Below are 144,179 nucleotides of genomic sequence, written 5' to 3'. Positions count from 1 at the left end.
AGTACTTTCACATATAGAATTGGGTGCCAGTCTAATTTGATTGGGTGCAGGGAGAATCAGCCATGGTTTGATCATTCTTAAAGATGCATGATGGCTTAGAAACAAGGAAGAAGAGTACTATGAGTACCACCCTCCTGAATAAACACCTAAAATATAATGGGCAACTACGTAATTATTTTGTCGTTCCGTTCGGATTGGGTCAAAACCTGACTATGGTGGTAGAGGCACAACAAAAAATTATATTATGTTCACCAACATCCTAGAATAATGAGGAAATATAATTAAGAATGTTGTTACAATTCCTCGAAAAGGGATCGATGAACACTATAAAAGGACCATGAGTTTCTAAGTCAAGGGAAGTATTATTTTATGCAATACATACTACACTAATATTTTTTGCTCTTACTGACTTGATCGTCGAAGTATTGTCAAAGTTGGAGCTCTCCTCATCTCATTGTGATCTCTAAATATTCAAAAGCCACGGTTTACAATGGAATAATCTTGGAGACCATCTCCAAACTCCTGACCTCCAGCTTAGCAATAAAAATATATATTTATTTATATAATTTTTTTACTTCTTTATAATTTATATTCTACATGGTAATTAAATTTTTAAACAATTTTGTAGTAATGTGGTATCTCTTATTTATAAGATTTAGGGTGTTGAATCCATTAAAGATTACAAACCGATTGTTGTTGCTAATTTCAAATTTAAGATTATTTCCAAAATAATTGAGGATAGACTTGCAATTGTGGCTACTAGAATAATTTCTCCTAATCAATATGAGCTTGTGCAGGATAGACAGATTCAGGATTGTATTGGTATTGCTTTTGAAGTTATTAACATGCTTTCTAAAAAAGTTTGTGCATGATAGACATATTCATTTCTTATTATTAGTTTTGACACGCTTTGGTTTTCATCCCTTGTTTGTTGGTTGTATTAATACAGTTCTCTGTTCAACTATGCTTTCTATCAGAATAAATGGGAGTTTGGTGGGTTTTTTCCTTGTATTAGATATGTTAGACAAGGAGATTCATTGTTTCCTTTACTTTTCTATCTTGTAGAGGAAGTTCTCAGTTGAGGTATCTCTAAGTTTATGAATGATAAGAATATTCTACATATGGCTAGTCTGCAAGGTTATGTCACTCCCTCTTATATTTTATATGTTGATGACATATTTGTTCTTTTTGTAGGGCGGATAATAAGTTTCTTAGAAATTTGAGTATTTTTCTTAAAATATGGTGATTTTTTAGGTCAATATGTTAATAATTCTAAGAATAGTTTTTTCACCATGGATACTTCTGCAAAATTTGTCACCAAAATTCAACGTCTTCTTTCTTGTAGTCATGGTTGTATAAATGACCTGTATAAATGGTTTGTTTCTCTTCTTAAGCAAGTTGAGTAGTGGTGTAGAAATTTTATTTGGATTGGTGATATTCTGAAAAAAGTTATAGCTACAGTTAATTGAGCTATGATTTGCTCTCCTCTTGAGAATAGAGGTTTGAACATTATTAATCTCCGTCATGAAAATAATGCCTATCTTCTTAAGCTTGCTTGAAACTTTGCCTATTGTAACAAGCCTTGGTCTTTTCTCCTGAAAGTTAGAGTTCTTAAACCAAAATATAAGCTTCAAATGGTTTATCCATCTAGTTTTATTCTACTATACTTGACAATACTTCTTGGACTATTGGTACAAGTACTTTTATTAATTTTTGGAATGATAAATGATGTTTTACTACTTTTTTAGCTAATATTGCAGAACTATCTAATGGTGCTAGCATTCTGCAGTTTTAGACTAGTTTTGATTGGAATATTCATTGTCTTTACAATAGATGCCTCATTTTTTTAATCATATCATGGTTACGGAGGCACATGATATTCCTAATTGGATTTTAGATGAGTTTGGTAGTTTCACTCTTAAATCGGCTAGGACTTTTTTCTTCGAACCAGGAGTTTCCTGTGGTTGGGGTAAATTCATTTGGTCTTCATATTCTACCTTCCAAAACTCTGGTACTCTGGAAAGTTTTGCATGGGCAGCTTCCTTCCGATCAACATATTCAGCGTAAAGGTTTGCATATATGTTCTATGTGTATGCTTTGTGAAAAGTACGAGGAATCTATTCAACATTTATTTTTTGAATGTTCTAATGCTTTGCATATTTAGAGTTGGGTTCAACATATTTTTCTTATTCCTCAGTTCTCTAATAAGGAAGATTTTCTTTCTTTTATTAAGAGTGGTGGTAGTTCTTTGGTTAAATTACTTAAGCTTGTTGTGATAACCTTTTCTATTTGGATACTATGGCGTATGAAGAATTATGCTAGATTTTAGGATAAGATTGATGTTTCTCGGGTTATTTTGCTAATTAAAGATTTAACTTGTCTCGTGAGAAATTCGTATAAAGCTTCAATGAAGAATGATATGTTGGATTTCAGCGTCATTAAGTTTTTTGGTATTAATACTCGTACTGGTAAAGTTCTTCGTCCTCTTCCTGATAGATGGGAGCTCCCTTCGCTAGGATGGGTTAAAATTAACAGTGATGAGGCTACTAAGGGATATCTTGGTCTTGCTACTTGTGGAAGTATTTTTCGTGGGGGAGTTTATTGGTGGTTTCTCTGCATTTCTTGATGTTTAGACTGCTCTGATTACTGAATTTTATGGAGTTATATATGCTTTAGAGGAAGTTTAAAAGATGGGATTTACTAATGTATGGCTTGAATATGATTATGCCTTGATTTGTGTTGCGTTTAATGCTAGGACAACTGTTCCGATGCTTCGTAATCAATGGAATACTTATCTTAATTACTGTGGTAAAATCAAGTTTAGGGTTACTCATATTTTTCGTGAAAGAAATGTGTGTACTGATAACTGGGCTAATTTGAGATTTATTCATAGAGAGTCATTTCATTAGTATAATAAGCTTCTATCTAGTCTGTTTTTAGAATTATTTATGAATATGTATAATTTACATATGTATCGTTTTTGTTAATATATAAATTTTTGTCTAGTCTTCCAAATTTTTTTGTATTTTTTTTAATAATACTTTTCCGTGATGGTAGATGATTGTTTTTACTTGAGGTGTCAGTATAACTGTGATATCAAGTTGCATAGTATATGCCTAACATGAAAACTTTAAATAAATAAAAAAACTAGTTTAAAACAAATTCAAGTAAAAATCGTGTTATGTACCACGATTTTAGTTCTTCACACGAATTATTAATTTTATTAATTTTTTTTCTAAATTAATAATTTACTTAATGTACAAAATAAAAGCAGAGTATAAATTTTTATAGGAAGTAAAATGTAACTCAAACAAGATAGATTCCCTGATTATGAGTGAAAAGGGACTCAGCTAAAGAGATAAACACTTGACTTGATTATTTAACCACGCAACCCCTCTTCGGATTGATACCCCAACAAATGTCGTAGGAGTATATTATTGGAATAAACAAAAACTAAATATTAAGTAAACAAAACATTGCGACAATACTATGTTCATGGATTCGAAAGCTTTAACTTTTTATATGATTGTGAAATGATTTTTTTCACAACTTTATTAAATAAAAAGGTGAAAAAATATATTTCTTCAACGTATATTCATTAGTTGTTACCGTGTATATTACATAAAAGTCGAAATAAAAATAAAAACAAAAACATCATTTGATAAAATCACATTAATTGTAATATGCAATCTGTTTTATTAGCCAAGTTGGAGATATTCTTCTTATCTTAAAATAATTGCAGTCTTAGACTTTTAAAAGAAAGTTTATGATATTTTCCACATTTAATTAAATAATGATTTTTCCATTCCTAATTTATTTCTAAATAAAGTAAACCAATATTTGTATTTACAGTAGATAAAAGTACTGCATTCAAAGAAATAATTGTGCTATTAAAAATAAAATTACTATAATAATAATAATAATAAACAACTGCCAAATTTATTTAATTTATTAGAAAAGTTTAAAATTGGTGATTCTTGAAGATGGGGTAGGTAGTATGAAGAGATAGAAAAATTGTAGTTTGAGACTGAAGGTAGGTGGGTGAGTTGTTTCCACTAATAAGAATAAGAAAAAGTATGATTGTGGCTGAAAGCTACCAAGAGTTCAAAATAGATTAATGACTTTGACTATGAAAATGACCATAAGATATGAGTAGTACAAAATAGATCAGTCTTCGATGTCTGTGCACCAATGCCTGTCATCTTCTTGTACTAATATATTCTATTATACTGTAGTTTAAAAGACAAATAATTTTTTTTATTAAGATGTTAAGAAATAAAATAATTTTAAAATTATATTAACATATTTGAATTATAAACTGATTTATTATAATGTAAAGTAGTGAACTTTTTGAAACATAAATAGTATAAGTTTGCAAGCAGAGAAAGCATTGTTACTACACATCAATGGAGAAACCTCACATAGCAGTGCTTCCGAGTCCTGGCTTCACCCATCTGGTCCCAATTCTTGAGTTCTCCAAACGCCTTCTCCATCTCCTCCCACATTTTCACATCACATGCTTCATTCCCTCAGTTGGGTCACCCCCTTCTTCATCCAAAGCATACCTTCAAACTCTTCCACCAACCATAACTTCCATTTTCCTTCCCCCCATCACCCTTGAACAAAATACAGATCCCTCTATCCTTGCACTCCAAATTGAACTCTCCGTCAATCTCTCTCTACCCTACATAAGGCAAGAATTGGAGTCCCTATGCTCAAGAGCAAAGGTTGCAGCTTTGGTTGTGGATGTTTTTGCACATGGGGCTTTGGACTTTGCCAAGGAATTTAACCTCTTGTCTTACATTTACCTCCCTCAATCCGCTATGTTGCTTTCCTTGTACTTCTACTCATCAAAGCTAGATGAGATACTCTCTTCTGAGTCCAGAGACCCAAAAGAGCCTATCAAGATTCCTGGTTGTGTACCTATTCTCAGCACAGATCTCCCTCTCCCTTTTCAAAATCTCTCTAGCATAGGTTACAAGGGGTTTCTTGAACGTTCCAAAAGTTTTCATGTTCCGGATGGTGTCTTTATGAATACCTTCCTTGAATTGGAATCAGAGGCTATAAGAGCTTTGCATGAACACGTCAAAGGGAAGCCTGGGATTTACCCTGTTGGACCCATTATTCAAATGGGGTCGATTGATCACGAAAATGGGATGGAGTGTTTAAGATGGTTGGATGAGCAAGAACCCAAATCTGTTTTGTATGTATCCTTTGGAAGTGGTGGCACACTTTCTCAAGACCAACTCAATGAGTTAGCCTTTGGGTTGGAACTGAGTGGGCAAAAGTTTCTTTGGGTTGTGAGAGCCCCTAGCGGTGCGGTCAATTCTGCTTACTTTGGTGCTGAAACGAAGGACCCTCTACAGTTTCTGCCACAAGGTTTCTTGGAGAGAACCAAGCAGCAAGGGTTGGTTGTTCCTTCTTGGGCACCTCAGATTCAAGTGCTTGGTCACAGTGCAACTGGGGGGTTCCTTTCTCACTGTGGTTGGAACTCAGTGCTTGAAAGTGTTGTGCAAGGTGTGCCAGTGATAGCATGGCCCCTCTTTGCTGAGCAGAGCCTGAATGCAGCAATCCTAACTGATGATCTAAAGGTGGCACTTAGACCAAAAGTTGACCACAGTGGATTGACAGAAAGAGAAGAAATTTCTAAGACTGTGAGAGGCTTGATGGAAGAAAAAGAAGGCAAGGAAATTCGAAAAAGAATGGAACTTCTGAAGATTGCTGCTGCTAATGCGATAAAAGAAGATGGATCATCTGCAAAGACTCTGTCAGAATTGGTTGCGAGTTTCAAAGGCTTTTAGCATATCATTTTCAATTTTAGTTGTTGTGCTTTGGTTTCCTTTCCCACTCATCTAAGGTTTCAACAAGGATATTTCACTAATTTAAGAGTGCACACAATTATTTGCTCAGTGCTACGGAAAAGATATTGCGTTCTAATTTATATCTTTAAACAATTTCTTGCTTTGTATACAATCATATAATTATTACACTATGGATGGAAAACTTTGTTCACATGTAAAAAGTAAAGCATGTTCACATGTCAAAGAAAAGCGTATCCGAAAGAAAAATAAAGAAAAATATAGTTTGATAATCCTTATAATTATATACTCTACTACGGGATGGTCGGATAGCCAACTAGCCGACTAGGATTACAGACAAACACGTAATTAAACGAGAATAAACTAGATTAAACGCAAAACATGATTAAGGTGCAATTGGGCCTTCAACTGGACTCAAAAGCAGGTCCATAACAGTCAGAGCCCATCTATAATAGTATAAATAGAGGAAGAGACACAACACTCGAGGTAACTATTCACTTTCTACCCCTCTGATACTTAACTCTCGAACTGACTTGATCATCGGAGTGTCTTCGCAGGCACACCCCCCATCGTGTTCAGACCAGAGCCCAACCGAGAGACTGGGAAGACGAGAAGATTGCAACAAGAGGAAGTGTTCTGCAGGGTTCTAATCTTGTAGGAACATTTTGGCGCCCACCGTGGAGCCGAAAGGAAACCCCGCAAAATATCCACATGGTAACTACGAGGAACATGACGGGCAACGACAGGAATGTGCAAGAGAAAACCAGTCACCCAGATCCTATGGCACTAATCTTGAAGATACAGAAGGAGATGAAGCTGTTAAAAAAGAAAAGCGAAGAAGAGATTAGAGGGATAAAACAAAGAAATGAAAAGGAGATGGAAACTTTGAGGAAGGAGAATGCCCGAATGAAACAAAAACTCGCAGAGAAGTCAAACATCCCGGAAGCTGTGGGTGATATCCCCTCGGGTGATAATGCGAATACGGATGTACACGAGGTCGAAAATTCATATCAAGAAAATATCAGGCCGGCCTCAACTAACGCGTTAGGCACGACTCCCCGAATAATCCCCTTTGTCGAAACCATCCTTGAAGTTCCTTTGCCGAGGACTTGGAACAATCCCACGTTGGATAAATATGATGGAACCACAGACCCAGACGAACATGTGAATGCGTACCTAACCCAGGTTGGCTTGCACACAACAGAAGACGCGCTATGGTGCCAAATATTTCCCACCTCTCTTAAGGGGGCAGCCTTAAGCTGGTTCACCCAACTACCGTCTCAGTCCATAGATTGTTTTGACACACTTGCAACTAAGTTCGGAGCTCAGTTACCAGCCGACCACACCACCTCACTTCGATCGCCTTGGTGAATATTCGACAAGAGAAGTCAGAGTCCTTGAGAGCCTTTATGAACAGATTTGGCAAGATGGCTTTGGACATACAGAACCTAATTCCCAAAGTGGCGATGCACCACATGGTAACTACGCTAAAGCCGGGACCGTTTTCAAATAGTTTATGCATGCAGTCGGCCACAACATTGGATGAGTTGCGCCAAAGAGCCACCAAATACATGCAGATGGAGGAATTGAAAGAATTCCGAAACAAGGCTCAGGTACCTGATGAACCCGAGAGGAGGGGTGACAGGAGCAGACCAACACAATTCGGGAAGCCTACAGATTTTCCCAAAGGACCGCGTTTCACCCGTTACACCCCATGATGGCCGAAAGGTCGAGAGTCATGGAAGAAGCCCTCAATGCCGATCTCCTGAGAGCACCGAGTAGAACTCCCACCCCGCAGAGTGCGATCAGACGAAGCATTGTCGGTACCACCGCAATTTTGGGCACACAATAGAAGATTGTTGGGCCCTGAAAGATAAGATCGAAGAGCTCATACAAGCAGGCCATTTGCGACGTTTCGTCCAAACAAGCCGTGAGGATGGAAAAACTAAAGTAGACGTCGGAAAGAGGCAAGAGGTACGTAGCAACACCTCGAAGAACGAGCGGCGAGGTCGAGAAGGCTGCGAAGGCCGAGGAGGAGGAAACCACCGAGGAACCATACCCATACGAGGAGTAATAAACACAATTGTCGGAGGTTTCGCAGGAGGGGGTACGACATCATCCTCCCGAAAAAGGCACCTCTGAGCAGTCAACTTTGTGTACTCCATCAATAGAAGTAATAGGAGGGACTTGCCACCTATGCTTTTCACAAACGCAGACTTCAGAAACATAAACCCAAGACCTGACGAACCTATGGTGGTCACTATTGAAGTAGCCAACTTTGTCATCATGAAAACTCTAATAGACCAAGGGAGTTCTGAGGATATCTTGTATTGAAAAACCTTCCGGAAGATGGGCATATCGGATGATGACATCGTCCAATATGATGAGCAAATTATTGGTTTTGCGGGACAGAGAGTCAATACCAAAGGATACATTGACTTGGACACCAAGATTGGAGAGGAAAACCGAGACTGCCGGACAATCAAAATCAGATACCTGTTAGTTGATGCTGAAACGTCTTATAATATCCTGATCGGACGATCCTCCCTCAATAAATTGGGAGCCATAGTTTCGACCCCTCATCTGGCCATGAAGTTCCCAGCCGACAATCCAAGCCGGGGCCGAGAGGTGGTCACCCTTCACGCCGACCAAAAAATTGCGAGAGAATGTTATGCTGCAAGTTTGAAGATTCTTCCACTGCCGACACCTACTCGGAGGGCCGAGGTTCATCATATATTCCTAGGTGATGACTTGGATCCAAGACTGAACGACGAACCTCAAGTGGAGCTAAAGGAAGAGGTAGTGCTATGTCAGGTAGGGCGGGAAGGACAAAATACACGACTGGGATCGACCTTGGGAGAGGAGGAAAAGAACATTATCACGATTGTTCTATTTAAAAACACAGATTTGTTCGCATGGTCAGCAACCGACATGCCAGGTATAGACCCCCGAATAATCTCGCACAAGTTATCGATCTATAAGGAGGCCAGACCAATAGCCCAGAAGAAGAGAAAGTTGGTTGGAGAGAAAGGACGGATAGTCGAGGAGGAAACCAGAAAACTTCTGGATGCTGGTTTTATTTGAGAGGTACATTACACTACGTGGCTGGCAAACATAGTCCTGGTGCAAAAGAATAATGGAAAATGGCGGATGTGCACCGACTATACTCATCTTAATAGGGCCTGCCCCAAAGATGCATACCCACTACCAAGCATTGACCGATTGGTAGACGGGGCAGCCGGCTAAAAAGTGTTAAGTTTACTCGATGCATACTCCGGATACAACCAAATACGCATGAATCCAGCAGACCGGGAGAAGACAACTTTCATTACCGACAGAGCCAACTTTGTTGATCCAAGTGGTGTTCAAGCTTTGAAGAATCCAAAACCCTTTGAAGGATGTTGAAGGCTAGGCTGTGCTTGCTGTTGCTGAGCTGTCTTAGATAGGATCTGGGGTAGATTGTGTTTGTAATCCACTCTTGATTGAATCCAAAGCATAGGCATTCTCAATCTTTTTAAAAGAAAAGTGTTTTTCAAACTAAGTGAAAAACAACCTGTTGTTTTGTCGAAACAACCGATTGTTTTATACTTAGATGTTTTTTGAAAAGGTTGAAAAATGTTTTTATGGTTGACTTGCTGTCAAAACCAAAACAACCGATTGATTCGTGGAAACAACCGATTGTTTGTTTTGGTACCATAACAGAAAACTGTTTTGTGCTTTGACTGAGCATTAAATGATTTTCTAACTGTTTACGCTCCAGTTTTTAATGCTTTGACCAATCTTTAAATGCAATGAAAAGTTTGTTAAGATTTGATAACAAACATCTTTGAATATAAAACAGTAAAACAAATTTGGTTTTTACAAGAACACAAGTTTTGAGATTTTGAAAGAGTTGAGATTGCTTAGAGATTGAGTTTGATCAAAGAGTGTGAGATAGGATTTTCTCTTGTATTGATTTCAGATTTCATTTTGTAACAAGTGTAATCCTTGTATCTGTTAAAAGAACTTTGTGTGTTTGCTGAGAAGTGTTGTGTGTTCTTGAGGGGATCAAGATCAGCATTCTTAGTATGGGTGTGTTGACCAAGAGAAGTGTGTGTCTTGAGGGGATCAAGGTCACTTTCTTGGTTGTGTTGTAAGTGATCTAGGTTTGATTGCTTAGTGGAATTCCTCAGTGGTTTCTGAGAAGACTGGATGTAGCTCTGGGTTTAGAGTGAACCAGTATAAACTTCTGTGTGCATTCTCTCTATCCTTAATCTCTTTAAATTCAGTTTTGATATTTGCAAACTGGTATAAACAACCGATTGTTTTTCTAGTGCTGTTGTTTTTGCTTTGTGTTTTGGCAAACTGAATTTCTTATCATTTGTTTCTCGAAGTAATTTCATTCTTGACTTAAAAATTCTGAGAAAACCCTCTTTAAACAATTCACCCCCCTCTAGTTTAAAGCCATCCATTCTTACAATTGGCATCAAGAGCTTGGTTCTTGAAATTTATTCAAGTGTGATCCTAAAACTGTTTTTTGATGGCTGATAGACTACCTTTTGGGGAAGGTGCTTCAATCAACAGACCACCTCTGTTTTGTGGTTTGAACTACCAATTTTGGAAAGTGAGAATGAAAATCTTTATGGAATCACTTAACAAAGGAATTTGGGATGCAATTGAAAATGGTCCTTTTGTCCCAAAGCTTGAAAAAGATGGATCTTTCATTGAAAAGCCTTGGTATCAATGGACTGATTCAGAAAGCAAGAAGGCCAAATTCGATTGCATTGCTAAAAACATTATAACCTCTGATTTAAATACAGATGAGTTTTTCAGGGTCTCGCAATGCAAATCAGCAAAAGAAATGTGGGACACCTTAGAGGTAACTTGATGGCAAATTTCATGAAGTTCTTCTTGAATCATGTAAGAGATGGTGCGAAAGCCATGGATGTGTGTGTGCAAGATCCTCCTAAGAGTGATGTTGATCTTGAAGGTGCATGGTGTGTATGAACATTGGGAGGTTCGGCCAGCCCAAGGAAAGGTGAAGGATGTGAAGTTTAGAGCCTAGAATTCTAGGGAGAAGCAAAGCTTGGCACAAAATGGCAGCATAACTTTACTCACAATAAACTTGGAAAATACAAGAGATAGCCTTCCTATTTATAGGCTATAGAACCGTAAAAGCTAAGCTAATTCCTAATGAAATGGGAGCCAAATGAAATGCAATTCACAATACACATGGCACATGACCGGCCAAACAACTAGGTTCTAGAATGTTCACTCATTTATGCTTTCTACACTACTCTAATTACTTAGCCACCCTTAATGGGCTTCCATGTGACAATTACAAGGTCTTCTCAAAACCGTAGCTTGACCCATATGTATGTGAAGCTAGACGGTCTAGGATTCCTCCTAGATACTCCTTATGTAGCCACTCCTCATCATGGCCTAGACGCTCCTCATCATAGGCTAGACGCTCCTCATCATGGGCTAGACGGTCTAGTCTTGGAAGCTTTGGCTTTTCATAGTGTGGTGAGCTTGGGCCCTCCTCCATCATCCCCTCCCTCTTGAAAAGGATTTGTCCTCAAATCCAAGGCTTTTGCTAAGGGGATGGTTGTGGCTGGATGGTGTCCATCATCTCCTCCTTCTTGAGAAGATCTATCCTCAGATTTGCATTCTTGATCTCGGATAGCAGCCTCTTGCTTCGTCAAGATGTGTCCTCCCGAATCAAATATCAATCTATGTGAATCTTGAAACAAAGCAAAGGAGTTAGGGTGAGCCTTTGGAGAACAAATAAATGTGTGAAGTTGCCATCTTTGTTTTTCTCTTGTTTTGGCCAACTTCTCACAATACCTCCCTTTTGAGGGTTGTAGGTTCCCTCTAATCCTCTTATGTTTTCTAAAATTTTCAAAAGTAGTTACTTTTCCCTTAGGCATAATCCCTTTAAGAAATGGTAACAACTTAAAAAAGGCAAGAGGACATTGGGCACATACAACTTTAAATGGAGAAATATGAGTAATCTTGTGGACTACTCCATTGTATGCATGCTTATAAGGAAAAGGATTCTTATCCCAAGATTTGTGAGTGTCCTTCATGATTTCGTGAAGCATAGAAGGAAGAGCTATGTTTTCAAATTTTGAAGCTCTATCATTTGAAAATAAATCATGGAGGCTTGTCACGTTTCTTAGGACGAGTTTATCCATATCCATGAAGAATGAATCAAGACCTTTTGTCGTCCTAGGAAGCTCTAATTTGAAATGTGTGTCTTCCCAAGGATTTTTTACAAAAGGTGAAGAAGTATAGAGTTCTTGAGACTTTGCTTTAGGTGTATTTTGAAAACAAGAGTTGTACCTAAAGTAATGTCTTTGAACCTCTTTTCTCATGGGTGACAAAAGTTTTCCTCTTAAAAGCTCTAGAGTTTCATCAACTCTCATTTGCCCCATGAGTTCTCCTTCTTGTAGACTTTTTCTCTTATGTGCAAAGAGAGTCTCGTTGGTACAACCATTGTTTATGAAAATTTGTACATTTTGCAATGGTTGTCTCAATAAGACATGGCAAGTTGTTCTAGGCACTACTTCATACAAAAATTGGTAGGTGCTTATAGATAACTTGTCATTCTTTTGGGGATATCTTAACACATTTGAGAAATAGTCTTGATCTACGCAAGCTTCTTTTAAAGACTCTTCTTTTGTGCTCATGCTTGCAAGTGTTCCTTTACAATAGGAAAGGCTAGGTTGTTCAACAAGAAGCATGTTTGTAAAGGTATTTTCAATGTGCTTGACTTGTTGAATGACCTTGTGGGAAGGAACACTATTCTCCCACGCCTTTTGTTTCCCAAAATTTTTCTCTTTTTCTATTTTTTCTTCATCCCTTTTGTGTTTCATTTGTATTTGGTCTTTTACCACTTGGGAATGTGGTAATTGGCTAAGTACAAACTTTTTGTGCTTGTGGATGAAAGAAATCTCGTTAGTTAGACCATTATGCGAGGATTTCTTATCAAATTGCCATGGTCTACCTAATAAGATGTGGCAAGCTTCCATAGGTACTACATCACATAAAACATTGTCTTTGTAGTTACCTATAGAAAACTCGATCTCCACTTGTTTGTCTACACGTAGTTCTCCATCCTCATTGATCCATTGTAAATTGTACGGTTTTGGATGAGGAACTACTTGTAGTTTTAGTTTTTCAATCAATCTAGTGCTACAGCAATTGCAGCATGATCCACCATCCACAATAAGAGAGCATATATTTTCTAAAACATTGCATCTAGTATGAAAAATGTTCTCTCGTTGTGTCTCCATGGATGCACTAGGTTGATTGTGGAGGATTCTTTGAATCATCAATAAGTCCCCCTCCAAAGGATTTATCCTGTCTCCTTCCCCCTTTTCTTGTGTACTAGGTTCATCCTCACCACTTGTGTACTCATCTTTTCCTTTTAAGAACAAAATCCTTTGGTTTGGACATTGTGCTTGCACATGTCCTCTTCCAAAACATTTAAAACACTTGGTGTCCCTAGCACGGATGTATGGGGTGGAGGCATCTTTCACTAAGGGTTTGGTAGTTTCTTTGGGTTCGTCTCTAGGTGTACTACCCTCCCTTTTAAAGTCTTTTTTTGGATAAGAGGTGGAGTAAGAACCCACCCTTTGACTTGAAGTTTTGCGCAAATTTTGTTGTTCAACTTTAATGCAAAGTTGAACCAAATCATTCAAGTCTTGGTAGGGTAATAGTTCTACTCTATCCCTTATCTCAAGGTTGAGCCCACTTAGAAACCTAGATATGGTGGTGGTTTCTTCCTCTCTAATGGATGCTCTCATCATGTAGAGCTCCATTTTCTGCCTATACTCTTCCACACTCAAGTTCTTTTGTTGGAGTCTTTTGAGCTTGTCCATCAACTCCCTATGGTAGTAGGAAGGTATGTGGCGACGTCTTAGGGCTCCCCTAAGGTCATTCCAATATTCTATGGGAGGCTCCCTATGAAGACGTCGGTCTCTCTCTAGAGAGGTCCACCAATACATGGCATTGCTTTGGAAACTAAGGGTTGCTAAGGGTACCTTCCTCTCTTCACTCACCCCATGGCAAGCAAAGAGTTGCTCGACTTTCATCTCCCAATCTAGGTAGGTCTCTACATCTTCCTTGCCATAGAAATGGGGTAGGTCTACCCTTACTTCCCTTGGGCTCTCTTGCTCCCTTTGTCTAGTTCTTCTAGGGGGTGGTTGGTAATAGTCATTGATTCTAAGGCTTCCCTCCCCTAGAAACTGATTACTTTTAGAATGGGATGCATGAGTATGAGTTTTTTTTTATTTTTGGGATTTCTCTTCTTGGGGTTTAGCCAATTCATTAATTTTATTCTCATTCTCCAATTGTCTACAAGAAATCATTTGTACAGCTTGTGAAACTTCTTTTAAAAGAGATTTTATAGATTTGACTTCACTTTCAATAGACTTTGGAGAGTGAGGAGGAGAAGACATGGCTAAAGTTTTTGTGTATATAAGTGTTTTACCTTGAGGAAATTTAGGAAAGTCAAAGAAGGTAGTTTTCCAGGTAAGGGAGGTGAGTCACAAAGGACTACTTAAGTACCAAGCCTTTGCCTTAGCCAAAAACTATCCCTCAATGTCTTCACACCAAAACTTCCTCTTAGTAAACTACTTAGAACACAATTAAGTTGAGAAATCAAAACTTTTTTTTTTCAATGAAAGAAAACAATGTATGCTAACTAATTAACAAAGCTAGACAGTTTTAACAAAGCTTAAAACAACCACACATACAAAACGTTACTAGTTAAGCAATATAGAAACAACTAAAAACAATTAACAATTGCTAATTAAAGAGTTCTATACTAGTCGGCCCTAGGTGAGGCTTCTTGGACACTTGGAGCCCTTGAAGACACACTCACCGTCTAATAACGTAATTAAGAAGTAATTAACACAAATTAAGTTGCAAGGAAATTAAGAAAACTCCCTTTGTTGATCCTCTTTTTGCTAAATGCACTTCCTTGTTGTCTTTGCTTGTTGGTCCTCTAAGTGTTTGTAGTGTTTTTCAAGAAAGCTTGATTTGGCCTTGGCTTTGTTTCCCCTTAGAATGAAGGTCTTAATTCTCCAATTCCAGCACCTATCAAAAGACTAGACCTTACCCAAGTCAAGTTTCCATTCAATTAAGCACCAAAGGAGAATAAATTCCAGCACCAAATTAGAGGTCAAAGAACAAAAGCAAGAAACAATTTAACTGAATAAAACCGTACCACCAAAAGGAGTTAGATTATGACAACTAGAAAGAGGTCCAATAAATATTAAGCAAGCAAATAAAAGGTACTCAAATAAAGGTAGGCACACAAAAGAATTCCTAAGAATGGCACTAGAATTAGATTACAAAATAAAAAACAGCACCACTGGAAAATTTGTTGTGGGCCAGAAACGTGTTTTTTCCCCAATTTATGCTAAGCTTTGTTTTTAAGATATGATTCTGAAATTTGATATGCAAGATATTAAAGATCTTAGCTAAAATCTGGCTTTGGAATCACTCAAAACGCATGCACCATTTTTTTTAATAAATTTTGCAATTTTGGTGTTCAGTTACGCCAGCTGTAGCGCCTCAGATTTGCACACTGATTTTAAAAGATTTATCATTTTTTTTCTGTTGATTCTTTCGTGCTAATTATTTTTTTGTCCTTTCTATAACACTTCAAACTTGCATATTCCAGAGAATCAAAATTTTCCTATGAGTGAAAATATTTTTCTGGAACAAAACAGCCAGCACAGAAAATGTGAAACAAGGGATTCTGGAAACTGGAAACAAAAAACAACAAGATACCAAAATTTAAACACAATGGAATTTGTAAAATAGAATTTGTGTAGGATCTAAACACAAATAGGAACTCAAACTAAAATTAAAAAGGCACCAAAAGATCAAAGAACAGCAGATTCAAAGCAAATGTAAATACCCAAAATCAAGAAACAATCAAGCCAAATAAAGGACTACTATGAATTGATGACATTGTGGATGAACATGACTTGACAAAACATATATGGATTCAGAAATTAAAGACTCAAAGAGTATAATATGAACCAAATTAAAAGTGCAATAAAGACTCAAAAACCTAAAAGAAAACAGCAACTCAAAGGTGTATGGAATCCTATCACAATTTGCACAAGAATTGTTCAAGATCAATTGAACAAAGTGCACCGGTTGGATCTTCCAAATAGCACACCAAAACAATTTAAAATGTAAAAAACAGCAAGAAAATTATGGAAATAAGATGAACAACATGAAATAAAGAAGAACTAAAAATGAAAAGACCAAAAGCAACTCATCTTGAAGAACCTAAGCTCTGATACCAAATGATGGCAAATTTCATGAAGTTCTTCTTGAATCATGTAAGAGATGGTGCGAAAGCCATGGATGTGTGTGTGCAAGATCCTCCTAAGAGTGATGTTGATCTTGAAGGTGTATGGTGTGTATGAACATTGGGAGGTTCGGCCAGCCCAAAGAAAGGTGAAGGATGTGAAGTTTAGAGCCTAGAATTCTAGGGAGAAGCAAAGCTTGGCACAAAATGACAGCATAACTTTACTCACAATAAATTTGGAAAATACAAGAGATAGCCTTCCTATTTATAGGCTATAGAACCGTAAAAGCTAAGCTAATTCCTAATGAAATGGGAGCCAAATGAAATGCAATTCACAATACACATGGCACATGACCGGCCAAGCAACTAGGTTCTAGAATATTCACTCATTTATGCTTTCTACACTACTCTAATTACTTAGCCACCCTTAATGGGCTTCCATGTGACAATTACAAGGTCTTCTCAAAACCGTAGCTTGACCCATATGTATGAGAAGCTAGACGGTCTAGGATTCCTCCTAGATGCTCCTTATGTAGCCGCTCCTCATCATGGCCTAGACGCTCCTCATCATAGGCTAGACGCTCCGTTTGAGACTAGACGCTCCTCATCTTGGGCTAGACGGTCTAGTCTTGGACGCTTTGGCTTTTCATAGTGTGGTGAGCTTGGGCCCTCCTCCATCATAACTCATGAAGGTACAAATGAGGTAAAGAGAGCTTGGAAGCATACTCTAATCCAAGAGTATGAGATGTTCAGAATGCTCAAAGGTGAAACAATTGCTGAAGTGCAGAAAAGATTCACGCACATCATCAATCATCTCATGAGCCTTGACAAGACCTTTGAAAAGGAAGAGCTAAACATCAAGATCCTGAAATGTCTTGATAGAGCCTGGCAACCTAAGGTAACTGCTATATCCGAATCTAAAGATCTAACATCCTTGAGTATGGCTTCTTTGTTTGCCAAGCTTAGGGAACATGAGTTAGAGATGAATCGACTCAATGTTCAAGAAAGCGAAGACAAGCACGTAAGGAGCATAGCCTTAAAAGCTTCCAAGCACAAAGGCAAACAAGAATCCAACGATGGTAGTGATGAGGAAAACCTTAGCTTGCTGTCAAGAAAGTTTAGCAAATTCTTGAAGAGGAACCGCAACAAGGACAACAACAAAGATAGGTATGGAAACAAGAATTCCAATTATTTTATTTCCAATAACTATACTTGTTTTTGTTGTTGTGAGCAAGGTCACATAAAGGCAGATTGTCCAAACAAAAGCAAGGAGAAAAATCCTAGCTACAAGGAAAAGAAGGGCAAGACAAAGAGAGCCTACATAGCTTGGGATGAGAATGAGGTATCATTATCAAGCTCTTCATCAAGTGAAGATGAGAAGGCAAACATCTGTTTGATTGCTGAAGATGATAATGAATCTTGCAGCTCAAGTGAAGTAAGTTCTTGTGCTTCTTTAAATGAACAAAATTATAGTGAATTGCTTGAAGCTTTTCAAGAAACTCACGATGAAGTTAATCGATTGGTGCTTTCAAACAACCGATTGAAAGAACTTAACAGCTGGCTGGAAAAGAGAGTGAAAGCACTTGAAGATGAGGTTGAAAATTCTAAAAAGGATTTCAAAAATCTGGAAAATCATTTAAAAAATTCTTCTTGCAAGTGTGACACTCTCATTTGCGAAAATTGTGAAAATCTTGAGATAAAGGTTTATTATCTTGTTGACACTGTGGACAAGCTTTCAAAAGGGAAATCTTACTTTGAGAATATCTTGGCATCTCAAAGTTATGTTTTTGGAAAGGCTGGTTTAGGCTTTAATCCCCAAAACAAACAAGATAAGTTTTCAATTTTTTTTTCAAGAAAGCTAGTAAAACAACCGATTGTTAAGTCGAAACAACCGGTTGTTACATGCTTTTACTGCATGAAAAAGGGTCATTCAGTTAGATTCTGCAAAATAAGGAAGTTTTCTGTTCCCAGGGGCTACATGAAATGGATTCCTAAAGGATGTGAGGTTCCAAATGAGAAAAAGAAATCAATTGGACCCACATTTGTGAAGGGGACAAATCTTGTTGCTTGAACTCATGTTTGTGTAGGAAATCTAAAGAAGTGTGAAGGACTAAGTCATCTGATCAAGTTCTTAGAAGAAAAAGACCAACATTGAAGCTGAATCAATGTTCTATATCTGTCCAAAAGCCCTCAACAGTTAAAATAAGGCTTCTTGATCACAAAGCACATGGCTCATTGAAAGAACAACATAAAGGATAAGACCTTCCTTATCTCTGTTCTTAATTCCTGTTTTTAAGTTCATTTTCATGTTTGTATAACCTCTTTAAAATGTTCAATTTCATATGCTTTGAATTCTTTCTGCTCATAGTTAAAATTCAAAATCAGTTTTAACTACTGCAGAAAAACAACCGATTGTTTCCTCGAAACAACCGATTGTTTTGAGTCTGACAGCACTGTGAAGAAATCAATTTAATTTATTTTTTTGAATTTCTATCCGTTGCAAAACAAATTAAAGAAAGAATCCTTGGTCAATGAACCTGTGTTGAAAGCTGATAACTCTCAAAAGGAAGTTACAACAGTCATAATGATGGCATTTCATGTGTTCTTCTTGAATCAAAGTAGTAAAAAGTGATGCAGAAGCAATGGGTGAGTGAAACAAAGCCCTCCTAGGAGTTGTGTTGGCTTTGAAGGTGCATGATGAGTGTGGTGTTTGAGTGGTTCGGCCAGCTCAAGGGAGAAAGGTGAAAGGATTGAAGTTTATAGCCTAGATTTCTAGGAGAAGTAAAGCTAGTGCACAAAAATGGCAGCATAACATTACTCAATTAAACTTGAAAATACAAGGTGTAGGCTCCTCCTTTTATAGGCTAAGGAGGACCATAATGCAACCCTAATGCTAGCCAAATGAAATGTAAATGTGAAGCACATGGGTGCACATGGCACATGGGTGCACAAATGAGCACATGGGGAGGGGTGTGTCTAGTTTTTATGCTCACCCCCTCCATGGTCTTTCTAGAATGTTCACACAAAAAAAATGCTTTCTACACTACTCTAATTACTAAGCACCCCTAATGGGCCTTTATGTAACAATTACAAAAAGGTCTTCTCTTCCCAAAACCGTAGCTTTGACCCATGTGTATGTGAAGCTAGACGGTCTAGAAGGAATCCTCATCATGGCCTAGACGCTCCTTATGTAGCCGCTCCTCATAATGGCCTAGACGCTCCTCTTCATGGGCTAGACGCTCCTTTTTTAGTCTAGACGCTCCTCATCATAGGCTAGACCGTCTAGTCTTGGAGGCTTGGCTTTCATCGTGTGGTGAGCTTGGGCCCTCCTCCATCATCCCCTCCCTCTTGAAAAGGATTTGTCCTCAAATCCAAAGCTTTTGCTTTTGAGGGGGCTTGTTGTGGCTGGATGGTGTCCATCATCTCCTCCTTCGGGAAAAGATCTATCCTCAGATTTGCTAACTTGATCTCGGATAGCAGCCTCTTGCTTCGTCAAGGTGTGTCCTCCCGGATCAAATATCAACCTATGAGAATCTTGAAACAAAGCAAAGGAGTTAGAGTGAGTATTTGGAGAACAATTAATTGTGTGAAGTTGCCATCTTTGTTTTTCTCTTGTTTTGGTCAACTTCTCACAATGCTTCCCTTTTGATGGTTGTAGGTGCCTTCTAATCCTCTTATGTTTTCTAAAATTTCCAATAGTAGTTACTTTTGCTTTAGGCATAATCCCTTTAGGAAATGGTGACAACTTTAAAAAGGCAAGAGGACTATGTTCACATACAACTTCAAATGGAGAGATATGAGTAATCTTGTGGACTACTCCATTGTATGCATGCATAAAAGGAAAAGGATTCTTATCCCAAGAATTGTGGGTGTCCCTCATGATTTCGTGAAGCATAGAAGGGAGAGCTATGCTTTCAAATTTTGGAGCTCTATCCCTTATTTTTGAAAATAAATCATGGAGGCTTGTCACTTTTCTTAAGAAGAGTTTATCCACTTCCATGAAGAAAGAATCAAGACCTTTTGTCGTCCTAGGAAGCTCTAATTTGAAATGTGTGTCTTCCCATGGATCTTTTACAAAAGGTGAAGGAGTATAGAGTTCTTGGGACGTTGCCTTAGGTGTAGTTTGAAAACAAAAGTTATACCTAAAGTAATGTCTTTGAACTTCTTTTCTCATGGGTGACAAAAGTTTTCCTTTTAAAAGCTCTAGAGTTTTATCAACTCTAATTTGTCCCATGAGTTCTCCTTCATGAAGACTTTTTCTCTTATGTGTAAGGATAGTCTCGTTGTGACAACCATTGTTTATAAGGATTTGTACACTTTGCAATGATTGTCTCAATAAGACATGACAAGTTTCTTTAGGCACTACTTCACATAAAAAATTGTTTTTGTAGATGCTTATAAAAACTTGACATTCACTTGGTGATATCCTAGCACATATGAGAAATAATCTATTTCATTTTTATCTATGCAAGCTTCTTTTAAGGATTCTTCTTTTTTTCTAGGCTTGCAAGTGTTCCTTTACAAAAGGTAAGGCTAGGTTGTTCAACAAGAGGTATATTTTCAAAGGTATTTTTAAATCTTTGGTCTTGTTGAATGACCTTGTGGGAAGGAACACTCTTCTCCCACGCCTTTTGTTCTTCAAGGGTCTTCTCATGCTTTTCTTTTTCTTCTTTTTCTTTAGCTTCCCTTTCGACTTCCCCTCTCTTCTTTTGTGTTTTTCTTTCCTTTCTTTCTTTATGGGAAGCAAACAATTTTTCTACCCTCATTTCCCAATCTACGCATGCTTCTATATTTTCTTTTCCATGGAAATGGGGTTGGTCTACCCTAACCCCTCTTGGGTTTTCTTGTTCTTTTCTATCTCTTCTATGTCTTCTAGGGGGTGCTTGATAATAATCATTTACTCTAATGCTTCCCTCCCCAAAAGAATCATGATCTTTAGAGATATATGCATGAGAAGGTAATTTTTTTAGAATGTGAGACTTCTCATCCTTTGCTTTAGTCAAAACATTAAGTTTAGTCTCACTCTCCAATTGTCTATAAGCAATTGATTGCACAGTTTGTGAAACTTCTTTCAAAAGAGTTTTTAAAGATTTTAATTCACTTCCAATAGACTTTGTAGAATGAGAAGAAGAAGACATGGCTAAAGCTTTGTGTATACAAGTATTTTACCTTGAGAAAACTTAGGAAAGTCAAAGAAGGTAGTTTTCCAGGTAAGGGAGGTGAGTCACAAAGGACTACTTAAATACCAAGCCTTTGCCTTAGCCAAAAACTATCCCTCAATGTCTTCACACAAAACTTTCTCTTAGTAAACCACTTAGAACACAATTAAGTTGAGAAATCAAATTTTCAATGAAAGAAAACAATGCAAGCTACTAATCAACAAAGCTAGTCGGTTTAACACAAACTTAACAAAATAACCATGCAAAGCGTCACTAACTAAGCAAAAGAAAAGGCAATTACAAACAAGTAACAATTACTAATCAAGAATGCTATACTATTCGGCCCTAGGTGAGGCTTCTTGGACACTTTGAGCCCTTGAAGACACACTCACCGTCTAAACGTAATTAACAAGGTAATTAACAATAAACCAAGTTGCAAAGGAAATAAGAGAACTCCCTTTGTTGATCCTCTTTTGGTTAGTGCATTTCCTTGTTGTCTTTGCTTGTTGATCTTCCAAGTGTTTGTAGTGTTTTCTCAAGAATGCTTGTTTCGGCTTTGGCCTTGTCTTCTCCTTAGAATGATGGCCTTTAATCCTCCAATTTCCAGCACCTAGCAAAGGGCTAAACCTTAACCAAATCAAGTTCCATGCACATAAGCACCAAGGGAGAAATTAAATTCCAGCACCCAAAAAGAGAGGTCAAGGAACAAAAGCAAGAAACAAATTTAATTGAAAGAAAACAGTACCACCAAAAGGATTTAGATTGTGAAAACTAGAAAGAGAGTCAAGTAATTAAAGCAAACAAATAAAGGTACTCAATTAAAGGTTGGCACACAAAAGAATTCCTAAAGAAAAGCACTAGATTAGATGACCAAATAAAAAAAACAGCACCACTGGAAAATGTTGTGGGCCAGAAAATGTGTTTGTTCCCCGATTTATGCTGATCTGTATTTTTGGAATTTGGCTCTGAAATTTGTTATGCAAGATATTCAGGATCTTATCTAAAATCTGGCTTTGGAATCACTCAAAACGGATGCACCATTTTTTTTTAATAAATTTTGCAAAATTGGTGTTCGGTTAGGCCAGCTGGAGCGCTCAAGATTTGCACTCTGATTTTGTAAGATTTATCATTTTTTTTCTGTTGCTTCTTTTGACCTCATTCTTTTTTTGTCTTTTCTATAACACTTTAAACTTGCATTTTCCAGAAAATCAGAATTTTCCTATGGGTGGAAATATTTTTCTGGGTTAAAACAGCCAAAACAGAGAAGGTGTAAACAGGGGAATCCTGGAAAACTGGAAAAAAACAGCAAGATAACCAAACTTTAACACAATGGAATTGTAAGAACGGAAATTGTGTAAGAACTAAGACACAATTATGAACTCAAACTAAAAATAAGAAGGCACCAAAGGATCAAAGAACAGCAGATTCAAACAATTTAAAGAGACCCAAAAGCAAGAAACAATCAAGCCAATAATAGGACTACTAAGAATTGTTGACAAATATGGATTCACATGACTTGACACAACATTTATAGATTCAGAAAATAAAGACTCAAAGCATAAAATGAAGCAAAATTAAGAAAGCAATAAGGACTCAAATTCCTAAAAGAAAACAGCCACACAATGGTGTAAGGAATCCTATCACAAGCTGCACAGAATTTGTTCAAGATCAATTGAACAATTGTGCTTTGGTTGGATCTTCCATAAGCACACCAAGAACAACTTAAAATATAAAAACAGCAAGACAAGTAAGGAATTGAAATGACAAAGATGAAATAAAGAAGAACTGAAATTAAAAGACCAAGCTACTCATCTTGAAGAACCAAAAGCTCATGATACCAAATGATGGCATTTCATGTGTTCTTCTTGAATCAAAGTAGTAAAAAGTGATGCGGAAGCAATGGGTGAGTGAAACAAAGCCCTCCTAGGAGTTTTGTTGGCTTTGAAGGTGCATGATGAGTGTGGTGTTTGAGTGGTTCGGCCAGCTCAAGGGAGAAAGGTGAAAGGATTGAAGTTTATAGCCTAGATTTCTAGGAGAAGTAAAGCTAGTGCACAAAAATGGCAGCATAACATTACTCAATTAAACTTGAAAATACAAGGTGTAGGCTCCTCCTTTTATAGGCTAAGGAGGACCATAATGCAACCCTAATGCTAGCCAAATGAAATGTAAATGTGAAGCACATGGGTGCACATGGCACATGGGTGCACAAATGAGCACATGGGGAGGGGTGTGTCTAGTTTTTATGCTCACCCCCTCCATGGTCTTTCTAGAATGTTCACACAAAAAAAATGCTTTCTACACTACTCTAATTACTAAGCACCCCTAATGGGCCTTTATGTAACAATTACAAAAAGGTCTTCTCTTCCCAAAACCGTAGCTTTGACCCATGTGTATGTGAAGCTAGACGGTCTAGAAGGAATCCTCATCATGGCCTAGACGCTCCTTATGTAGCCGCTCCTCATAATGGCCTAGACGCTCCTCTTCATGGGCTAGACGCTCCTTTTTTAGTCTAGACGCTCCTCATCATAGGCTAGACCGTCTAGTCTTGGAGGCTTGGCTTTCATCGTGTGGTGAGCTTGGGCCCTCCTCCATCACATAAAGGAATATATTCCAAAATCTTGGAAATTCAAGAGCTTTTATGACTAGTCAAAAATCACATGTGAAGACCATGTGATTTTCTGCTTTTTCTGACGTTTTCAGTGCAGGGCATGGTCAAGTCTTCTCTCTCTGGAAAATCTGGTACCCACTCATGTCATTGAATGCTTTATGATTCTGTTTTTGCTATAAAATTTGTTGCAGCTGATCTCTTCCACAAGAACAACCAATTGCTACATCTCTTGCAACATCTCTTGCAAATCTTGAGTGAGCATCTCTGTTTTCTTCTCTGCCATCATGGACTCAACTCCTCCCACCTCAAGAAGAGTCAAATCCAGAGCAGTAAGGTCTAGAGGAAGGCTTGAAGGATGGTTTTCTGGTGATAATGATCTTATTGAGAGATATAGATTTGAGACTAGCACCAAAGTGATAAACAACCCTAAAGTTGTTTGCTTTGATTGGCTGAAAATCCAAAAGCTGGACAATGTCAGAAAGCTCCTCAAAGATCAGTTCCTCAGAAAGTTCTTGGAGATGAAAGGCAATATCTATCCAGATTTGATAAGTGTTTTCTACACAAATCTCAAGTTTGAAGGAAACAACCTTGTTTCTCATGTAAAAGGTGTAGATATAGAGATCACACATGATGTGTGTTATGCAGTAGTTGGTCTTAAGTACTCAGGCCTCAAAATCAACAAGGGGAACCTCGGAGTAGTGGAGGATTTCAACAAAGTCCAATACTACAAAAGCTGCTTGAAGAACCAAAATGCACAAGTTAGGACTTGTTCGGTTGGTGGCTTAAGGCTTGATGAAAGGTTGCTAGCCCTCATTGTGACTTGGATTCTAACTCCAAGGGGGAGCAATCATTCAGTTCTTACAGAGGAGGATCTGGTGTACATCTTCTGCATTATGAAGAAGATAAGAATAAATTGGATACACATAATCAAAGAGCACATGCAAAAGGCAATGAGGTTAAGTGACTATCACTATCCATATGTTGTTTTGGTTTCTAAATTTCTACTCTATTTTGAAGTGAACCTAGAAGATGAAACATCTGAGTTGGTCAAGTCAACTTAAGAGTTGAACAATGGATCTCTTAGTAAAATGGGATTCACCAAAGTAGGTGGCAAATGGATTAGCAAAGATGGTGACCTTGGAGCCTCATTGATGGAAGAGGCCCAAGCCCATGATAGAAAAAGCCCAAGCCCAAGCCCAAATACAAGTTCAAGCTTCAGCTCAAGCCCAACAAATAGAAGATATGGGCCAACTAAGCATCATTGGATGTCTTTCTTTTGTAATTACTTTTGAGTATTTTAGTAGAACATAAAGGGAGGTGTAGGTATAAATATAAGAGGTGCAAATGTATAAAGCTAAGCCACACCTTCCATGTGACATAAAAAGAAGGTGTAGGTGTAGATGTAGGAGGTGCCAAAAAAAGATACCAAGTCACACTTTCCTTGTGACTAGGAATTGGCTCCAAATTCAAATGCTTCTCATTTGAATTTCCCTCCACTTTCTTTTGAACTTCCAGCCCTCTAAACACTATAAATAAGAGGGTTTGGCTCATGTATTTGCAAGATTATTTTGAGTAATGAAGTGCTGTCAAAATGTGCCATTCTTACTCTTTGCCTAAAATCTCTTAGGATTTAGGTCTTTAATCTTCCCAAAACTGCACCTCAAAGAGAGTTGGCTGAACCTCTCTCACTCTCACACTCTTCCTGCACCTCTAAGGCTTACACAACTCTTAGGAGAGCCTTATTCCACCACAATCCATGGATGCTTCCGCCAATTTCACCACAAAAACCGCAAGTTGAAGAACTCAAGCTATCACTTATCTAGTGCTGCTGCTGATCATGAAGAAGTTGAACATGCTGACGATATGGATTTTCAACATGAAGATCAACCTGAAGCAAATCAAGATGCTGGACCAAGTGCTGGTGCTGGAAATCAAGAAGAAAGAATGCCAACCATGTCTTCTTTTGATACATGGTCAATAGGCTTGATGGCTTTGCGAAGAATCAAAGGAATCTCCATGATCTATGTGTCAGCAATTTCCAGAGCATTGATAACAGGTTTAACAACATGGATGCACGCTTCATGACCTTAGATGAACAGATTGAGGCAGTTCAGAACCAGATCTTTGATCTTCAATACGCTGATGATGAGTGAAGAGGAAAAACAACTGGTTGATGTATCGAAACAACCGATTTTTTTTTATGTTTGTATCAGTTTCTCTTGTTTTCTGCTTCTGCTTTTTAAATCTGATGTATTAAGAACATTTATCTTTTTCATCTCTTCTTTTTGTCTATTTGTGAAGACAAATAGGGGGAGATTTATGCATTTATGCTGTATTTTTTTTTTTTTTTTTTTTTTTTTTTTTTTTTTTCTGCAAAACAGTTTGTATGAGTGAAACCTTAGAGGTTTTTGCTCCTATATTTGTTTGTTGTTTTGATATGATTCCAATTGCAAGATATAGATGATTCTTTGACATTTTATGGAATCAACTTGAGTTGGAATATGAATAGGCACTTTTCTAGAATTGGATCAATGTTCTTTGATTCAAGAACTCACCAAAACTTGAGCCACCAAGCCAAAACTCATATGGAAGTCCATTTCTTGTCAATTGAACCGATTAAAAGGCATAAGAACTCAAATGAACCGTTTAAAATGCCTAACAAATGAATTGCACCGAACAAAAGCAAGAATAAAGAAGATGAACCGATTATATTCAGCAAAGAAGAAGATGAACCGAACAAAACAAGAAATAAAGCTAAAACACCGAATAGAAATGCAAGAAAGGACCTAAGACATGTTTTAAGAGTTCATATAGACATGGAGATGGAAGAATTAGATGGAAAAGAAAGAAGACTTATGTGGTTGAAGCTCTTGGTTGATGAACATGCCACTTGAAGTGTGATTGCTCCAAGATAAGTGTGAATTGCCGCCACTTGAGGAACCAAGGCACTCAAGATGAGACTAGGAAGAGGAGAAGACAATTCTCACTCACTCAATCACCAATTTGGGAGAGTTTCATTACTTCAAAAATCAATTTTGTATTTAGAAGGACCTAAGCCCTCCATATATAGGAGAATGACCGGTCATGAAGTTTACAAAGCTTACACAACAAGCTAACCAAAAGTCCCTTGCATGCTACCCATTTCTAGCGCTATAGTGAGACATGAAGGGTCAACTTCTAGAAAGTTCTAAACTAATGTCTAAAGATGCTTTACAAAAAGAGGTATCTTTAGGTTTCCCTCTTAGCACCTACCTAAACACTATTCTATATTATTTACAAATTTATACAAAAGAAACCATAAGGAGAGACATTAATTGAAGCCTATTCTTGAAAGCTTGTAGACTTCCTTGGCTTTAGGCTTGGTCCTCTCTTTATTTTATGTCTTCTTTAAATTTTGAGAAGACTAGAAGGAAGAACTTCAAATGTGTGGGTGAATGACCTCTTCCTTCATTAATAAAAGCCTCTCCTATGTGATATCTATCATACTCTTCGAGTTGGAGAGAATTCGACCACGAATTCTGAATCCCTGCATATAACAAAGTTAGTTTATTTCTACAATTAAAAGTGGAAGAAAAAGGAAAACATGACTTAGCATTAGGAAACAGTGGGAGTTCAGAAAAGGAGGTTCTATAAACAGACCAAGTTGGAAAAATTTGTTTGGGAATGATGATATGTTTTGGAAAAAGACCTCTTAAATGGTGAAACCCATTAGGAGGTATGAAATAATCATCCCTAACATTTTTTAACCAAGTTGGTGTTGAAATAGGAACCTTGGGTAATGAAAAAGATAGAGAAGAAGAAGACCTTGGAGGTTCCTTTTGAGGCATAACACGAGTCAACATGATGGATTTAGTGGATAATGTGGTGTGACTCGGTTTAGTACTTACTTCTTTTTCTTTCTCATTTTGTCTTTTAGTTTTCATTTTTATTTGGTCCTCATGAACCTCTTTGGGAGAGAGGGGTTTTAAGATAACCTCTCGCCCTTGGAAGGAAAAAGACATTGTATTGGATAGACCATCATGTAAAACATGTCTATCTTATTTCCAAGGCCTTCCTAAAAGAAGATGAGTTGCTTCCATGGGCACAACATCACATAAAACCTCATCTTTATACTTTCCTATTGCAAAGTTAATGAGGACTTGTTTGTTAACCATGATTTCACCTTCGGTACTTAACCATTGCAATTTATAAGGCTTGGTATGAGAGATAGTGGGTAAGGCTAACTTTTCCACAACTCTTGCACTAACCACATTAGTGCAACTACCCCCATCAATAATCAAGGAACATAACTTGTTGATAAGGCAGCGGGTGTGAAAAATATTTTCTCTTTGAGTATCATCCAAAGATTTTGGAATTGTTCCCAACATACGCCTTATCATCAATGATTCTGCCGGTTCACCTGAGTGCAAGAGTCTTGCCACGTCAAAGGTCTCTCCTCTTGATCAGCTTCGCACCACGTTAGCCTTTGCTCCTCACGCCCTAATTCCTCGCAAGAACCTGAAGAAAACAAAGTGGCGTCGCTGCGGCCGATCGCGCTCCGACGCTCAAGTCAGTGACGGAATCACCAAAAACTCAGAGAGAATATCTCAACTCAAGGAACCGTGCGCAGTGAATCTCAGTGTACTAGAAAGTATTCTGAAAGAGTACCTCAAAAGTCTGTTAAGAGTTCCTTATATACCTGAGCATTTTCTCTCTCCTGACGGTTACACCTCTGGACACGTGGCTCGCATCCAGCTGTACACGTGTCGCCATCTGGAGCCCCCTCCACTTGAGCGTCATTTCTACTCTTCAAGCTATTCGACTAAGTTACCCATACAAGGGGTAACTTGGTGCACAGCTTCCTTGGAGCGCGACCCTTTAAGTGGCGAGTGCGGGGTGTCACCATGCACACCTTCTCTGTGGTCTCGCCTGCCGCTATCACGATCTGCTTCTCTTGCACATCATGCATGCTCTGGGAAACTGTTCCCTTGCCTCGACCTCTGGCTAGGGAATGATCATCTGATAACCTCATCTGATGGAAGAGGGCCAAGCACAACTTCACAAGAAAGACAAAAGCCAAGACATGAGCATCCAAAGCCAAACCAAGAGCGTCTAGGGCTAAGGGAGGAGCGTCTAGGCCAAAGGGGAGGAGCGTCTAGCTCAAGGTGGAGAGCGTCTAGGCCAATGAAAGGAGCGTCTAGGACCAAATTGCTAAGCCCATGGCCAAGCGAATCCATGCAGATTTGTTTATGCTACATGAAGGCCCATTAGGGGTAGCTTAGTATTAGTTGTGGTGTAAATAGCATAAACTTGATTCCATGAGACTTGACCTAGAATTGCTAAAAGATTTGGTCACTTTCTAGAAGGATTCTCCACATGGCCATGTGCTCCATGTGATGTAAATTTGCATTTCATTTTGATTAGCATTAGGGTTGCATTATGGTCCTCTTTAGCCTATAAAAAGAGGAGCCTACACCTTGTATTTTCAAGTTTATTGTGAGTAAAGTTATGCTGCCATTTTGTGCCAAGCTTTGCTTCTCCTAGAATTCTAGGCTCTAAACTTCACTTCCTTCACATCTCCTTGGGCTGGCCGAACCTCCCTATAATCATACCTATCATGCACCTTCAAGATCAACACCACTCTTAGGAGGATCTTGCACACACACCTTCATAGCTTCCGCACCACTTTCTTACATGATTCAAGAAGACCTTCATGAAATGCCATCATTTGGTATCAGAGCTTGGGTTCTTCAAGATGAGTTGCTTTTGGTCTTTTCATTTCTAGTTCTTCTTTATTTCATGTTGTTCATCTTATTTCCATAATTGTCTTGCTGTTTTTTACATTTTAATTTGTTTTGGTGTGCTATTTGGAAGATTCAACCGAAGCACTTTTGTTCAATTGATCTTGAACAATTTCTTGTGCAATTTGTGATAGGATTCCATACACCTTTGAGTTGCTGTTTTCTTTTAGGCTTTTGAGTCTTTATTGCTTTCTTATTTGGTTCATATTATGCTTTTGAGTCTTTAATTTCTGAATCCATATATGTTTTGTCAAGTCATGTTCATCCACAATGTCAACAATTCTTAGTAGTCCTTTATTTGGCTTGATTGTTTCTTGATTTTGGGTATCTTTAATTGCTTTGAATCTGCTGTTCTTTGATCTTTTGGTGCCTTTTTAATTTTAGTTTGAGTTCATATTGTGTTTAGATCCTTCACAATTCTATTTCACAAATTCCATTGTGTTTAAATTTTGGTATCTTGCTGTTTTTTGTTTCCAGTTTTCAGAATCCCCTGTTTCAAATTTTCTGTGCTGGCTGTTTTCATCCAGAAAAATATTTTCACTCATAGGAAAATTTTGATTCTCTGGAATATGCAAGTTGGAAGTGTTATAGAAAGGAAAAAAAAAGAATTAGTCCAAAAGAGTCAACAGAAAAAAAATGATAAATCTTTTAAAATCAGTGTGCAAATCTGAGGCGCTACAGCTGGCGTAACTGAACACCAAAAGTGCAAAATTTATTAAAAAGAATTGGTGCATGCGTTTTGAGTGATTCCAAAGCCAGATTTTAGCTAAGATCTTGAATATCTTGCATATCAAATTTCAGAATCATATCTTAAAAACACAGCTCAGCATAAATTGGGGAAAAACACGTTTCTGGCCCACAACATTTTCCAGTGGTGCTGTTTTTTTTATTTGGTCATCTAATTCTAGTGCCATTCTTAGGATTCTTTTGTGTGCCTACCTTTATTTTGGTACCTTTTATTTGCTTGCTTAATATTTCTTGGACCTCTTTCTAGTTGTCATAATCTAACTCCTTTTGGTGGTACTGTTTTATTCAATTAAATTGTTTCTTGCTTTTGTTCTTTGACCTCTAATTTGGTGCTGGAATTTATTCTCTCTTGGTGCTTAATTGAATGGAAACTTGACTTGGGTAAGGTCTAGTCTTTTGATAGGTGCTGGAATTGGAGAATTAAGACCTTCATTCTAAGGGGAAACAAAGACAAGGCAGAATCAAGCTTTCTTGAAAACACCACAAACACTTGGAGGGTCAACAAGCAAAGACAACAAGGAAGTGCCTTTAGCAAAAAGAGGATCAACAAAGGGAGTTTTCTTAATTTCCTTGCAACTTAATTTGTGTTAATTACCTCTTAATTACGTTTTAGACGGTGAGTGTGTCTTCAAGGGCTCAAAGTGTCCAAGAAGCCTCACCTAGGGCCGACTAGTATAGAATTCTTAATTAGCAATTGTTAATTGTTTGTAATTTGCCTTTTCTTTTGCTTAGTTAGTGACGCTTTGCGTGTTTATTTTGTTAAGTTTTTGATAAACCGTCTAGCTTTGTTGATTAGTTAGCATGCATTGTTTTCTTGCATTAAAATCTGATTTCTCAACTTAATTGTGTTCCAAGTGGTTTACTAAGAGAAAACTTTGTGTGAAGACATTGAGGGATAGTTTTTGGCTAAGGCAAAGGCTTAGTATTTAAGTAGTCCACTGTGACTCACCTCCCTTACCTGGAAGACTACCTTCTTTGACTTCCCTAAATTTTTCTCAAGGTAAAATACTTCTACACACAAAGCTTTAGTCATGTCTTCTCACTCCTCTAAATCTCTTAAAAGTGAGGTGAAATCCTTGAAATCTCTTTTGAAACAACTTACTAAGGATATTCAATCAATTTCATCTAAACAATTGGAGAATGAGATCAAAACTAATGAATTGACTAAAGCAAAGAATGAGAAGTGTCAATTTTCAAAAAAATTACATTCTCATGCATCTGGCTCTAAACACCATGATTATCTTGGGGAAGAAAGTCTTAGGAAAAATGAATATCATCAACAATTCCCTAGGAGAGCTAGGAAAGAGAGACAAGAAAACCTAACCAAGCATATCTCTCACACTCAAGCTAGAGAAATTCCATGTTTAGAATACCTTGGCAATGATCAATTAGCATCTCAATGTTTCAATGAAAGATCTATGATCTTAAGGGACAAAGATGAGAATAGTAGCCAAGAAAAAGAAGCTAGTGAGAGTGTAGAAAATGTAAAAATAGAAAAGCAAGAGAAAACCCTTGGGAAACAAAAGGCGTGGGAGAAGAGTGTTCCTTCCCACAAGGTCATTCAACAAGAAGGAAAAGTTGAAAATACATTTGAAAATATACCTCTTGTTGAACAACCTCAAAGCCTTACCTTTTTTAAAGGAACACTTGCAAGCCTAAGTGAAAAAGAAGAGTCTTTAAAAGAAGCTTGCATAGATAAAAATGAAATAGATTATTTCTCATATGTGCTAGGATATCACCAAGTGAATGTCAAGTTTTTTATAAGCATCTACAAAAACAAATTTTTATGTGAAGTAGGGCCTAAAGAAACTTGTCATGTCTTATTGAGACAACCATTGCAAAGTGTACAAATCCTTATAAACAATGGTTGTCACAACGAGACTATCCTAACACATAAGAGAGAAAGTCTTCATGAAGGAGAACTCATGGGACAAATTAGAGTTGATAAAACTCTAGAGCTTTTAAAAGGAAAACTTTTGTCCCCCATGAGAAAAGAAGTTCAAAGACATTACCTTAGGTACAATTCTTGTTTTCAAACTACACCCAAGGCAATGTCTCATGAACTCTATACATCTTCACCTTTTGCAAATGATCCTTGGGAAGATACAAATTTCATATTAAAACTCCCTAGGACAACAAAAGGTTTTGATTCAATCTTCATGGTTATGGATAAACTCTTCTCTAGAGAAGTGATACATCTTCATGGTTTATCCTCAAGCATAGTGTTGAATAGAGCTCCAAATTTCGCAAACCATGATTTGAGGATTTCCTTTGGAAAACTTGCAACTAAGTTACACACTTTAAATTCTTATCATCCTCAAACGCATGGTCAAAATACATTTGAAAATCTAGCTCTTTCTACTATGCCTAGAATAATCATAAAGTGCACACACAACTCTAGAGATGAGCATACATACCATAAAGTAGTTCACAAAACTACTTATATTTCTACTTTTAAGGTTATATGTGGGTTAAATCATCTTTCTCCTTTTAAGTTGTTACCATCTCCTATAGGATTTATGCCTAAAGAGAAAGTAACCACAAATGAACATTTTAAAATACATAAGATGATTAGAGATCACACACAACCAATAAAAGAGAAACTTTGTCCAAGGTTGCCAAAACCAAAAGAAAAACAAAAATGGCAACCTAGTAAAATTAATTTGCAAACTAACACCTATGCCTTATTTGATTATTTCTATAGGTGGACGTTTGATACAGGATGACAAGCTTTGGCGAAGCAAGAGGCTGCTATCCGAGATCAAGTCTGTAGATCTGAGGATAGATCTTCTCAAGAAGGAGGAGATAATGGACACCATCCAGCCACACTCATCCCCCTAGTTGAAGAAAAAGCTTTGGATTTGAGGACAAATCCTTTTCAAGAGGGAGGGGATGATGGAAGAGGGCCAAGCACAACTTCACAAGAAAGACAAAAGCCAAGACATGAGCATCCAAAGCCAAACCAAGAGCGTCTAGGGCTAAGGGAGGAGCGTCTAGGCCAAAGGGGAGGAGCGTCTAGCTCAAGGTGGAGAGCGTCTAGGCCAATGAAAGGAGCGTCTAGGACCAAATTGCTAAGCCCATGGCCAATCGAATCCATGCAGATTTGTTTATGCTACATGAAGGCCCATTAGGGGTAGCTTAGTATTAGTTGTGGTGTAAATAGCATAAACTTGATTCCATGAGACTTGACCTAGATTTGCTAAAAGATTTGGTCACTTTCTAGAAGGATTCTCCACATGGCCATGTGCTCCATGTGATGTAAATTTGCATTTCATTTTGATTAGCATTAGGGTTGCATTATGGTCCTCTTTAGCCTATAAAAAGAGGAGCCTACACCTTGTATTTTCAAGTTTATTGTGAGTAAAGTTATGCTGCCATTTTGTGCCAAGCTTTGCTTCTCCTAGAATTCTAGGCTCTAAACTTCACTTCCTTCACATCTCCTTGGGTTGGCCGAACCTCCCTATAATCATACCTATCATGCACCTTCAAGATCAACACCACTCTTAGGAGGATCTTGCACACACACCTTCATAGCTTCCGCACCACTTTCTTACATGATTCAAGAAGACCTTCATGAAATGCCATCATCATCCTCCACTGCTGCGTGATAAGCATATCATTGGCGCCTTCTTCGTACTTGTACCCCTTGAAAGCCTTAGGCAAGCTTTCCTGATCTTTAGGCTATGTGCCCCTGTCGGCGGTCTCTGACCACCTGATCTCCTAGTACTCATATATGGCGACTATGGCGCAACTCTGGCAACCGCCAATTACACACACTAGAGATCGGAGAGCGCCAAATCAACGATTGGCGACTACACAGACTTCCCGATGTACTTCCCTTCTGTCAGCTAGGTGTCCCGTTCAACACGCCCATATTATCGCTTGCTGCCACGTCATCACTTCCGATTACCCGATCGGTACACAAGCCCCCCAGTCTTAAGCTGAGACTTTGACCAGCGAAAAGACTAAGAAGTCAAATCATCGTCGATGTACGTGGCGCTCGTACGGATTTCCGTACGTTCGTACTCTTTGCCTTTCTGACGCTCCACCAACCCCCTCTTTAATCAAACGACACGTGGCTTCATCAACGGTCGTTTTTAATCGTCTTTTGCGCTTCCTACAACGTTCGAAAACCCTTAAACCCTTCGCGCTATTCACTGTTTCATAATCTTTCTTCATCCTCAAGCATTCCAAACGCTTTCTCTGCGAATCACGAAATTTCTCATCCCTCTCAACCTTCAACTTTCTTCAGCGTTCATCCGATCATAAAAAGGTAACCCTTTTACCCCTTCTATTGACATTTACTGCATTTTAATCGGTTTGTATCATCCATTAACTATTTGAAGCATACGTTGTGGGCTGTTTCTCTTTTTCTCTTAACCTAAGGTTTCATCCTTGATAACGTCTATCCCAGCGAACCCTTGTTCGTTCGTTCTATCTTCTTCGTCCTCAATCGAGTCATTCTCTGCTATCCTCATTTCATCCCTTTTCTTTCCTTTGCAGTTCCTGCGATGGCTCACACAAAGTCCACCGCTAATCCTCCTTCTTCATCGCGAAACCCTCCACCCAAAACTCGTAAGGTTGTCCCTGGGACAAATCCTCCACCAACACGCAACCCCTCACGAGCCTCTGGTGCTCCTTCCACACAGGCCGAGAGGCCTACCTCTTCTCACGCCAACCCTACCCAGGCAACTCCACCACTCGCCGGGGGAGCCCCCCCTTCTTCCGCAAGACTACAAGGAACTCTATCCTTGGGCCACCCCAGCTCTGCTGAAGGAGACCTCGTCAATAAATACTGAGTTGGGCGTGCTTCGACTGAAGAAAGGAGATCAACCCAACCTTTCATTTCACAAGGAGCATGATAACAAAGTGACCGTGCTGCCTTGCCTCCCGGGAGAACCGATCTGTGCGGACGACAAGGGGAATAATGGCGAGTTGTTCTGCTTTATCTATGCCACCATGTTCAAGAAAGTGAAACTTAGGTTTCCTTTTACTCGCTTCGAGAGAGAGCTACTGACCGAGCTCAACATCGCCCCTGCCCAGCTTCATCCCAACAGCTGGGCGTTCGTAAGGGCATTCCAAATTCTCTGTGCACACTTGGGGCTGCCGGCTTCGGTCGATGTCTTCCTCTTCCTATTTGAGGCAAAGAATCCCGGCGATCGCCCCTGGGTCAGCTTGAACGGGATTGCTGGGAGGTCGATCCTCTCAATCTTCCAGCAATCTTATAAAGACTGGAAGGGGAAGTTCGTCAAGGTGTGCCAGAACGACCAAGACCCCTCACTGCTTGACGGCTTCCCCATGTATTGGGTAAACAAGGGGAACAAAGACTCTAAGGACAACTTCAGGAGACCAAGAAGTCCTGACAACATGGGGGAGCTGGACAAAGATCTTTGTCTCTTCTGGAAGAGTGTGGCTGCTGCCAACATCACCTTCCTCACTGCCTCAATAATTCCCTTCGAGTTCCTCGAGGGCCAACTCGAAGCTCAAATAGGTCAGCCCCTACCTCAACACCAAGTCTCTCACTTCGCGTTAAGACTAACTTAGAATTTTTACCACTCTATTTTTGGCATTCCATTATTCTGTATTGGCATTAACCATTCATCCATGTGCTACTTGTGTTATCTCTGTATGAACATACTCGCATGTTCTGCTTCTGCCTTGGTTGCTCATGTAGCCTTTACGTTGTGCAGATAATATGTTGGGGAAAGGAAAACTGGCAGAATTGAGGGCGATCGCCCGATCTCACAAGCTCGCGGCGGGCTCCCAAACCGTACCCAACTCGGTGGTGGAGATTGCCGCTGCCCAAGGCAAGACTCCTCCCCGAGGTCCAACTTCTTCTGGGGTACAGCCCTACCCAGAAAGGAAAAAACTAATCTTAAGGAAACCCAAAAGGAAGACTCCTCAGGTGGTGCAAGAGGAAGAACATGACGACGAAGATACTGAGGATGGCCTTATTACTAAGAGGACAAGTGTGGCCACCTCTACACCACCTACACTCCCAACACCAACACCGCCCTCACCCCCAGCTCTGCTAGGACCAGTCCAAGCAACACCCTTGGCCGCCGCGCCCCCAGTAGTTGAAAGCAGCGGCCCTAACTACGTGGAAAACCCTCCAAGCGCCTCAACACCGTTTGTATCTGTCGGAGAGGGTCCTCCTTCGACGACATCCATCGCTGGGGCCGCATTAGGAGAAGATGAGGGCGCTCAGGTTTCGCCAATTCTCATAACAGAATCTCCGACCTCACCACCGCGCCTAGAAACCCCCCTTGCTTTACAAGCTCAAGAGGGTGGTGGTGAAAGCCAACATCAAACTCCACCAGCGCCTCAAGCATTAGCCTCAAGCCTCCCAGCTTCCTTCGAAGAGACCTTGAGGCCCTTCACAGCCCAACTGAAGGCTATGGCGGAAGATCTTCCTTTGCTCGTATCAAGAGCTGTGAAGGCCTCACTCAAGAAGCTCCAAGAGGAGAACTCCGTGCTCAAGGAATCGAATCTTATGATAAGGGCTGAGGCGGAGAAGCTCACTTGCAACTTGTTGATGACTGAGATGGAACACTCAAGGTTGGAGGATGCATTGGACGCTGAGCTAAGGAACACACGCAAGGAGGCCTCCGATTTGCGCAAAAAACTGCACACCCAGCTGCAAGAGAAAATCGACCTGGAGAGCAAATTGGTTCCATACAGGGTCAAGGTTGTAGATATGTAGGCTACACGAAAAGCTGAAGCTTCCCTGGTGGAAAAACTTGAGAAAAGGTCGGCAGATAGGGAGGTCCTCCTGGGGAAGGTCGAGAATGAAAGGGACAAGGCTCTCGCCGAGCTCGCCGAAGCTCGCGAGGAGACCAAAAAGATCGCTGCAGAGCTGGCCCAAACTCGGGACGAGAGCAAAAAAGCTGCTGAAGAACTTGCTCGATCTCATGAGGAGAAAGAAGGTCTGAAGAAGCAAACTCATGAGCTCGAGCAGAACGCTGCTCAAGTCCTCTCCGCCGGGTTCGACGCCGCTCTGGAGCAAGTAGCATACCAATACCCTGAGCTCGACCTTTCCATGGTGTCGATCTGCAACGAAGTGGTGGATGGGAAGATTGTACCCTCCGAAGACTAACTGCCTCTCCCCATCACCTCTTCTTTGAAACTTGTCGTTCATCTTTTGTTTGTAATAGCTATCTGTGTATAGACTTGTTTTGACGTTGCTTTATATAATTTTCATTTCCTGAATATCGTCTTTCTTCTTACCTTGCATGCTTTTGCCTCTATTTGTTGTGGGGTTAACTAGCGTAACCAGTGAAACTCACTCAACTGCATTAACTTAGCAATACTCGGGCTCAACCCTTCATACACTGCTTTTAACATGAGTAAACTGTTAATCTTATAACAATTTATCCAACTGTTAACTCTAAGTAAACTTGAGCAACTATTAACTCTTTAAGCGATGATATTTAACACAACTTGTGAACTTTAAGGCAACAAACCTTAGCATAAATCACTTACAAGGCAGCAGGTTTTAACTCAAACTAGTATTAAAATACAGTTTACCTGATCTGCCAAGCGAGGTGACCTCTTACTCCTGTTATCGCCTGGAACTGATCGTCGTACAGCCCACTCGCTATCTCAACCTTCACGCCGTAGGGCTCTGGCGATGCAGTCTTTCTTACTTTCATAACTTGATCATTGTGCCCTCATCTGGGGGTAGAGGCGCCTTTCGGATCCTTCTCTACCTCCCTGAGTTTTAGAACAATGATCTGAACTTTTTTTAAGTCGAGAGGGATTTTATCTACCTTCGCACTGCCTGCAAGCGTGGAAGCTTTATCTGGTCTTACTGGGCCAATATTGATGTTTCACTTAAAGGGGGAAAGGCGTTGTTCCATCAACCTTCCCTTCCCGCCGTTTAAGGTCACGAACACCTCTGACTTTTCAGTTCATCTAGCCTGAACTCACTCCGAGGTGAGAAGGACTTTTTCTGGTGCCCCAGTTTGCCCAGGGTGTACATCTCCCCCCCCCCCCCCCCCCCGCCCCCCTTGGATGCATTGAGGACTTTTAATCTTGCCTCAATCTGCTTATGCAAAGAGGTCTTTCGATCTGTTCTTGCCTTCACTCGCTTAAAGGCGAGGAGGACTTTCTCGCCTGCACTCGCTCGAGGGCGAGGAGGACTTCCTTTGTTCTCGCCTGCACTCGCTTGAGGGCGAGGAGGACTTCTTCTGTTCTCGCCTGCACTCGCTCGAGGGCGAGGAGGACTTCCTCTGTTCTTGCCTGCACTCGCTCAAGGGCGAGGAGGAATTCTTCTGTTCTCGCCTGCACTCGCTCGAGGGCGAGGAGGACTTCCTCTGTTCTTGCCTGCACTCTCTCAAGGGCGAGGAGGACTTCTTCTGTTCTCACCTGCACTCACTCAAGGGCGAGGAGGACTTCTTCTGTTGCCTCAAGACGCACGAGAGCGTTGAGGTCTTTAATCATTACTGGTGCCTCCGATCGCCGAAAGACGATGAGGTCTTTTAAACTGTTTAACTATTGCCACCGATCGCCGAAAATTGATAGGGACTTCAAAACCTTTAACTGATGCCGCCAATCGCCGAAAAACGATGGGGACTTTAAAACCTTTAACTGATGCCGCCAATCGCCGAAAAACGATGGGGACTTTAAATCTTTTAACTGATGCCGCCAATCGCCGAAAAATGATGGGGACTTTAAATCTTTTAACTGATGCTGCCAATCGCCGAAAAACGATGGGGACTTTAAAACTTTTAACTGATGCCGCCAATCGCCGAAAAACGATGGGGACTTTAAAACTTTTAACTGATGCCGCCAATCGCCGAAAAACGATGGGGACTTTAAATCTTTTAACTGATGCCGCTAATCGCCGAAAAACGATGGGGACTTTAAAACTTTTAAATGAAAGCATGCAATCTTAGAAACTTTAAGCTTGAAAACTCTTCTTTATTGGGTGGCCTCATTAAAAACCCTCCTTAGGGAAAAAAGAGTGCCCCCTTGAAACTGTTTTAACAGAAAGCATGTAAATCTCTTCATGTTCGTCTTTACTTACAAGGCTTTAACTGTAATATAATTTGAGATGTGTGGCGTTCCAGGTGCGAGGAATCGCCCCTCCTTCTAACGTCTCTAAGCGGTAGGCGCCGTTCCCGAGCACCTCGGTTATTCTGAACGGTCCCGTCCACTTAGGCGATAATTTGTTCTCCATCTCGTATTGATGGACATTCCTCATCACCAGGTCGCCCTCTCTGAACCGCCTCGGCATTACCTTAGAGTTATACCTTCGCTCAATCCTTCTTTTTACTGCCTCGGCCTTTACTCTTGCCTCCTCCCTGACCTCATCCAGTAAATCCAGATTCATTCTTCTTTCTTCGTTCAAGTCTTCCGCCACAAAGTTCTGCAATCTCGGCGAGCTTTCCTGGATTTCAACTGGAATCATCGCATCACATCCATAAACCAAGCTAAACGGGGTCTCGTGGGTTCCTGACTGTTCAGTGGTATGGTACGCCCAAACTATGCGGGGTACCTCCTCAGCACACGATCCCTTAGCTTTCTCTAGTCTTCTCTTTAAACCTCTCAGCAACACTCGATTGGCAGACTCCACTTGGCCATTCGTTTGTGGGTGCTCAACGGATGCAAACACCTGTTGTATTCCCACCTCTTCGCACAGCTTCTTCAACAGGTGACTTGCAAACTGAGTCCCATTGTCCGACACCAGGCGTTTAGGCACACCAAACCGGCACACGAGGTTCTTCCACACAAAGCCTCTGATCTTATGTGCGGTGATCTGGGCTACTGGCTCCGCTTCAATCCACTTGGTGAAGTATTCAATCGCCACTACCAAGTACTTCATCTGCCTGACCGCCAATGGGAAGGGTCCCAGAATGTCAATCCCCCAAGTGTGAAACGGCCAGGGGCTATAAATTGACTTCAGCTCTTCTGGGGGTGCCTTGTGCCAATCGGCGTGCTGCTGACATTGCTTGCAACATTGAGCATACTTCTTGCAGTCCTCCCTCATCGTTGGCCAGTAATAACCTGCACGGAGAGCTCTTGCAGCCAGAGCTCGACCCCCGATGTGACTCCCACACATACCTTCATGGAGCTCGGCCATAATTCTTGTACATTTTTCTCCGTGCACACATTCTAGGAGTGGGTGCGTAAACCCAAACCTGTACAGCTCGCCGTCGATCAAGGTGAACTTGCTAGAGTTCTTCTTTATCTTCCTAGCCTCCGTCGGATCCAGCGGGAGAACGCCATCTGCTAGGCAGCGCTGGTATTGCGTTATCCATGTGTCTGGCTTATGCGTAGCGCATACCTGCGCCACGTTCACCCTCTCCCCTTGACATGCTCGTATTCTCGGCGATCTCAAGGTCTCCTGGGTTAAGGACCTGTGATTCCTCGCCGCTTTCTCCGTCGACTTACTTATCTGGAGAACCTGGTGGTCTGCCACAAATGCCCTGGGCGTCTTCAGAGGTTCTTGAATAACTGTCCTCTGCCTACCCCCCTTGCCTGAACTGGCGAGCTTGGCTAGCAAGTCAGCTCGGGCATTTTACTCTCTGGGTACATGCACCACCTCAAACGAGGCAAAGGAACCTTTCAACTCCTGCACATACTCCAAGTAAGCCGCCATTTGTGGATCCTTGGCCTGGAACTCGCCTGTTACTTGTCCCGTGACCAACAATGAGTCACTCTTGGCCATCAACACCCTAGCTCCCATCTCCTTAGCCAGCAAGATACCTGCGATCAACGCCTCATATTCTGCTTGATTGTTGCTAGCTTTAAAGGCAAACCTCAGGGACTGTTCTATCAGCACACCGTTGGGCCCTTCTAGAATGACTCCAGCACCGCTGCCCTGCTGGTTAGACGATCCGTCCACCGAAAGTACCCAACGAAAATCGTCCCCCTCAACTCGTGCTGCTTCTGACGAGAGCTCGACCACGAAATAAGCGAAAATCTGCCCCTTGATCGGTCCTCGGGGTTCGTATTTGATGTCGAACTCCGACAGCTCCACTGCCCACTTCACCATCCTCCCAGCTACATCAGGCTTTTTTAAGACTTTCTGGATAGGCAAGTCGGTCATCACCAGCACTGTAAAGCTTTGAAAATAGTGGCACAACCTCCTCGCCGAGAATACAACTGCCAGGGCAGCTTTCTCCAAGGCCTGATACCTTACTTCTGGGCCTTGTAACACCTTGCTAACGAAGTAGATAGGTTTCTGAGCCTGATCTTGATCTTGGGCGAGCACCGCACTCACTGCCCTCTCAGTTACAGCAAAATACAACCTGAGAGGGGTTCCTACCAAAGGTTTGCACAAAACCGGCGGGCTCGCCAGGTACTCTTTAAGCTTCACGAAAGCTTCTTCGCATTCCTTCGACCAGACAAACTTATTGTTTCGCCTTAAGCATTGGAAATACGGATGACCTTTCTCTCCACTAGCTGACACGAAACGAGATAGGGCGGCCATCCGACCTGTAAGCTGCTGCACTTCCTTCACGGTAGCCGGGCTTCTCATCGCTAAGATGGCAGCACACTTATCAGGATTTGCTTCAATTCCCCTTTCAGTTAAGAGAAAACCCAAGAACTTCCCTGCCTCTACGCCAAAAATGCACTTCTCGGGGTTTAACTTTAATTTGTACTTGGCGATCGTGGTAAACAGCTCCTCCAGATCTGAGATGTGCTTGCTTTTTTCTAACGAAGTCACGACCATATCATCTACGTACGCTTGCACATTCCTTCCCAGCATCGGTGCAAGTACCTTGTCCATCAACCTTTGGTACGTGGCCCTTGCATTTTTCAGCCCAAAGGGCATCACTTTGTAGCAGTAGCACGATCTCTCAGTCATGAAGGCGGTCTTCTCTTCATCCATAGGATGCATCTTAATTTGGTTGTACCCAGAGAAGGCATCGAGGAAGCTCAACAACTTGCACCCTGCTGCACTGTCGACCAGGGCGTCTATACTTGGCAAAGGGTATGAATCCTTTGGGCAAGCCTTGTTTAGATCCGTGAAGTCGACGCACATGCGCTACTTCTCGTTGCTCTTCTTTACCAGCATGACATTAGCTAACCACTCAAGGTACTGAATCTCCCTGATATGACCTGCGGCGAGGAGTTTCTGCGTTTCATCCCTAATCGCCTGTCTTCTGTCCTCATTAAACTTTCTTCTTCTCTGTCGCACTGGTCTGACCTGTGTGTCCATTGCTAGGTGGTCACACAGGAAATCGGGGTCGATTCCCGGCATGTCTGAAGTAGACCATGCAAAAGCATCCAGATGCCTTTCTATCACTTTGGCGATCTGGTCTTGCATCTCACCTTCCAAAGATCTTCCCAACTTGAAGACCTTGCCCCCGATCTCCCTCTCGAGCCACTCTTCGACGGGTTTGGGCCTTGTTTCACTGGCGATCACCGCCCTGGTGATTCCTGACTCCCTAGCCTCTTCTGGCGAGTGATCTTCGAACACATCTACTGCCATCACAGACCTTGCATATTTCTTCCTCTGTGATGCGGTACATCCACCACCTGAGAAACCTCCAGCGATGGTGTGGATCTCGCCGTGAGTGGGCATCTCATGCTGCTGGCCCTTACTGCTCGCCGGCTGAGAGCTCGACGCTTGCCCCATTCTCTTGTCCAGCAGGTAGTCATTCAAAAAGCCGCTCTTGACCAAATCGTCGAGTTGGTAACCCAGAGCCAAGCATGAATCAAGGGAGTGACCAAAACTTTGGTGGAATTCACACCATGCGTTCGGTTTTGGTCCCAACACCTTGTCCACTTTCGCAGGCGCCTTAAGCCTGGGAGTTATGTTGGGAATGGCGATCAGGTCCACCAATCCCATGACGAACTCGTACCTCGGGGGGCGATTGAACTCCCTAGGGCGCCCTGGACCCTTCCCCTTGTTTTTCTTTGGATCGTAAGGATGGCGAGTCCTTTGATCCTTTTTGGCCGCCGTCGTCTCCAGCACCCTCTGCGGCTAAATTCTAGTTTGGGCCCGTGGCCTAGCAGGAGCCACGTTCCCTCTCTTTTCTGCAACCTCGCTCTCGTCGGTGATGTGGGCCACAACAAGTTGCCGAACTTCAGCAAACGTGGCGGGGTGGCCCCTAATCAACGCCTCGCTGAAAGGTCCAGGCAGCACGCCCTTTTTGAAGGCGTATACCAACATCTCCTCGTCCTTGGCAGGCGAGCGGACCATCTGTGCTCCAAAACGATTCAGATAGTCCCTGAGGGACTCTCCCTGATATTGCCTTACGTCGAACAGGTCGTAAGACACCCTAGGTGGCGCCTTGTTCACGATGTACTGGTCGACGAAAAGCTTCGAGAACTGCTGGAAACTGGTTATGTGACCTGTAGGCAGGCTAACGAACCATTCCAGCGCTGTTCCCTGGAGTGTGCTCATAAACATCTTGCAATACACTGCGTCTGAGCCTCCTGACAGCATCATCTGCGTGTGGAACGCAGTGAGATGTGCTTCAGGATCCTCCACGCCGGTGAAAGAAGCTTTCACAGCTACCACACTCGCAGGGATTGCCGTGTCCGTGATCGCCTGAGCAAACGGCATCGGGAAGACGCGCGGCGGCGATGACGGTGTAATTTCTTCAACAGTTGCGCGTCCTCTCTGCTCGTGAAGAGCCTGACGCAGCTCCTCAGTGACCTTGCTGAGTTCCTCATTCCTGGCCTGAGAGGCGACCAGGTCTTCGTGCATCTTCGCATGCTGGACGCGCGACGCCTCCACATTCTCTTGCAACGCGTGCATGATCTCCATCATTTGCGCCATGGTCATGGCGCCTTCTTCTGCGGTTGGAACAATGGGACTTGGACGCGCACTTCTCATCTTTCTCATGAAAAATCAACAGATCAAACTCCGACAACCAGAACCTTCACCAGCGGAACGGTCGATCCAGCAACCAATCGGTCAAAACTTCTATAACTCCAAAGAACTTCCAAGAACACAACCACAACAGCACGGGATTGATTTGGATGCCAAAACCTCCACTGAAACTCGCAATCTCAACACGAACCTACCGCTTCTCCACTAAAACTCCCGATTCACCGATCAGAAACTCGAACGAACGGTAAAAACCTCGATTTACCGATTGAAACTCGCACAAACGGTGAAAAGCTTCAATTTACCGATCGAAAGCTCAATCAAATGGTGAAAAGCTTCGAAAATGGTTGCACCAGCACACAACCACACAAGAACTGTAGAAACTTCAAGAAACTCACGTTGTGGATGGGAAACACGTTTTACACGGCCCCACGGTGGGCGCCTGATGATCCAGCTGGTTGACCTGAGTGCAAGAGTCTTGCCACGTCAAAGGTCTCTCCTCTTGATCAGCTTCGCACCACGTTAGCCTTTGCTCCTCACGCCCTAATTCCTCGCAAGAACCTGAAGAAAACAAAGTGGCGCCGCTGCGGCCGATCGCGCTCCGACGCTCAAGTCAGTGACGGAATCACCAAAAACTCAGAGAGAATATCTCAACTCAAGGAACCGTGCACAGTGAATCTCAGTGTACTAGAAAGTATTCTGAAAGCGTACCTCAAAAGTCTGTTAAGAGTTCCTTATATACCTGAGCATTTTCTCTCTCCTGACGGTTACACCTCTGGACACGTGGCTCGCATCCAGCTGTACACGTGTCGCCATCTGGAGCCCCCTCCACTTGAGCGTCATTTCTACTCTTCAAGCTATTCGACTAAGTTACCCATACAAGGGGTAACTTGGTGCACAACTTCCTTGGAGCGCGACCCTTTAAGTCGCGAGTGCGGGGTGTCACCATGCACACCTTCTTGTGGTCTCGCCTGCCACTATCATGATCTGCTTCTCTTGCACATCATGCATGCTCTGGGAAACTGTTCCCTTGCCTCGACCTCTGGCTAGGGAATGATCATCTGATAACCTCATCCTCCACTGCTGCGTGATAAGCATATCATTGGCGCCTTCTTCGTACTTGTACCCCTTGAAAGCCTTAGGCAAGCTTTCCTGATCTTTCGGCGATGTGCCCCTGCTGGCGGTCTCTAACCACCTGATCTCCTAGTACTCATATATGGCGACTATGGCGCAACTCTTGCGACCGCCAATTACACACACTAGAGATCGGAGAGCGCCAAATCAACGATTGGCGACTACACAGACTTCCCGATGTACTTCCCTTCTGTCAGCCAGGTGTCCCGTTCAACACGCCTATATTATCGCTTGCTGCCATGTCATCACTTCCGATTACTCGATCGGTACAATCAATAAGTCACCTTCACAAGGACTTTCGCTCTTAATCTCACTTGATGGCTTAGAAGGTGAAGAATGCCTAGATGAATTGGAATCATGCTCACTAACTACTACCCCATTATGCACAAACATATTCCTCTTAGAAGGGCAATTAGAAGCTATGTGACCATATCCCAAACATTTAAAACATTTCTTACTAGACGATTTGATGGGTGATATATGAGTAGAAGTAGAAGGCTTAGACTTTTTAGGTGTGAAAGAAGAATCCTTAGAAGGAAGGTTTGAAAAAGATTTTTTATTTTTCCAAGAGTTGTTGTAGTAACCATCATTGGGAGAGTTTTTAAAAACATTTCTCTTAGCAATTTGGGCTTCAACCTTCATTGCAAGATGAACCAAAGATCCCAAAGATGAATACTCTTGAAGTTCAACAACATCTTGAATTTCCCTTCTTAGGCCACTTACAAACCTAGCTATCATAGCTTCCTCACTTTCTTTCAAATTAACTTTAAGTAAAAGCGTTTCTAACTCCTTAAAATAAGCATCCACACTTAGCGTGCCTTGTTAAAACCGTTGGAGCTTCAACATTAGGTCTTTCCTAAAGTGTGGTGGCACGAATCTAAAGCGCATACACTCAACCAAATCGTTTCAAGAGACCACGGGAGGTCTCTTGTTATAACAAATGTCTGTTACATAGCTATGCCACCATTTCATGGCATAATCAACAAATTCTAGGACGGCTAACGTCACCTTTTGGTCCTCCTCAACCTCATAGGTGTTAAAAATTTGTTCACATTTAGCCTCCCAATCTAGATAGACATTAGGATCACTATCCCCATTAAAACTAGGAACTTTAACAAAAGGAACTTGAGACTTTGACTCTTGGTGAGGTCTTTGGTCACGGTAATGGCTTCCCCCATTGGAATGAGGATGATGCCTCCTTCGTCTAGGCTCATCTCTATGGCCGTGAGCAGATGCAGAACCTTTTGAAGAATGCCTAGGAGAAGGTTGTTTCTCATGCAAAGAATGGACAACTCCTTCTTGTTGCAATTCAATCTTAGCCAAACGTGCTTCTAATCTTTGCAATTCTTCATCCTTTTGAGCAAGAGCCTTCCTTGCTTCTTTCAATTCATTAAGAACATAAGCCCTATGAGTAGAGCGTGGCTTTGAAGATTCAGCACTTGAATATGTATCCATTAGAAAACAAAACAACAAACACAAGAGCAAACAATGTTAAGAAAAACAATGTTAGAAAAAACAACTAGAACAAAGGGCCGAAAGATAGAAGTCACTCAAATCACTCTAAGAAAGAATACTTATCTTAACCAATCTGCTCTTGAGGCCTTAGTAACCTCAAATGAAAGATGTCAAAGCAACAACACTCAATCTCAAAGCTAAGCACCACAAAACCAAAGAACAATGAAAGACAAACAAGAAAAGGTGTAACAAGAAAAGGCTAGAACAAAAGGAATACAAGATATATGACAAACTCAAAGATTAATGAAGAAAAGACAAGAAAGAAAATAAGGTACTCAATGATAAAGAAGGCACACAAAAGAGACCTAGAGAAAAGCACTAGACTAGATGAAGAAAACAAAAAAGTAGAACTACTGGAAAAAAAAATTGTGCAAACTGTGCGTGATGTTTACCGATTTATCTGGAATGATATAAATCGAACTGGATTATGAAATTGTAACCACAGAAAGTTCAAGATCTTATCTCAATAATGGCACTGGAATTACTCAAAAACAGTAAGCCAATTAATTATGATAAATTTTGTAAAATCACTGCCAGATTACTGTATTTTTTTCGGCAGAATTACACACTGTTCGTATTTTATTTATCATATTTTTTGTACTTTGAATTTTGAAGTACTTACTTTTTTCTACTTTTTTATAACACTTTGACGAACTCAAATCCAGAATTTCAGAAATTTCCAGTAAGTAAATCAATTACAATAAGGCAAAACAGTCAGCACGTTTTAAGAAAACAGAGGAAACCTAATAGGAATGAAAAACAGAATTCAAGAACTAGCAAAGACATAATAGAAATTATGTTTAAGAACTTGTATAGATCTCAAAAAACAAGTATGAACTCAATACTAAACAGAAAATGCATCAAAGGATCAAGAAACAAACTCAGAAAACTGCACCACGTAAAATCAAGAAACAAAAATTACAACAAAAGGACCACAAAGAATTGATAACATTTTTGGAAGAAACATGACTTGACAAAACTTATAAGGATTCACAAATCAAAAAGACACAAAGACAATGTAATAACAACAAGAAAAACAACAAGAAATACCCAAAAATAAACCTAAAACAGAAAGGTAACAACAAGAATGTAAAGTTCTTAAATTAAAAATGCCAAAACAACTCAAACACAAACAAGAACAAACCTAAGACTCTTGATACCACATGATATGATTCCAATTGCAAGATATAGATGATTCTTTGACATTTTATGGAATCAACTTGAGTTGGAATATGAATAGGCACTTTTCTAGAATTGGATCAATGTTCTTTGAATCAAGAACTCACCAAAACTTGAGCCACCAAGCCAAAACTCATATGGAAGTCCATTTCTTGTCAATTGAACCGATTAAAAGGCATAAGAACTCAAATGAACCGTTTAAAATGCCTAACAAATGAATTGCACCGAACAAAAGCAAGAATAAAGAAGATGAACCGATTATATTCAGCAAAGAAGAAGATGAACCGAACAAAACAAGAAATAAAGCTAAAACACCGAATAGAAATGCAAGAAAGGACCTAAGACATGTTTTAAGAGTTCATATAGACATGGAGATGGAAGAATTAGATGGAAAAGAAAGAAGACTTATGTGGTTGAAGCTCTTGGTTGATGAACACGCCACTTGAAGTGTGATTGCTCCAAGATAAATGTGAATTGCCGCCACTTGAGGAACCAAGGCACTCAAGATGAGACTAGGAAGAGGAGAAGACAATTCTCACTCACTCAATCACCAATTTGGGAGAGTTTCATTACTTCAAAAATCAATTCTGTACTTAGAAGGACCTAAGCCCTCCTTATATAGGAGAAGAACCAGTCATGAAGTTTACAAAGCTTACACAACAAGCTAACCAAAAGTCCCTTGCATGCTACCCATTTCTAGCGCCTATAGTGAGACATGAAGGGTCAACTTCTAGAAAGTTCTAAACTAATGTCTAAAGATGCTTTACAAAAAGAGGTATCTTTAGGTTTCCCTCTTAGCACCTACCTAAACACTATTCTATATTATTTACAAATTTATACAAAAGAAACCATAAGGAGAGACATTAATTGAAGCCTATTCTTGAAAGCTTGTAGACTTCCTTGGCTTTAGGCTTGGTCCTCTCTTTATTTTATGTCTTCTTTAAATTTTGAGAAGACTAGAAGGAAGAACTTCAAATGTGTGGGTGAATGACCTCTTCCTTCATTAATAAAAGCCTCTCCTAAACCTTATAGGTTTTTGCTCTTATATTTGTTTGTTGGTTGCTTTGATATTATGCTCTGAATTTCTATATTTGTTTCTGTGCTAACCAAATATCAGAAGTTCTATGCTTTGCTTAAAACTGTGTTTTGCAGGATCTGCTTCATATTCAATCAGGTACAACACAAGCATCAGGGATTTGTCTTCATCAAATAGGGGGAGATTGTTGATCCAAGTGGTGTTCAAGCTTTGAAGAATCCAAAACCCTTTGAAGGATGTTGAAGGCTAGGCTGTGCTTGCTGTTGTTGAGCTGTCTTAGATAGGATCTAGGGTAGATTGTGTTTGTAATGCACTCTTGATTGAATCCACAACATAGGCATTCTCAATCTTTTTAAAAGAAAAGTGTTTTTCAAACTAAGTGAAAAACAACCTGTTGTTTTGTCGAAACAACCGATTGTTTTATACTTAGGTGTTTTTAGAAAAGGTTGAAAACTGTTTTTATGGTTACCTTGCTGTCAAAACCAAAACAACCGATTGATTCGTGGAAACAATCGATTGTTTTTTTTGGTACCATAACAAAAAACTGTTTTGTGCTTTGACTGAGCATTAAATGATTTTCTAACTGTTTACGCTCCAATTTTTAATGCTTTGACCAATCTTTAAATGCAATGAAAAGTTTGTTAAGATTTGATAACAAACATCTTTGAATATAAAATAGTAAAACATATTTGTTTTTTACAAGAACACAAGTTTTGAGATTTTGAAAGAGTTGAGATTGCTTAGAGATTGAGTTTGATCAAAGAGTGTGAGATAGGATTTTCTCTTGTATTGATTTCAGATTTCATTCTGTAACAAGAGTAATCCTTGTATCTGTTAAAAGAACTTTGTGTGTTTGCTGAGAAGTGTTGTGTGTTCTTGAGGGGATCAAGATCAACATTCTTAGTGTTGGTGTGTTGACCAAGAGAAGTGTGTGTCTTGAGGGGATCAAGGTCACTTTCTTGGTTGTGTTGTAAGTGATCTAGGTTTGATTGCTTAGTGGAATTCCTCAGTGGTTTCTGAGAAGACTGGATGTAGCTCTGGGTTTAGAGTGAACCAGTATAAACTTCTGTGTGCATTCTTTCTATCCTTAATCTCTTTAAATTCAATTTTGATATTTGCAAACTGGTATAAACAACCGATTGTTTCTGCGAAACAACCGATTGTTTTTCTGGTGCTGCTGTTTTTGCTTTGTGTTTTGGCAAACTGAATGCCGGAGCAACCTATCAAAGGTTGATGGACCGAATGTTCCGTGAGCAGATTGGGAAAACTATGGAAGTATATGTTGATGACATAATCGTAAAATCTGATAGTGTCGAGCAACACGCGAATGACCTAGCCGAGGTCTTCCAGCAGATAAGAAAGTATGACATGCGTCTTAATCCAAAAAAATGTGTGTTCGGAGTGGAAGGGGGCAAGTTCCTTGGCTTTATCTTGACAAACCGAGGAATCGAGGCAAATCCTGACAAATGCCGAGCTTTGGAAACTATGAGAAGTCCAGATAACCTGAAAGAGGTCCAGCGGCTAGTAGGGAGGTTGACATCATTGTCCAGGTTTATGCCTAGGCTGGTGGATAAAATCAGACCAATTTTGAAGCTCATGAAGAAAGCAGAAAAGTTCGTGTGAAATGAAAGTTGCGAAGAGGCTTTCCAAATCGTAAAATGGGCATTGGCACAGCCGCCCATTTTGAGCAAACCTGTCCATGGAATGTCTTTGCTGGTCTATTTGGCTGTATCGCCGGAAGCTGTAAGTGTCACCGTCATACAAGGCAAAACAGAACAAAAACCAATATACTTCGTAAGCCGAGTGCTACAAGACACCGAAATCAGATATCAAGTGATTGAGAAGGTAGCTCTAGCTCTCGTCCACGCTTCCAGAAGACTCCGAAAATATTTTCAAAGCCACGAGATCATAGTGCGAACTGACTTCCCAATCAATTAGATTTTGCAGAAACCCGAGTTGGCCGGAAGAATGATTGGTTGGTCAGTCGAGTTATCTGAATACAACATCAAATACGAACCACAAGGACCTATCAAGTCCCAATGCTTAGCAAACTTCACGTCGGAATTGCAACAATGTCAAGAACTCGAAACCACCTGGACGCTGCATGTCGATGGCTCCTCGAGTAAGAAAGGAGGAGGAGCCAGAATCGTTCTAGAAGGACCAGAGAACATACAAGTCGAGAAATCTTTACGTTTTGAGTTCCAGACATCCAACAATCAAGCAGAATATGAAGCCCTCATAGCTGGATTATTGTTGGCTAGGGACGTGGGAGCCCGCAAGATAGAATGCAAGACAGATTCGCAGCTCATGGTCGGACACATCAATGCGAACTACCAAATTAAAGATCCTCTGCTCCTGAAATACTATCACAGAGTTGTTAACATCATCAGCCAGTTTCAAAGCGTCAAAATAAGCCATGTGAAACGACAAAACAACCTTAGAGCCGACACCCTGTCAAAGCTGGCTACCGCTAAGATGAAAGGCCGACATGCCACCGTCATCCAGCAAACCTTATCGGCTCCATCAGTCCCCGTCGGAGAGTGCATGGTAACGGAGCAAGGAGAGGAAGATTGGGTGTCCGACATGAAAAAAGTAAACAAAGACCGGGAAGAAGGGAAAGATGGCCATGACTTGTCTCTCGCAAAGAAAGCTTCCCGATTTGTCATAATAGGGGAAGACTTATATAAAAGAGCGTTCTCGACCCCACTACTCAAATGTGTTTCGAAAGCAGAGGCAGAATACGTTTTGCAAGAATTGCATCAAGGAGCATGTGACTTACATTATGGAGCACAAACGATGGCAACCAGAGTCCTGAGGGCCGAGTACTATTGGCCGACACTGAGAACTAATTGCGCTGATTTTGTGAAGAAATGCGTATGTTTCCAAGAGCACGACCCACTAATCCATCTTCACCCCCACAATCTCCAAAGCATTAGCTCTCCCTGGCCATTTGCTTTGTGGGGAATGGACATAATAGGCCCTTTCCCGCGAGCAACTGGACAAAGGAAGTTTTTGTTAGTAGCAATTGATTATTTTACAAAATGGATAGAAGCAGAACCCCTCGCAAGCATCACGGCTAGACAAGTCCAGAGTTTCGTATGGAAGGACATCGTTTGCAGGTTTGGAATCCCGCACACCATCTTCACGGATAATGGAAGACAATTCACGGATCGGAAGTTGGCTAAATTCTATGAAAGCTTGGGTATTCAACACAAGACAAGCTCTGTGGAACACCCACAAACTAACGACCAAGCTGAATCTGCCAACAAAGTCTTCCTGAATGAATTAAATAAAAGACTCGGCAGTGCAAAAGGTAAGTGGGTAGAACAACTCGTGGAAGTTCTTTGGGCCTATCGGTGTACCCCCCATTCGGCAACTGGGGAAACCCCGTACAACCTCACCTACGGCATAGATGCCATGCTGCCAGTAGAAGTTGGAGAACCGACAATCCGAAGAGAACTCCATAACCTGAAGATAAACGAAGAATGTCTAAGAACGGAGTTGGACTTACTCTAGGAGTCGCGTGACAAGGCAAAGATAAGAGAAGAAACTTGCAAACGGATAGTCGCAAGAAGATACAATTCAAAGACTAAACCCAAAGCGTTCCAAGAGGGAGATCTGGTTTGAAGGGTGAAGGGAGAAGCTCGCAAGGTCCCGGCAGAAGGAATGTTCAATGCAAATTGGGAAAGCCCCTTCAAAGTCAGATAAAATCTTCAGAACGGCGCGTATCGCTTAGAACAGCTGAATGGCCGAGAGGTTCCTAGGACGTGGAACGCCAGCCATTTGAAAATGTACTTTAGTTGATATGTATCATAGGTGTACTCTTTCCTACCTTCAATCTTTTTTCCCAGAGGTCTTCTTTCCCGAGGTTTTTTTATTGAAGAAGGTTTTAACGAGGCACCGCATTCAATGGAATCAAACTTATCAGTTATACCTTCTAGTAAATCACTAACGCAAGTATCTAAAAATCTCTCGACCAAGGAAGAATACACCCAAGTGAATCCCTGCCAAGAGTGTTAAGAAACCTCTCGGCCAAGAAAGAATTCACCAAAGTGAATCCTTTCTGAGAGTATGTTAAAAATCCTCTCGGCCAAGGAAGAATTCACCAGTCAATCCCTGCCGAGAGCACGACAAGAAACCTCTCGGCCAAGGAAGAATTCACCAAAGTGAATCCATGCCGAGAGCACGATAAGAAACCTCTCGACCAAGGAAGAATTCACCAAAGTAAATCCCTGCCAAGAGCACGATAAAAAACCTCTCGGCCAAGGAAGAACTCACCCAAGTGAATCCCTACCGAGAGTACGATAAAAACCCTCTCGGCCAAGGAAGAATTCACCCAAGTGAATCCCTGCCGAGAGTGTTAAGAAACCTCTCGGCTAAGGAATAATTCACCAAAGAGAATCCCTGCCGAGAGTATGTTAAAAAACCTCTCGGCCAAGGAAGAATTCACCAGTGAATCCCTGCCGAGAGCATGACAAGAAACCTCTCGGCCAAGGAAGAATTCACCAAAGTGAATCCCTGCCGAGAGCACGATAAAAAGCCTCTCGGCCAAGGAAGAATTCACCCAAGTGAATCCCTGCCGAGAGCACGATAAGAAACCTCTCGGCCAATGACATTGCCGAGAGCAATCAAACATATGAACAACAATAAACGCGTGTACGAAAAGATCAAGAAAGAGTGAATGAAAGACGACATTAAAGCTTAAAATAACTTGTCATTCAAAATATATTCAAAAGAACCAGCAAATTCGTATTGTCTACACAAAAGGGGGGGGTCACGAGTTTACAAAATGCAAAAAGTCAATCACGACCCATACACAAAGAGAAAACCTAGGTATCAGACTCTAGGTGTTCGACCTCGGAAGCTGTCGGAGGAGCCATGACTTCTACTTGAGTAAAACTTGGGATTTGGTCTATCGGCATAAGCTGACCCTCATAGAAGTCCCTGTCGATATCAAATTTCCCTTCGTCCAAGGGAACATTATAGAAGAAAGCCGCATGTTGAAGAGCCTTCTTAAAACCAAGCTCAGGTTCTTCTATGACGCTATCTTTGACCACCTCTAGCTCCTTCAACAGCTTGTCTATCTTCTCTTCGAACCTATGATTGGTCAAAGCCATAGCCGAGAGACTCTCCTTCAAACCCCGAATCTCTTCATCCGCCTTCTCAGCAATCTCTCTCCCCGTCTTCTCGGCCAACTCACATCTTTCCTTTCACTTCTTCATCTGGGCCTCCAAGTCTCAGCTTCGAGCCGAGAGGGTGGTGTTCTCAGTCAAAACTGATTGCAACTTAGAAGCCGATTCATCCAATTTTACTCGGAGACCCTCCACTTCGGCAACGTTTTTATCTCTTTCCATCAAGTCTGATGCCATTCGCTTACCGAGGACGAGAGTCCGAGAGCACAACTCCATAAACGCGTCGTGCATTTGGGAAGGACGCACCGAGAGGTACGCATCTTGCTGATAAGGGTTCAGCTTGACGGTGACCTTCTCGGCCACGTTGAGTTCATGACCAAGGAAGTCGGGGTCACTTGAACTCGACCCACCGGCCAGACGACCTCTTTTGGGAGACTTCCCCGAGGAAGAACGATCCCCATGACACCGAGAGGATTTGCCACAATCTTTCCCATGATCCTCCTTCCTCTTCTTTGGGTTGGGAGGACGGGTGGTTTCAGCAGCAGGCACCGTGGTGAGGGGAATAACGGCCTCTGCAATCGGCATTGCCGATCCTCCTGGCACATCTCCTCTCTCGGCCTGTCGTGCTTGCCTTTTCAAACGAAACTCATGAAAGTAATCTTTCTTCCCACCTAGTGGAACCAAGCTTGCCATTATTCCTACACCAGATGAAAGGATTAAGTCAATCGTAGCAAGATAAGCATCAAGACGACTAAAATCACATACCGTCAATATCTACACATCTATCGGACGATAAGTAAGCACGGACGAGAGACCAGGTTGGAATCTTGCGTGGAAGTTGGTCCAATACCGACAACACTTCTAGGTCGTCATCGATCATCAAGGACCTCAGCCATACATTGAAGCGCGCTGGATCCTTCGTCCAATAGAAAGGGAACCTGGGAGTTTCGCCGTCAAAGAAAAACGGTCGGCCTTCCTCCTCAACGACAAATTTAAAGAAACCACCTTTAAAGTTCTTATAAGAAGTTGTGTAAGGAGCAAAGAAGCTATTTTTCGCTTGATCGACCAAAGAAACCCAACCTATTCGGTCACCCGGCCTCGTACCAAAGAAGTGTAAAAAAGACCCGGTGGTTGCCTTAACACTTAGCACCTCACACAACATCCGAAAAGCCTGGAGTGAAGCCCAACTATTCGGATGTAGTTGTGAAGGTACTACATTTAAGATATGCAACACTTCCATTGTAAAAGTATCGAAAGGAAAGGGGACATGGATATCCGAAATCAAACAAGAATAAAAATAAAAGAAATATTTACGCTCCCTCCCCCTACCCAGACAAACGGTCTCGAACTCTCGACACCTACGGAGTGCGAAGGCACCATTAGGCACACCTTCTAACACAACATCTACACTTTCCACAAAATCTTGGAGCATGGAAACCTTTGTGAACTCCGAAAACACCTCACGGACTTTCTCATTGACCCACAAATACTCGGCCTCTCGGGTCTCTTCACCCTCATACCCACTCGACTGAGACATCGTTGGTTCTATATGCTCTCGGCTCAGAGGACCGGCTACATGGGAAGAACCTTCCACATTCTCGGCATCACTAGAAACGACATCTGTGGCCAATGGCCCCCTATTGCTTGCACCCCCGGACACAGACGAAAATAAGCTGGTAACCGAAAGAGAAGGCATTGTTACCTCCGAAAGACTCTTCACTCGATAAGTCAAGATTGCAAGAACCAATAACTAGACTCTCGGGCTTTCAGAGCTAGCTCACGGATCACACAGAAGAAAATTCCACACTACCACCACTATTTATAGGCATCGAAAAACCAGAAGGTGAACCGTCAAAGCTATTCCCCACCGTTAGATCAACCCCTAGTTAACGGTCCAGATCATGCGAGATTCCCCAGATTCCTCCCCATTCCTCCCCTTGCACTGTTACGCTCACGCGCCTCAAGTACAACGACCATTCCTCACTCGCGCTCTCGGACATATGGCACACAACATGGGAAGTCGCTAAGCTACTCACTCACATTAGCTATCGGCTACACGACTTGTCGACCACAAAAAACTTCCGAAGGCAACACCAAGTTCATCAGACTCTACATTACGTTGACTGCATTCGAGCCTGGGGGGCATATGTACTACCGGATGGCCGGATAGCTGACTAGCCGACTAAGATTACAGATAAACACGTTATTAGACGAGAATAAACCAGATTAAACGCAAAGCATGATCAAGGTGCAATTGGGCCTTCAATTGGACTCAAAAGCAGGCCCATAACAATCAAATAGAGGAAGAGGCACAACACTCGAGGTAACTATTCACTCCCTACTCCTTTGATACTTAACTCTCGAACTGACTTGATCGTCAGAGTGTCTTCGCAGGCACCCCCCATCGTGTTCAGACCAGAGCCCAACCGAGAGACCAGGAAGACGAGAAGATTGCAACAAGAAGAAGTGTTTTGCAGGGTTCTAATCTTGTAGGAACATATACAATTTTAATTCTTGATATAAAAAATGTGGGTTGTAAATGTATAATTATTCTAATTTAAAATACTTTTGTTACGTTGATATGATATCAACTTATAACCAATACATGTAAAAAGTAATAATATTTTAAAATTTGGTAGGTTCTCATAAAATTAAAGATCATAAAGTTCTGTTGAAAATAAAAAATGTGAAGTACATTATCTCTTTCCTCCATTATTCTAAATCGTTTTCTCTTTCATTTTCCCTCTCCATTTCGTGTGTGTTAGTTTTTCTTTTTCTTTCGGAGGCTGGCAATGGCGTGGTTTGTGGTGGTGGAGAGTTGCATTTGTTCGTGTCTAAGACAGTGGTAATTGGGCTGTGGTTGTTGACGTCCTTAAATCCCTAGATTTGATAAAAAAAATAAATGTAACATTTTTATGGGAGATTCCTAAATATGTCTTCATCGTAGAAGACGAAGCAATTCAGGAATGACTATACACTTGTTATGAACTTAAGTTATGTAGTTACAAAATAGTGGTTACCTAATTAAATTATGTGGACACCTACGTTATATATGTTGTTGAACAATCCTAACTAATATGTATAATCACTAATTTAAGTGCACACACTCATTTGTTGAGTGCTACGAAAGAAATTGCTCTCTAATGTATATCTTTAAACATTTTTCTTATACTTTCTATACAATCATTTGACACTTAACTAAATTATAATTTTATTATAATATAATATTTTATTCTAATAAATAAATGTAGAGTATTTTTTTTTACTATTTGTTGTGTTAAAAAACTTTATTCTTATGAGACTACGGATTGAGGACTTGGTCACATGTAAAAAAATAAAACATGGTATCATGTTAAAGAAAAGCGTATCCCGAAAACAGTTTCGCTACGTTGACATCAAGAATTAATAATATTTTAAGATTTGGTGTGTACACATAAAATTGACAGAGAAGAAATTTCTAAGGCTGTGAGAAGCTTGATGGAAGAAAAAGAAGGCAAGGAAATTTCAAAAACAGGGGAACTTTTGAAGATTGTTGATGTTAATGTGATAAAAAAAAAGATGGATAATCTGCAAAGACTCTGCCAGAACTGGCTACGAGTTTCAAAGGCTTTTAGCATATCATTTTTAATTTTAATGGTTGTGCTTTGGTTTCCTGTTCCACTCATCTAAGATTTCAACAAGGATATTTCACTAATTTAAGTGCACAAAATTATTTGCTTAGTGCTACCAAAAAAATATTGCTTTCTAATTTATATCTTTAAATAAAATTCTTACTTTGTATACAATCATATAATTATGAGACTATGGATGGAGAACTTGATCACATGTAAAAAAATAAAGCATGGTCACATGTTAAAGAAAAGCGTACCAATATATTGACACTAGCTGATAGTGCCTTCATCCGAATTGCTTTCTTGCTTGAATTTTGTGAGGAATTGGCAGAAGCTAATGGAGGAAGTGGATCAAGGATAGTTCCAATGAAGCTATAGTTTTCTTGTAGGTGCATGAAGAGTAGGAAAAGTGATTGATTTGGTCATATTGAAGAGATGGAGAAGAAGACCAAAGGTGTCTATCCTATAGAGGTTTAAACAAGAGAGTGATTAGGCTAGCAATTATGGAGCATAATTAAAATCTATGCCAAGCACCTCTTTATATAGGGTAGAGGTCCGGCCAAGCTTACACTAATTGAGAGGGAAAATTCAAACTAATTATGTTTGAATTAAGTGCCTAAAATGAGTCACATTGCAAGCATGTTCAAGTGTGCTTCATGTGACATTTTTAGGTCTAAATGACTGGCCTAGGTTAAATGTGAGCTTGAATGAAGCCTTAATGCCCTAGGTTGGTTTTTAGATGCCTAACCTTAAACCTATTTTACTTAAGAAAAATTTCAAGTAAAATTCCTATTCTAAATTTAGCAAGAAAATAAATTCTACTCTAGAAAATTTACACTAGGTTATGACTTTTTTTGAACACATATAAAAGGGTGTCTCTATCATCAGTAGCAGAGTTCCAATCTCCTTGTATCCTCCTTGCCATAGTTGTAGTGATTGGTTTTGAGCTGGGCCTTCTGCCACCATCCCCTCCCCCTTGAAGAGGATTTGTCCTCAAATCACATGTCTTTTCCTCTTCATTTGTGTTACCTGCAAAACGTGTTAGATCCATAACATAAAAGGTAGCATGCACTCCATATTCAGGTAGGTCTAACTATTAAGCATTATTGTTGATTCTCTTGAGAACTTGGAAATGACCATCTCCTCGAGGACTAAGCTTAGACTTCCTTTGACTAAGGAATCTATATTTTCTAAGATGAAGCCAAACTCAGTCTCCCTCTTCAAAAATCATCTCTCTCTTCCCCTTATTATTATCTTTTATATATTTCTCTGTTTGTTTTTGTATTTGATTTTTAATCCTCTCATGCAATTTCTTTACAAACTCGGCTTTTGTTACCCCTTCCTTATGCACAAATTCTTGTGGATTAGGTAAAGGTAAGAAATCCAAAGGAGTGTGAGGAATAAACCCATATACAACCTCAAATAGAGAAATATTAGTAGTCTTATGGACCACTCTATTATATGAAAACTAAATATGAGGAAGGTACTCATCCCAAGATTTGTGGTCCTCTTTCTTGATTAACCTAAGCATAGTTGATAGAGATCTATTCACAAATTATGTTTGTCCATCCATTTGAGGATGACAAGATGTTGAAAAGTTCAACTTAGTTCATAGCCTTTCCCAAAGAGTTATCGAGAAATGCCCAACAAATTTAGGATCTCTATCTGAAACTATGGTTTTAGGTAAACCATGAAGTCTTACCACTTCTCTAAAGAAGAGGTTAGAGAGGTTGTTAACATCATCCACTTTATGGCAGGGTATAAAATGAGCCATCTTGCTAAAGCTATCCACTACGACAAACGACAAAAAAGGAATCAAAACCCCTTTGTGTCCTAGGAAGCCCATGGATCACAAGCAAATGGTAAATGAGTGTAAAGTTCACGAGACATTGTCTTAGATTTAGCTTTTAAACATGAAATGCATGTATGACAATGTCTTTGAACTTCTTTTCTCATGTGGGGCCAAAAGAATTATCCTTTTAAAAGCTCAAGAGTTTTATCAACTCCGAAATGGCCCATGAGTCCTCCTTCATGTGACTCTTTCACAAGGAGTTTTCTCTGTGTTCCTTGAGGTATACAAAATTTTCATTCTTTAAACAAGTACCCCTCAGAAACATAAAACCCCCTTGTGCTCTATGTTAACATTTAGCAAAAGTGGGTGCAAAATTCGGATCCTCTTTATAAAGTTCAAGTATGTTTACAAATCCAAGAATTTGGGCTCCAAGTTTAGAAAAGAGGGCATGTCTTCGAGATAGAGCATCTGCCACAATATTTGTACTGCCTTTCTTGTATTTGATAACATATGGAAATTTCTCTAGAAATTCCATCCACTTTTCATGTCTTTTGTTCAACTTATGTTGACCCTTCAAATATTTTAGAGACTCGTGATCACTATGAATGACAAATTCTTTTGAAACCAAATAGTGTTCCCAAGTCTGCAGAGCCCTCACAAGTGCATAAAGCTCTTTGTCATAGGTGGGATAATTGAGGGCTACACCATGTATTTTTTCACTTAAATATGCAATTGGGTGCCCACCTTGCAATAACACTGCACCTATGCCTACTGCTGATGCATCACACTCTAGCTCAAAAGTTTTTGAAAAGTTTTGTAAAGCCAAAATGAGTGCATTAGTTAGTTGAGCTTTCAACCTTTGAAAGGCTTTCTCATGTTTCTTTGTCCAATAGAATGAAGTGTCTTTCTTTCCTAACAAATCTTATATAAAAAATGGCTAAACCATGGAAGCTCCTAACATCTCTTACATTATGTGAGGTCCACTCTTGAATAGCTTTGATTTTCTTGGGGTCAACACGAACCCCATTTTTGTTAACTATGAAAACTAAAAACACTACACTATCTACACAAAAAGTGCATTTATTTACATTAACAAACAAATTATTATTCCTAAGAACTAATAATACTTCCTTAATATGACATCGGTGAGACTCTAGACTCTAACTATTCACTAAGATATCATCAAAATAAACTAATACATATTTACCTATACAATCCCTAAGGACATGATTCATAAGCCTCATGAAAGTTCTAGGAGAATTACTCAGTCCAAAAGGTGGAAGTCCTTTGATGTTCTATGTGTTGTACTTGTTTTGTTGGTACTAAATCAATTTGATGTTCTATGCCCCTGAAAGGTGGAAGTCCAATTGGTCCTTCCTTAGGGAATACATCATCAAATTATTTTATAATGATTTTGACCTTAGGAGGTAGAACACTAGATTTTGAAAGTGTGGCAGTGCATGTAAGTGCTCCTTGACAAAGAAGGAGGCCTGAAGGTTGTTGAGATAGAAGTATTTTTTTAACTTCATTTTCTTCACACTTTTTGTTCTAACTGAATGACCTTATGGGAATGAGCATTCTTCTCCCATGCTTTAGCAAGGCCCCTAAGGAGTATTACTTGATTTTCGATTTTTTTTTCTCACTTTCTCTTTTCATTTTCATTTGTACTTGGTCCTTTACCAGTTGTGAAGGTGTTAAAGGATAAGGTACAAAATTCTTTTCCTTGTGGGTAAAAAAGTAATCTCGTTGGTAAGACCATCATGGGTAGTTTTCTTATCAAATTGCCATGATCTTCCCAATAAGATATGGCAGGCTTGCATGGGTACTACATCACATAAAACAATATCATTATAGTTCCCCACAAAAGACTGACTTTTACCTGCTTATCTACAGTTAAATCCCCATCTTTATTTAGCCATTGCAGTTTATAAGGTTTTGGGTAGGGTATAACTTGTAGATCAAGTTTTTCAACCAACCTAGTGTTATAACTATTGCAGCAAGATCCAGTATCCACAATGAGAGAACAAGTATGTTCTAAAATTTTACATCTTGTATGAAAAATGTTCTCTCTTTGTGTTTCATGTTTCATGTTTCATGTTAGGTTGATTGTTGAGGGTTCTTCTTATCATCAATAATTCTCCCTCACAAGGATATTCCCCCTCACTCTTTTATTTTTCCTCTCCCCCATTAGACTCATCTTCTTCGCTACTATATTCATCCTTACCCCTTAGGATCATGGTTCTCCTATTTGGACATTGGGATATTATATGACCAATGAATATCTCTAGTGCGGGTGTGGGGGGTGGACACACCTTTTCCTTTTTCTAGGTTTTTGGGAGTTTCTAACTTTCATTCATCTTTTAAGAAACTATCATCCCTTTCCTTCTTATACTCCTTCCTGGTATAGGAACTAGAATAAGTACTCTCATTGCGACTTGATCATTTTCTTAAAATTTGTTGTTCAACTTTTATGCAAAGTTGGATCAAGTCATTGAAGTCCCTGTAGGGCAAGAGTTTACTACAATAAATTATTCATTTACATACCGATTATTACATACGGATTTGTATCCGTATGTAAAGTGAACGTTACGTACGGATTCTATTCATCATGTAAATTGATGGAAACCGTCCAACCTCACACAACCATATAATAAGGAGGACGACTACCTAGAGGTTGTTTATTGATTTAATTGTAAATATGGGTCTAATTGGTCTTTTGTTTATTTTTGTAGGCCCACCAATCAAGAGGACAACTATAGGTTGAAGGAATGTACAAACATATTCAAGAAGACCTCCAACTCATCAAAACATAAACAATTACTGGAAGAGGCCCAAGCATAAGCCCAAGTGCAAGCCCAACAACTAGAAGATCAGGGCCACAACTAGCTCTATGGTAAAGAAGATACAAGAGGACATGGATGATGCTACTGATGGCAGAGAAACATTTCTCTATATGTTTGAAGAAGCCTAGATCCTAGTTTAAATAGTGTAGAGAAGATTTTAATTTTGTCAAAGTAAAATAGGAAATTTTATTTGTTATTTTTCCTTAGATGAAATTTGGCACCTAAAAACCAACTTAGGTTAAATTAGGGTTCCTTAAACACCTAATTTAACCAAGGTCGATTATGACTAAGCCATGGAGAAGAGTGCACATGTTCCACATGTTTTACATGTGCTAAAAGCTTTCCATCACATGCTCCATGTGCTATGTCCAAAAATAGGTGCCAAATTCAAAGGCAAACTCCATTTGAATTTAGCTTTCATATCATTTGTATTTGGCTATTCAAATTCTGGCCCTCCATTGCTATAAAAGGAGGTGCTTGGTTCATGAATTTCGAAGATTAATATAGAGTGAATTGCTGCCAAAATTGTGTCAATTTCACTCCTTGTCTCCTACCTCTCTAGGATAGACATTTAGTCTTCAATTTTCACCTATTCCAAGTGAGATGGCCTCACCACTCACTCTCCACACCTAGCATGCACCTTCAAGGAATCCACAAGCTCTACATGAGCTCCTTATTCATCTTCCTTCATTGATGCTTCCGCCACTCCTCCAAAGAAATTGCAAATTGGATGAAGGCATACTCCATCAAGTGGTATCATGAGCCTAGGTTCTTCAAGAGCTAAGTGTGCCTTCTTATTTTTATTTTAATTTTGTGTTGTTCTTCATGATTCCGTCTTGTTCATCTTGTATCCTTGAATGTCTTGTTTTTTTGCATTTTAATTTTGATTTAGATGTTGTTTGGATAAATCCAATCGGTGCAATGTGTTCAAATTGTTCTTGAGCTTTTAATTTCAATTTTGTGTAGAATTCCTTTGAGTTTTGATGTTGTTGTTTTAATTTTGCTAGATTTGAGTCTTTCTTGCAATTTTAATCGGTTCATATTGTTGTGTTTGAGTCATTTTGATTTTTGAATCCATATATGTTTTTTCAAGTCATGTACACCCTAAATTGTCATCACTTCTATGTAGTAATTTTCTTGATAATTTTGGTTCATTGATTTTAATTTTGAGTCCAGATTTATAATTCTGTGCTTGATCCTTTGATGCATTTTAATTTTTAGATTTGAGTTCATACTTGTGTGTTAGATCCACACAAGTTCCTATACATCAATTCTATTGTGTTTTTGAAGTTTATTAAAACTGTTTTTAATTCTAGATTAGGATTCTATATTCTGTGATGGTTGTTTCTGTTTATGAAATTAAAATTCGTTGGAGAAAAATTATGAAATTCTGGATATAAATAGATTGAGGTGTTAGAAGAATAGTGCAAAAAAAAAGTGAAGCAAAATTCGAAATATAAAAAAAATGATAAATCAAATTAAAACAGTGTGCAATTCTAGCGCGAAATAAACGGTGAAGTGGCATCAGATTTGAAAAATGTATCATAAATAATTGATGCAATCTTTTAGCATGATTTCAGCGCCAAAAGTTAGTTAAGATCTTGAGGTGTCTGTATTTTAAAATTAAAATTAAAATTTAAAAGATCCAGCTCAGCATAAATTTTTTAAGTCACGCATTTGAAACCTCAAAATTCCAGTAGTATTATTTTGGTTTTATTAATCCAATTCTAGTGTCGTTCATTAGGTTCAATTTGTGTGCTATCCTTTTATTGTGTACCTTATTTTTTTTGCTTGTTAATTTTTGTTCTATTACTCTTTCAAGTTGTCATATATCAACTCCTTTTGTTGTATTCCAATTTCAAATTGATTTTTGTTGCTCTAACTTTTGTTGACCTCATTTCTTGGTGGATAAGTAATTCAAAGGTGCATTGTTAAGTTTGGAGCTAACATCTTTGGTGAGAGCTTTATCACTTAGTAGGTGCTGATTTGAATTCTTAAAGTTGAATATCCTTGAGAGGTTGAGCAAGAGGACAACAACAAGTGAGCTTAAACACTTACACAAAGAAGGAGTGCCAAAAAGAAAAGAAGGATTGCATAAAATAATAATTTCTAAATTTTTTCAATTCAATTTTCTTTGTATTTTCTTTGATTTATAATTTGCAAAACCTTGAATAATTAGTGGATTAATTGAGCATTAGACGGTGAATGTATCTTCAAAGTTCAACTTGTGAAGTTTGTGGTTGTGGAACTTGTGAAGCTTGTGATTGTGGAAGTTGTGAAGTTTGTGGTTGTGTAAGTGTGTGGTTTATTGGTGTATAAATTGAGATGCTTGTGGTAGTGGAGATCCAAATGGACTTGCAAAAGTAGTTATTGTCTGGTCCTGTGTAGTAGAAGACTTAACATTAATGTTTACATAGTTGGCCACAGATTTGTCTGAACCAGCAACTGACTTAAGAAAGTTCTTGATCCTTTTAGGTTTAGGCAAGTTCTTGATCCTTTTAGGTTTAGGCATATCTGCACATAAAAATGAAGTAACCAACAAGATAATTTAAATGTGAAGATATATTAAAATTGAAGATATATAAAAGGCTTCATACATGCACATGGTAGATGAATGAACATATTAATAGTACAGCTAAACTGAGGTTATTATTACTATGACATTGATTTATTTTCATGAAGTTCATCATCATTGTTGTCCTTATTTAGTAATTCATCATCTTCATCCTCCCTGAATAATGCAGTAGGTCAGAATTGCTGAAAAGTTCATTTAAGTCTTGTTGTGGACACGGTTCTACTTCACAAACTTCACCATCTCCTTCTCCCATATCAAGCACAACATCTTTACTAACTATCATCTACCCCCTCAAAGAATGACCATAATATGAAGTCTTTCAATCCACTCCCATATGAAAAAGGAATAAAGAAGGCATTTCTAATGCTAAAGAGCTTTATTGTACTTGTCTGGAAACACAAGAATATGATGGAATTATAGGCCTTTAAACAAGAGGGGGCGAATTGTTTATTGAATTTTTTTTGCAAATTCTAGGCAAGAATGAATATTAATGCAAAATCATAGAAGAAGCAATCAGATAAGCCAATGAACAAAACTATTTTAATTTGATTCTAGAAAATCAATCGATTGTTTTTATCAGTACTTTGAAATATCACAAATCAAACGATTTTATAAGTAGTGAGAGATAGAGAGATTGAACACACAAGGATTATACTGGTTCACTCTTAACCTGAGCTACATCCAGTCCTTAGAAACCCCTGGGTATTTCACTAAGCAATCAAATACAGATTACACAACACAAGCACCAAAGAGGTGATCTTGAACCCTTCAACAACACTCACCCTCTTTGAAAAACAACCACTACAGGTCATAACACTCTCTAACTGTAGACACCAGTTTCTCACACTTTTACAAAATGAGTTAAAGAACAACAAAGAACAGAAAGGATCACACCTGATACAAAAATGAATACAGTAGAACCTACTCCACTCTTAACCAATGCATAGCTCTTAGTAATCTTGCAATCTTTTGAAAATCTCTTTGATCTTTTGTAATCTGATCTCTCTCTCAAATTAGAGATTTAAAAACCAGTTATATAGCCTTAAAAATAGTCGTTTCAGACTATCAATCAAGGGCCAAAACATATTTGAAATAAGCAAAAATAGTTTTAACAGATTTAACCAATTCTATTATGTTTTCACAAAATCAATTGATTAAAAGTGCAAATCAATCGATTGAAATGGTTTTGACTGTGAGGTTAGCCAATTTCAGCCTTTTCAAATCCTTTCCAAAACTACCAAGTGTAAAACAACCGATTGAAACGACAAATCAACAGGTTGTTTTTCACTTACTTTGAAAAACATTTTTTCTTTAAAGAACATGATTGATTTAGTTTTGGATCAAGTTAAGAGTGGATTGAAAAATTCTAATCTACCCAGAATCCATGCCCCACAAGCAACAAGCTAGTCTTCAAGCAAACTTCATAGATTTGGAGACATTTAAGCTTCAAGTTCAACAGAATAAACATGGAGAAGAAATGTAACCTTATGCAATAAAACTAAAATGCAACAGGGAAGAAAGTCAAAAGAAAATATGATATTGTAGATATGCACGAAGGATTTGTAATATGCACTAGAATACGTACATACACTAGTACAAAATGTTAAAACAAAGACCCGTGCGACTATTACTTGATTTAAGAATGCGGCTATTACAAATAGTCGCACTCTTAAATCAAAGCGTTTGATTTATGAATGTGGCTTTTACAAATAGCCGCATTCGTAAATCCTTTTTTACCCTACCTTAGAATCGCACCACTTACGTTTTCATACTCTTCTTTCTCTTGCACTTCCTTGCTCTTCTGTGCATCCTCTGTTCTTTGCTTCCTCTCTTGTTTGCATTGTCTTCGTGCCATTGGTAAGCATTGTCTTCCACTCTTCTTCTTCACCATTGATTTTTGTATGTTTTCTGTTTCTCTTATGTTTTGTCTTATGCCACTGCTAAGGTCACTGTTTCGTTGGGAAAGTTTTTATTTGCTTTCTATTGTGCCTTCCTCGTCATTGTTCCCGCCTTGTGTCGTCGCTGCTGACTCCGTTGCCGCCGCCACTGCCTGCCCTGCGCCACTCTTCACCACCACCGTTTCCTTCACGCACAAGGTTAGTGGTGTTTTAAATTTTTTACATTTTGTTTATGTTATTAATTTTTTATTTATTATAATTTTTATTTTTTAAAATTTATATTTGTTTTTATGTTAGAATAGAATTATTAAATTATCATATGGTAGATAGATTTATATTATTTAATATTATAATTAATTTAAGGATTTTTAATTTGTGTATTTAGTATTTATTATTAATTTATATTATGTTAGTTGTTAGTTTAGAATAGAATTATCATGTTGGTATTGAGTCCGGAAGTGTTTGACCCTAGGCAAACGCGTGAGATAGAACAATCATTAGAAAACACCTGAATGATTATTCCAGAATATAATGGATCAAAATTGGATTAATTTTGTTTGCATAAGTGATGAGTACGAAAGAGTAGTAAAATAATTTATACAATTTGCACAAAGTAATAATAGTGGTCATGATAGGGCAAAGATCAGGTGTCCATGTGTTGCTGGTGAGATGTGTTGACATTGATATCAACACTGGATTGGCTTTTGGTCCAAATGCTGAGACGTTTAACAACTATCTTAGAGTTCTTTCTCGTGAGAGGCTCTCCATTTTGATTAATTCTTGGGATGATGTGTCAAAGGATGATCAGAACATGCTTTTTAATATTCATTGATTAATTTTAATTTGATGATATTATTTTGCAAGCAAATTTTAAAATCCTAATGTGGAATCGCTTCAATCAAACATTATATCCAATATCGGACTTAAATTTTGTCAGTTTAAGTCAACACTAACGATGAAATATATTTTTGGCAAGCTTAAAGGCGAAAATCCTTGTTGAAAGTACAAACATATTGATGAAGAGACATGACGTGTTTTTGTTCAAAGCCATGAATGTGAAGCTTGAAAGGTAAGTGAATGTACTTAACTATTTTTGTTTATATAACATCAATAACTTAACACTAGTTAATTCACTTTGTTTATTTCATTTATGACAGGATCGTCGGAAGAAAGCTCAAGAGATAGCTTTAAAGAATGTTACCAAGCACGTACTGTCTCGTTCGGGTATCGAAAACTTGAACAATCACAAATGGAGGAAAATGAGCAATCTAGACAGGGGACTGGATCTGAAATTGATACAGGGGTCACTTCTCTTCCATCACCACCTTTTGCTCCATGTAAAATGGAAGAGGACTCTAATTAAAAAGTCGGGTGCATTTATTTTAAAGCATTATTATATTAAAAACTAATATGATTTTGGTCTCTTGCATGATTCCTTGAGCGCCCAGGGTAATTGTTTCCCTGAAGTTCGTCGTGATATCCTGGTTGAAGCAATTGGACAACCTGAGCACTGTGGTCGTGTTCGTGCAGTTGGAAAACGGGTTGGAGTTAAACTATATTTTGGAGTTGCACCATGACACTTATCCTCCTCTCCCCAAGAGACCAAAGCAAAAATGATGAGTAAGATACATCAAGAATTAATGGAGGAGATGAGAAAGGAGGTTGATCGGATGCGGCTAGAGTTGCGACAGGAATTACTATCGCAACAACTTTGTGTTGAGCCGACGATTGAGACGCTTCTTAGTTCCGCTTCTAAGAGCATAAAGGGGAGTTGTGCGACTCCTACAACATAAGAGGAGGATTTCATTGGGCAGACGAGCCAATGTGAGCTATTGGTAGAGGGCAACATGCTTCCTCAGGTGGTGGCCATTGGAAAAGTCTATCAAGAGGCCACCACCTAATGTGGCGAAGGTAACAGTTGATAGAGTACGAGTACCTGATGCTCATGTTCCACTACCTTCAGATGAGGTAACAACTGTGGCCGATGCATTTCAGGCATTCGTAGTCTGGCCTAGAAACCTCATTCGAATTATGCTAGAACCTTTGGTAATAATTTCATTTCATTATATTAATTGATATTTATATATTACATCTAATTTGATAATGTTCTTTATTTTGTAGAAACCTTGTCGGAAACCAAGTTCCGATTGACGATCCTATAGCTTCTTAACTGTAGTTGTTAAACAGATTGGTCGAGACCCTCTGGAAATTCCATGGGATGATACGTTTTTTGAAATAAATATTGAGTTGTCACTGTACATATACATGTGAGATTTGTTAGAATTTGTAGCTGGGGATCAGAAGCTCAATATAAATATAATTCAATTTTTTTTATGTAAATATCTTTACCTATATTTCAATTTACTTTGTGTTAAATTAGCTTTTGATTATGCTTTAACTAATAACTTGTAGGTTTTTGAATGGTGTCTCTATCACTGAGGAGAAGGAAAATGTGTATGGATTCTTAGATCCCGCATATACTAATCCCATTGGAACAAAGGCAAATGAAACCCAATCATACATCACTAACACCCTGAAAAAAATAGGGAAAAGAAATTTATTTATGCCTTTATATTAATGAGTAAGTTTAATTATATGTCATCAATTATTACTATTTCATGTTTTAAATATTTACTAAATCTTTTCATGGAAGTTATAGGGGTCATTAACAGTTACTTGTCTTATCAATGGTTGATAAGACTGTTGTGTGGTTATGTTCCCTACACAAGAAGTCATCCATAAGTTTTAAGAATATTATTGATAGGTAAGTACACTATAAATTTAACTTCATATGTTACTAATTAAGCATTTACTAACATAATTTTTTGTATTAATCAGTTCTTGGCGTGGATATAACATTCTAAAAGGTCGATCCAGTTCAAATATTCAAAATCTGAACTGGATAAAACTAAAGGTTTGTAATCCTTTTCTTTCTCTTTTTATTGTTTATCAATATTAACTTTTACTTTTTATTGAATTATAGTGTAATAAACAACCAGGAAGTTATGAGTGGGGCTATTACATTTTACAATGGATGGTTACCATTGTAAGACTAGGCATTAAAAGTAATTGGCATGTGGTAACCTGTGGTAAATTATTTTTATAATTCTTTACCATATACATTAAAACTAATTTATGTCAACCATATTTTGAAATGCAGTTCTTCACGGATGAGCAACCAATCTCTTCGGAAGCCATATCATATGTGAGACATTCTTTGTCCACATATTCCCTAAATTTTTATAACTCAAGGTTAGTTAATGAATAGTGTAGGAATTAGATAGATAAAGATATATTATTAGTGTTTGTAATACATTTTTTATCAATATATAAAAATTAATTCTCTGAATTTATGTATTTGTCTTGCTGGGTTATAATTGATCAGGTCAATTTATATGGGTATAAGTATTAAACAAATTGTACTAAAAAAAAACCATATACAACGACGGCTATTTATCATAGCCGCATTCTTAAATCCAACACAAAGATTTATAAATGCGGCTATTTACCATAGCCACATTCTTAAATCCAGCAGAAATATTTATAAATGCGACTATTACCATAACTGCATTCGTAAATGTGATTTATAAATGTGGCAATGATAAATAGCCGCATTCGTAAATGCATTACTCCTCCCTTTTAAAGATCACTCATAAGCATATAAAATGCGGCTATTTACCATAGTCGCATTTATAAATCTCATTTACGAATGCGGCTAAATAGCCACTTTCTTATGTATTGGATTTAAGACTATGTGTAAATCAAATGCAGCTATATAACCGTCATTATAAATTGAAAATAACTGTCATCTTTAAACCTTTTTCACGAGTAATACATTGATCTTTATTGAAGAATTAATAACATTTTAATTTGTATTGAGATACAAAAGACGAATGGGATGTGCAACATAGTTATCATAAAATAAAATATCCAGTTTTCAAAAGAGAATTTGAAATAGATTTTTACCATAGAAGTCAAAATGAATTTTAGTGATCATTAAAAAAATTGACCCAGAAAGTAAGGTTTGTACTTTGATTGTCGGTAATACTAGCATTCACTTTGATGGTCGGTAATACTTTTACCATCCATGGAAACAATGGTCATGATACAATTGTTGGTATATATTTTAGTGACTAACATGTAGGTATTGAATACATGGGTAATAACTTTTGATTGTTCTCACTTTTTTTTCATCTAACACAAGTTCAAAACAATTCAAAAATTTGAATTCCTTGTGAATGCATAACTGATTCCTTGCATCGTAAAAACTTATTCACTGCAACAAGATAGGCCTCAACGCTTGCAACAACAACATCCATTTCTGCTCCAGTCCCACTGTTACAAATGTAAAGTATAAGTTTAAAAAAAAAAAGATAGAGTAAAGAAATAAACTTTTGCAATTACCATACCAAAATGTTGGATAAGCAACATCTCTGGCCAAAGCATAAGTAGAAGTATGATTGTTCTCCCTACAAATTACAACATGTGCAGTGGCATTTATACCAATGCCTTCTGTCACTGAACTCAATGAGTATTCCAAAACTTTTATTGGTTCCTACATAAAATAGTAAGATATGAGAAAAGGATATAAAGTAGTTTATGTGTTGGAAGACTTTAATGCTTTTGATTTCTTTATGAGTTTTGATAGTTTATTTGATTATTAAATCATTAAGTCCTATGCTTTATTTTCTTTTGCACATCGTAGCCTCTCTTTAAAAAAATTATTAGAATGAGACTGTAGGAACACTATTTGTACATTCTTGTGTCTTTTGATTTTTATTGTTTAGGGTTAGAAATAACCTAATGAATTACGAAAACTCTTTTCAATACTAAAATTAATCAGACACAATAAAATAAATAAAAATTGATTCATTTGTTAAATAATATTTTTTGTTTTTGAAAGTGGAAAAAAAGAAATAACTTGCTAAATTTGTTTTCGTAAGTTGAAAGCTAGATAGTCTACTGATCAATTCTTTTTTTTAAAAAAAAAAACTAGATGTAATAATCAATATATTAGTAATAGAACCCCAAAAATAACATAATAAGAAATATCTCATTTAAAAGTCTTCTATATCAATTCAATTATGAGACTAATTGAATGTGTGATGAGAAAAAAAAAACTTGTGTTTCTAAAACAAAGATCGTTTAAATTTTTCGCAGATTAAATTTTATTTATTGGATTTTTTCCTCTTAAATTTGAGAGAATATAAGTTTTTAATCCAACACGTCAACCGATTTCATTCTTTATATCATGGTTTGTACGTTCTTGAGAGCTTACACTCTCCAAAGGATCTTATATAAAAGTCTTACAATGTGGTCCAAGTTTTAGTTTAAAGAAAAGGCTTTACGTGGTGAAGAGTTATATTGATTCTTGATTTCTTGTAAAACAAGTTTACAAAGTGGATTTTCCAGAAGTGTAAGTTGTGACTAAATAGTATAAATCTCATGTCTTTTATTTTCTCTCACCCTTAGCTTTTTAATATTTTTCATATGCTTAATATTTATTCAACCCTATTTGATGTTATAGGAATATTAGAATTGCATGATCCTACTTTCTACATCTTAAGATTCTAAGTCAATTCATAATTTTAAAAATCTTTTAAAACTTTTTGTCAAGTTTTTAAAATTCAAAATTTAACTTTTTTTAATTTGGTGTGATTTTTCTATTGTAAATTATAACAATAGTGATTGGAAATGACAAATAAACTTTTATTTGTAAATATTATTGGAATATGTCTCAACTTTGACAGAATTTTCGCATTAATTAGACATGGATATGAGTATTGAGTAATATTAAAAAGATCTTTAACTGAAGTATGAGGACGGGGATGGATGTGCAAATATCTACCTCTTCCCCATTCTTTATCCTTAATTTTGTTTCATTTGGATAATATTTTTTCTCTACACAACTTTTCATTCTCTCCCACTCAAATTTCACTCAGATCCTCAAGGTATTTTCTATCATATCACAATATTGATTACACATTTTTTTTATTTGTGTAGTTGTGTTCAAATGGTGTATTGTATATTAGGAAACACAAACCTCAATTTAAATTAATCAAATAATATTTAGGACATACATTTGAATATTTCTCCTTCTTTTTAATATTTTTTTATTCTGTATTTTTTCAGATAAGAACATTTGACTCTCTATTTTTAGTATTCAATCATGGAACCCTTAGTTTGCTAAGTAACCTACAAAACATATGTTCTTTATTCTTTTTGTCCTTAGTTTTGTTTATTTGAAGGACTCTTCTCTTGCTACATAATTTTTATTTTTTTTTCTTTCGATGGTTTTACTCATTCTATACTCATCAAGTTTACTAGTATATTCAACGTTTTTTCTCTTTCATCATAATCTTGATTACATTTTTTTTCTTTTCTACCCTTTCATTCAATCAATGTATTGCATTTCAATGAATGAAAAACTCAATTTTATTTAATTAAAAATTCTTGTGGTACACACATTTGATATTTTTATTGTTTTTAATATTTCTAATTGATATTTTTTTATCACGTGAGAATGTATAACATTTATGCAATTATTATTTAGTATTCTATTTAGATATTTAAACAAGTATAATGTTTTCCTTCATATTTGACATTAAGGAAAAAAAGAATGCTGTGTTTTTTTTTTATATTGAATCTTTATTAATGTCATGTTTCATGTGTTGTATATTTTTTGGACCAAAATTTTTTTATGGCAATATGTAAAATTTTAACAGTTTTTCTAGAAAATTGTTTAAATTAAATGAATAATAGATTTTTATTTTAAAATATTATAAATAAAAGGTAAAATATTTTATACTTTATTTTTTATAATTAGTTATTTCTTTAAAGCTACATCCTTTGAATTTTGTTTATATTTCTCATATAGTTCATTTATTTATTTGTTCTCGTTTAGACTCTTCCATTTAATAGGTGATGGAGTTTAGGTTAAGATCACCTTATTAGAATCTTAATATGAGTGAATTTTCTTTTTTTCTGACAATTTAAACTCTTATTTTCTTTAGTTCTTCTCGTGAGTATTTACATTCAATATGTTTAACTAGTTGAGAGATACATAATTTATGTTAGTCTGAGCTAGTAATGATATTATGCCTTCCAAAATTTAGTTCTTGGAAACTATTTGAAGACTCATGTGCAAACTTTTAGAGTTTTATAGACTTTGGAATTAATATTTCCTAGAATAAAGTTTCATACAAGTAAGGAAAGTTAACTAGAAATGTTGTTGAATTAAAAAAAAACCAATGTAGAAGAATGTGCTTGAAATTGAATTGTTAAGTGAAGTAGTTGAATGAAATTTGATTTTATATCTATGATTAAGTAGTTGTGTGAGTGAGAACATAATGTTGTCATATTTAAATACCTAAATTAGAAAAGTAATTGAAATGGATATAGGGTTAATTCAATGTAATTTAGGTATTAGAAATTGTTTGAAATATGTTAGAATGAATAAGATTGAATTTGACACAATTGTTAAACTTATGATGGTTTTTTTTTGTTGTTTCTATCATTAGAGTGTTAAGTTAGTAACATGTCATAATCTAAAGCATATGGTCTACTATTTTTCATGATTATTTTAAAATTTTAGTAAGGAATACTTGTCCAAATGGGAAGCAGAGCACACACTTCTGAGAGACGCGGTGGCCATGGTTCTGTTCGTAAACCACCTGTTGTGTCTAATGATTTTACAACGTTTTTCTTCTCGAACTTTCCCAGTGGCTTTGGAGAAACGGACATGTTAAAAATCTTCCAAAGATGCGCAAGGGTGAAAGAAGTCTTTATCTCACGTAGACTAAACAAGTGGGGAAGAAGATTCAGGTTTGTCAGATTTTTTGATGTGAGAAATACGGGGAAGATGGAGAGGGAGCTTGACCAGATATACATAGGGAACAAAAAACTCTTCGTGAACATTCTGAAATACCATCGTCATCAAGTGGAGCTTCCCAGGGTGGAGAGAAAGGATTCTAGGCATCCGAATACGGTGAGGCCTAAGTACGAGAAGAGGAAGTTGGAAGATTCCATTGAAAATGTGCCCAAGAGGAAGGAGGTCTGGGTGGAAAAGAGGGGGAAAACATCCTTTGCGGATGCTATTAAAGGACATGCACGATGGGATTGGAAAGGACCAACTCTTAAAACACAAGTACATACTCTACCGTGGATGGAGAGAAATGTAGTTGGACAATACAATGCTGATCTGGACTTCAAACAGTTGGGGGAAGAATTTGTAAGAGGGGGAATGAACATGGTAATAGTGAGATCTATGGGGGACAACCTAGCTCTCCTTACACCTAGAGAAGGAGAGAACATGAAGGAGTTGATAAAGCTAAATAGAGAGTGGTTCGATAGCATCTTTGTTAGTATCGATCCATGGAAAAAGTCACGGGTAGCGAGCCACAAAGCAGTATGGGTGAGGTGTTATGGCTTACCGATTTCTCTGTGGAATGAAGATTGTTTTGCAAGAGTGGTAGGTGAAGTGACCACTTTGATTTCTATTGACAAAGCCGCGTTGCTATGGGAAAATCTAGAGTTTGCTCAATTGCAAGTCAAACTTGAGATTAATTGCTACGTTATGGTGGCAAAGAAGATGAGGATCAACGATCACACACTAAGTATCTCTGTTGAAGAGGAGCTTCCATTTTTCACAGCAGGCCAGTGCAAAGGCTACCATCACAACTATGATTCTTCTGATAACATATCCTCATCAGAAACCTTTGTAGAAGAATCTATTTTATCAATGAAAAGCGATGAGGAGGAGTGTAACCGTAGAGCAGGGGTGGAACTCCAGTCAAAAGGAAAGGAGGTCAGAGATGGGGAGCTGGAAGAAGGACAGGCACATAAGTCAAAGGTCCTATTTGAGGAATCATCTTCAAGAAGCAGAGCATGTCAGAGGAAAGGTGTAAAACCTATAACGTATGAAGAAACACATAGGTAAAAGGCATTTGTAAAACCTATTTTTGTCAACGAATTTGAACAAGCCTGCGATTTTGCTAATAATAAATCCCGTGAACACGCTGAGCTGGCAAGAATTGTGGTAGACATAGAAAGTATGAATACTCAGAGGGAAATCGAAGTGGGTTTGGGCCAACTGAGAAAGATGGAGGCCCATGTAGGTAAGGGCCAGGCGAAAGCAAGAATTGGCGGATCCGAGTCAGGGCTAGCGCAGATAGCTTTCAGGTTAGAGCGTGAGGAAGAAAATAATCCTGGTAGTTCGCAAGGAGGATTGAAGACGCATTCATCCTAGGAGGAGTGGAATACCGTGTATGAGGCAAGCATCAAAGGTAACACAGAAACGGAGTATGGGTCAGTGAAGAAGAAATTGGAGCAAGAAGGGTTGCAGTGTTCCTACCAGCAACTCAAAGCTAGGGAAGACGATATTGGCCTAGGGGCCTCGTACTGCCCAGGAGACCATGAAGCGACAACAGGTTGGTTTTCAAAAACCACTCAACACCGAGGCAAGATGAAAGGCCTGTCAGAATTGGGAGTTTCAAATACCCACCCAAGGTGTTCCGTAAGATTAAGCATAAGATCTTCTCAGGCAAGAAATACTTCTCAATTCAGACAAGGTACGACTTCAGTTTCTCTTTCTGACAAAGATATTGACAATTGTAATCTACAAATGTGCGACCCTGAATCGTCAGTGGAACCGTCTAAGCTTTGGGAGATTAGTAGACGAGTAGGGATCACATGTCGCGGGGATGAACAGAAGGTAGTCAAGGAATATTCTTGTTTAGAAGTAAGAGATTTGGAGATTATGAAGAGTGCTGAGAAGGGTAAGAAGGATGTGTTCTTATGATTATAGTTAATTTAAACATAAGAGGTCTAGCGGGAGGTACCAAAGCTAGGTATATCAGACATATTATAGGAAGGGAGTGATGGAGATCAAGATCAAGAAGAAATAGAAGCCAATATTCAAGGACAAGAAGAGGTAGAGGCTCAAGGTGTAGACGCTCAAAGAGTCATTAGCCCACATCATAGGCTTACAAGGAGCAAGTTCAAGGAATTAGAAAATAGTGGAAGGTTGTTTTCTCTTTTTATAATATCTTTTGTTTCAAAAGGTGCTTAGAGGGAAACATTAGACACCTCTTTTGTAAAAGCATCTTTAGGCTTTAGTTTAGGGAGTGAGCTTAGTAGGGGGCGTGAGGTAGGAGTCTTTTAGATAGCTTCTAGAATAAGCTTTGTAAATGACCGGCCCTTGCTCCTATAAAAGGAGGGCTTAGGTCCTTCATAATGGAGATTTGAGAAATTGATATAGCAAAACTCTCCCAAATTGGTGATAGAGTGAGAACTTGTCTTCTCCTCTTCCTTGTCTCATCTTGAGTGCCTTGGTTCTCTCAAGTGGCGGCAATTGCTCACTTATCTTGGAGCCTTCACACTTCAAGTGGCGTGACCATCAACCAAGCTCTTCATTCTCATAAGTTCTTCTCTTCTTCATCTCTTTCATTTCATCTCCATGTTCATATGAAGCTAAAACATGTCTTAGGTTCCTTTTATAGCATTTTCATTCGGTATTTCAACTTATTTCTTAATATGCTTCGGTTCATCTTCTCCTTGGCTGGTTCCATTTGATTCTTCTTCATTTCTTATTGATTTGTTTGGTTCAATTCAGTTTTGAAGCTTTCTTTTCGGTTCTTTTACTTTTGTGCACCTTTTAATCGGTTCAATTGGCAATAAATGGGTCTTCCATGTGAGTTTGGTGTTTGGTGCAAGTTTTGGTGAGTTCTTGAAACATAGAACATTGATCCATTTCTATTGAAAGTGCCTATTCATTCTCCAACTCAAGTTGATTCCATAAAATGTCAAAGAATCATCTATATCTAGCTATTGGAATCATATCATGTGGTATCATGAGTCTTAGGTTTGTTCTTGTTTGATTTTGAGTTGTTTTGCACTTTTAATTCAAGAACTCTACATTCCTGTGTTTATCTTTCTGTTTTTAGGCTTAATTTTGGGTTTTATTGCTGTTTTCTTAATTGTGCCTATCATGTGTTTGTGTCTTTTCCTTTTTGAATCCTTTTAAAGGTTTGTCATAGTCATGTTTTTCCAAGAATGTTATCAATTCTTTGTGGTCCTTTTATTGTCATTTTTGTTTCTTGCTTTTGTGTAATACAGTTTTTCTGAACTTGTTTCTTGATCCTTTGATGCATTTTATGTTTAGTTTTGAGTTCATACTTGTATTTTAGATCTATACAAGTTCTTATACATCATTTCCATTATGTCTTTGCTAGTTCTTAATTTTGTTTTTCATTCCTATTAGGATTCCTCTGTTTTCCATAAAACGTGCTAAACTGTTTTTGCCTTATTGCAATTGATTTACTTACTGGAAATTTATGAAATTATGGATTTATGTTCTTCAAAGTGTTATAAAAGAGTAGAAAAAAGAAGTACTTCAAAATTCCAAGTACAAAAAAATGATAAATCAAATACAAACAGTGTGTAATTCTGCCAAAAAAATACGGTAATCTGGCAGCGATTTTGAAAAATTTATCTCAATTAATTGGCTTACTGTTTTTGAGTAATTCCAGTGCCATTGTTGAGTTAAGATCTTGAACTTTCTGTGGTTACAATTTCATAATCCAGTTCGCTTTATATCATTCCAGTTAAATCAGTGAACATCAAGCACAGTTTGCAGAAAAATATTTTTTCAGTAGTTCTGTTTTTGTTTTCTTCATCTACTCTAGTACTTTTCTCTAGGTCTCTTTTGTGTGCCTTCTTTTTTCATTGAGTACCTTATTTTCTTGCTTGTCTTTTCTTCATTACTCTTTGAGTTTGTCATACATCTTGTATTCCTTTTGTTATAGCCTTTTATTGCTTATACCTTTTTCTTGTTTGTCTCTTATTGTTTCTTTGGTTTTGTGGTGATTTGCTTTGAGATTTTGTGCTCTTGCTTTGACATCTTTCATTTGAGGTTACTGAAGGCCTCAATATCAGCTTGGTAAAGGGGAGTATTCTTTCTTTGGAGTGATTTAAGTGACACTTCACTTCGGCATTTTGCTCCAATTTCTTTTTGCTCACCTTGTTTTCTTAACATTGTTTGCTGTTTTGTTTCTGTTTTCTTTTATAAATGGCTTCATATTCCAGTGGTGATTCTTACAAACAGTATTCTCGTAGTAAAGCTACTGTTCTTGGTGAATTAAAAGAAGCAAAACGAACCATTACTCTCCAAGATGAAGCTATTAGACGGTTGGAGGAAAAATTGCAAAGAGTTGAAATGAAGCAAGCTAGGTCCTCTCATTCTATCCATGGGGAGCGTCATTCTCATAGAACTTCATCTAGAGGCTCTTCCAATGATCATGGCTGTGAAGAGGAGCATAGAAGAAGGAGACCTCAACCCCACTTTCATGGATATAGACCTCATGCTCATGGAGATAGACAGCACCGTGAAGATGGATTTCACCAAGAAACCAAGGCTAAGCTTCCTTTGGTCAAAATGCCTAGTTTTAATGGGGATAGTGATCCTAATGTGATGGAGATCAAGATCAAGACGAAATGGAGGCCAATAATCAAGAACAAGAAGAGGTAGACGCTCAAGTGTTAGACGCTCAAGGAGTCATTAGCCCACCTCATAGGCTTACAAGGAGCAAATTTAAGGCATTAGGAAATAGTGGGAGGTTGTTTTCTCTTTTTATAGTTTCTTGTGTAATAAAAGGTGCTTAGAGGGAAACATTAGACACCTCTTTTGTAAAAGCATCTTTAGGACTTAGTTTAGGAAAATATAGAAGCTTGGGGGGTGTGAGCTTAGTAGGAGCGTGAGCTTTAGGAGTGAGCTTAGTAAGGAGGTAGCTTCTAGAATAAGCTTGTATATGACCGGCCCTTGCTCCTATAAAAGGAGGGCTTAGGTCCTTCACAATTCAGAATTGAAATTGGAATTAGAGAAACTCTACTCAAATTGAGAGAGAATTGTGTGAGAACTTGCTTTCTCCTCTACCTTGTCTTATCTTGAGTGCCTTGGCTCTCTCAAGTGGCGGCATTTGCTCACTTATCTTGGATCCGTCACACTCCAAGTGGCGTGATCACTAGTCAAGCTCTCCATCTTCATAAGTTCTTCTCTTCTTTATCTACCATTTCATTTTTCCATGCTTTACGAAATGTTAAAAATGTCTTAAGCTTCTTTCTATTCGGTGTTGTGCTTCCTTTCCACTTTATGTTCGGTTCATTTCTGTTCTAGCTTGATTTGTTCGGTTCAATTCTGTATTTGAAGCTTTCTATTCGGTTCATTTGCTTTTATACACATTTTAATCGGTTCAATTGGCAATAGATGGATCTTCCATGTGAGTTTGGTGTTTGGTGCAAGTTTTGGTGAGTTCTTGAAACATAGAACATTGATCCAATTCTATTAAAAATGCCTATTCATTCTCCAACTCAAGTTGATTCCATAAAATGTCAAAGAATCAAGTATATCTTGCTAGTGGAATCATATCAAGTGGTATCTAGAGTTTAGGTTTGTTCTTGTTTAATTTTGAGTTGTGTTGCACTTTTAATTCAAGAGCTCTTTAATTCTTGTTGTTTACATTTCTGTCTTTTCCTTTTTGAATCCATACAAGTTTTGTCATAGTCATGTTTTTCCAAGAATGTCATTACTTCTTGTAGTACTTTTATTGTATTTTTTTGTTTCTTGCTTTGGTGTAATACAGTTTCTGAGTTTAATTCTTGATCCTTTGTGCATTTTTTGTTTTAGTTTTGAGTTCATACTTGTATTTTAGACCTATACAAGTTCTTATACATCATTTCCATTATGTCTTTGCTAGTTCTTAATTCTGTTTTTCATTCCTGTTAGGATTCCTCTATTTTTCTGAAAACGTGTTTCGATTTATTGCAATTGATTTACTCACTGGAAATTTCTGAAATTCTGGATTTGTGTTCTTTAAAGTGTTATAGAAAAGTAGAAAAAAGAAGTACTTCAAAATTCCAAGTACAAAAAAAAATGATAAATCAAAAACAAAAAGTGTGCAATTCTGCCGAAAAAAATACGGTAATCTGGCAGCGATTTTAGAAAATTTATCTCAATTAATTGACTTACTATTTTTAAGTAATTCCAGTGCCATTGTTGATCTAAGATTTTGAACTTTCTGTGGTTACAATTTCATAATCCAGTTCGCTTTATATCGTTCCAGTTAAATCAGTGAACATCAAGCACAGTTTGCACAAAAATATTTTCCAGTAGTTCTGTTTTTGTTTTCTTCATCTACTCTAGTGCTTTTCTTTAGGTATCTTTTTTGTGCCTTCTTTTTCATTGAGTACCTTATTTTCTTGATTGTCTTTTATTCATTACTCTTTGAGTTTGTCATACATCTAGTATTCCTTTGGTTATAGCCTTTTATTGCTTATACCTTTTCTTGCTTGTCTTTCATTATTCATTGGTTTTGTGGTGATTGGCTTTGAAGATTGTGTGCTCTTGCTTTGACATATTTCATTTGAGGTTACTCAAGGCCTCAAGATCAGCTTGGTAAAGGGAGTATTCTTTCTTTGAGAGTGATTTAAGTGACACTTCACTTCGGCAGTTTGGTTCCAATTTAATTTTTGTTAACCTTGTTTTCTTAACTTTGTTTGCTGTTTTGTTTGCTGTTTTCTTTTATAAATGGCTTCATATTCCAGTGGTGAGTCTTACAAACAGCATTCTCCTAGCAAAGCTTCTGTTCTTGGTGAATTAAAAGAGGCCAAGCGAACCACTACACTCCAAGATGAAGTTATTAGACGGTTGGAGGAAAAATTGCAAAGCATTGAAATGAAGCAAGCTAGGTCCTCTCAATCTATCCATGGAGAGCGTCATTATCATAGACCTTCATCTAGAGGCTCTTCCAATGATCATGGCCGTGAAGAGGAACATAGAAGAAGGAGATTTCAACCCCACTTTCATGGATATAGACCTCATGCTCATGGAGAAAGGCATCACCGTGAAGATGGCTACTACCAAGACACAAAGGCTAAGCTCCCTTCGGTCAAAATTCCTAGTTTCAATGGGGATAATGATCCTAATGTGTATCTAGATTGGGAGGCTAAATGTGAACAAATTTTTGAGATCCATGAGGTCCAAGATGAACACAAGTTTAAGCTAGCCACCTTAGAGTTTAGTGATTATGCCATGAAATGGTGGCAGGGTGTTGTAAAGGACATTATCTATCACAAGGGTCCTCCCGTGGACTCTTGGAACTCTTTAAAGGATCAAATTCGCCTTAGGTTTGTGCCACCACACTTTAGGAAAGACCTCATGTTGAAACTCCAACGGTTTCAACAAGGCACGCTAAGTGTGGATGCTTATTTCAAGGAATTAGAAATGCTTATGCTTAAGGTAGATAGACGTGAGAGTGAGGAAGCTTTGATAGCTAGGTTTGTAAGTGGTCTAAGGAAGGATATTCAAGATATTGTTGAACTTCAAGAGTATTCCTCATTGGGTTCTTTAGTTCATCTTGCAATGAAGGTGGAAGCCCAACTTGCTAAGAAAAATTCTTTCAAAAATGCTCCCAATGATGGTTACTACAACAATTCTTGGAAGAACAAAAATTCTTTTTCTAAATTTCCTTCTAAAGATTCTTCTTTCAAACCAAAGGAATCTAAGCCTTCTACTTCTATGCCTAAATCACTAACTAAATCGTCTAGTAAGAAATGCTTTAAGTGTATGGGTTATGGTCACATTGCGGCTAATTGTCCTTCTAAAAGGAATATGTTTGTGCATAATGGAATTGTCATGAGTGAGCATGATTCGGATTCACCTAGGCATTCTTCACATTCTAGGGCATCTAGTGAGAATGAGAGTGAGAGTCCACTTGAAGGAGATTTGTTAGTTGTGAGAAGACTTCTTGGACAAGTTTCACAACCTTTTGATGCAAGTCAAAGGGAAAATATTTTCCATACAAGATGTCTTATTCAAAACAACATTTGTTCCTTAATAGTGGATGGAGGTAGTTGTGCTAATGTGGCTAGTACAAGAGTAGTAGATAAACTTGGATTGCCTACTATCTCTCATACAAAGCCCTACAAATTGAAATGACTTAGTGAAGTAGGAGAAATAGTTGTGAATAAACAAGTCCTCATCCATTTCTCTATTGCAAAATACAAAGATGAGGTATTATGTGATGTTGTGCCCATGGAAGCAACCCATGTTCTTTTGGGAAGGCCTTGGCAATATGATAGAAAAGTTTTTCATGATGGCTTTACCAACAAACTTTCTTTTGATTTCCATGGTCACAAGGTTATTTTAAAATCTCTCTCTCCAAGAGAAGTCCATGAGGACCAAATTCTAATGAAGAAAAAGAGGGAGAGTGAAAAAGAAAAAAGTCCTAAGCCTACACTTCTTGTGTCTAGGCATGAGGTCCAAAAGGAAATAGTGGCTCACAATCCTATTTTCTTAGCTATCCCTAGACCTCTTAAGTTAGAACCACTTGTTGATAGTCCTCATGGCTTGGATAATTTGGTAAAGGAGTTTCAAGATGTGTTTCAAGATCCTCCAAAAGGCCTTCCACCTTTGAGAGGGATTGAGCACCAAATTGATTTGATTCCGGGATCTTCCTTACCCAATCGTCCGCCCTATAGGACCAATCCAAGTGAAACCAAGGAAATTCACCAACAAATAGAGGCTTTGATCGAAAAAGGTTGGGTCCAAGATAGCATGAGCCCTTGTGCTATGCCTATTATCCTTGTCCCTAAAAAAGATGGCACATGGAGGATGTGTTCGGATTGTAGGGCTATCAATAACATTACAATTAAGTATAGGCATCCCATACCTAGGCTTGATGATTAGTTGGATGAATTGCATGGTTCTAAAATCTTTACAAAGATTGATCTTAAAAGCGGCTACAATCAAATCTGTATCAAATCGGGTGATGAATGGAAGACGGCTTTTAAGACCAACTTTGGTTTATATGAGTGGTTAGTTATGCCCTTTGGTTTAACTAATGCTCCAAGTACTTTCATGCGCCTCATGCATCATGTTTTGAGACCTTTCATTGGTAAGTTTGTTGTTGTTTATTTTGATGATATCTTCATTTATAACTTATCTTTGAATGACCATAGGTTGCATGTTAGACAAGTCTTAGAAACCCTTAGGAAGGAACATTTGTATGCTAACCTTGCTAAATGTATGTTTGCACTTCATCATATAGAATTCCTAGGGTTTGTTGTGAGTAGCAAAGGAGTCCATGTGGATCAAACTAAGGTGGTGGCCATTCAAAATTGGCCTACACCTACATGTATGAATGAAGTCCGAAGTTTTCATGGACTTGCTTCTTTTTATAGAAGATTTGTACCCAACTTTGGTACAATAGCCGCACCTCTCAATGATATAGTGAAAGAGGATGTGGTTTTTCAATGGGGAGAAGCACAACAAAAAGCTTTTGAGATTTTAAAAGAAAAATTGACTAATGCTCCCATCTTAGCCCTTCCTAATTTTGCTAAAACCTTTGAGATTGAGTGTGATGCTTCAAGTATAGGCATTGGGGTTGTTCTCCTTCAAGAGGGCCACCCCATAGCTTATTTTAGTGAGAAATTGAAGGGGAGTCATCTCAACTATTCCACTTATGATAAAGAATTATATGCACTTGTTAGAGCTTTGTTTACTTGGCAACATTATCTTTTTCCTAAAGAATTTGTGATTCATAGTGATCATGAATCTCTTAAATGTTTGAAAAGCCAAAACAAACTTAACAAGAGGCATGCTAAGTGGGTGGAATTCCTTGAGCAATTTCCTTATGTGATCAAGCATAAGCAAGGCAAAATTAATATTGTGGCCGATGCACTTTCTAGACGATATGCCTTGCTAAATCTTTTGGGTTCTCAGTATCTTGGCTTTGATCACATTAAGGATCTTTATCATGATGACTTTGATTTTTCTCTTATCTATCAAGAGTGTCTCAAAGGAGGACACAAAGATTTTTTTATACAAGATGGCTTTCTTTTTAAAGGAAAACGTCTTTGTGTTCCTCAAAGCTCAATTAGATTATCTCTTGTTAGAGAAGCACATGAGGGAGGTTTAATGGGTCACTTTGGGGTTGCCAAAACTTTGGATGTGTTGCATGAACATTTCTATTGGCCTCATATGCATAAACATGTTCATAGTTTGTGTGATAACTGCATAGCTTGCCGCAAGGCTAAATCTAGGATGCATCCCCATGGTCTATATACTCCTCTCCCTATCCCTTCAATGCCTTGGGTTGACATCTCTATGGATTTCATCTTAGGATTACCCAAGACATCAAAGGGAAAGGATTCCATTTTTGTGGTAGTGGATCGTTTTTCAAAGATGGCTCACTTTATTCCTAGGCACAAAGTGGATGATGCATGTCATATTGCAAACCTCTTCTTTCAAGAAGTGGTTCGTTTGCATGGGATTCCTAGAACTATTGTGTCCGATAGAGATTCCAAGTTCTTGAGTCACTTTTGGAAGACCTTGTGGGGTAAGCTTGGTACTAAACTTATTTTCTACCACTTGTCACCCACAAACCGATGGTCAAACCGAAGTGGTAAATAGAACTTTGGGACAAATGTTGCGATGCTTTATTTCCGGGAATCCTAGAGTGTGGGAGAATTTACTACCCCTTGTTGAATTTGCTTATAACCGTGTAGTAAATTCTACCACCTCACATTCTCCTTTTGAGGTTGTCTATGGGTTTAATCCCTTAACACCTCTTGATCTTATTCCTATTCCCATTCTTGAGGATGTCTTGTGCAAAGATGTGGATGAAAAGGCTTCTTTTGTGAAAACTTTGCATGAAGACATCAAAATGAGAATTGAGAAGAAGGTTGGCAAGTATGTTGAACTTGCCAATAAAAGGAGAAAAGCATTGTTATTTGATGAGGGTGATTGGGTTTGGCTTCACTTGAGGAAAGATCATTTTCCTACTCAAAGGAAGTCCAAACTAATGCCTCGTGGTGATGGACCTTTCCAAGTCCTAAAGAGAATTAATAACAATGCTTATGAGTTAGATATGCCTGATACATACCTTGGTAGTCATACATTTAATATCAGTGATCTAACTCCTTTTTCTGTAGGTCTCCAGAATTCGTGGTCGAATTCTCTCCAACTCGGGGAGTATGATGGAGATCAAGATCAAGAAGAAATAGAAGCCAATATTCAAGGACAAGAAGAGGTAGAGGATCAAGGCGTAGACGCTCAAAGAGTCATTAGCCCACCTCATCGGCTTACAAGGAGCAAGTTCAAGGAATTAGGAAATAGTGGAAGGTTGTTTTCTCTTTTTATAATATCTTTTGTTTCAAAAGGTGCTTAGAGGGAAACATTAGACACCTCTTTTGTAAAAGCATCTTTAGGCTTTAGTTTAGGGAGTGAGCTTAGTAGGGGGCGTGAGGTAGGAGTCTTTTAGGTAGCTTCTAGAATAAGCTTTGTAAATGACCGACCCTTGCTCCTATAAAAGGAGGGCTTAGGTCCTTCATAATGGAGATTTGAGAAATTGATATAGCAAAACTCTCCCATATTGGTGATAGAGTGTGTGAGAACTTGTCTTCTCCTCTTCCTTGTCTCATCTTGAGTGCCTTGGTTCTCTCAAGTGGCGGCAATTGCTCACTTATCTTGGAGCCTTCACACTTCAAGTGGCGTGACCATCAACCAAGCTCTTCATTCTCATAAGTTCTTCTCTTCTTCATCTCTTTCATTTCATCTCCATGTTCATATGAAGCTAAAACATGTCTTAGGTTCCTTTTATAGCCTTTTCATTCGGTATTTCAGCTTATTTCTTAATATGCTTCGGTGCATCTTCTCCTTGGCTGGTTCCATTTGATTCTTCTTCATTTCTTATTGATTTGTTCGGTTCAATTCAGTTTTGAAGCTTTCTTTTCGATTCTTTTACTTTTGTGCACCTTTTAATCGGTTCAATTACCAAGAAATGGGTCTTCCATGTGAGTTTGGTGCAAGTTTTGGTGAGTTCTTGAAACATAGAACATTGATCCATTTCTATTGAAAGTGCCTATTCATTCTCCAACTCAAGTTGATTACATAAAATGTCAAAGAATCATCTATATTTAGCTATTGGAATCATATCAGGGAGGGAGCATAATTTGTCTGTGTGCAAGAAACAAAATCTAAAGAGATCTCATATGCTAGATGTTTTTCTCTTTGGGGGGATAACAAAGTTGGTTGGATTCACAATAAAGGGGGCAATGGAAGTGGAAGCTTACTGTCTATGTGGCATAAAGAAGTTTTTAATTATGAAAATCACTTGATGGGTAAAGGTTATATTGTTATCTACGGTTAACATCTAAAATCTTCTAATAGGTGTGTTATGGTCAATGTCTACTCTCCATGCGCCTTGAGTGATAAGAAGACGCTATGGGAGGATCTCTCCAATGCTAAATCGGCATCTCAAGAACTAGCCTAGTGCTTTTGTGGTGACTTTAATGCTGTGAGAAGCATAAGCGAAAGGAAAGGTATTGGGGGTAGGGGAGAACAGACAAGTGAGTTAACTGCTTTAATCGTTTCATAGACTCTAATTTCTTGTTGGACTTATCGCTGGTAGGCAAGATTTATACGTGGTTCAAACTTGATGGAATGGCTAAGAGTAGAATTGATAGAGTGCTTGTTATGGAAGAATGATTACAGTTATGGCCCATGAGCAAACAGTATGTCTTACGAATGGAAGTGTCTGACCATTGTGCGCTGGTGGTTAAGTCTGTGGAGAAGAACTGGGGTCCCAAAAACCCTTCAGAACCATAGATGCTTGGTACTTGGAGAGGGGTTTTAGCAGGATGGTGAAGGTTAAATGGCAGTCCTACTAAGTCCAAGGGAATGGCATTACGAAACTTAAGGAAAAACTGAAACTCCTCAAGTTAGATCTGAAATCATGGAATAGGGATGTGTTCGGTAACCTTGATACTACCAAGAGGAGGATTTTACAAGAATTGGAGGATTTAAACTGCCAAGATTGCAATGGGGGCTTAGCGGAAAGTGAGAGGTTGAAAAGATTGGAGTTGGTAAGTCGTTTGAAAGAGAATTATAAGAAACTTGAATCCCTTATTTGTCAAAAGGCTAGAGCAAGCTGGTTTAAGAATGGGGAATCCTGTTCTAGGTTCTTCCACTCATCTTTGAGGTGGAGAAGGCTCAGGAACAAAGTGAAGGGTGTCCAGGTTGGGGACCACTGGTGTGAGGAACCAAGCACCGTCCGTTTAAAGGCGAAGAAACTGTTCGAAGCTAGATTCAGAGCAACGAAAGATCTAGGGGTAAGACTGGATGAAGTCGAGTTTAAGTCACTAACCCAGACTGGTAATGAGAGCCTCTTAGCTGTGTTTTTAGAGAAAGAGATAAGGGACGCAGTATGGCAGTGTGAAGGGTCAAAAAGCCCCGGACCAGATGGTTTCAACTTCAACTTTCAGGAAAAGTTGGGAGTTTATAAAAGATGAGATTATGGCAGCGTTGACTCTGTTTCAAGAGTTTGGGTGTGTCCCGAAAGGCTGTAACACTTCCTTTATAGCTTTAGTCCCTAAGGTCATGGATCCCTCTAAGCTAGAGCAGTATAGACCCTTCTCATTAGTAGGGGCCCTGTACAAAATCATATTAAAGGTGTTAGGTAGTAGAATGAAGAAGGTGTTTCCCTCAATTATAGATGAAAGACAATCAACTTTTTTGAAAGGAAGAGGGATCTAGACAGCGTGCTTATGGCTAATGAAGTGGTAGAGGAACTCAAGAGAAAGGGGAGAAAAGGGCTATGTCTAAAGGTGGACTTCGAGAAAGCTTATGACTCGGTTAGATGGGATTTCCTATATGACATGCTACTCAGGATGGGATTCCACAACTCATGGATTTCCTGGATTCGTGGATTCTTGAAATCTGGTTCAGTGTCTGTGTTAGTCAATGGGAGCCCTACAGAGGAATTCAAGCCAACAAGAGGGTTGAGACAGGGAGACCCCCTAGCACCCTTTATGTTCCTTGTGGTTGCAGAAGGCCTTGCCGGGATAGCAAGACAAGTTATGAAGACCAATTTGCTGACAGGCCTCAAGATTGGAAACAAGATGTTAGAGGTGTGCATTCTACAATTTGAGGATGATACTCTTTTTCTTTGCGAAGAATCCCTTATCAATGTGGTAACTTTGAAGGCCATCCTGAGGGGCTTTGAGCTAGCATCAGGCTTGAAGATTAACTTCCATAAGTCAAAGCTAGCCGACATCAATGTTCAAAGCATTGCGGTAGCATGTTACACTAAGAATTTGAACTGTTCTCAAATGGGGATACCGTTCAAGTACTTGGGCCAAGAAGTGGGAGGAAACCCAAGGAAGAAGCAGTTTTGGAAACCTGTCATAAATAAGATAAAAGCAAGGCTCAGTGTGTGAAAAGGGAGATTCTTAACCTTGGCAGGAAGAATTGGCCTTATTAACTCTGTCATCACTATTCATAGCACCAAACTCGCTTTGTAAAAGGATTACCAATATCCAAAAGAGATTTTTATGGGGATGGGGGGGAGAGAAGAAGCCAATCTTCTGGGTGAGTTGGAAAGACGTCTGCAGACCAAGAGAGGAGGGAAGTCTGGGTTTTAGATAAATACATAAGTTCAATCATGCTTTCTTAGCTAAATGGCGATGGCGTTGTATTTCCCAAGAGGATGGAAGGTGGAAGGAGCTTTTGGATTCAAAGTACGGTTTGGAGCCCGAAAGCGCCCAAACAGTTGTCAAATTCCAATCCTGGTGGTGGAGAGACCTTTCTAAAATATGTAAGGAGGGAGGAGGAAAAGGATGGTTTCAAGAAGAATTAGGTTAGGATATAGGATGTGGAGATAAAGAAAAATTCTGGGAGGAGGTGTGGATTGGAAGTTCCGATCTCCAATCCAAGTTTCCCCGTCTGTACTCCTTGTCCTTAAATCAAGGTCAAACAGTGGGTGAGGTTGGCGAATGGATTAATTCGGAATGGAGGTGGAGTCTGAGGTGGAGGCGTGCCAGATTTGAGTGGGAGTCTTTAATGGAAATAGATCTTCTTATGCTTTTATCCAAGGCCATTATGAAAAAGTATGTCAAGGACGTTCAGGTGTGGGGGAAGGAGGTGCCAGGGATGTTCTCCGTGAAATCAGCATATGAGTGCTTAGCTAAGCAAGCTAGTGGTCCTCAATCAGAAGTTTTTAAACTCCTGTGTAAAGTTAAGGCATTCCTAAATGTGGCAACGACAACTTGGAGGGTGATGCTGGATAGAATTCCTACAAGAGTGTGTTTGAGTAGGAGAGGGGTGATGATGAATTCTACGCTATGTGCACTGTGTCAGTTAAAGGAAGAGTCATGCCAACATATGTTCCTGGAGTGTAGATATGCTCAATGGGTTTGGTCTCTGTGCTTTAAATGGATAGGTATTTCTTTTATACAACAGAATGATTTAAAAATGCACTTTCAAAGCTTTTACTTGAGCCAAGCCAGTAACAAGCAAAATCTGGTATGGAAAGGAGTCTGGGAAACTGTAGTCAGATGCATTTGGGATCAAAGGAACTTGATTGTTTTTAAGAAAGGGGTAGTAGATGCGGAGGAGGTGTTTCAAAAGGCTCAACTCAAATCATGGCAATGGATGAAGCATAAGGTGTATTCCTTTAATTACTCCTTAGTAGACTGGGTTAGCAACCCAATGATATGCATTAAAAGCTATAAGTAGGGTTCAAAGGCGTAAAGGAAATTTATGAGGTTGGTGCAGTATGATGGAATAGGAAGAAGGTTGCACATTTCCCACCAGAGAAGGTTCTCATGTAGATGCAGGGGTTTCTGGAGTACCAGTCTTAAGTTATATGCTAGAAAAATGGGATCTGTTATGGTGTGTCTGTAGGTATAGGAACTGAATGTTGGAGCTGGTTTTTGGTGGAAGTGGAGAAGCTAGAGCCATAGGCATAGCCCCTAGATAGCTATTCATCTGTTTCATATGTGTGAAGTAGCTGTTGCAGTTGCTTTAGCTGTTGATTCTGGTTTTTATGGTTTGTTGGTTTCTAGTTTTTTCTTTGTATAGTAGCTTCAGCTTGGGTTCATTGGAAGTCACTGTCATCTATGAGTACGTAAGGACAATTCATAGAAGTTGCTACATAAGGCCAAGTCAGGGATGCTATCGCATTGGTGTCTTGCAAGCAGTGGCAGGTTTTTGTAGTTATGGAGGAATGTCAGAATCTGCAGGGAAGGGGATCTTGGGTGGTTTGATACAGGGAGCAGATTGAGTTGTTTCAAGGCTGGCTTGATAGTTCAAAGTGCACATCAATTCCCTTACCAAGATGCTGAGTTGTAGAAAAAAAATTTAGTGGCTTTTGAAGCCTGTATTACATTCTAATACACCCTCCACTGGGGTTGGAAAGAAGTTTTTTGGGCGACAAAGACTGCTCAAAGTTGATGTGGGTGCAGTGGCTAGTATTGAGTATATTAGATAAGTCATGGTTATGCTAAATACATGGTGAAATTGAGATGGTTTGTTACAAGGAGTTTGGATTGTGGGGAACGGGTGGAGATGTTGGACGTGCTTAAAGGAAATGCGGCCATGAGAACAGATAAAATCTTTTAAATATGTCCTCATTTGAGCACTGTAAGATATGAAGAGCAGTTAATATCATTGCATATGGGTGTTGGGTCTGTTGAGATGGTTATTATTTTTTAAAGCTGGAACGGTATTATGATGAGCAACTGGAGATGTCGTCTCTGTTTGTTGAATATCCTCTCTTTGCTACTGGTTTGGTGCTGCTAAGGAAAGGCATCCCCGCTAACTTCAGTAGTTGATAGTCCTGTTTTGGTGGTGTTAAGGCTTTGGCTTGGTTTTTTCTGGTTTTTCTTTGATAAGGGTTTGCTAGTATTAAAGGAAAAGAAAGAATAGGGTAAATCCCTTGTGTATATTGAACACATAGGGTTATGTTTATATAGGAAAAGAAACATATGGGCTAAGCCCATTACATAAATATGAGATATCTAACAATATCTATAATATCCCATAATATCTAATAATATCTAACACTCCCCCTTAAGCTGGTGCATATAGATCATATGTACCCAGCTTGTTACAAATGTAATCAATCCTAGGCCCTCGTAAGGATTTAGTAAAAATATATGCTAATTGATTATTTGAATTAACAAACTCAGTCTTGATATCTCCCGATATAATCTTTTCTCGAATAAAATGACAATCAATCTCAATATGTTTTATCCTTTCATGAAAAATTGGATTTGAGCTAATATGAATAGCAGCTTGATTATCACATATAATTGTCATTTGAGTAACCTCTCCAAATTTCAATTCTTTAAGTAACTATTTAAGCCAAATAAGCTCACAAGTAGCTGAGGCCATAGCTCTATATTCTGCTTCTGCACTAGATCTTGCCACAACACTTTGTTTCTTGCTCTTCCAAGAGATCAAGTTATCACCAATGGACATACAATAACCAGAAGTTGATCTTCTATCAAATGGAGATCCTTCCCAATCAGCATCAGAATAACAAACGACTTTAGTATGGTTATTATGACCATATAACAAACCTTTTCCAGGAGAGCCTTTAATGTATTTCACTATACAAATGACTGCATTCCAATGATCTTCACATGGAGAATTAAGAAATTGGCTCACCACACTGACTGCAAAGGAAATATCAGGACGAGTAACAGTGAGATAGTTCAATTTTCCAACTAATCTCCTGTACTTCTCATATCTGAAAGAGGCTCCCCCTGATTGGGTAGAAGCTTGACATTGGGATCCATGGGAGTATCAACAAATTTCGAATTCATCAACCCCATTTCCTCCAAAATATCCAATGCGTATTTTCTTTGAGAGATAACAATACCAGTATTGGATTGTGCTACCTCAATTCCCAAGAAATATCTGAGTTTGCCAAGATCTTTGGTCTGAAAGTGTTGATAAAGGTGTTGTTTTACTTGTGAGATGCCGTGGTGATCACTGCCTGTAAGAACAATGTCATCAAGATATACTACAAGATAGATACACCCAGCACTCGAGTGACGATAAAAAACTGAATGATCTGCTTCAATGCGAGTCATACCAAATTGTTGAACAACATTGCTAAATTTTCCAAACCAAGCCTTAGGAGACTGCTTGAGGTCATATAAGGATTTGCGAAGACGACAAACCAATCCAGAAGACTCCCCCTGAGCAACAAAATCGAGAGGTTGCTCCATATAAATTTCTTCCTGCAAATCCCATTAAGAAAATCATTTTTGACATCCAGTTGATAAAGAGGCCATTGTTGAAGAGCATCCATAGCTATGAATAAGCGAACAGAGACCATCTTTGCCACTGGAGAAAAAGTATCACCATAGTCTAAACCAAAAATTTGGGTATAACCCTTAGCCACAAGACGAGCTTTGAGACGATCAATAGTACCATAAGGACCAACTTTGATAGCAAAAATCCACCTGCAACCAACAACAGATTTCCTAGATGGTATAGGAACAAGTTCCCAAGTTCCATTATTCTGAAGCGCATTCATTTCATCAAACATGGCCTGACGCCAACCAGGATGAGCTAAGGCATCACCTACAGATTTTTGGAATGGATACAAAAGAAATACACGAAAGACAGGTATAAAAGTGTTGAGATAGTCTATGGTAACTCAAAGCAGTATAATGTGGAGAGGGATTACGAGTAGAACGTATACCTTTACGGATAGCAATAGGAAGATCAAGTTCAACTGTAGGAGCCAGAGGGGGATGAGGTGTTGGCACCGGAATAGAGTCTGCTGATGGACGATGAGACGTTTGACGACGACTACACACCTAAAGAGTTGGTGGCGATGGTGAATCGTTAGGTGCACTAGGCACAACAAGAGGAATATTAACTTGATTAGATGAAGAAATTGAAGGAGAAGGACAAGACTTAAAGTAAAGGGAAGATTCACTGAAGGTGACATCTGCTGAAATAAAATAACGGTTTAAAGAAGGTGAGAAACATTTATATCCTTTTTGTGATCTAGTGAACCTTAAAAAGACACATTTGTGTGACTTAGGAGATAATTTATCAAGACCAGGACTAAAATTATGAACAAAACATGTGGACCCAAAAACTTTGGGAGGTAAAGAGTGGAGAGGGTCATGTGGAAATAAAATAGAATGAGGAATTTTGTTATCTAAAACTGAAGATGGCATGCGATTAATGACATAACACGCACTAAGAACAACATCACCCCAAAAACGTTGAAGAATATCACCATGGATTAAAATAGTATGAGTTGTTTCAACAAGATGTCTATTCTTGCGCTCAGCTACCCCATTTTGTTGAGGTGTATAAGCACATGAAGTTTGATGAAGAATATCATGAGAAGCCATAAAATTTTTAAAAGAATGAGAAAGATACTCACGTCCATTATCACTGCGCAAAATTTGGATGGAAATTCTAAATTGATTTTTAACTTCATTGTAAAATATTTGAAATATAGAAAACAACTCAGAACGGTTTTTCATTAAAAATACCCAAGTACATCTTGAATAATCATCAATAAAAGTAACAAAATACTGAAATCCTAAATTAGACTTAATACGACTTGGTCCCCAAATGTCATAGTGAACTAGGGCAAAAGGAGATGAAGCACGTTGTGAGACACTACTGGGAAAAGAACTACGAATGTGCTTCCCTAACTGACATGACTCACACGATAAAGTAGACACATTAGACAAACTTGGAACAAGCTGTTGCATCTTGACAAGACTAGGATGACCCAACCGAGCATGAATGAGAGATGGAGAATCCATAATCGCACCAACATGTGCAGAGATCTACGGCAGAAGGTAATAACTCATTAAAATCATGAAGAAGAGCATGAAGGTTACCCAGATATTTTGCCATTGTACCATCAAGACATTTGGGAGCAACAATTGTGAGAAGATTTTGACACACACCATAAAGACGTTGAGTATCATTCGTGTATAATAATTTTGCTTGTTCCCAAACTTCTGAACATGTCTCGTAGGTACAAAAATTTGTTTTAAAGATGAGTCAATGGTCGATTTTATAACAATGCATAATTGAGCATCAATTTTCAACCAACGAGAAACCTCATTTTCAACAACAAGAGGATGAGTAAGATGATCAACATAACCTTGACTCTTAAGCCATAATTTAATATCTGATGCCCAAGTGTCATAATTGGTTCCATCCAATTTGTCAATGGAAAGATGAACATTGACGTAATTAGTATAAATAGATGGATCCGACATAATGACTAGGGAAGAAGCCACAGTGGCAGCGGCAGCGGAAGAAGCCATAGAAGATAAGGACAGATCTAGTTACCAGTTAATTGGCGGTAGCAACAAAGATGAAGGCTCCGACAGCGATTCCGACAGCGTCTCCAACGGAGGCTCCGACGAGATTCTGATGACAGCTCCGGCGAGGGTCTGACGGGTGCTCCGATGAGGTAGTGGCAGCTCCGGCGAGACAGTGGGGTGGTGGCTGGAAAATTCCAATGAATAGTGGGTTCACCAATAAAAATTGAACCCTAAACCCTAACCTTATGCTCTAGATACCATATTAAAGGAAAAGAAAGAATAGGATAAATCCCTTGTGTATATTGAACACATAGGGTTATGTTTATATAGGAAAAGAAACATATGGGCTAAGCCCATTAGATAAATATGAGATATCTAACAATATCTATAATATCTCATAATATCAAATAATATCTAACTATATCTAATAATATCTAACAGCTAGTTTTGGTTCTTTGCCCTTAACCACAAGTGGTTGTAGCCTTGTAGGCTTTTGTATACGGGTTGGGATACCCTTGAAGTATCCCTTATTATTTAATTTATTCATTGCTGGAAAAAAAATAGAGTGTTAAGTTAATTGATTAATGTTAGGGTTCAACTTATGTGTTCACAAGAAACATTAATTATTATTCTAAATTCAATTACATTGTAATAGAGTTAGGTTTAGGGGAAATTTAATAGTCAAATGAAGTTATATGTTGTTTTTTACTCTCGTGTTTTATTTTTTTGAGTTTGTTTACATTTGTCTGAAAGACTTTTGTCCAATTTTGACAATATTGATATGTTTTGAAAAAACAAAAAGACCTTAACTCTAGATTAAAAAAGTTAGTTGGATTCACACTCCTCTTTATCCTACCTTAACCTTCGACCAAAGATCATCCAATGGTTAAACAAAGACTCCATTTGGATATGACCAAAAATTTCAAAACTCATTTTTAAATTTTCTCAAAGACTTAAATTTTTTAATTTTTTTTATTTTGGATAATTTTTAAAAGGTTTATAAGATATGTGGAATTTAGTAATATAAACTTAATCGTAAAATCAAGTCTTAATATTTATTTCTTACTTTTATTAGTGAAGTGCAAAATAACTAATCTAATTATTTAAAAATAAGGATAAAATAGGGAAACAAAAACAAAAGTACTCAAATATTATATGTAACAATAAAAAAATTGTTTATGAAACCAACCTTTTTTTGTGCATGCTTACTCTCGATATATTTCCATATATCGTGCAAGCGATGATTAGGTTTCTCAAGCAATAATCCTTAATGCTCAAGAAACGATTGGTAGTTTGAGCAATGAAGATAAGGTTAATTTCAAGAAATAAAAAATAAAGAACTATGTTTATGAACAAGAATATGTTCTCTTATTGTGGTCCTTGTGATTCTTCTTAAAGTGATTTCTTTCTTCTTTTCATATTCTTCATTCATGTATAACGATGATTGATTGATGTTATACGAGATGAGAATTTGGATAATAGTTTTAGAAAAATGTTATTGTGTAGGTTATTTTAAATAGATGTTGCTTAAGTGTCAAATCTTGTGATAGAAACCCATCCAACTACAACATCCATAGAATAAGGAGGATAAAAACCTAGAGCTTTGTTCAGGGACTTACTAGCACATATGAGCCTAATTGGGTTTTTGTTTATCTTTTGTAGGCCTAATTGTTGAACATAGGCTTTGATGTCTCCAAACCCAAGTGAATTGCTTGAAGACTCTACTGCTGCTTTTGTGTATGTGTTTTGCGTAGTTTGAATTTGTTAATCCACTCATAGTTATGATCCAAGGTTGCTTGATTTCAAGTTCTCTTGAAAATATATGTTTTCTAAAGAAAGTGAGAAATCAACCTGTTGAATTGTTGTTTCAACTGGTTGTTTTACACTTCATGTTTTTTAAAGAATTTGAAAAAGCTTGAAATTGGTTGACCTTGTTGTCAAGCCAATTCAACCGATTGTTTGGTAAAGAGTGAACTAGTATAAAACTTTTTGTGTTGATCTTTTTATCCTTATCTCATTTAAATCTATTATGCTTTGGTTTTAAATAACTGCTGATAAAAATAACCGATTGTTTCGCAAAAACAACCGGTTGATTTTCTGGAATCATATTAAAAACATATTTGTTTTTGGCTGAACTGATTTCTCCTTCATTGATTTCTCATTGGCTTTCAATCTACCTTCAAAACTTTCGAAAATATTTCATAAACAATTCACTCCCCTTTTTTTTAAGGCCTACAAATCTAACACGAATGAAGTAGAAAACTCTTAAAAGAATGTTTGTATAGAGTATCTCAGAGAAATCTCCATAGCATAAAAGAATACTAGAGTCTTGGTCAGTGACTTCAAAGAAGACTGGAACTCAGTTAGCTTTAACAGGGACAAGTCATCATCGTTTTTGGGTTAAACTTTATTTTAAAATTAATAAATGTTTATAGTGGAATAGGAATTTTTCTTTTGGGCCATGTAGTGGGCCTTGGCTTCATCTTTCGGGCCTTGTATTTGGGCTAATATTAGAGTATGATGTAGATAGTAATAGAGAGTCTAGCTAGGGTTACAATTGGGCTCCATTGAGCCCAATGCAACCCTAGGTCGTCTGTATGTTAGAAGAGTGTGCGTCTAGCAAACATGGAGTTGCACCTTTTCACGTGGTATGTGTGAGCTTTGGCAAGGAGAGCATGAGCATCCACATGTCATCTCCTCAATGGGGAGGATTTTTCACCAATGTAGATAGGCCACTTGTCAAACTACTATTTGAGAGGATTTACTCCAAAGATAGGGAGACGTTTGTCATCATGTGAGTGGAGAGTTTTTAGGGTTAAAATTCTGAACTTGGACACCACTTAGCACTATAAACAGGAGTGTTAATCCTCTTGTAAAATTCAACTTGAATGAGAAGAGTTATGCTGCCCATTTTTTCCATAAAAACTTATTCTTAAGCTCTCTCTAAGATAGTCTCTTATGTAGCCTACCCTAGACTCATTCCTAGTGAGTTGGCCTCACCTCTCACTCTCCCAAACCCATTTTCTTCACTTCAAATCTAGAGTATCTCACATCCATTTCTAGCAGCTTCCGCAAATTCATATAAAATTACAAATCAAGACAGTGCTAGAAGAAGAGGAACCTATCAGCATGTCTCTCAAGTAATGAGTTTATAGCTTGAGCAAGGGAGAGTCAATAACTTTCCTCTTTTACTAGAGACGTGTTGCTCAATCGATTTCTCTTTATTTTAAAATTTATGTTTTGTTCTTTAAAGGATTTCTTTATATATTAAATGTATATACTATGATGGATTGTTTATTTCAATGAATCATAATAGAACATGATTGCAAATGGATAAATTAAATTAAGATATGCGATGATTGAGTTGGGTCAGGAAAGACAAATGTCTGATGGTAATCTACCTAGTTTGTGGGTTGTGGTATTGAATATCAAAATTAAATTTTGAAAACAGATATCATAATTTCATTAATAGTTTAAGAAATATAGATTAGTATATTATGTGGCAAGAAGTTTATGAAGGTTTTTACACTAGGATTTGTTGAGTATAAGTAATGAACTACCTTGATTGCAGTTACTATTGAGATTTTTGTTAGCTTATGGACTATGTATTAGTTTATGCTAGAACATATTCCATAAGTGTCGTTTAAAGTCATCATAGTTTCTTAGTCCTTTGTTGGGATAAGAAATATATGATAATAAGATTGACTTCAGTAACGGGGGGCAAAAAAATCAAATTGCCAAATCCAATTCACAATTATCCAAATTCATATTACTTTTAATTCATTTAAATGGATTTATCTCAAATTGAAATCCTTTTTTTGGATTTTAAGTCTCATCCATTTAATTGGATATGGATTAGATATAGATTGGATACATTTTTTGATTATCCAAAATAGATTTTGGGTTCGATTTTGAGTTGGCTCAGGCCCAAGTCGAGCCAAGATGACACCGTGTTCAGGTCGAGTCGGGATTGGGCCCACGTCAAATCAACTCAGACCCATATCGAGCCAAGTCAATCCGAGCCCAAGTCGAGTCGGCCCGGACCCATATCGAACCGAGTCAACCCGAGGTCATGTTGAGCTGAGTGAGCTCGGATCCATTTTGAGCCGAGTGAGCCCGGACCCATATTGAGATGAATCAGTCAAGATCTAGATCGAGATGGATTTTAATCTAAATTTAATCTATTTTAAATGATTTAAAAAAATTCAAATGAATATGATTTAGTTAAAATGGATATGAATTCGGATTGGATGTAGATTGAATTTCCATGAACACCCCTAGTTACTATATATTTAGATACATATTTTTTTAATGTTTAAATGGATGAATTGTTTAAATTAGCTTACTCATTTCCTATTTTGTGTTGGAATAAATATATCCTACATTGTATGGATGCAGATAATAGAATTTTGATATCAACCCGAAAAAATCTAGAATATCATATTTTATGTTTTTAAGAAAGTTATATATACTATTATTGTTTGTGAACCAAATGAGTATATGAGTAAAATATTATCATATTTTTTTAATTTGAAATAATATATATATATATATATATATATGAATGAGTATATATCAATATTATTTAGATAAATATGGAATTTTACATAATACTTTATATACTTAAGGTTACATTCAAAGACAAGAAAAAATAAGTGTTTCTATACAAATGATCACGGTTTGAAATAGAAAAGCATCTAGTCCTTTATATATATTTTTTTCTATAAATATCTATTTATAATCTTACATAAATAAAGAAAATACAATAAAGCCATAAACTTTCATTTTTTAAGCTTAGTTCTTTTTATATATCATTAAATTAGAGGAGGAAGTGTGCATGCATTCATGCTTAAAGAATTCTCAGTTAGCAATATGAATGTTGCAAGATGTAGTGAAACTTCTTAAAATTAAATGAACATAGTAGTGAAAAAGGTGGTAATAAAATTCAAACCTTCACAATGATGTTAATAGCCTTGTAAGTTGAATCCACTGCTCCTGTGCCAATTGAACAAGCAACATGTGTAGTACCATCAATATTAACAAGTTTTATTGTTGTTGTTGAAAGACCCAAAGTTCCACAAGTCACCTACATTGGTAAATATTATTTATTTTCAGGTCAAGCCATTACATCAAGCATATTTTTTTTCAAATTATTCAGCATATTTAAATTTAAGTATATGTACTTGTAAATCACCAAGTTTCCATATCGGTTCTGCATTGAAAACTTTGTATGACACCAATGCTTTGAGGTCAATATCAGTTACAACCTATCAACATCAAAATGGAAATCAAACAATAAGAACTTCATCAAAATATATATTTGTAGACATGTTAGCATGAAACATACCAAAAAAAAAAGACATTTATAGCTATTGTATTAAAGTAAACAAGTAGCATACCGTGCAAGAATACGAATTTTAATCACCTATATTATTAAATCCAACAAACAATACATTTTACAAGTGTCAAAGACAAAAGTTAAGTATGATTTTCTACTTCATATCAAAGAATGCAACTTAAGGGTACACTTTATTGTTCTAATGGGATATATATACAATTTACAAAGGTGAAACTTCAAGGTTTATTTTTTATTTTTTATTCTTTTGGAACTGTTAATAAAACTTCCCTTCCTTCATCTCTATCACAAATAAAAATAAAATTATACCTCCCTTCTACAAGAGATTTTGATTTTTTTTCTAATGCTAGAAGGTTTTCAAAATATGGTTTGATATTACAATTTTAGTCACAATGTTAAAAGATTTTAGAATCTTTATCGCAATTACCATGACAGCGTTAAAAAAAGAAGCGCACAAAACCTATCCCCTCCACCACGGTTTATTTTTTCTCTTTCTTTCTCTCTCCTTCTCTCCCTTCTATCTTCTTTCTTAATTTCTCACTTCATACCTCATCTATTTTAGAATCTGATTGGACCACGTTGTAGCAGAGGAGTTAAGGAACATTTCTACCCGATCAGATTTTCAACCAGAGTAAGTTCATTTTTGCTCTAAAGTTCCTTTGTTCTCTATTTTTCCTTAGGATTTAGTCATCGATCTTGGTGAGGTCAGTTGAGAAGTTTAAACCTCTCAACTAATTCTACTATATATTGAATTTTTGTTCTGGTTTGATAACTTGCATTAGACCCGTAAATCTTGAAACTTATCCAGATTGTGGGGAATAAAATTCTAAAAGTTGCTTGGAAACCAAGCAATTAAGGTAAGGGAAGCTAAATTTAATTTTTAATAACACCCTAGGATAGAAGATCTGAATGCGGAAGGGACGTGGTCCTAATATTCAATTTCTCTTGCAAAGATGTTGTGTGTTTATATATTGTGTTGTTTGTTTAAATATTATTTAAATTTGAAAAAATATTAGATTTTGTTGGCTTAATATTTAAGTGTTGTTTTTTCTATGTTAATTACGCTTTTGAATGTTGTGGATCTTGTTTGGAATGATATTGTATGATGAAATGGTGTGGAATTGAATTCATACATTTGGGATAATGTATGGACTGATGTTTGTTGTGTATTAAGTATTGATGTCAATGTGGTAACAAAGATCTCTGAGCTTCACTGATGATCTAAGTCACATAGACTAAGATATCAGGTGGTGAGAAGCCGATGGGGGAGTTCATGCACACCGTGACATATGAGATACACGGTTTGGGTTGTATTGAACTTACCCTAATCCTTTCTGTTGGATTCGCTGGTAATCTTTGGATCAGGTATTAGTCTTTGGTAGGACTTACTTAATACGGGTCTTCCGAAAGACGTTGTTTGTTGAATATCTTGGATGTGTAGATCCATGTGAGATCCATGTGATTGTTTTAATGTTGGGATTTGGAGAAGATTGAATAATTGAGAAATTGACCATGTAATTTGATTTTCTCTTTTGATTTAATTGTGTATATTATAAAATTCTATTTTCACTAGCTTACCGTTGCTTTTCTTACTGTGTTTGAACTGCGATGACTGTACTACGTATACGAGCAGATGATCTTATAGGTGTTTTAGGGTCTGAAGAGCTTTAGGCTGTTGATTTTGAAACCTGTATTGTAAATATTTGTATTTCTATATGTCCTAATCATGTATTAAGAATGTTTTGAAAAACTCTAAGCTTGTATAGAAATATGTAAAACTTGTATTGTAATAGTTAGATGTTATTTTCTGGGGTGTTACATTTAATGGTATCAGAGCAGTTCATCCTTAGGATAACCTGAGGGTAGTGGGTTTATTGTGTTTCTGCTGTGTGTAGATTTTTGTTTAAGTTTAACTTTAAGACTTAGCTAAAAGTTTCTAATTGGATGTTTAACAAAGTTGTTTTCTTGAATTTTTTTTGTGCTTGAGTCAAATTAGTTGTTATGAATAAAGATGAAAGTATTAAGAATGAAAAGAATCTTGATAGAGTGGTGAGGGTGCACACTAATGACTAGATCAAGATTATTTTCTATCTTAATTCTAAGTAGCTAGAGTACATTTTAGAGATAAGTTTTGATTGATTTTTTACCTGTTTCGTATGATTATTTCTTTGAAGTTAATTTGTCTTAAAGATGTAGTTGGAAATTTTTAGTAATTTCTAATCCAATTCTTTATGTGCTTAGAAGATAGCACGTAGACCACCTACTCCTCCTCCACCTGTAGATATGCCCAACTTAGCTCGGGCAATAGAGATGATGGCAACAGCCTTGCAACAACAGAGTGCTACTATGGCACAACAGCATCAGGCCGACCTTCATCAATTAGAAACGGCTAGATTAGCAGCAGAAGCATCTCAGCTTCATCAACAACCCCATACCTTTAGTTTGGAGGATTTTCTGAGACACAATCCACCCAAATTTAATGGCAAGGTAAATCCAGATGGAGTAGACAAGTGGGTGAGAGACATAGAAAGAATCTTTGTAGCTACTCAATGCCCTGAAGAGAGAAAGTTATCTTATGTCGTCTATATGCTTATTGAAGAAGCTGAGTTTTGGTGGATAGGCATGAAGCAAATGATGGAAGACAGAGGAGAAGATGCCACTTGGGGGAACTTCAAAGTAAGATTCCTGGAGGAGTATTTTCCTGATAGTGTCAGGTATGCAAAAGAAATTGAATTCATGCAGCTGGAACAAGGAAATCTTTCTGTCACTGAATATGCTACTAGGTTCAAACACCTAGCTAGATTCTACACCCAGACCATGACTGAGGCTTGGAGATGTAGAAAATTTGAGTTTGGATTGAAGCAAGAACTTAAAGAAGTGGTGATTCCTATGTCCATTAGAGATTTCCCTACTCTAGTGGAGAAAGCAAAAGTAGTGGAGAGTTTTTAAAATAGTAGAAGACTTGCTAAGCCTCAAGTGGGAGGACCTTCTAAAAGCATGCCTAAATTTGAAGATAGAAAGAAACCTTATTTATACCTCAATCTTATAGCAGCGGAAGACCCAGTTCTCAATCACCACCTTGTTTCAAATGTTTTAGATGTGATGGACCACATGTTAGATTTTTCCCTCATTCGCTGTCAAATGTGACATGTGATAGATGTCACAAGTATGGTCATGCAACAAAAGACTGTCGTGTCCAATTGGGAGCTCCAAATTCTGGAGGAGTGCAACAAATACAATAAAATAGTAATAAAAAACCCAAAGCTCCTGGCAAAGTTTTTGCTATTAGTGGAGCTGAAGCTTCACAGTATGATAGCCTTGTTAGAGGTATTTTTTCTATCCTTGGAACACAGTTATTTGTATTGTTTGATTCTGGGGCAACCCATTCTTTTATATCTTTTGATTGTGCTAAGAAACTTAAGTTGCCAGTCCGAGAATTAGAATTTGAGTTGGTGGTATCTACACCAACAAAAGGTATTATAGTAACTTCTTCCATGTGTGTTGAGTGCTCAGTAATTATAGATGGGCAGAGATACAATATCAACATTATTTGTATACCTCTAAAAGATTTGGAGGTTATATTTGGAATGGATTGGTTGTTTGCTAATCATATCCTTATAGATTGTGGTCGGAAGAAGTTAATTTTCACTGCATTAGAAGGAATGCAGGTCATCTCAGCTCATCAGTTTGAGAGAGAGATACAAGAAGGTGCAAAATGTTTTATGCTCTTGGCTTGTTCTATAGTTACTGATAAAGTACAAAAAGATATGTTTGTAGTTCAGGAGTTTATGGATGTATTTCCTGATGAGATTCCTGGACTTCCACCTAAAAGAGAGATAGAGTTTGCAATAGACTTGATTCCTGGAGCAGGCCCTGTGTTAATTTCTCCATACCGAATGGCACCAGCAGAGTTAGCCGAATAACTAGAAGACTTATTGGAGAAATAATTCATTCGATCTAGTGTTTCTCCATGGGGAGCTCCAGTGCTATCAGTGAAGAATAAAGATGGTTTGTCACGTCTATGCATAGATTACAGACAATTAAACAAGTTAACAATAAAGAATAAATATCCTCTTCCTAGAATTGACGATCTGATGGATCAGTTGCATGGAGCAGTTGTCTTTTCTAAAATAGATTTGCGCCTAGGTTATCACCAAATTTTAGTGAAAGCGGAAGATGTTCCAAAGACTACTTTTAGATCAAGGTATGGTCACTATGAATTTCTAGTTATGCCATTTGGTGTGACCAATGCTCTAGCTATCTTCATGGACTATATGAATTGAATATTCAGACCTTTTCTTGATAAGTTTGTGGTAATGTTCATAGATGATATCTTGATCTATTCTCGTACAAGGGAAGAACATGCAGAACATCTTAGAATTGTTCTGAACATTTTGAGAGAAAAACAGTTATATGCTAAACTTTCAAAATGTGACTTCTGGATGTCAAAAATAAAATTTTTAGGACATGTCATCTATGCACAAGGAATATCAATAGATCCTTCTAAAGTGGAGGTTGTACTTCAGTGGGAACGTCCTAAAACTGTTACAGAAATTAGAAGCTTTGTCGGGTTAGCAGGATATTACAGGAGATTTATAGAAGGCTTTTCTAAAATAGTGGCTCCTTTAACCCAATTGACTAGGAAGGATCGTCCTTTTGCATGGACTGAACAATGTGAGAGAAGCTTTAAAGAATTGAAAAGAAGGTTGACTAATGCTCCTGTATTAAAAATCCCTGATACCAATCAATCTTTTGAAGTTTTTTGTGATCCTTCCTAACAGGGATTGGGTTGTGTTCTGATGCAGAATAAGAAAGTTGTTGCCTACGCTTCTCATCAGTTAAAGGTGCATGAAAGAAACTATCCAACTCATGATCTAGAATTGGCAGCAGTTGTCTTTACTTTAAAACTATGGAGACATTTTCTTTATGGAGTTAGTTTTGATGTGTTTAATGATCATAAAAGCTTGAGGTATTTGTTTGATCAGAAGGAGCTTAATATGAGGCAAAGGAGGTGGATCGAATTTTTAAAGGACTATGATTTCCAGCTAATATACCATCATGGGAAGGCAAATGTTGTTGCAGATGCGTTCAGTCGTAAAAAGATACAAATGTCGTCGCTTATGATTAGAGAGCTAGCATTGATTGAAGATTTCAGGAGTATGAATTTGGAGGTTTCCATGTCTTCAAATTGCATTAGTTGTAATACACTTTTTATAACTAATGAATTTCTGGAGAAGGTGAAGGAGAAGCAGTTGGAAGATTCAAAATTGAAGAACTTCATGGGCTTATTAAATACTGACAAAGCTAAAGACTTCTCTTTAGGAGTGGATGGTATTTTGAGATTCAAAAATAGAATATGCATACCAGAGGATAATGAACTAAAGCAAACAGTGTTATCTGAAGGTCATAAAAGCAAGCTCAGTTTACATTCAGGAATGACCAAGATGTATCAAGATCTCAAGAAGTCTTCTTGGTGGCATGGCATGAAGAATGATGTAGCTAAGTTTGTAGTTGCTTGCTTGACTTGTCAGAAATCAAAGATTGAACATCGACGAACTAGAGGCATGTTAACTCATTTAGACATTCCAGTGTGGAAGTGGGATAGTATCTCAATGGATTTTGTTACCCACTTACCACGTACTTTGAGGAAGCATGACTCGGTTTGGGTCATAGTGGACAGGTTGACAAAGACGACACACTTCCTACCTATAGACTTGAGAATCTCTATACGGAAATTGGCCCAGATTTACATAGATGAAATAGTCAGATTGCATGGTATACCCTCCAACATAGTTTCAGATAGAGATCCCAGATTCTGGTAAGCAATTCAAGAAGCTTTGGGGACTAAACTCAAACTTAGTTCAGCATACCATCCTCAAACTGACGGATAATCAGAGAGAACTATCCAGTCCTTAGAGGATTTGCTTAGGACTTGTGTGTTAGATCATTTGGGAAGTTGGGATGAAATTCTACCGTTGGTAGAGTTCACTTACAATAACAGTTACCAAGCTAGCATAGGAATGACTCCTTTCGAGGCATTGTATGGAAGGAAGTGCAGGACACCTCTGTGCTGGTTTCAGGATGGTGAAAGTGTGTTAATTGGACCATAATTAATACAATAAACCAATGAGAAAGTCAAAATGATTCAGGAAAGATTGAAAACATCTCTCAGCAGGCAAAAATCTTATGCAGATAAAAGAAAAAGACCTTTAGAATTCTCTGCAGGTGAGCATGTCTTTTTGAGAGTTACACCGTTCACTGGTGTAGGAAGAGCACTCAAATCCAAGAAATTGACTCCTAAGTTCATAGGACCTTACCAAATACTCTGAAGAATAGGCCCTGTGGCTTATGAAATTGTTTTGCCTCCTCCTTTGGCTAACATTCACAATATTTTACATGAAAAAGACCTTTAGAATTCTCTACGGGTGAGCATGTCTTTTTGAGAGTTACACCGTTCACTGGTGTAGGAAGAGCACTCAAATCCAAGAAATTGACTCCTAAGTTCATAGGAACTTACCAAATTCTCCGAAGAATAGGCCCTGTGGCTTATGAAATTGCTTTGCCTCCTCCTTTGGCTAACATTCACAATATTTTCCATGTATCCCAGCTAAGAAAGTATGTACCTGATCCTAGCTACATTCTAGAGTCTGATTCCATCCAGGTGAAAGAAAATTTGTCATTTGAAGTGAAGCCAATCAGAATTTTAGATTCACAAGTGAAACAACTTCGTGAAAGAAGTATTCCCATGGTGAAAGTATTGTGGGATGTCATCTCTGGAGACTCCATTTGGGAAATTGAAGAGGAGATACGACCATCATACCCTAATCTCTTTCTTGGTAAGTTCATTTTCAAGGACGAAAATTTTTGTAGTTGGAGATAATGTGACAGCGTTAAAAAAAAGAAGCGCACAGAACCTACCCTCCTCCACCACGGTTTCTTTTTCTTTTTTCTCTCTTTCTTTCTCTCTCCATCTTTCCCTTCTATCTTCTCTCTTAATTTCTCAATTCATACCTCATCTATTTTAGAATCTGATCAGACCACGTTGTAGCAGAGGAGTTAAGGAACATTTCTACCCGATCAGATTTTCAAACAGAGTAAGTTCATTTTTGTTCTAAAGTTCCTTTGTTCTCTATTTTTCCTTAGGATTTAGTCATCGATCTTGGTGGGGTCAGTTGAGAAGTTTAATCCTCTCAACTTATTCTACTATATATTGAATTTTTGTTCTGTTTGGAAAACTTGCATTAGACCCGTAAATCTTGAAGCTTATCCAGATTGTGGGGAATAAAATTCTAAAAGTTGCTTGGAAAGCAAGCAATTAAGGTAAGGGAAGCTAAATTTAATTTTTAATAACACCCTAGGATAAAAGATCTGAATGCGAAAAATATTCAATTTCTCTTGTAGGATGTTGTGTGTTTATATATTGTGTTGTTTGTTTAAATATTATTTAAATTTGTAAAAATATTAGATTTTATTGGTTTAATATTTAAGTGTTGTTTTTTCTATGTTAATTACGCTTTTGAATGTTGTGGATCTTGTTTGGAATGATATTGTATGATGAAATGGTGTGGAATTGAATTCATACATTTGGGATAATGTATGGACTGATGTTTGTTGTGTATTAAGTATTGATGCCAATGTGGTAACAAAGATCTCTGAGCTTCACTGATGATCTAAGTCACATAAACTAAGATATCAGACGGTGAGAAGCTGATGGGGGAGTTCATGCACACCATGACATATGAGATACACGGTTTGGGTTGTATTGAACTTACCCTGATCCTTTTTGTTGGATTCGTTGGTAATCTTTGGATCAGGTGTTAGTCTTTGGTAAGACTTACTTAATACGGGTCTTCCGGAAGACGTTGTTTGTTGAATATCTTGGATGTGTGGACCTATGTGATATCTATGTGATTGTTTTAATGTTGGGATTTGAAGAAGATTGAATAATTGAGAAATTGAACATGTAATTTGATTTTCTCTTTTGATTTAATTGTGTATATTATAAAATTATATTTTCACTAGTTTACCCTTGCTTTTCTTGTTGTGTTTGAACTACGATGACTTATTACGTACACGAGTAGATGATCTTACAGGTGTTTGAGGGTCTGAAGAGCTTTAGGCTGTTGATTTTGAAACCTGTATTGTAAATATTTGTATTTCTATATGTCCTAATCATGTATTAGGAATGTTTTGACAAACTCTAAGCTTGTAAAAAAATTTGTAGAACTTGTACTATAATAGTTAGATGTTATTTTGTGGGTATTACAATTACAACCTAATCAAACATAAATGTTTACAAATTCACACTAAAAAGATAGAGTATATGTAACTTGTATATGTAAATTTCATGCACTTCATTCAATTAAAATTTTCATAATCTTTTAAACCTCAGTATAACATGTCCACTTTATCATACTGTCAAAAGATATTTACACATTTTTTTTCAATAGTAGAAAAAAAAATCAAAACTTATATTTTAAAATATAATAAATTAAAATTATAAAATTAAATTGTAATTCATAAAAAAATATCTTTTGAATTTTAAGCTAGGATTACCATACCTCATGCCCCGCACACAAAAGATATATATATATATATATATATATATATATAATATCAAATATCTTATTAAATAATTGTATTATATAATTTACATTAAAAAAATAATTATATTTACAATGATTGAATCAGTCAATGCTATGTTTAATTATTTTTAATATAATGTTTGGAAAAAAATTATGTTATGCATGAATAATTTTGTGTTATATATATTTAAGTAATTTATAAATGAAAATTTATTTTTTTAAAGGTAAAATGATTTTTTTATCCAGCTGATATATTATATATCAACATAATATATGAATAAATATGTATACGGACATTAATAATACATAAGTCAACATTTAAACTGATACACACCGATCAACGAAATAATAATGTGTTGAATTTTATATCAACAATACAATAAATATGTGTTACATGTAATAAAAAATATAAAGATAATTATATTAAACCATAAAATATGTTTTCACATGCATGTTTTATGGAAAATTTTAGACTAATTAATAGAGAGATGCAGAACTTAAAAAACAAACTATATCGTCACTATGTCACATTCAAGAGTGAACCTTTATGAAAATTTTAATATAATATTTGTATTAATTTAGTACTTTATGCTCGAATTACCTTATGTTTGCAAGAAATATACTTAGTTCAACTCAAATGGGTCGGTAAAGAGTAGGCTAGACATAGTGTTTGTCTCTAAAGAATGGATGCAAATATGGCCAATGTGCAAACAATATGTGCAACGTAGGGAAGTTTCTGATCACTGTGCGCTAGTTGTAAAGTCCTTGGATAAGGATTGGGGTCCTAAACCATTTAGAACCATTGACGCTTGGTTGACAGAAAAGGGTTTTATGGAGATGGTGAAGGATAGGTGGTCTTCATATTCAGTCCAGGGGAGTGTTTTCACGAAGGTCAAAGAAAAATTGAAACGTCTGAAGGGCGATCTATAAGTTTGGAATAAGGACGTCTTCGGCAACATCGAGACTACTAAGAAGAGGATCTTGTAGGAAATTGAGGACTTAGATCGCCAAGATTGCAATGGTGTCTTTTTGGAAAGCGAAAGGATGAAAAGGGTTGAACTGGTAAGTCGATTGAAGGAAATTCATAAAAAAACCTTGAATCCCTCTTCTGCCAAAAGGCCAGAGTAAGCTGGTTCAAGAATGGGGACTTCTGTACAAAATTCTTCCACTCTTCCTTGAGATGAAGAAGAATTAGAAATGAAGTAAAGGGAGTTGAGGTTGGGGGATTGTGGTGTGAGGAACCTAGCACCGTTCGTATTGAAGCGAAAAAGCTGTTTGATAATAGATTTAAAGCGACAAAAGACCTAGGTGTAAGACTTGATGCGGTTGAGTTTAAGTCTCTAACACTGAGTGATAATTTGAGTCTTCTGGATGGGTTTTCAGAGAAGCAAATAAGGGATGTAGTGTGGCAATGTGAAGGCTCAAAAAGCCCCAGACCCGACGGGTTCAATTTCAATTTCTTAAAGAAAAGTTGGGAAATTTTAAGGAAGAGTTTGTGGCAATGATGGCCCTTTTTAATGAAACAGGGTGTATATCGAAGGGGTGCAATGCGTCATTCATAGCATTAGTACCTAAAGTGAGGAATCCAATTCAACTTGATCAATACAGACCCATCTCCTTAGTAGGTGCCATATACAAAATTATTTACAAGGTGTTGGCTGGAAGGATTAAGAATGTTCTCCCCATGATTATTAATGAATGTCAAACGGTATTTTTGAAGGATAGAGGATCCTAGATAGTGTGTTTATGGCTAACGAAGTGGTAGAGGATATTAAAAGGAGCGGGAAAAGTGGGTTATGTCTTAAGGTGGACTTCAAAAAAGCTTACGACTCGGTTAGATGGGAGTTCCTCTACGATATGCTACATAAGCTGGGCTTCCACAGCAAGTGGATTAGTTGGATCCGAGGCTGTATGGAAAGTGCCATTGTCTCAGTGCTAGTTAATGGGAGCCCGACGGAAGAATTCAAACCAAAAAGAGGGTTGAGGCAGGGAGACCTGTTAGCTCAATTCCTCTTTCTAGTAGTAGCTGAAGGTTTGGTCGGGATTGTAAGGCAAGCTGTTAAGGCTAATCTCCTCTCCGGTCTTATGATTGGTAGAAAAGATTTTGAGTTATGCATTCTTCAATTCGCTAATGACACGTTGTTTTTATGTGAGGATTCCTTCAGTAATGTGACGACCCTAAAGGCTATTCTCAGGGGCTTTGAGTTAGCCTCAGGCTTGAAGATTAATTTTCATAAGTCAAAGTTAGCAGGCATCAATGTCCATAGAAATAGTCTTATTTGTTACACGAAGACCTTGAATTGTGCTCAAATGGAAGTACCGTTCAAATATTTGGGGCTTGAGGTGGGAGGCAACCCAAGGAAGAAAAAGTTCTGGGAGTCGGTCTTAAACAAGATGGAAGCTAGGCTCAGTGTGTGGAAAGAGAGGTTCTTATCCATGGCAGGGAGAATCTGTGTTATCAAATCTATTCTCACTACAGTACCTTTGTATTACCTGTCTCTGTTCAAAGCACCGGACTCGGTCTGTAAGAGCATTACTAGTATCCAAAGGAGATTTTTGTGGGGTTGGGGGAAGGAGAATAAGTCGATTTCATGGGTAAGCTGGAAAAACTTGTGAAAATCAAGAGAGGAGGGAGAGTTGGAGCACACAGACATACGGTTGTTTAATTATGCTTTATTGGCCAAATGGAGATGGCATTGTCTCTCGAACGAGAAAGGGAGATGGAAGGATCTCCTGGAGTTAAAATATGGAAGTGGAAGTGAGGTCATGCAAACACCTTTGAAATTGCAATCATGGTGGTGGAGGGACCTTGATAAAGTGTGTAGAGAGGGAGGAGAAGATGGTTGGTTCCAAGCAGAAATTGGATGGAAACTAGGTCGTGGTGACAAAGAAAAATTATGGGAGGATGTGATATGATTCCAATAGCACAATATGAATGATTCTTGACATTCTTAGGAATCATCTTGAGTTGGATATGAGATAGGCACTTTATCATAGAATTGGATCAAGGTTCTATGAACAAGAACTCACCAAGACTAGTACCAAAACCCAAACTCATGGAAGTTCCATGTATTGTCAAATTGAACCGATTAAAATGGAACAAAAGGCAAGAATACCGAATAGAATTGCTGGAAAATTAAAAGCACCAAACCAAAATCAAAAACAAAAGAAGAACAGCCAACTGAAATTCAAAATGCCGAACCAAAAAGACAAGGAACACAAACTAAGACATGAACATGAAAAGAGAAGGAAGGAAGGAGAAGAGAAAGCTCATGAAGATGGAAGAATGGTTGGATGATCACGCCACTTAGAGGATGGTGACTCCAAGATGAGTGTGCAAGCCGCCACTTGAGGTAACCATGGAACTCTCAAGATAAGACTAGTGAAGAAGGCACAAAGCTCTCCAATGCTCTCTCAAAAATTGAGTATAGTTTCTCTAATCAAAATTGAAATCTGAAAAATACAAAGGCAACACCTTAATTTATAGCCTAGAGGTGCTGAAATGCAAAGCTAAATGAATTCAAAATTCCCCCCAAATACAAATGAAAGTGGCGCCAACTATAGTCATGAGGAAGGTGTGACCTTCTCTCTCACTTTGGCGCCTCCCTATTACTCCTACACCTATCTACTAACGCACCTCCCCTAAGACTCCTAATCTAAAGACCTAAAGATGCTTTAACAAAAAAGGTTTCTAATGTTTCCCTCTAAGCACCTTCAAACAAAGAAATTACAAAAAGAGAAAATAAACGTCCATTAGCTCCTAAAGCTTTGAACATGCTTCTTGTAAGCCTTTGAGGTGGGCTTTGACCTCCATGGGCGCCCTCCACTTGAGCCTCAACCTCTTCTTGCTCTTGATGATTGGCCTCCATGTCCACTTGAGCTTGATCTCCATCAGGATGTGTGGGTTGGGAATACTAATCTTAAAACCTTATTCCCCATATTGCATTCCTTGTCGTCAAATAAGGGGCAGAAGGTGGAAGAGGCAGGTGTGTGGGAAGGGTCATTACGGAGGTGGACCTTAAGGTGGAGGCGTGACAAATTCGAGTGGGAATCGTTGATGGAAACAGATCTTGCAATACACATATCCTGGGCTACTGTCAATAGGGAGGAGCAGAACGTTCGGGTGTGGGGGAACAATGAAAAGGGGTGTTTCTCTGTGAAATCAGCCTATGAGTGCTTAGCTAAGAATGGCGGAGGCCCTCATCTTGAAGTGTTTAAGCTTCTCTAGAAGGCCAAGGCTTTCCCCAATGTTACGACCACTGCATGGAGGGCTCTGTTGGGTAGACTACCAACTAGAGAGTGCTTGAGTAGGAGAGGGGTGGCGCTGGAATCCTCCTTATGCGCTTTATGCCAAGCCAAGGTCGAATCATGTCAACACCTTTTTATGGAATGTGATGTGGCTTTGAGTGTGTGGGCTTTATGCTATAGGTGGATTGGTATTTTGTTTTTCCAACATAACGATTTAAAGAACCACTTTGAGAGTTTCCTTTTGACCCAGGCCAGCAACAAACAAAAGATGGTATGAAAAGGTATTTGGGAAGCTATTGTAAGGTGCATTTGGGAGCACAAAAACTCGGTTGTGTTCAAGCAAGGAGAAGTAGACGCATAAGAGGTCTTTCAAAAGGCCCAACTTAAATCATGGTTATGGATGAAGCATAAGGTACACATGTTTAATTACTCCTTCGTGGATTGGATCTTGAACCCAATGTCTTGTATCAAGAGCTATAAGTAAGGGGGACCAGAAGGAATCAAATCGCTACAGAGGAGGAAGGAGGGTGATGACTCTGGCTTGTTTAAGTAACCCAATCCCAGCTGGAGCTATTGTCGTTCCTATCTTTTGTGCTGATTGGCTTGCAAGTGGGCATTGTTGGGATGTCAAGTCCAGGTTACAGTACCTCTCCCTAGTAGGAGTAGTATAGTAGGCTCTAAATGGGTTGCGGGTTGCATGTGGTTTGCGGCTAATGGCAGCCCAGGAAGGGTATGCAGTGTAGGCTCTGCTTCTAACCATCTCCCAAATGGAATTAGATCTTTTATATCTATTTGTGTCCTGGTTCTGATACAGGGGAGGCTTTGCTTTGGTGGCTGCAGGGTTGTCTGGTCTGTTGTAGCACTACCTTGTTAATATGTATGCAAAGTTGTATAGAGTTAGGTGGTTTAAGAAAAGCTTTGGTTCCTAGGTAGGTCCCTTTTTCTAAGAAGGTGTTAAAACTGGAGAAGTGTTTTGGCGGGACCAAGGTCTTATTTTATAAAGCGGTGGTTTTTTGCTGCAACCAAGTCTATATAGAGGATCCAAATATGCTTTCCTTGTTGAGGTTTTTGAGGGAGGCCAGTGCTCGAAAGTGTAGTAGGGGATGGGGTTGTTTTGGGTGTACACGGTACAACTGTGTAATTTGTAGGACTTGCTCTCTCGTCAATTTCTTTTGTTGTTAGCTTGGTTTTACAGCAGCTGCCTTGCCAACAGGTTTGTGCCTTTGCTGGTTTTTGCAGGAACAATCTCTGGGCTTAGGCATCCTTAACTAGTTTAAGTTTTGTGAGTTAAGTGGTGTGTCACTTAACTTTGTTGTGCTTGTGCTTGTTGAATGCTTAAACTAAGAGTGTTTCTTATGTATAAGGGTTGGAACACCCCTAAAGTGTCTCATTTTAATTTCATTTATTCATTGCTAATAAAAAAAAGTACTTTGGGTACAATGGTATAGATTAAAAGGTTTCTACCTGTGCTTGTATTAAAATAGGTACATGTATGTTTTTAAAATGAAAGTACGATGAGAAGTACAATAATACCCTACTTAGAGGTCATAATGAAACTAATTGTATTTGAAAAATAATAATTACAAGTCAATTGTCTAATTAAACTTGACAGTGAAGTCAATTACATCATGTATCTCAAATTTAAAATTCCTTCATTAATTAGTCAAACACAAACGTGTGAGAGTCCTTGCGTTCTCTTGATGTTTTGTTTTCAATGATATTTTTTAGCCATAAAATGAAGCATCAAAGGATGTGTAACTATATTTAAATGCTATGACTCATGCAAATTGCAATTCTACACATACTCATGAAAAATAATACTGCTTGTAACAAAAGAATATCAAAATCATCAACAGTTTCGTACTTGTGTAATGAGTTGATAGTACTACTCAAACCAAAAGACATTGTTAGCATTTGATCAATCTTTTGTTTAATATGAGTCAAATATACTACTTTACTCAATTTTTCTTATTTTTGTAACCTAATAGTATATGTATATGCGTTTCTTCTTTGCCCTTGTGATTCTTAATTTTAAGAATGTAGAATTTATCTTATTTTTTCTTATTACTTTCCCATTTATAGTTGGATTGTTGTATTTTTCCAAATTTTTATAGATTTTTTTTATATATTTTTTCTCTTTAGTTGTTGGTTTTATTCTCTCTCCGGATATCCTATATTTTCTTATATTTTTTTTGTCTACTCTTATCTCTTTAGTTATTGGTTGTCTTCTTAAACTTTATATTCAAATTTGATTTCTTGTTTTCCAACTTGGAAATACATTAGACAAGTATAAATTTATTGATTGATTTGGCACTAAAAACTAAATTAGCGTAAATGTTGTAAAACATAAACCTCATTAAAAAAAACAAGTTGATTTGTGGGAGTGAGAGGTAAATGATGACTTGGAGTATACAATCAAATTAGTATATTGTTGCCTATAATCTAATCTTTGAGGAGTAGACATCAATCCCGAGAGTGAAAGTTAGTATATATACCACCTTTTGGGAGATCAGAGTGTATCACACAAATGCCCATTGGCGGGAGCCATAAAAGGCAAAGTTTCTCGGAGGGGGTGGAGGAGAGCACGAGGAAAAGATTAGGAAGATGGAAAGGCAAGTTTATCTCTATGGCGAGCCGATTATGTGTGATTAAATCAGTGTTATCTTCTTTATCCCTGTTTGATTTTTCGTTATACAAAATACTAGTTATGGTGGCGAAGGACATGGAGAGAATGCAGAGGAATTTCTTATGGGGGTGGGGCTCAGAAGGAAGGAAGGTAGCGTGGGCTTCATGGAAAAAGTTTGTGAGGCAAAGGAGATAGGAGGGCTAGGAATGTTGGAGCTAAGAAAGTTCAATGTGGCTCTTTTAGGAAAGTGGATATGGCGGTTGGACAGTGAAGAAAGAGGATTGTGGAAAGAGGTGGTGGAATCGAAGTACGGAGGATGGAGAAGCCTGAGGAACCAAAGGATTGGTAGGCCAGAACCCCTTTGTTGGAAAGATCTGGAGGAGATCTGGAGGTCGGAGGGATGGAAGGGAAGCTTCGAGGATAATTGCATTTGGGAGGTTAGGAATGGGAGAGAAATTATGTTGTGGAAGGACAAATGGTTGGGCGACGAGGCTCTAAAAGATAAGTTTCCAAGACTCTTCTCTATTTGTTCTGGCAAGGGCGATAAGTTATGGCAAGGAGGGGAGTGGAATAGTAATCTTCAGTGGGTATGGAAGATAGGATGGAGGAGAAGTTTGTTCGAATGGGAAAAACACCAAGAGTTAGAGATGGGAAGGCTGATGGGGAGCAAGTGTATAAACATGGAAAAGGATGATAGGTGGGTATGGAAGGAAAATGAAACAGCAAAATATACTGTCAAATCAGCATATAGGATCCTTAAAGATGAAGAGCAGGGGGAAGGTGGACCGATGTATGAGGAAGTTTTGGCGGATTAAGGCCCAACCATCTGCTCATCTGACTGCATGACGGGTGTTGGAGGACAAAATAGCAACTAAAGCAAATTTGGTGAAGAGAGGGATATCAGTGGAGAATAGTCTATGTAGTATGTGTGGGGAGGAAGAGGAAACAATGTCACATATGTTTTGTACGTGCATGGTAGCTTGGTTGGTGTGGACAAAATGCTTTGATTGGATGGGGGTGGCATTGATCGCACATTATGACCCCAAAAAGCACTTTGCCTAGTTCAGATTGACCAAGGAAAGTGATGTAGTCAACAACATTTGGTTTTGTGTATGGGTAGCAATAGTTGGAGAATTGTGGAAACAAAGGAACAAGAAGATTTTTAGGAACGAAACTATAGATCATAGTGAAATCTTCATGATGGTCCAGTTGAAGGTTTAGTCGTGGGTAACTGCAAATGTTAGACTAGCATGTTTTTCTTATTCTAATTGGTGTCTTGAACCACTAGTTTGCATGAGGTCCGTTTCTAAAATTTCAAGTTAGTCAAATTCATGTTCTTGAGGACTTGTGAGAGGTTTGAGTCTTTTTTATAAGGGTTGAGGTATCCCTGAAATACCTTCATTATTTATTCATTTTTTGCCGATAAAAAAACTACAACTCAACATGTGGTATGGAAAGTGATTATGGATAGAATAATTGCTAAAATTAATCTTAAGCAGTGAGAAAGTACCTACTAGGTTCAAGTATCATATTATTTTATATAACTACTAATCTAACAATAATATAACTTTAATACCATTTTTTTTTTTGTATATTTTGATTTAATACACTCTCATTGTCTCGTAATGAATTAAATTAGTTTCTGCTTATTAAGTTTATATAATTGTCATATAAAGAGTTAATGGACTCACTAAATTAAATCAATTATTTTTAACCTATCTAAATATAATGTTATATCTATTTGAATTGTCCATAATAAAAATTGGAAGTTCTAGTTTTGTATAAGGGTGGGGTTGTGCTTAAATGGGAAATTTGCAATACACATTATGTTTCCACTCCTTGAAAATCTTCTCCTAAGGTTGAAAACCTTTTAATAACATGTCTCTTCTTATAAGAAAAGATATAGTTTCAAAGAAATTGCATATATAACTTTTTAAATAGTTATTGAATCGCTTAAGTTTTAATCTTACTCCTTCATATATGATTGTATAACTTACATTTATAGTTTTCATTTCTCTCATTACTTAATATGCATGCACACGCAGACCACCCGTTTATATGGAAAAAAAGAAAATGACTATATATCTTAACCTTTTTCTTCTCCGCCATTGCTTTGAAGGGCAGAAACAAACTATCAACTTCTTTTTCTTTAAGTTCATAACCAAGCTGAAACAGTGGAGAATATAATCTATGTAAATAAGGGTAGCATTAAATATACTTTTAGCATTTATAGTGTGCTTCAATAAAATAATTGAAAAACTTCTAAAGAAATTTATATTAATTGATTTCCTTCATTCTATTATAAAACTCTCCTTTTAATATAACATGTATAACATTCACTTTATCATAAATTCTCTCTATAAAAAAATACAATAAATAGGTTGTTATATTGTCATATAATAATTATAATTGGTAAGTAAGAAAAAAAAAAAAAACAATTCCAAGTTCTTTTTATAAGCAACTATAATTTATCATTTTATTAATAACACAGTATATATTACATTTTTGGATCTCTACAATACGCACCCCCAACCTGCTCACTGAGAACATTTATCAAAGCTTGCGGCTAAATCTGCATATTTTCATTATACCTTACTAGCACCACTTGCTTATGTGTTTGTGCTCCATATATAATCATGTATAACTTTTCTGTCTTTCCCCATCTTTCCACATCCCTTTCTTCTTTGAGACCATGTACCTCTTCAATATTCATTGTCTAGTTATTTTACTTCCATGTCATTCATATATGGCCTTTACCTCTTACTATCCCATCTCTTTCTTCTATGTGTTATTGTATTATTTTATACTCTCTAAACAATACATAAGCACCAATTTGAGTGTGTAAAGTTAATATTCTTAAACTTGTTCTTTATCTACACCTACACTTTTAGTTATGCCAATGCAAACATCTCCTCAGCATCAGCCATTCCATTTGATATACGCTGCATACAATTTCTATCCACACACTTGTTCATGTTGTGTTTTCTTTTTTTCTCAAGCATACATTAAGTTTGTAGCAAATGCATCTTAATGTTATTTGGATGAACTCTATCTACCCTTATCCATATGTTACAAACATTCCCTACCACTAATAGTTTGACAATTTATATGAGAGCATGTTTCCTTTACAATCCCACACAGACATAGGGTTCCTCATACTCACTTGTCTTCTCTTGTCTTCTGCCGAGGTTATTCTTGGTTGCAATAATGTTTAAACCTAACCTCCATGCAAAAAGAAGTGTCGTTGGTATCATTGTCATCTCCCATACTTATTGAAGAATTCCTCATCATCATTCAAGTTGTCCTATATAATTTTGCATGTTGATGTCACTAAAAATGATCTTGAATCTCCTCATTTCCATACTCACTTATCCTTTGATTTACTTGATCAAGTTCTCACTCAAGATCACTTCTCCATTTAAATCTCCATTCCTATTGTTTTCCTATTCATGTTCCCATCTTCTCCATTTTTACTTGCTTTCCACATTCATCTCCCCATTCCATTTATCTTTTCATAATAGATTTTTGTTACCTCTTCCTATTTTTCCTCTATTGTTTTATCAAACTAGTTTCCATGCTCTATAGACTCACACACTTTCCTCAAATCACTCCACCATCTTGACTCATCTGCCACCTTCTTCCATAATCCTTGTTCGTCACCCATCAACCTCCGTTTCCATTTTGTTAACAATGCTTCATTAAATAGCTTTATATCATTAATTTTCAATCTCCCCCACTCTTTCAATTTGCATACTCTTTCCCAACTAACCCAAAAAATACGTTTTCTTTGAGACCCACATCCCCATAGAAACTCTTTTTGCATCCTCATAATCGTTTTTGCACTGATATAGACAATTTGAATAATGGCATATAATAGAGGTATAATTCTAATAATCAAATTGATTAAACTCACTCTCCCTGCAAATGATAAACTTTGGCCTTTCCATCATGTCGATCTCTTCCTTATCTTTTGCAACATCGGTTCCCAAAATTCTACTTTTCTAGGATTTCCTCCCAGTGGCATTCCCAAATATGCCATTAATAGTGTCATCACTTTACAGTTTAGAATGCTTGCAAATACCATCATCTTATTTTTGTCCACACCCAAGCCCTCAATCTTCTTTTAGAAAAGTTGGTTCTCAATTCAGACATAAATTCAAAACACCTCCGAACGCACTTGAAAACTTGTACATTTTCTAAGGATTCTTCACACATAAATGTAATATCATCTGCGAATTGAAGCAGATTTATCTCCACATTTTTCCCCCACTTTCACCCCTAATAATAGCTTTTTACTTGTTGCCTCTCAACAAACATTATTTGTCTTTCCTTCATCCCTTCTTCCTTCAAACTTTATTCATTGTCCAACATATGTAATTCCCTAATTCTTTCCATGATCTTCTATCTTGATTTAATCTCATCCACAAGATTTTCTCTATTCCACAACTTTATAACCATTTTATTTTTTACTTTCATAATATGCATACTATTTCCTTGTACTTGATACTTGTTCCACTTTTGCTTCATTGCTTCTTTAAAACCTTTGACAAATATCCAATTGTCAGGGAATTTAAATGGTTTGGGCCTCAATCCCTATTTGATGTCTTCAACACATGAGAATAGTTATCTGATACACTTCTTGGTTGCACATATTGTGCTGATTGTTTCCAAATCTGCAGTCACTCTCTAAATACACATATCCTATCAATTCTACTTTTAGTTGTTGCATTTGATCAATACCAATGTATTTACCTCCTACATTAGTAGATCAACCGTGCCCATATTCTCAAAAAAAAATCATTAAACACCTTAATGTCTATTGTTTTGTCCATCTTGCCATTTGCCCTTTCTTTCTTCATCTAATCTTATGGAAATAAAATATCTTTGGGATGCACCACACACTAGAGAGAAGAGAGAGAAGAGAGAGAGAGTAAGTATGGCGGACACCTCTTTCTTCTTCACCAACTTTCCCGAACATTTTATGGAGAGAGATCTTTGGAAGGTTTTTCAAAGATGGGGAAGGGTTTTGGATGTTTTTGTCTCAAGAAAACTCAACGCAAGGAACCGAAAGTTCGGCTTTGTAAGGTTTCAGGGAGTGAACGACGTTTTTTCTCTAGAAAGAGAGTTCGATGCAATCTGGATTGGCACCTGGAAGCTGCAGGTGAACCTCCCCAAATATCATAGGAAGGATGGGCCAAGGAAGCAGAGAAATGAAGAGGCTAGGCTCGAGTGGAGTCCAAAGACGAACACAACGTTTCCTAGGGAAGCTTGGAACGTGAAGGGAAAGCAGACGAAGCAGTTTTCGTTTGCTCAAGTTGTTTCAGACAGTGTAGTCAAGAACGGAGTTGGTGAGAACGTAAGCAGTTCACAGGGGGATGAGAAAGTTACGCAGATTACAGTGGAGTTAGAACAGGAGTCTTGGCTAGAAGGAAGTTACGTTGGCTGTTTTAAGGAGTTTCCATGCATGCAATTGATTAAGGAGAGCTTTGTGATGGGTGGTTTTAGTCTAGTCAATGTGAGATATCTGGGGGGAAGTTTTGCTCTGCTCTCATGCGTCGAAAGAGGGAGCCTGCAAAAGATCATAGCAGATAATAGAACATGGTTTGACGAAGTGTTCTCGTCGGTTACGCCTTGGGATGGTTCGTTTGCTTCGAAAGAACGTTTTGCTTGGATTCGTTGCAGAGGAATCCCGTTACAGCTGTGGTGCAATCAGAGTTTTCATAAAGTAGGAGCAGTGGTGGGGGAGGTGGTGGAGATTGATGAGGCAACCGAGAAGAGAGAAGTGTTGGAGTTTGCACGTTTTAGGGTTAAATTGCTGGTAAGCACCGTTGTCAATTTGGTGAAGGAGTTTAGTATTAATGACTGCGTGTGTAAGGTGACTTTTGAAGAAGAGATGAGTTTTCCAGAGTTATGTCTTGGCAGGTGGGTTGGTGGTGGTTCTGAGGTAGACACCGAAGAGAGCTCGGATGAAGGTAGCTTAGGGGCTAGTGTGTGTGATTCGGTGGATTCGGGGATTGGCGTGGCCGGAGATGGAGGAGTGGGCGACGCCGGTGAAGGAAGACCGGGGGTTGAGGTTGAGGTGACGGTCCAAGGCAAGCTGGGTTTGAGTTGCCTTGGAAAGGAGCATAAGCTGCATGAGGGGTTGGTTCAAGAGCCTTTAAGAGGGTCATTGGTGCACGACACTTTTAGTGGTTCTAAGACAAAGAAAGTGGAGCCAATATTAAATGGTGACCTGGCTTTGTCCAATAAGACCGTGGCAGTAGAAGAAGAAAAGGCAGGGAGAGCTGCAGTTGCCGAGAATGTTGATGAACGTGTGATTAAAGGCAACAAGAATGACCCAATAGGTGCATTTCCAATGTGGTTGGAGAGGCTGCAGTGCACGAGGAGAGCACTTATGGCGCGGAGCAAGTTGGATGTGGGACCTCTTCTCTTTTAAAGGAGAGCTTCCCATTTATTGGATGCTTGGAAAGAAGAGTAGTGAGTGGGAAGGACGAGGAGTGGGCAATTAATGAGCAGTTGGATTGTCCGTTAACACTGAAACAGGATTCAAGGCTCTTGGGTCTTCCAAATGGCGCTAAGGAGGATGCCGCATATGAGTTCGACTCGGTTCAGACGGGTTTTGTAAGTAGGGTTGAAGATTCATTAATGGCAAACCCATCTTTGGACGAATTGGAACAATCAGGGGCTAGGATGGAAGGGGAAGGGGATGTTGGGTGCTTGATTCTTGACATTGATAGGTTAGAAGATGAGAAGGAAGCAAGGAAGACCGGGATTCCATCTTCGAGGGAGTGTGGGAGGCTTTCACTTTCGGGAGGAACGTTAGCGGGAGTGGAAGGCTGCGCGGATGGTGGGGACAATCGGGTTTCTGTGAAGGGTAGGCGGTCGAGTTTGGTTGGAGAAGTAGAAGGGAAACAACCCTCAGTGGATCAAGTTTTTCTGGTTCATCAAACAGGCAGTTCGTCGAATTCCATCTTCACTTCTGACAGTGCAATTGAGAATTGTAATAGGATCTTCTGGGTAAAGACCGATAAGAACGTGGCTGCAGGTGTTTGGGAGGTAGGGAAAGAAGCAGGATTTTCGTTCCCCAGCCGAGATGAAGAAGTTTTAAATGGCATTTATTCACTATCTAATCAAGGTGGAGTGACTACAAGAAAGATGTGGAAAGAAAGGAGTAAGTTTGTCAATGAAGATTCTTAGTCTAAATATCAGAGGGGTAGGCGGAGCAGTAAAAAGGAATTATGTGAGGGACTTGGTCAGCAGGGAGCAGGTAGACATGGTGTGTTTACAAGAGACGAAGTGTTCGGATTTTAGCAGAGAAAAGGTGTGTCTTCTTTGGGGAACAAACGAAGTGGATTGGGTGGAAAACAAAGCAGTTAACAGCGCCGGCGGATTGATTACGATGTGGAGTAATAAGTCGTTTCAGTTGTCAAGTTTTGTAAACGGAAGGAATTTTACGGTGTTAGAAGGGATTTGGAAGACGGGCGTCAGAACCCACGTAACTATTGTGAAAATTTATTGTTCCGGTTCTTTAAAGGAAAGGAAAGAGGTGTGGAACGAGGTTAGTGGTTTCAGACAGGGTCAATTATCAAAGGCTTGGTGTATCATTGGGGATTTTAATTCTATCAGAAGGCAGGAGGAAAGGAAGAATGTGTTTTCGTCTTCTGACTATTCTAGAGAAATAAAGAGTTTCAATGATTTCATCGAAAGTTCAGAGTTGGTAGATATTCCGTTGGTAGGCAGGAAGTTTACTTGGTTCAAGCCCAACGGATTGGTAAAAAGCAGGATTGATAGGGTGTTAGTATCTAAGGAGTGGTTGGATTTTTGGCCAAACAGCCAACAATTCGTCTTAAATAGATCAGTCTCGGATCATTGTGCAGTTATCTTGAAGGAAGTTTCAGTGGATTGGGGTCCGAAGCCCTTTAGATGTTTGGATGTGTGGCTGAAAGATATCAGGTTTAAGGAGTTCGTGAGTTTGAGTTGGTCTTCTTACAAGGTGATGGGTGGGGGAATTTTTGTGTTTAAAGAAAAGTTGAAAAAGCTAAAAGCTGATTTGAAGGTGTGGAACAAGGAAGTCTTCAGAGATGTGAATCAGGCTAGTAAGGAAATCCAAAAAAGGTTAGACGAGTTAGACTCTCGTGATGATGAAGTCGGGTTAGTTGAGTCTGAAAGGGACGAAAGAAAGTCGCTCTTTGCTAAAATTACCGAGTCCAAGTCTAAATAAGAGGCGATTTTATTTCAGAAAGCAAGGCAGAGCTGGATAAAGCAGGGGGATCTCAATACGAAGTTATTTCACTCAGCGGTAAAATGGAGAAGGGCAAGGAACCAGTTGCATGGTGTTTTCGATAATAATAAATGGTGTGATAATAAGGAGGAGGTAAAGGTTAAGGTGTGTAAGTTCTTTGAAGAGAGGTTCGCCAGGAACGATGATTGCCAGGTCAGACTGGACAAGGTTAGTTTCAATACTATTTCGGAAGCTGACAATGATATGTTAGTTGGTGCTTTTACTGAAGAAGAAGTCAGAGCAGCGATTTGGGGGTGCGATAGTTCAAAAAGTCCAGGACCTGATGGGTTTAACTTTGGTTTTATAAAATCTTTTTGGGACGTTTTGAAGAAGGATGTGATGGCGGCAGTGAAAGATTTTGCTGGTTTTGGTAGTTGGCCAAGAGGATCAAACGCGTCGTTTCTCTGTTTGATTCCAAAAGTTGAAAATCCTCAACAACTGGGGGAGTTTAGACCTATTTCTCTAGTAGGTTGTCTGTACAAAATCATCTCTAAAGCGCTTTCCCTGCGTTTGAAAAAGGTGATTGGAAAAATTATTGATATTAGACAGTCGGCTTTTCTTGAAGGAAGAGGTTTATTGGATAGTGTGCTCATTGCTAATGAGGTGCTAGAGGATTACAAAAGAAAGAGAAAGCGTTGTATCTTTTTTAAAGTTGACTATGAGAAGGCTTATGACTCGGTAAATTGGGATTTTTTATATTACATGTTAAGGAGGCTGGGTTTCTGCGATCGTTGGATTCGGTGGATAAAGGGGTGTTTGGAGTCAGCGTCGGTGTCTGTCTTGGTAAATGGAAGTCCAACTAAGGAGTTCTTTCCTAGAAAGGGTCTTCGTCAGGGTGACCCGCTTGCTCCTTTTCTCTTCCTCATTGTGGCAGAAAGGTTAGCTGGGGTGACAAGGGTAGCAGAAGAAAAGAAGTTGATTGACAGTATGGAAGTCGGAAAGGATAAAGTAAAGGTAAATATGTTACAATATGCGGACGACACCCTGTTCTTCTGTGAAGCAAATGTCAAAAGTGTGTTTAGCATCAAGGCGATTTTGCAGTGTTTCGAGCTCTCTTCTGGATTGAGGGTTAATTTTGCGAAGAGTAGGATTGGAGGGACTGGGATGGATCAGGTCACGCTTCAGCGTTTTGCAGCGATTCTTAATTGTGATACGATGGCTTCTCCGTTCTTATACTTGGGAATGCCAGTTGGAGGGAGTCATAAGCGCGGTGCTTTTTGGAATGGGGTGATTGAGAAAGTTCAGGCCAGATTAAGTAGGTGGAAGGGAAGATGTTTGTCGATGGCTGGGAGGATATGCCTGATCAGGTCGGTGCTTTCGTCTATTCCGTTATTCTTTATGTCGCTTTTCAAATTGCCTTCTGGGGTGGCTGGGAAGTTGGTTAAGATACAAAGAAATTTTCTTTGGGGGTGGGGTGCAGACGGAAGGAAGATCGCTTGGGCTTCATGGCACTTGGCTTGTAAGCCTCGTGAGTTCGGGGGGTTAGGTATTATAGATCCAAAGTTGTTCAACTTGGCTTTGTTGGGAAAGTGGATTTGGAGGCTGGGCTCGGACGAGGGAGGCCTTTGGAAGGAAGTTCTCAATTCAAAATATGGTGGGTGGAGATTTCTGGGAGAGGGAGGTAAAAGCAGGAGTTGTTCTCTTTGGTGGAAGGATTTGAGAGAGGTTTGGTCTTCGGAGGGTTGGGGGAGAAGTTTCGAAGACAGCTTTGAGTGGAAAGTAGGCGACGGAAAGGATATTTATTTCTGGAAGGATAGCTGGTTGAAGGGCGAGGTGCTGAAGAATGTTTTTCCAAGACTATTTTCGATTAGCTCTAACAAAAACGCAAAATTGTTGGAGTGTGGTTTCTGGTCTAATGGAAGATGGGTTTGGCAACTAGCTTGGAGAAGATTGTTCTTCGATTGGGAGAACCCGATGGCGGATCAGATGAGCCAACTTCTGCTTGGGGCTGGGGCTACCCCAGGAGAGATTGATAGTTGGATTTGGAAGGAGGGGGGTCTCCAAACTTTTACAGTTAGTTCTGCTTACAACCTTGTCAGGAAGGACAAGGAGGTGGATGCTTCGCCGATTTTTAGCAAGTTATGGAGGTGCAAGGCAGTTCCTTCTGCTTTGCTTTTGGCTTGGAGGGTGTTGGAAAACAAGCTTGCTACTAGGATAAATCTTAGTAGAAGAGGGGTGCTGGTTGAAAGTTTGAGGTGCATTTTGTGTGGGAAGGAGGAAGAGTCCTGTAGCCATTTATTCTTCGGGTGCAGTTTCGCTTGGCGAGTTTGGAGTTTATGTTACAGGTGGATTGGGGTTTTGTTTGTGTCTCATATAGAGCCGAGGTCTAACTTCGATCAATTTAGGTTGAATATACCTTCTGAGTCGGTTCGTACTGTATGGGACACAATATGGGTTGGGGTGGTTAGTGAAATCTGGAGTCACAGGAATCGCATAATTTTCAAAGGAGGAGTGGTTGATGCGTCTGAAGTTTTTGCATTGGTTCAAGTTAAAGTTTGGTACTGGGTCACTACAAAGTCTCGGGGTGTTTCTTTCTCCTTTTCTGACTGGTGTCTAGAACCATTGGTGTGTATGAGGTTAGTTTCCTGAAGTTTGTTTGTAGGTTTAGTAAGGGCGAGGCTTTGTTTAGTTAGTTTTGGTGGTCTTTCGCGGGTTTGGTGTTGAGTTTTATGTGTATAAGGGTTGAACCACCTCTGAAGTGGTTCCATTTTATTTATTTGTTTTGCCGATCAAAAAAAAAAAAAAACATCCATCATTTCTTCTAATTTCTATTAGCTTTTCCCATAATTTTTTTCCTTAAATTTGATGGTGCATAAACATTTACTATATTACACGATATCATTTTTACATTCTCAGAAATCATTGTCCCTTCATAAAACTGTCACTCTTAAACATAACCCTCCTCCAAATAAAAAGGAGCCCCTGTTTTATTCACCCTATATTTTGTAACACATTTCCAATGAAATTGTATATGTTTTAGTTTCCTAAATACATAATATCTATATTTATTTCTTCTTATGCATTTCCTCAAGTAATTCCACTTTATCGGTCCTTCTAGCCCCCTTATATTTAACTTTAGAATCTTTCTTATTTCCATTCCAATTTGGTTCTCATCTTTTTCCTCCATCCATTTCAGTTTATTCAAAACATAGTTATTGTTCTCATTATATTTAACCCCTAGATTTTTATCCAATTTGCCACAACTTAACTATCTCCTCCCTCTCATTACATAAACAAAACAATCTATTACAATTTTTTATACCCCTAGCATAAATAATATTGCCTAGGAAATGAACTACTAACCTTTTCTGACTGTGCTTCATTGTCATGGTCTTTTCTTCATCCTAATTTTGGATGTTGTCAGTAATTTATCAACCTAAGTGTTTCTTATCGCTCATCTCTCCTTAGTTGAGATTCTTCCTTTCCTTGTTATTTTCTCCCGGTTTTGTTGTTCTACTCTCCTTTGTTAGTTATCTAGGTCTCCTTCTTCTCCTTCCCTTTTCACTTTTGTGTATTTCTACCCTTTATTTCTTATTTTGTGTTCCCTATTCCTCCTCACCTATTTCTTTTTTAATCTTAAAACTCACCATTTTGTTCACCTATCTAGGTTAACTCTTTACGCATTTTGATTTCATTACATTTATCTGCTTCTTCATAATTTACGCATTTTTTTTACCATTTTTATGATTTTGACTTCCATATGAGTTTCTTTTTATCTCTCTTATCAGATTTTGCTCAACCCCATTACGCCTTGTCATTTTTTTGCACATCTCTGATTGTATTTGTCCCTGTACACCCTTTTTTCTCTGCTATGTTTACCTCATCGCAAGTTACAATTTTCATACAAGGATCTTTACTCGTCCAATGATCTATGTTATTTGTTGTCAGCATGTGACTTTTCAGTTAAGCTCGTCCTGTTCACCCCATCTTCCTACCACACAATGGTGGCTTCTTCATCCCTCTCCCCGATTTTCTTACTTCTGAGATTCTCTTCTTCCTCTTTCTGGTCCACTTCAGACATCGTCTCTAAATATATTAAACCGCTTCCATCGTTGCTTGCCCCATATCCTTCTTCAGATGTTATTTCTTCTAGATTTTCTTGTTTCATCACCACTAGCATCTCTTCCACAATGTATATTGTAGAAATTATCCCATTAATAAGAACAATCGTAGTGGAATGATTTGTATGCATGTTTTAGTGGTTCTTTTTTCCTTCACTCTTTATGGCCCTATCTTCACCTCCTTTCGAAATCTTGTCACCACTTTCGCATATGAGACACTTTGCACCTTCTCCTTTCACGCCCAATGTTCCCTTTTTTCCATCACGCTCCAACATATTTTTTATATGTATTTCCTTTTTTTTTCATTTTGCTCCTATTTCTCGTGGAATCTTGGTGCCTTAACATGCAATTTCTTGCTTCTAATCAATATTTGGTCCAGTTGTTCCTCCAATTCTCCTAATTTACCACATCTTTTTATTTGACAAACCCATATCTTTGTCCCCTTTTTGTGAGTTTCTTTGATATGAAATTTTTGCTTACTTTTCTCCATCTTTTTAAAGAGTTCCACATTTCATATTCCTTCAGATCACTCAGAAATGAGAAAAGTAAAGGGATACTTCTCTTCCTATCTCTTAATTAACCCTCCAACCATTACGCCATTCTCCCTACCTTGCAGAATTTTTCCATCATGGTTTATGTGCTCTCTCAACATCCTAATTACAATGAGGGTTAATATTTATATTATCAAGGTTTAACAAACGATCTAAAGCCTTTTTGGTCATCTCACATACTACGGTAGTGCTGAGTTCTAATTGATATTGAATCATACAATATCCATACATAAAATATTTTTAAAAATTAATAAGGAAAAAGACCATGAATCAAGGAAAGGAAATTAGGAAAACCAAATATATATGGAATAAGAAAGAAAAGCATGCTATGAAAAACATTATACTACCACCTACTTTGTTGGGATTTTAATTTAGCTCATTAAGGAAATAAATTATGCACTAAGATTAATATAAAATTTTAAATTACCTTTAGCTAAAAAGTTAAACATGGTATTCTATATCCTCCTAAAAGTTACATTCTTTCATAAAATTCAGTATCTGAACAAGCAATGAAAAAATATATGTATACCTCTTTCAGTCGTTTTCTCAAAGCTTGACGTCCACTACACAAACAAATATAAAGAAAATAGAAATGGATAGAATACAAGTCAATACTAAATTGCATAAGATTTAAAATACAAAATTAATGAAAAAAAGTTATAGGTGAAGTAGTAATAAATTAGTATCCCACTAAACATAATGTTATTTAAAATACTTAAGTTAGGTTAGTCTCTCATCAATATCATTTGTTGATCTAGAGTGATCAAAGGCTTTGAAGAATCCAAATCCAAGTGTTTGATGCAAGGGTGGAGTTGCTGCTGTGTTTAGGATAGGATCTGGGTAGTTTAAAAGTGTAATCCACTCTTTGTTGAATATAAAGCTAATATGTTTTAAAACATTTTTGAGTTTAAAGTGTTTTTCAAACTAAGTGAAAAACAACCTATTGTTTTGTCAAAACAACCGATTGTTTTACTCTTAGTTGTTTTTGAAAAGGTTGAAAATTGTTTTGGTTGGTTGACTTGTTGTCACACCAAAACAATCGATTGTTTCGTGGTTTCAATCGATTGTTTCTTTGAAAATCCTAACAGAATTCTGTTTTGGTGGTTGAGTGTGTTTTAAATTATTTCCAATTAAATACGCTCCTCTATTAAATGCTTTGACCAATCTTTGAAAAGTATAAATGGTTTGTTTATGTTTTGAAACAAACAAGAGAAACAGATTTGAGTTTTTCAGTTGTGACAAAGATTGATTTCAAGTTTTGAACATTCACATCAAGCTTTGGGTTTTCTCAAGGAAGAGTGGAATAGGATTGCATTTGTATTGATTTCAGATTGTTCTGTAAACAAGTGTAATTCGTTTTGAATCTTCTGTATTTTCTGGTGTTGTTGCCAAGGAGTGTTGTGTGCTCTTGAGGTGGTCAAGATCATCATTCTTGGTGTGTGTTGTGCCAAAGTGAGTGTGTTTCTTGAAGGGTTCAAGGTCACACTACTTTGGTGGTTTGTGTGTAATCTGTTTTGATTGCTTAGTGGATTGTCCAGTGGCTTCTGGGGACTGGATGTAGCTCTTGGTTTAAGAGTGAACCAGTATAAATTGTTTGTGTATCTCTTTCTTCCCTTAAACTCCTTTAAATTCAGTTGTTATTGCTTTATTGGTATAAACAACTGATTGTTTCGCAGAAACAACCGATTGTTTCGCAGAAACAACCGATTGTTTCGCAGAAACAACCGATTGTTTCACAAAAACAACCGATTGATTTTCTGGTGCTTTGTTGTTTTGTGCTTAAATTCTTGGCTAACTGAAATTCTGATCTGGTTTCACACAAAGGATTTTGTTCTACTTGGAAAAGTTTTCAAAAACCCCTCTTAAACAATTCACCCCCCCCATCGTTTAAGGCCATATATTCTAACATCATTATCATTCAATATACAAGCAAACATACATTTAGAAATTAAACTAGTATTCCATTTAACATAAGATTAATTAGAAATTAATTACAATTTTAGTTTATGTAGGATGGAAAATATCATGCAAACTATATAAGACACGTACAAGTATTTGTAAATATATGGCACATGGCCTATATAGATATAATATGTGAAATTTGTGATATATTCAACCAAAGGAGTAAAGTTAACTAACTTTTGTATGAATATTCTAAGGTGTTCATGACATAAAAACAAAATTTTTTATTGGGATTCTTGGACTATATGCTTAACATGTTGTGTTTTTACATAAAATAGAGAGTGAATAGGAGAATATTTTGAGTCCTTAGTTTTTATATTTGTTAATGAAAAACCTGCAAAGGAATTTAATATGTAGATAGGGTTTCCAAAAGTAGATCCCCTTCCTATTCATAATAACTTAAAAGGGGTTTAATGGATTAATGAGACAAAAAAAAATCCGAAAAGTATGTATTCAAGTTATAAGGCTGGAAAGGATAGAGTAGAGGTAAGAATTTTATAGTTTGCAGATGATACAATGTTTTTGGGGAAACTATTACAAATGTACTTCAAGACAACTACAGGTCAAACAGAAATATGTAAGAGCTATGAAAGCTCTTGAAAAAAAGGTTGATACCTTTGAAGTTAAGTCTAACAACTCAATAGATGAGGAAATGTCACTCATGTCGTAAAAGTTTAAGTTGATGCTTAAATGAAATAACTAGAAAATAAAAGATTTACTACCAAAAAAAAATTGATATCTGAAAAAGAAAAAAGAAGAAGGTGGTTATGAAGTCATCATATAAGTGTAGAAAACCAAGGCATATGACGACAAAGTGTTTAACACTAAAGAGCAAGCTCCAGTTTGAAAAGAAGAGTTTGATGACAACCTAGGAAGATTCGAACTCAAACATGAGAATGTCAATCTATGTCTCATGGAAAACATAGACGAAGAGGTAATTTTTTTATCTCAACTCTTTTTTTGTACAATGTCAGGCTCATCTTGTTCATCATCTAAGCAAGACAATGAGAATGATCTCTCATATCTTCTCACAAGTTGCAACTCAACTATTGAACAATATTTAAAACTAAAACAAAAGTTAAAAATTTAATTACTAAAAATGGAAAACTTAAAAAGGATCAAGTGTCAACCAATGAGAAGATATCAAACTTGAAACACACTCAAAAATCAAATGTTGAGAAAATTAAAAGTTTGGAAGAAAAATTTACATGTTGCAAGCATGATTTAAAAAAAATTGTTGAGAGCTCTAAGGCTCTAAATATTTTATTTTCAAACTCCAAACATGCATTTGATAAGTGTAGTTACAAATTAAAAGGAAAGAAAGAGAAAAGGAAACCTTTTTTGAAAAATACTTAGGTGCTTACCAACATTGTGGTGAATCTAGACAAGCAAGTGTCATATGCAAGCACAAAAAGAAAACATAAAACTAATAAGAAAGCACCCAAAAAGGTTTGAGTACAAAAAGAACCCACAATTACTAGTTTAGATATGTTGTATGGGCAAAGGTTAGGGAATAAGCTTGTTCTTGGACATTGAATGTCGTCAAAAGAGTTTTAGTTAGAAGTGGTTGAGTTCCAAACAATATTCATGATTTATATTGCATGTTATGTTATTGAGTTCATGTTAACTATAAAAAAAAATTACAAAAATAATGAAAGAGATGTCATTTCTCATTATATATATATGAACAAAACATAGAAGTGTATTTTTCATTCTAATAACAATTTGAGTGCATAAAAACAAAATTGTGAAAAAAATAATTTCCAAAAAAATTCAATTCATCCATCTTTTAATTTGATAGTCAATTGAGGAAAATACGTAAATTGTATACCTCAGCTTTCCCAGCACAATACCAATTTCGGTTGTTATTTTATGCCCAATATCCTCTGGAGATAATATTTGATATGTACCTTTATGTTTTAGCATCCCATCCTACAAAGTAGAAATTAATAATGGAAAAAGCTTGAATAAAATTAAAAGTAGTTTCATCTAAGTTAAATCTAGATACAAAGGAGAAGTGGAAGAAAGAAAGAAATGTGAAACCTAACCTATAAAAGAATCAAAATAAAATTATAGTTAAATTTAATTTTGAGTTTTACAAGGGTTGTATAAATGAAATTTAAAAAGTTTTAATCATATAATTTATTGTTATTATAAATCACAAAATTCACATCATTATATATGTTTAACTAGATAACAAATCCAGCAACCTAATAATTTTTAATGCTTAAAAATTTGTATGTGACAAGCAATTCTTGACTCCAAAAAGGCCTTTTAGTAATTGGAAATTAATCAAAATATTTAATATATTCTCAAAATGGTTTTCATTGTAATAAGAATATACAATTAGGGAAAGAATGTTGTTTTATATGCTAAATGATAACCTTAATCTAAAAGTAAGAACCAAATATATACTAGGGTAATAGATTCAAAGAACATCAAGCAAGTTTTCTCATTCATGTAAAGCTATTTGTGTATATTGAATTACATTACAAAGTTTGAAATTTCACAGAAATATCAAAGGAAACACAAATATTATTCTAACATTATTTGAAATTTGACTATTGCACTAATTGAAGTGTTTGCTAATACTTGTTCCATTTTACAATTAACTTAAGTAAACAAGTTTAAAAAATGCAGATTAGCATAATCATAATTAATAACATAAATATGTATGTTTTCACTAAAAGATCATCATTAAATAAAAATCAATTTTAGAGAGAAAAAATAATTATTTAATATATTGACTAACTTAGATACTATTTTAAAGATTAACAAAAGTATTGGTATTTAAAGTAGTTTCTATTATTGATAAATCGTTTATAAATTAGTATCTAATTAGCTACCAATATTTTAACTACCAACTATAAATAATCAGTACTTAAAACCTTGATAGCTAATTAGATACTAATTTATAAATCATTTGTTAATAATAAAAATTATTTTAGATATTAATAATTTTTTTAGTCTAAAAATAATATTTAATTTAGTCAATATAGTGACTAATTATTTTAGTTTCTAAAATTAATTTTTTTAATGATTTTTTAATAATATTGGATAATGATAAGTGAAGAATATTTATAATATTATAATAGTATAAAATGTATTGTACAGAACTAACCTGATGAATGCCACTAGCATGGAGAAATGCATTAGTTCCGACAAGAGCCTTGTGGGGTTGTAAATGCATACCGGAGTATTCTTCAACCTGTTGATATTATGGAAATTTGAAAAGAGCAAAGTAAAATAAATAAATAAATAAATAGAAAAGGAGAGAGAATAAATAAGATTTAAAATATAGACGAAAGACTTTAAATATATAAATAAATAAAACCATTTTGCTTGTCTCCAATATGCGTCGTGTATTGATTCTTGTATATAGACCATTTAAAACATGATCTCCCTTGCATACCAAGGCCATCACAACCTATATAAATGATGAAATTGACAAGTGTTAGTTTTTAATAACTATAATTTAGAGAAACCCTAAAAAAACGTAAAGACTTAATTAAAACAATTATATTAAGTATTTAAAATATCCTTTTTATTCAAGTATATTTTCGTTTGGTTTTGTCATTGATAAATATGGTATAACTATTAACTTCATCTTTTTGTCTCCTACTTATTGGTCAACTCAATTTTTTTAATTTCTTTTAACTCGACCAATTCATTTATTTCATCTCCAAGAGAACAAGTTAAAAAGATTAGAAAGAAAGTAAGTGAGTGGATGGAAGAGTTGGAAATAAAGAGATAAAAGTAAGAATTACATTAAAAGTTAAATAGTAAGATAATTAGATAAAAATAAAATAAAAAATATTTTAAACACTCTATAAAACAAAATAAATAAAAACTCGATTAACAACCGTTAAATCTATGAGTAAGGTATTAAGTCACTAAATGATAAAAAATTAAAAGACACATATTCATAATCACTATAATTAGTATATTGTAACGTAATAATGACACACAGTAATATCAACCAAGTAGACATTTGTTTTTATTTAGTAAAACAAAATTAATATATCATATTTGGTCACCATCCTCTCAAACAACAACAAAAAAATTACTGCTTTTATATTAGAAGTAAATAAACTTCTTTATAAAAAAAGATACTAATTTAAAAAGAAATATTTGTCATTCACTTCACTCTTGGTGTAATATCACTAATTTTTAATTTTTATAATTTGAATGTGATACAAACTCTAGGTATAGAACTTTTTTCTGTTGGGTTTGTTTGTGGAGTGGAGGGTCTTTACTAATTTAAGTTTTTTGAACTACACTTAACATGTATTGAATTGATGAACTCTTAAATTAAGAAAGAGCATATATAAAAGTTGGAATACCCGTTAAATATCTTCTTTCTATTTTATTAATTCATTGTCATAAAAAAAAAAGTTCTATTTTATTAATTCATTGTCATAAAAAAAAAAAAAACTCTAGGCAGAGTACTCCCCAAAATCTCTTTATGCAAAGAGATAACAACCCATCATCAATTATATATATGAGTCATGTTATATTATCCTATTTATCCTTTTAGAAATCCACTTTCATACTAATTTTAAAAATATTAATTGAAAAAATAAATATACTCAATATCTTGAAAATATAAAAAAATATTTAACAGCAATTATGTTAATTAATAATTAAGAAAATTTATTGAGAAATAAAGCAACTAGATAAATATTGAATTATTCATTGTTTACATGATAAAGTATTGATGACACTCACCTCTTCTAATGAAGCATTGCCAGCCCTTTCACCAATTCCATTAATTGTTACTTCTAATTGCCTAGCACCTGCACGAGCACCCTGAAAGTAGCTTTCACTAAGTAAAAAAAAGTTGCAATCTAGTTTAATTGTTTAAATAAACTTCGTAAAGATTTTTAAAAAAGAAAAAAATGTGAGTTTGTTCACAAATTATTCTCAATTTAAAAAGCTCATAAATTTTTGTTTATATTTATATGAGTTAATTTTAACTTTGAAAAGAAATTATTTTTTGTTTTTCTCTTTCAAAATTATTCATATAAAAAATTGATGAATTTTTTTTCATGAGTTTGAGCTGTTCTTCATGTTTATACTATTTTTTAATAAATGTTTACTGTGCTAAACATGATTGTCATAAGTTTACTATGATGCATGGATATTGGAATTTTGATTACAGAAGAATATATACCTCTATGGTGTTAGCAGTAGCAAGACCAAGATCATTATGACAGTGAGTGGAAACAATAACATTTGCAATTCCTGGTGTATTGGATTTTATATCACTTATGAGTTTTCCTAACTCGAATGGCATTAATATGCCTACAGTGTCAGCTATGTTCACAGTTGTTGCTCCAGCTTCAATCACTACTCCAAGAATTTCATACAGAAACTCTCTCTCGGATCTGCTCTCATACATATTCAATAACACAAAACACAAGCATTCATCAATGTACAATATTACTCACAACAAAAGATTATGTACATAATATTCACTACATTCAAAATTGTACTCAACAAGTACAATAGATTATGATAACTAGTTTAATATTTGAAGTCAAGGATACCAATGATCTTAAATTTAGAGTCTAAACTTAATTGTATAGTTGTAACTAATTTCGATATAAAATTTAGAGGCTAAGTTTCAAATTTTGTTCAATTTCAAATAAACTACTGTGGAATCTTTTATCCACTCCATTCATATTAATTAAGTCCTAGAATCGATATCAATTTATTTCATAACATATCAATTTAGTACATGAAAAACATATTTTATTTTGCTTTTGTCTATGAAGTATGTAAATGCGACTCGATTAAATCATAATATTAAAGGATTAATTTGATATCAATTTTTTCAAGTATCAATTTGAGATTAAATGGTAAGGTTTAAAAAATAATTTATATTTTGTATTCATTTAGAGACTTAATCAATTTTTTTAATTTTAATCAATTTTATTTTAAATATAAACTTATATTATGTTGTAAAATTTAAGAAGCAGTTTATATTTTTTATTCATTTACAAACTTGATTATTTTTATTTTCATAAATATTATTTATGTTAGGTTTGATTTTAGTTGAAATAACCTAAACTTTAATTTAATTGAAAATGCATATCTTAGTAAATTGAGTTTATCTAGAATTTAAGCTGTTTTAATTAAAAAAAAAATATGCCCTTACACGTTGAATATAAATTATTTAATTCTCCTAAATTATTTAAAGTGGCATTGAATATGTGAGACATTCTACACCATAAAAAGCCATTGAGTTATGTGACTCACTGAAACCGTGTATGCATATGTGTATCAAATATTAAAATATGGTTGCCTTGCCCCTAATAACAAGTGAAGGTTTGGTCATGATTTTTGTTCACCTCAATCTTTTACATTTTTGTTTTTTTATACTCTTTCCTTTTTTTAAATATCGAAATTTTCTGAATTTTTTTTATTGATCATTTATAAAGTTAAAGATGATATTAATTAGTATTGTTTTTCAATTATACTGTGTATGTTTTTTAAATTTTAAAGAATTTAAACATGTATTTATTTAAAGTAACATAAAAGGTTGTAAAATGGAACAATGTACAACTATTTTATCATGATTAAGAAAATTTATAGTAATTATTACACAAAAAATTATTAAACTAAAATTAATTTTAAAGAAAAAAATAATTAGTCATTTTATAATCTTTAAAATAATTTTTATTATTAATAAAATTTATAAATTAGTTTGTAAATTAATATTTAATTAAATATTAAAGTTTTAGCCGAATGAAATGAATGAGTACTGTACCTCCATTCTCATATACATATATACATGAAAAAGTTTTATTAACACCCTCTCTTTTATTAACACAGATTGGACACCGCTTGCGTGACATTAATTGACATTGTAGACGTGATATTTGGTGAAGATATAACACTGGCTCTATATTATAATATATGACTCATAGTACACGTAAAACTGGTTACCCGTGTGTCTGTAAATGGTTACTTATATGACGCATGCAAAACTGGTTACCCGTGTGTGTGTAAGTGGTTACTTATGTGACGTTTATGACCACCCACTCTTCATGAATTTTTTTTTTTTAATAAGAACCATATATTACATCGGTTAGATGGCTTAACCGGTGTAATAACCCTACCAGAACTACCCAGCCACAGGTTCCTCCACATATACTGACTCACGCAAAACTGGTTACCCGTGTGTCTGTAAGTGGTTACCTATGTGACATTTATGGTCACTCACTCTTCATGAAAAAAAAATCAATTTTTTTTTAATAAAAACCATATATTACATTGGTTAGATGACTTAACCGATGTAAAAATAATATATTACATCGGTTAGATAGTTTAACCGATGTAATAACCCTACCAGAGTTGGTTACCCAACCATAGGTTATAGCACACACAAAATTGGTTACTAATGTATCCGTAAGTGGTTACCTATGTGACGTTTATGACGCACCCACTCTTTAAGAAAAAAATCAATTTTTTTAATATGGGTCATATATTACATCGGTTACATGACTTAACCGATGTAATATGGGTCATTTTGAGTAAAAAAAATATATTACACCAGTTGTTTCTAAGAACCGATGTAATATATTCTTTTTTACCCTATTTTGAAGCTCGCGCTGCTCATTCGCGCGCAATCTCACTCTATCATGTCATTGCCACGTCTGCAACGTCAAATGTGTGTCATGTGCAGAGGGTGTCAACATATCGGGACTCTAGCACAGACTTGACACCTATTAACACCCTTTGTCACTAACACAGACTTGACACCGCTTGCGTGACATTAATTGACGTTGCAGACGTGACATTTGGTGAGGATGTGACACTGGCTCTATATTATAATATATGACTCGTAGCACACGCAAACTGGTTACTCGTCTGTCTGTAAGTGGTTACTTATATGACGCATGCAAAACTGATTACCCGTGTGTGTGTAAGTGGTTACTTATGCGACGTTTATGACCACCCACTCATCATGAAAAAAAAAATTAATAAGAACCATATATTACATCGGTTAGATGACTTAACTGGTGTAATAACTCTACCAGAACTACCCAGCCACAGGTTCTTCCACATATACTGGCTCACACAAAACTAGTTACCCGTGTGTCTGTAAGTGGTTACCTATGTGACATTTATGGTCACACACTCTTCATGAAAAAAAATCAATTTTTTTTAATAAAAACCATATATTACATCGGTTAGATGACTTAATCGATGTAAAAATCATATGTTACATCGGTTAGATAGTTTAACCGATGTAATAACCCTACCAGAGTTGGTTACCCAGCCACAGGTTATGGCATACACAAAACTGGTTACTCGTGTGTTTGTAAGTGGTTACTTATGTGACGTTTATGACTCACCCACTCTTTATGAAAAAAAAATCAATTTTTTTTAATATGGATCATATATTACATCGGTTAGATAACTTAACCGGTGTAATATGGGTTATTCTGAATAAAAAAAATATATTACACCGATTGTTTCTATGAACCGATGTAATATTTTTTTTTATCCTATTTTGAAGTTCGCGCTGCTCATTCGCGTATAATCTCACTTTGTCATGTCATTACCACGTCTACTGCGTCAAATGTGTGTCATATGCAGGGGTGTCAACATATCGGGACTTAAAAGAAAATATTAGCTTTAAAAAAAAAAGTGAAGTGTATTAAATTTGACTATTTTTTTTCCTTTTTGTTTTGAATATGAGATTTTTGAAATTTATTATTTTGATTTAAGTGTTATTCTTAAAATTGAAGATAAGTTTTTATGAAGAGAATGAGGATAGTTAATTGCCTGGTAGCATCTTCAGCACCGAACTGAATATCATTGCAACCCAAACTCCGTGCAAAGGCGACCATATCCCTGGCTATCTGAATAACCTCATTCTTACTCTTCCGCAACTTGTGCTCCATGTGAATGCTGCTGGTGGCAATGGATGTACAAAGCCGTGGCCTCTTCGCGTCTTTCACAGCCTCCCATGCAACCGCAATATCCTCCCGAACGCACCTACACATCAATTCAACTCACTTCATCTTAATGCTATATTCAAATATAACCAAATACTAATATAAATATCAATTTTATTTTTTTTATTTACAATAAATAATAAATCTTTTATTTATGATCAAATGGACTGAACCATGATGCCAACTCTCAGTGAATGCTGTTTATTCCTCCCCCTCCATAACTTCTTCGAGGCACCCCATAGGTAAGCTAAAAGATCATATAGTCTTTAAAAGATACATTATAAATTTTACAATCTGTATTTTTTTTTTTTTATACTTCTCCAATTATATAATCTAAAATTAAAAATAATTTTTAAATTATATAATCTAATTTAAAAAAAAATATATATTTTAGATTACAGAAGATATTTTATAAATTTTTTAATCTGAAAATATTTTTTGAATTCTTTAATTCAAAAATACTTTTCAATTTTTATAATCTTTATTTTATAAATATTTTGTATTATAAAATTCGGAATATATTTTTATCTGAAAATACCTTCTCAATTCTACAGTATGAATTTTTCCAGATAATTTATTTTAAAATTAAAAAATATAATAAAGAAGTATGTGAAGATGTTGGAAGAAACATAGGAAGAAACAAACTTAGTGAAGAAAAGAACATAATAATAATAATTTATTATTATTTAAAACTTAAACATATTTTTGAAATTCATAGTTAAATATAATTGAAGTAGTTAAATCTAAAATAAACTAAAAGAAAAGTTGGCTAATTATTTTTAAAAACAATGGTTTTATTGGTTGGGTTAAACTGTTTTAATAATAGTGCCACCTGCAGAAGCCCGCAATGACCGGGATGTGTCCGTCGTGAGCGGCGGTGTTGCCGACCTCCTGAGCGATCATTTTGACGGCCAGGAAGTCGTCGTCAGATGCAGAGGGGAAGCCTGGCTGAATGACGTCGACGCCGAGGCGGGCGAGCTGGCGCGCGATGCGGAGCTTCTCTTGAGAGGTCATGGCGGCGCCCGGGGACTGCTCTCCGTCGCGGAGAGTGGTGTCGAGGATGCGGACGTAGGAGGGGTCGGGAATGTGGTGGGGGTAGTACTGAGGGCGGCCGCGTGGAGAGGAGGCGTTGGTGGCCATTGATTGGAATTTGGAAGCTTTGGTTTCCAGGGTTGAGTGATCGTCCTCCTCTATGCTCATTTTTGTAGGGGAAGAAATGCTGCTACTTACTACTCCCAGTATTATGAAACCAGCTGCATGCACAAAAACCTCGCATCTTAATTTTATTCATATCACTATGATTGCCCAATAAAAATGTCACACCAAGTTTTTCACACTCTTGTCTTTTTTTAAACGTTTCCTGCCAAATAGTATAATCACATATTTCTTTATTAATATCAGTCTCCCATTCCCCTACACGCTTCATATTATAAATTTAGGCTAATTAAGGTAATTTTTCAAATTCAATACATGTTACTTTCAGTTTATTTTAATAAAATTATTTATCTAAAAATCTATATTTTTAGATTTGTTATCCAACTATTGGAATTGGATTAAATATAAATTGATTTTTTTTTTTACTTTGAAAATTCAAAATCTTGATTAGTTAATTTATGAAATATTAGGTTAGGTAAGGATCAAATAAAGAGGACTTGACTAAGTTGGGACCCTAAATCATAAAAGGTTGAGTTGAGTTGGACACAAGTCATCACACAAAGTTAAATTAAGTATGGTCAGGTCAAGTTCAACACCAATTGGATTGGGTCATGCCAAGGTTAAGTTGGACTAGACCGAAGGTAAAAGTTAGGCTAAATCAAGTCATGTTCAACCTCAAATTAGATTAGGCTAAATCAAGTTGTGCTAGCTAGACTTAGGTCAATCTTTGACAGGTTAGACTCAAGTAAAGTTAGGTCGAGTCAAAACCATGTCAGGTTTGTCGAATTAAGCCTGTGTTAGATTATGTTGAGTCAAGTCAGGACTGATCCATGTCAAGGTAAATCAGAGTTGGTCCATGTCAAGCTAAGTTGGATCAAGTCGAAGTCAAACAAGTCGATAAACCCAAGTCGAGCTAAGATAAGTCGAGTTGAATTGAGTAGACTTAAAGTCAGGTTAAATCATCTTAGATCTCAAGTCCACTTAAGGTTAAGTTGAGCCAATGTAATACGAGATTGGTTTAGGACAGTTCAAACCCATGTTAAGTCAAATCGAGCTAAGTCCAGATAGATTATATTGAGTCTAGTCCGAGTCTCACCTAAATTAGTTTGATCTAATTAAAATGGATATAGATTTTATATCTAATCTATTTTAATAAATTTAGATTAGACGCAGATTGAATTTTCAAAAATCTAATATAATTTAATAATAAATTAAAAAGTCTAATAAAAAAAATATTAAGTAATATAATATTTTAAAAATAACACTAAAAGAAAATCATGAAATAGAAACCAATTTTTAGAGACCAAAATAAATAGTTGTAAAAGTAACTAAATTAGAGACCATTTTAGAAAATAAAAAAAAAGTGGTTTCTAAATTAGTTTCTATTATCATTAAATAGTTTCTAAATTGGTTTCTATTATCGTTAAGTAGTTTCTAAATTGGTATCTAATTAGCAACCAATGTTTTAACTACCAATTATTTAGTTTCTAAATTTGGTCTCTAAAATCATGGTTGCTAATTTGATACTAATTTAGAAACTATTTAACTATAATATAAACTAATTTAGAAACCAATTTTTTTTTAGTTTGTAAAATGGTCTCTAATTTAGTTAATATTGTAACTAATTATTTTGGTCTCTAAAAATTGGTTTCTATTCTATTTCATGATTTTCTTGTAGTGTAAACAATTATATTTTAATTTATTCTATATATATATATATATAAGTTAATGATTTGATTAGTACGAAATATTGTCTCTTTATATTTTTTAAATAACGACTCACATGTAACCTTGTTGAAAAAAATGTTATGACTTAATATTAGTTGTGTGTTTAAAGAATGAAATTTTGCTATTTAAAAATTACACATTATTTTCATTATTTATTTAAAGAAATACATTTATAAACTATTTTATTCTCCATTTTTAAGTGAGATAGGAATTTTGAATATATTGGTTGGTGATTCGGATAGATGGGAGTAAAAAGAAGAAAGATAGAAAGTAAAATAGAGGAAAGTGAAGAATATAGGAAAACTAAGGTAAAAGAGGATAGAGATATAATTACATATTTAATTTTCTTATATTAATTTAAAAAAACATTATGATGTTTGTCATTAGTGAATCACGATTAGAGTTTGTTGAAAGGAGAAAAAGTAGTTTAATTTTGGAGCAAGCAGGGGACACACCATACGGTGTACGTTCCCACCCTTTTAGTTTGGTGATGGGACATAAACGAAAATAAGTGCAGTGGAAATAGAAATACGGTGTCGTATTACTTAAAATATTATATTATATACTACATGACGGTTTAAGCAGCACAGGGGTGAATTTTTTTCATAAGTTTATTAGGATGATTAAATTTTTAAAAAACAATTATTCATAAGAGAAGGTGTATTTTTAAGCACGATTGAAGAAATCATATTTAATGTATGGTTTTGAAATATTCTTTTTTTAAGTTTTTTTAAAAGTCGTATTTTTATTGTCAAAGAAGTTACATCATGATATATATACTATTTAATTTTGTTTTTTTTAAATTAATTAAAATCATATTTTCACATACTAATTCAGTTATTTTTAAGTTAATTTTCAACTCTTTTTTTTTAGTTTTAGAAGTTGTTTTATTTTATTTTCCAATACATTTTTTTTAAGTTTAAAAATATAATAAATTTAATTTGTGAGGATTGTAATGGAACTTTTATTTTTTTTCAGTTATTTGATCAATGTAAACTTAAAGAAAAAATAGTAAATAAATAATTTTGCTCAATAAATATAATTCTAGACTATCCAAAGATATAAATATTATAAAATATTATTTTCATTATCTATATGGATAATTACAAATATTATTTGATGTATAGGAACTTACAAATCTCTAATTTAGTTTACAAGCAATGATCTCGATAATCAAATTAAATTACTATAGAGATGTGATTGTGTGAAGGGATTTTTTTTTGTTTTTATGTTGTTATTGTATGTTTCTTTTGTTTTTTTTTTATCAGCAAAGAATGAAATTAAATTAAGAGGGATACAAAAGGGGTATCCCAACCCTTTACAACTCCAAACCTTGTTTTAGGATCTCCAAAAGGAACACCCCAAAACAGGAAGAGAATAACCACTACTGCATAAATAAAACTACTGCATAAATAAAAACCTACACCAGCTCCCATACTGGTTCTATTATTCTGCTGCACTGCTGCAAAGACCCTAACCAGCATTTCAACCACCAGAAACCCAACGTAATCCTTCCACCTGCTTGACAACCACTTGCAGCACAACCTCCACATCCAGAGCTTAATAACTGGTG

General features: G+C 37.2%; 3 protein-coding genes across 3 annotated transcripts; 2 read left to right on the top strand and 1 right to left on the bottom strand.

Moving 5' to 3' along the window:
- Positions 1 to 4,282: 4,282 nt before the first annotated feature.
- Positions 4,283 to 5,909, top strand: LOC137827280 (hydroquinone glucosyltransferase-like). Its single transcript, XM_068633566.1, has one exon. It carries the CDS (start codon positions 4,407 to 4,409, stop codon positions 5,799 to 5,801), a length of 1,395 nt encoding a protein of 464 aa, XP_068489667.1. The 5' UTR covers positions 4,283 to 4,406; the 3' UTR covers positions 5,802 to 5,909.
- A 45,140-nt stretch (positions 5,910 to 51,049) lies between these two features.
- Positions 51,050 to 52,597, top strand: LOC137824804 (uncharacterized). Its single transcript, XM_068630484.1, has one exon. The coding sequence runs from the start codon at positions 51,050 to 51,052 to the stop codon at positions 52,595 to 52,597; it is 1,548 nt and encodes a 515-aa protein (XP_068486585.1).
- An 18,273-nt stretch (positions 52,598 to 70,870) lies between these two features.
- On the bottom strand, positions 70,871 to 141,044 carry LOC137826727 (probable 2-isopropylmalate synthase). The gene is made up of 13 exons (XM_068632825.1): positions 140,556 to 141,044; positions 139,551 to 139,763; positions 135,928 to 136,141; positions 135,483 to 135,563; positions 134,089 to 134,181; positions 133,876 to 133,962; positions 132,586 to 132,686; positions 129,322 to 129,355; positions 117,991 to 118,065; positions 100,268 to 100,351; positions 100,036 to 100,170; positions 71,342 to 71,487; positions 70,871 to 71,267 (listed from the first exon to the last, which is right to left on the bottom strand). The coding sequence occupies exons 1-13, from the start codon at positions 140,921 to 140,923 to the stop codon at positions 71,138 to 71,140; spliced, it is 1,761 nt and encodes a 586-aa protein (XP_068488926.1). The 5' UTR covers positions 140,924 to 141,044; the 3' UTR covers positions 70,871 to 71,137.
- Positions 141,045 to 144,179: the final 3,135 nt, after the last annotated feature.

This window comes from Phaseolus vulgaris, chromosome 8, assembly GCF_000499845.2.
Source record: "Phaseolus vulgaris cultivar G19833 chromosome 8, P. vulgaris v2.0, whole genome shotgun sequence".
Lineage (NCBI taxonomy): Eukaryota > Viridiplantae > Streptophyta > Magnoliopsida > Fabales > Fabaceae > Phaseolus > Phaseolus vulgaris.
The sequence above is the reverse complement of the archived record's forward strand: the minus strand, read 5'-3'. Positions and strand labels throughout refer to the sequence as shown.

Excerpts from the sequence above, each read along its gene's own strand:
- LOC137827280 (XM_068633566.1), top strand. The coding sequence starts at position 4,407 with ATGGAGAAACCTCACATAGCAGTGCTTCCGAGTCCTGGCTTCACCCAT.
- LOC137824804 (XM_068630484.1), top strand. The coding sequence starts at position 51,050 with ATGATTGGTTGGTCAGTCGAGTTATCTGAATACAACATCAAATACGAA.
- LOC137826727 (XM_068632825.1), bottom strand. The coding sequence starts at position 140,923 with ATGAGCATAGAGGAGGACGATCACTCAACCCTGGAAACCAAAGCTTCC. Across the intron at positions 118,066-129,321 it reads TGAGAAAACGACTGAAAGAG|CTTGGTTATGAACTTAAAGA; the intron begins GTATACATATAT and ends CCACTGTTTCAG. Across the intron at positions 71,488-100,035 it reads CTATTAACATCATTGTGAAG|GAACCAATAAAAGTTTTGGA; the intron begins GTTTGAATTTTA and ends TATTTTATGTAG.